Source organism: Eschscholzia californica, unplaced genomic scaffold (genome assembly GCF_041429995.1).
Source record: "Eschscholzia californica isolate CP2 unplaced genomic scaffold, dmEscCali1.0.p SCAF_4, whole genome shotgun sequence".
NCBI lineage: Eukaryota > Viridiplantae > Streptophyta > Magnoliopsida > Ranunculales > Papaveraceae > Eschscholzia > Eschscholzia californica.
Genome location: NW_028238461.1, coordinates 38,063,619 through 38,189,294, shown reverse-complemented (window position 1 = coordinate 38,189,294; position 125,676 = coordinate 38,063,619). Strand labels below are relative to the sequence as shown.

General features: G+C 37.6%; 9 protein-coding genes and 3 long non-coding RNA genes across 36 annotated transcripts in view; 7 read left to right on the top strand and 5 right to left on the bottom strand.

The window, feature by feature from the left end:
- Positions 1–4,807: 4,807 nt before the first annotated feature.
- Positions 4,808–15,928, bottom strand: LOC147544510 (uncharacterized). 9 transcript variants are annotated; one of them, XM_086633095.1, is made up of 5 exons: positions 14,508–15,928; positions 6,173–6,853; positions 5,817–5,984; positions 5,395–5,722; positions 4,808–5,279 (listed from the first exon to the last, which is right to left on the bottom strand). In XM_086633095.1, exon 1 carries the CDS (start codon positions 15,730–15,732, stop codon positions 14,599–14,601), a length of 1,134 nt encoding a protein of 377 aa, XP_086489221.1. In that variant the 5' UTR covers positions 15,733–15,928; the 3' UTR covers positions 4,808–5,279; positions 5,395–5,722; positions 5,817–5,984; positions 6,173–6,853; positions 14,508–14,598. The 9 variants fall into 9 exon arrangements, with proteins under 9 accessions (XP_086489221.1, XP_086489220.1, XP_086489212.1 ...); XM_086633094.1 differs by having other exon boundaries at positions 5,395–5,634; XM_086633086.1 differs by having other exon boundaries at positions 5,395–5,634; positions 6,173–6,270; positions 14,606–15,928.
- Positions 15,929–17,829: 1,901 nt separating this feature from the next.
- Positions 17,830–19,536, top strand: LOC147544509 (uncharacterized). Its single transcript, XR_015223171.1, has 3 exons — positions 17,830–18,064; positions 18,761–18,820; positions 19,179–19,536. It is a non-coding gene; the product is annotated as an uncharacterized LOC147544509 (long non-coding RNA).
- Positions 19,537–21,176: 1,640 nt separating this feature from the next.
- Positions 21,177–24,671, bottom strand: LOC147544508 (uncharacterized). Of its 3 annotated transcripts, XR_015223164.1 has the most exons (5): positions 23,309–24,671; positions 22,530–22,627; positions 22,173–22,341; positions 21,764–21,990; positions 21,177–21,648 (listed from the first exon to the last, which is right to left on the bottom strand). XR_015223164.1 is itself a non-coding variant. In XM_086633085.1 (3 exons), the coding sequence occupies exons 1-3, from the start codon at positions 24,433–24,435 to the stop codon at positions 21,593–21,595; spliced, it is 1,281 nt and encodes a 426-aa protein (XP_086489211.1). In that variant the 5' UTR covers positions 24,436–24,667; the 3' UTR covers positions 21,177–21,592. The 3 variants fall into 3 exon arrangements, 1 of the variants encoding a protein (XP_086489211.1); XR_015223165.1 differs by lacking the exon at positions 21,764–21,990 and having other exon boundaries at positions 23,309–24,667; XM_086633085.1 differs by lacking the exons at positions 21,764–21,990; positions 22,173–22,341 and having other exon boundaries at positions 23,309–24,667.
- Positions 24,672–28,613: 3,942 nt separating this feature from the next.
- Positions 28,614–31,638, top strand: LOC147544507 (uncharacterized). 9 transcript variants are annotated; one of them, XR_015223166.1, is made up of 6 exons: positions 28,614–29,021; positions 29,565–29,636; positions 30,468–30,573; positions 30,697–30,756; positions 30,875–30,990; positions 31,091–31,638. XR_015223166.1 is itself a non-coding variant. In XM_086633097.1 (5 exons), the coding sequence occupies exons 1-4, from the start codon at positions 28,858–28,860 to the stop codon at positions 30,751–30,753; spliced, it is 387 nt and encodes a 128-aa protein (XP_086489223.1). In that variant the 5' UTR covers positions 28,614–28,857; the 3' UTR covers positions 30,754–30,756; positions 30,875–31,638. The 9 variants fall into 9 exon arrangements, 4 of the variants coding, with proteins under 4 accessions (XP_086489223.1, XP_086489222.1, XP_086489225.1 ...); XR_015223167.1 differs by adding an exon at positions 30,378–30,388 and having other exon boundaries at positions 28,614–29,162; positions 30,468–30,756; positions 30,875–31,638; XM_086633097.1 differs by having other exon boundaries at positions 30,709–30,756; positions 30,875–31,638.
- Positions 31,639–32,913: 1,275 nt separating this feature from the next.
- LOC147544506 (uncharacterized) lies at positions 32,914–37,206 on the top strand. 2 transcript variants are annotated; one of them, XM_086636755.1, is made up of 7 exons: positions 32,914–33,352; positions 33,840–33,970; positions 34,079–34,152; positions 34,386–34,447; positions 35,657–35,787; positions 35,928–36,005; positions 37,054–37,206. In XM_086636755.1, the coding sequence occupies exons 3-7, from the start codon at positions 34,147–34,149 to the stop codon at positions 37,098–37,100; spliced, it is 324 nt and encodes a 107-aa protein (XP_086492881.1). In that variant the 5' UTR covers positions 32,914–33,352; positions 33,840–33,970; positions 34,079–34,146; the 3' UTR covers positions 37,101–37,206. The 2 variants fall into 2 exon arrangements, 1 of the variants encoding a protein (XP_086492881.1); XR_015223805.1 differs by lacking the exons at positions 35,657–35,787; positions 35,928–36,005; positions 37,054–37,206 and adding an exon at positions 34,717–35,493.
- A 7,030-nt stretch (positions 37,207–44,236) lies between these two features.
- Positions 44,237–46,117, bottom strand: LOC147544505 (peroxidase 60-like). The gene is made up of 4 exons (XM_086634722.1): positions 45,825–46,117; positions 45,240–45,419; positions 44,950–45,115; positions 44,237–44,841 (listed from the first exon to the last, which is right to left on the bottom strand). The coding sequence occupies exons 1-4, from the start codon at positions 46,047–46,049 to the stop codon at positions 44,453–44,455; spliced, it is 960 nt and encodes a 319-aa protein (XP_086490848.1). The 5' UTR covers positions 46,050–46,117; the 3' UTR covers positions 44,237–44,452.
- Positions 46,118–51,468: 5,351 nt separating this feature from the next.
- On the bottom strand, positions 51,469–59,629 carry LOC147544504 (cytochrome c oxidase subunit 6b-3-like). Its single transcript, XM_086637002.1, has 4 exons — positions 59,397–59,629; positions 59,207–59,298; positions 51,921–52,002; positions 51,469–51,745 (listed from the first exon to the last, which is right to left on the bottom strand). Exons 1-4 carry the CDS (start codon positions 59,547–59,549, stop codon positions 51,725–51,727), a joined length of 348 nt encoding a protein of 115 aa, XP_086493128.1. The 5' UTR covers positions 59,550–59,629; the 3' UTR covers positions 51,469–51,724.
- Positions 59,630–61,716: 2,087 nt separating this feature from the next.
- Positions 61,717–68,160, bottom strand: LOC147544503 (TRIGALACTOSYLDIACYLGLYCEROL-like protein). Of its 2 annotated transcripts, none has more exons than XR_015223163.1 (5): positions 67,754–68,160; positions 66,423–66,672; positions 64,516–64,897; positions 62,356–63,412; positions 61,717–62,310 (listed from the first exon to the last, which is right to left on the bottom strand). XR_015223163.1 is itself a non-coding variant. In XM_086633084.1 (5 exons), exons 1-5 carry the CDS (start codon positions 68,023–68,025, stop codon positions 61,950–61,952), a joined length of 1,443 nt encoding a protein of 480 aa, XP_086489210.1. In that variant the 5' UTR covers positions 68,026–68,160; the 3' UTR covers positions 61,717–61,949. The 2 variants fall into 2 exon arrangements, 1 of the variants encoding a protein (XP_086489210.1); XM_086633084.1 differs by having other exon boundaries at positions 61,717–62,147; positions 63,072–63,412.
- A 379-nt stretch (positions 68,161–68,539) lies between these two features.
- On the top strand, positions 68,540–70,153 carry LOC147544502 (uncharacterized). Its single transcript, XR_015223831.1, has 2 exons — positions 68,540–68,878; positions 69,821–70,153. It is a non-coding gene; the product is annotated as an uncharacterized LOC147544502 (long non-coding RNA).
- Positions 70,154–74,606: 4,453 nt separating this feature from the next.
- LOC147544501 (uncharacterized) lies at positions 74,607–78,044 on the top strand. 3 transcript variants are annotated; one of them, XR_015223729.1, is made up of 7 exons: positions 74,607–74,817; positions 75,838–75,918; positions 76,059–76,102; positions 76,248–76,574; positions 76,954–77,016; positions 77,143–77,268; positions 77,618–78,044. It is a non-coding gene; the product is annotated as an uncharacterized LOC147544501 (long non-coding RNA). The 3 variants fall into 3 exon arrangements; XR_015223730.1 differs by lacking the exon at positions 76,059–76,102; XR_015223728.1 differs by having other exon boundaries at positions 76,059–76,574.
- Positions 78,045–91,040: 12,996 nt separating this feature from the next.
- On the top strand, positions 91,041–100,459 carry LOC147544500 (SH2 domain-containing protein B-like). 3 transcript variants are annotated; one of them, XM_086673825.1, is made up of 12 exons: positions 91,041–91,452; positions 92,232–92,423; positions 92,714–92,929; positions 93,022–93,111; positions 93,253–93,330; positions 93,425–93,595; positions 93,925–94,320; positions 97,771–98,063; positions 98,217–98,379; positions 99,423–99,754; positions 100,009–100,074; positions 100,195–100,459. In XM_086673825.1, exons 1-12 carry the CDS (start codon positions 91,300–91,302, stop codon positions 100,223–100,225), a joined length of 2,181 nt encoding a protein of 726 aa, XP_086529951.1. In that variant the 5' UTR covers positions 91,041–91,299; the 3' UTR covers positions 100,226–100,459. The 3 variants fall into 3 exon arrangements, 2 of the variants coding, with proteins under 2 accessions (XP_086529951.1, XP_086529952.1); XM_086673826.1 differs by having other exon boundaries at positions 91,055–91,452; positions 97,783–98,063; XR_015239849.1 differs by having other exon boundaries at positions 91,072–91,452; positions 98,217–98,955; positions 98,999–99,754.
- Positions 100,460–124,446: 23,987 nt separating this feature from the next.
- Positions 124,447–125,676, top strand: part of LOC147544499 (putative purine permease 11) — a 2,408-nt gene continuing 1,178 nt past the window's right edge. The window contains exons 1-2 of the mRNA XM_086673824.1: positions 124,447–124,824; positions 125,559–125,676. The exon at positions 125,559–125,676 is cut by the window's right edge and continues 1,178 nt beyond it. Of these exons, the coding sequence (XP_086529950.1) occupies positions 124,818–124,824; positions 125,559–125,676 (125 nt within the window). The 5' untranslated portion in view covers positions 124,447–124,817. The remainder of the gene's footprint in view (positions 124,825–125,558) is intronic.

Here is a 125,676-nt window from a genome sequence, read left to right as displayed (position 1 = left end):
GATCTGTTGCCCTTCGCCGGAATCTTTTGAGAGAGAGAGAGAGCCGGCCGGAAAATTTTTCGGGCGGCGACCTTGCCTGGGAAGACAAAGAGGGAGAGGTGGAAAGAGAGAGACAGAGAAAGAAAGGTGAGAGAGAGAGAAAGAAAAGTGGAGAGAGAAAGAAAAGTGGAGAGAGAGAAAGAAAAGTGGAGAGAGAGAGAAAGAAAAGTGGAGAGAGAGAGAAAGAAAGGTGGAGAGAGAGAGGTGAGGTGGAGAGAGATGTGAGGTGGAGATAGAGGTGAGGTGGAAATGAGGTGGAATGTATTTAATTTTATTTTGAAAAATTATGAATAGGAAGGACAATTAGGACATTTACTTGAAAATAGGGGGCCATATTTGAATTTACAAAAAAAATGGGGTCATAAAGGAAGCTGGTCACAAAGTAGGGGGCCATATAGGAATTAACTCTAAATTATAACTTAAAAACATTTTTTGTAAATATACTATCGCTCTATCATTATTCTAATATATATTTAAATTTTTAGATTTAAAGTAAGTTAATTTTAACCATTCACATATAGACAATATTGACGATTGAATCATCATATAAACATCAAAGAAACACATGAAACCAACCACTTGATGTTTGTTGGTTATATAGAGAAATAATAAATGTCATAGAACAAAAATATAACATAAACAATAGTTTAGATGAAATATGACGAAAATAAAATCAATCTTTTTTTTTCTTGTGAAAGCAGAAATGAAGTCAAATTGAATAAGCAAAATTACCACAAATAATCCTATCAAGAGTAAAGGGGCACAAATTTAGGCCAAAAATTAAAATAGACATATAAAATTAAAATATACATGTACACTGGGCCCACCGGAAAGTATTTTCTTTTTATAAGTTAAGAAATGAAGCAATAAAAATTCATAGTCACCAAATGGATTCAAACTTAAGACCATAAGACTAGCTAAGGAACCATTTGGCTAATCCTAATTAATGTTATAATTCTCACTTATTAAATTCAGAATATTTTATTCATGATTAGACTCAAGGTTCCCTGCACCCTGGCTCTTCTCTTGGAACCTACGTTTGACTTGAAGGGGCACGTGCCCCACGGGTTCTTTGGTGTATTCGGCCCTCCAAAGTATAGCGTGGCTCATGAAAAAGTCAAAAGTATCCCTGTAAGCCATCCAAATAGATAATTGCAGTATCAAAAGCACCACCTTCAATGTAATCTATCAATCTAGCTAATTAATCCTCCCAATTGGGGGCCTTCTACTTATTCCTTCCCTTGAACACACTCATTCCATAACATCTCTGGGCAGACCCTTTTTGTGCTAATTTCATTATCACACCTAAAGAATTAAGAATGTGGGAGAAATCTAGAGAGGGAAAGTAGATAATCTATTCCTTAATTTCCCCCTCAACATATGTAATCATCTTTTATTTCTTTTAGAGATTTTTTATATGACTCTCATTTATTTAGTTACATTAGGAGTCCACCCCTAAAAATATTTTTGTTTAGGTGTTAGCCCTCAAATATTTTACCGTCAAATAGTCGTTATGTAAGGGGTATGCGAGTCACATGCTCTATCTCTGACCAAAATACCCTCGTCCTAATTTCACGGTTAGAAACATTTTTAGAGTATGACTTCCATTTATTTTGCTATATTAGGACCACACCCTCAACCAAAATACCTTGTCCATTCAAATAGTTTATCCCGAGTCAATATCTTCCCATCCGTCTGTGTCAGGGGTCGAGCAACATTTTTAGAGAGAGAAAGTTAGAGAGAAACACTTCAAACGCATGATAAGTTTTGTTTTGGAACACACAGTTGAGAGAAGGGAAACAAAATTGAAACCCTTTTTCACAAAAACTATAAGTTTAGCTTTTTTTTTGCATGATATGAAGATACACAGTTCGAGTCCAAGCAGAACAGAGAAGTTTCCGTCACCATTAATGAGGTTCTTGAGAAGTAATGGAGGAAGTAAAAGCAAAGGAAGATCTCGTTTGAGTCTTATATTTATTAGAAAAAAAGAATGTTTCCACTATTGCAACTCAATAACCATTTTCACCAAAAGTTACTTGTATGGGTCAAGTTCAAGTTATAAGATCCACCAAACATAACCAAAAAAATAATGGAAGAACAACTAGTAGTAGTTGTACCCAAAAATAATGGAAGAACAACAGTAAGGATTGCTAGAAGATGAAATAATATTAGAAAATGATTCCCAAAAAGCTCTTCTTTGGGCTGCAACGGGTGGGCCGCAAATACAATGTAACTCCCATGTGGGGTGTGGACCTGAAGCTTGAATCTGAAGAGTGATAAGGTTTGAAGATTGTCTTTTAATCATGCCATCAATTGAATCTTTCCATATTAGCCAAAGTCCCCCACTCCTTCAATTAGCAGGGACCATACAAGAGGTATTGAAACCAAGATAAGATAGAGATGGTAGAGTCGTTCTTGACGATATACGTGTTTCTGATATAAACACAATGTCCGGTGAAACCGAACGTATGAACGCCTTATGAGTGTTGACTGTCGAGTCGTTCCCCATGCCTCGACAGTTCCAAGAAAATACTAACATTTGTCTTGCGGCTGTTTTGGGTCAGCTACCACCACCCGTGTGGTGTTGATTTGCTTCTCTCCAGAGGAAGACGAACTTGTTGAAGAGTCCGTTTCAATTCTTGGTCTTTTATTCATTTCTCTGGCCATCTTTTTCCATTCTGACTTTGGATGTGTTATTGAAGGAGCTCCATGATTGCTAATTTCAGTATCAGATGGGGAGGAAGACCCTGTGCTGGTAATTGATACACTACTTGACTTAGTTTTTGTAGGTCTAGAAGGACCACCCACATCGTATATCGGCATATAAGGGTTCTCGGACCAAGGGCGGTTCCTTTGTTTTGTCTCGGGAAATTGCCTGTTGGTGGAGGAGCTGGTGTGCTTTTTTTGAACCCTGGGCGGCATACTGTCTTCTTACGGAGGTGAGGGGGTGTGTATAGGGGTAATGGGGCCCGATTGGTTATAGATAGTCGTGGAGTAGAAGCCCTAAAGGAGTAGCTTGGAAGAATGGGTGAAGAAGGTAGTGCCGAACTTTCAAGATCAGTGGTGGGGGTAGGTTGTTGTGGTAAAGAGGTAAATTGTACATGGTTCTGACTATTGATCAGGGGAGAGGAGTTGTTGGAATTAGTATTAGATATAGGTGCTGTATGGATTGGGTATTTGGTGGTAATTGGTGTTGTGGTAGGAGTAATTGTCGACTCATATTTAGTTCGAACTATATCTAATATATTTGTTCGTAGGAGAGTATCATAGAAACTCTTGACAAAGTTAAGACTTCCCTTATTTTTCCAGTACATGTTTCTTAGCCAAGGAAACGCCCATGTCCCAACAATTTGAATCATCCCTACGTTGTTCAAAATATATTGCGTACTTCTTTTGGACACAATATCACAACAATCATTGGCATTATTGATCTCATTGCCCCCTAACTGTCTCCCCGTCTTGTGTAAAGGACAAACAGTATGACAATTGATAGTTTACTACATGTTACTTGACAACATTAAATATGTTATGGAGATTAGTATTATGTAATCATATTATGTTTTTTCTATATTCTTTTGTCAAAAGACAGTCGTTGTTGGTGTCTTGCCTTATCTTACGGGACCTATGAAAGAGACATGAATGTTATTTTAAGACCGGTTGTTGTTCGACGGGTGTCATCAATAACTTTTTCACAAGAATAATAGTATAAAATCCTTCGACATGCTTGTTTCTTTTGTAGTTTTGGCATTTCGACTTGTTACTTTGAAGTTGTAGTTTTTGTTTTTGAAAATTCTATAATCACCGCAACCAAAGCTCATTTATTAGTAGATGTGTTATCTTGGTTCGTTTTTGTTAAAGAGAAAATCTAATAATTGTGATAATGAAAGGCATACTTTACATAAATTGAAGGTCATGTGGCTTTGGTAACAGGTCTACCACTTTATAATGTGTAGAATTGTCAACCGAAAAACAAAGGCGCCAAGGAGAATATTTTTATCACATTGCATGAACAAACAAAATCACCCCGTTTCAACAAAAATAAAAAAAATAAAAAAAAATTGCCCCTAGTCTTATTCCCAGTCTTGGGCGCCTAGGTGTGCAGAGGAGTGACTAAAGAGGGTCATCCGGCCATGTGTGTACATCCAATCATTTCGGTTTTGATTTAAATTTCGGTCCGTCAAAAATTGAGACGTTTCAGTTTTTTTTTTTGTTGTTGAAATAAGCCATTCATTAAGATATCATAACGTTATTACAATATTTATCTATTAAAATACAAGGAATATTAAGCCACTTCTTATTTCTATTCTTCTTTCTTGCCCATTTGGCTAGCTTGTCTGCATGGTAATTGAGCGCTCGTTTGGTGTGTTTGAATAGGACTTTCTCGAAGATTCTTTTGATTTCACGCGCTTTCTTGATATGAATCAGAGATTGCCAGTGAACTGAATTCTTCTTATTGTTGAGATGATTGATAATGTTGATGTGAATACTTTAAAACTCACAGAAACGATGAAATATATTGAAAATTGAATTATTTATTGAAAATGAGACCAAAAACACATTTATTACAAGGAGATGATGTAAGGGGCAAAAAAGAAATTATAGACTTCGTGAAAAAATCTGCTAAATCTGGGCTAATCTACAATGAAGTAATTTGGTGGGGTTTAAACTGAATTTTTAGTGGGGATAATAATATTATTGTGGGGTTAATAATATGGCTAAATTGTTAATTTTAGGGCTAATTTGTTAATTTTGTAGTCATAACAGGGGGTTAACTAAAAACAAAATCAAACTCATAGGGGTGATTAAAAGGTTTGAACCGTTACAAATAATATGGCTAACCGTTACAACTCAAACTCAGAGTGGATAGCTGTGTCAGGGTTTTCTGAGTGCTCATCAGTAACCCCTGACTCGGCTATCCGCTTCAAAAGGTTGGAGCTTTGTCTCTCCGTCCCAAATAACATGAAATCGTTAAGATTCTGACTGTCCCCTATCAATAACACAGAGAGAAACCTTTCCAAACCAAGGGTCTGCTCTGAGTGCTCATCAGTCATCAGTAACCCCTGACTCGGCTATCCGCTTCAAAAGGTTGGAGCTTTGTCTCTCCGTCCCAAATAGCATGAAATTGTTAAGATTCTGACTGTCCCCTATCAATGACTGTCCCAATCATTTTTTGAAAATTATACGCTACCTTGTTTCAACTTTCAACCACCACCTCCACGAACCCCAACCTTGCAAGCCACCTGGACCCAACAACAAGCCTTTAATATCACTTACCAACCATAAAATCCACCACAACCCATTCAATCAGAGCAATCAAGCCCCACCCCCGTAACCTAACTCTTTTAACCTTTTTACCTTCTAAGACATCGATAATTCTTCGGCAGCCTCGACGGCACTATGAGAACCATCATAAGATGGTTGTTGTGGAACTCCGCACCGTCATCAGACTCGGATATTCTTAAAGAAGGGGTTGAGGCCATCCTTAGTACTTGGATGGGGAATCTTCCTACCTTTCAGGACAGGATGGGTGACCCTAAGAACTCCGTTTCCAACAGATGAGCTACTCCCAATGCTGTGCACAGTGAAGATGACAGCCTATTTCCAAAAATGGATTGGAAACCACAATGCAGTAATGGGTGACAATAGATTAGTCTCAAATAAGGTAGTCAGGCTTTTTGAAGACCTAAAATGTGGTCGAGGAAGAGAGAAAAAAAAAGGAGGGAATCAAGACGAAGGAACTCGAGAACAAAACTAACAGATAAAAGGTATCAGCTTACCCGCAGGCCGCAGAGGAACCTCCTAAAGCAGACACTAACGACATGGAAATTGACAATGCAGAAGTCCAGTAATCTGTACTTTAGATACTGGTTTTGAGGAAAAAACACAGGCACACAAGTTCAAGCTCAAAGTTAATATTCCACGACCCTTACAAACTTTGTTTGTACCTGCAACGTATGAAACTTCTTCCTAAGAAATTGTCCTCAAACCGAAAAACGACTATAAACTACCAAAATTTAAATCCTGGATAGCCCTAGAGTTTGTTCTCAGAAAAAGTTTTAGCCTTCCCACAATGCTGCTAGTAGACATTAAACAAGTCGGTTTTACAACGAAGGATAATAAAGAGAGGAGCTACCTGAAGAAGTTACAAAAACCATGGGTCTGCTATGAGTGCTCATCAGTAACCCCTGACTCGGCTATCCGTTCAAAAGGTTGGAGCTTTGTCTCTGCATCCTAAATAACATGAAATCGTTAAGATTCTGACTGTGACACTGCCCCCTATCAATAACACAGAGAGAAAAGGTCTAGATCACTAGTTAGTAGATAGATATGTTGGATGAATAATGATAGGATTTAGGAATCAGAAAAGATTATTCGAGACTTGATCTGCCATGCAGGTCAGACACACACACAAACATAGGTTCAGAAAAGACTCTCAATACTACACTTGTGAAGCCATATTACTTCCTGTTTCCACATTCATGTCAACAAGCAAAAAGTCAAAAACTTTAACTAACACTAATTAGAGAGTTGCATTCTAATTAAAAAAAAAAAAAATTTGTCCTTTATTTATAATCCTTCTGAATATCAAAGACTTTACATGCTAAGAAAATTAAAATTTGACTAAAGTTGAGCCCAATTGAAATACTTGTCATAAAGGGTTTTGCGACAGTTTATGTTACCAATAGCCGACTCAATTCCTTCTAGTAGAATCTTCTGGCAGCATCCACGTTCTTTTGGCGGATCTCAAACTGAGCCGCCAAAAGCCATACTTTCGCGAACGAGAATTTCTTGTGGGGAATAAGCTTAAGGCATTCTGATGAGTCATGAAAATGCCTCATCTGAATATCTTAATTTAGACTAGTTAGTCTAATTCGAGCTGTTACTCTGATGTTTTGCTTGTGTTTCCTTACTCAGGTACCTTTTTCAGAGTTATGTGTGCAAAACGGATAAAAGTCGGAGAAATGCAGATTAGGGGTATTTTGGTCATTTTGTGATTCTGATTTCATGATCAGTATTAGTGCTCGGATGGAAAGTAGAGTCCAAGACGAACCCATAGGCGAAAACGGAAGTCAAATCGGAGTCCGGATGAGTAAGATAGAGCTAGTCAAAGTTCGGGTCAAATTTGGTGGACCAAGAGTCAAGAAGGACACGTGGTGCGCATCGAGCAAAGTAATCAGAGGGACAAGAAACAAAGTGGGCTACTTTCTGTCACGTCCAGAGGTACACCAAGCTATACTCGTGACCCGGACAGCCCAACCCGACTCGATGACGTCAGCTGACGTCATCGTCATCTTCTTCCTTTTATTAGAACCGAGAGTTGTTCTTCTTCAAATCGAGATTTTTCAAAACAGAGAAAGTTTCTCTTATAACCGAGAGAGAAAAGGAAAGAAGAGAGAAGAAAGGAAAGAAGAGAGAAGAAAGGAAAGAAAAGAAGAGAAAGGAAAGAAGAGAGAGAGAGATTCGATTCGGCCATGAAATGATAAAGGAAAACAGAGACAGAGGAAGGGGGGAACTCGGATTGGGAGCCCTCTCTTTAAGCTCAACCAACAAAAAGACTAGAGGGAGAGAGAGAGAAGCTAGAACCAGAGAAAGACAGAGAGACAGAGGAAAACCGAGATCATCTCTCCATTCGGCCATTAATGGAACCGAGAGCTAGAGTGAGAAACAGTTTTTGAGAGTTTACTGTTAGGTTTCTTTTTCTTTTGATTCTTCTCTTTGTGAGAGAGAGAAGGAGAGATTGAAAGAGTTAGTAAGAGAGAAGCTCTTGAATTGTAGAGAGAGAAAGAGATTTAATTTAAGTTATAAAACTCCATTATTATTTTTTTCTTCTTTCTTCATCATATTCGGTTGTAAAGATTAAGAGAGAGTTTCTGTGTTCATTAGAGAGATAAAGAGAGAAGATTGAAAGAGAAAGAAAGAGAAAACAGAGAAGGAGAAGAAAAACCAGGGAAGGAAAATTATTTTCTCACCTGGAAATCGTTTCCGGGAAGACGAGAAAATAGTTTTCCCTAAGGGTCTGTTTGGCGGAATTTTGGGAAAAACAGAAGGAAATTATTTCCCTAAGGCCCTGTTTGGTTTGGAAATAGCGAAAAAGATAAGTTTTCTTCCATTCTCTTTTATTATTCATATTTATTTAAATCTCGATCATGATTAGCTAAGACTCTCCATCTAGGGTTTTACGATGAAACCCATTTTTGACCTTTTAGAGATATAATTTTTATTGATTAACTCTTGATTAATACTTCATAGTTTAATTCGTTTTAGTTTGATAAATAGATTTTCTTTTCACTATTTATACTTTTCGATTTGATGCATCGTGCTTATGTTAAATCATTTGACGATTCATACTTATTAATTGATAAATAGTAGTTTAGAAATTTATTTATTTAAAATAAAATGATTACATTGTTATGTTTTATTCGGTTTTAACGGAAACATCTCCCGGAATTAGGATAGTTCATTATCCGAAATTCTGAGTTATAAAAAAAAAAGAGAATTAATTAGATAATTATTTGCTCTAAAGGTAATTTTATGTGGTGAATTCCTAAACCCTAGATCCTCTCCCCATTTGAGTTCCTTGTATCATTTGTAATTATTTTCTTTCCGTAATTTTACTTTAATATTTTATATTTTATTACCAAAACCTCATCAAAACCAAAAACCAAGTTACTTCCGAGTCTTAGAATAGGTTTCACTTAGTCTCTGAGGAACGAACCGGTCTTACCGGAATTTATTACAACTTGACACCCGTGCACTTGCGGGTGTAGACCTATTTAGGAAACTTTTTAGGCCCATCAAGTTTTTGGCGCCGCTGCCGGGGACTAAGTTCAAAATTTTTTCTAAACTTGGAAAGTTTTTATTTTTGGTAAGTTTTTATTTTTGGCCACTTTGACTTGCTTCTCTATTTTTGGTGTGCAGGGCATTAAGGAGCGAAAGAGAAGGCGCAAACAAGGAGGAGGAGTCTAAAAGAAGAAATTTACAGTTTTATTTTATTTTATTTCTGGTGAGAGAGAGACTTTAGACTTTCTAGACTTTATTTTTGGATTTAAGTTTTGACCCTAATTTAAAGGGCATAAATTGTAACCGAAAAACCAAAACGAAGCCTCGGGTTCGAACACTCGCGGGGAGAGTGGCCCGAGTCATCTGCAAAGGTCGTCGCCCGTCTCGAACGGGAGGTAACTTTCTCTAATCACCCACGAATCCCCTGTTAGTGGGTACTTTTTATAAGATCTTAGTAGTGCTTCCTCGGTTTTCGTGTTAAAAAAAAAAAAATTTGGACCAAAAGAAAGGAGTCAAGTTTAGTTACATAAGTGTCAATTCTCATCTTGTGATCGTGCTTGACCATCATGGCGCATTTTTCTAATGGTTGGACGTACCCTGTTGATGATGATGACCTTGATCTATAGGGACCCGTCATCAACCGAACTGATATAACCTTAAGAGAATACCAACAGTTGCGTAAAGACTGGCTTAACCAACGTGGTACGACTCTAAGAGATTGTCAACGACTTAACGAGGGGAATAGGCTAGTTGAGCCTAACCGAACTGGTATGACCCTAGGAGAGTACCAACAGATGTGTAGAGACGAGCCTAACCGACCGGGTATGACATTTCAGGATTATAAACGAATGTCTAGAAACAGTCCGATTAGTGAGTGGAGTAGACCATATGAGCCTGATCAATCTCATATGACATTAGGAGATTATCAACAAATGTGTAGAGATGGTCCGATTAGCGATGGATATGGTCCGACGCCAAATATATATGAGAGACCTTATTGTCCACACTATTCTGAGACCAATGACTTTAGAGATAGGTATGATCCTAATATGTACGGAGGAAGTTATTATCAAGAGTCTACGTTTAATTACACTAGCGAACCTTATTACGAGGAGACTCTTGAAGATAGATCTCGATCAGAGTCCGAGAGTCGTCTTATTGAGATTATGTCACAATTTACGACTCAAATGCAGCAGGATACTGAGTCCTTGGCTCAACAGATGAAAATGTTTAAGTCACAGTTATTCGCCGACGAGGAAGGGGGTTCACCACCCCAAACTCAGGAAGGTACTAGGCATGATGACGAGGTTAATACGTCTAACCCTAGTACTAAGTTAAATGTCGATGAATTTACTGATAATACCCTAGAGCCTGAAAGGTCTGATGACCTTGTTGTCTTGCTTCCTCCACCTATGTCATCTCACCATGATAGGACTGTATTAGACGTTGATATCCAGAATGACGGCGCTATGAGCAAGTTTGGGAATGACACTATTCTGAACTTTCCGACATTTGAGATTTGTAAGGAGTCAGCCTTAGATGAAATTCTAGGAAGGCATGATATTATGAATGACTGCGAGACTCCAGATGTATTTGAGGACATTGATGACAGTAGAGACATGTTAGATAGTTTGTCAGACTGTTTACCTAAGGAAACCATGGACCTTGACGTGGTCCCCGAGCATATTGCATTACCCTTAGAGTCTAGTTTGACCTTTCACATGGTCTCAGACTCGGTTGTTGATCCCTTTTGGGACACTTCAGATGTCTCCTCGAGAACGTCTATGGAAATAGTGGATATTTTATCCACTAAACTTGCAGATGACTTTCTGCCTTCGACGGATATATTGGCCCTTCATTGTTATGTCGATCCTTTTGATGACTTTCTAGTCACTGGTCCGAGTATTTATAGTTACTTAGTGGACTGTGCATCCACTAAGTTTGGGGATTGCCCCTCTTCTTTGATAGTCTCACATGCACTCTCTGCAATTCACAAAAATGTAAGACTATCGTTTACTGAAAAATTTGTGTTTTGGGTGGACCCACAGATGTATCGAATATTGGTTTACAGTTAATCACATATCTGTAATCCAGTAGGTTAATCCTTTTTATTTTGTCGAATCATCTGTTTCGTCTGGCTGAAGACGTTAAACTTAGCGCTTTCTGGGAGGCAACCCACGCATAGGACCTTGGAATCAGGTAATATCTTTCCCTCATCCTGTTATTTTTTTGCATAGTCTTCAGAACATTGAGGACAATGTTCGGTTTAAGTTTGGGGATAGGGGAATGAATTTTTTGCTAAGTCCTTATTTCAAAAATTCAAAAGGGTTCAAAATTTTTCAAAATTTTAAATTTTTGGATTAAAAATGTGAGTCTAGTTGTTTTTGCTTGTTAATGGTGATAGAGTCTAGTTGGTTGTACTACACTTTTGCTAAAGGTTTTTCCACGAATATCGAGTCTTGAGGTTGTTTGTGCACTAGCCATGTGAGTGTTAGATAGGTGAAGAGTAGACTTTTCTGAGAGAACTTAATCGATCATTAGTGGAGACTTAACCTATGTGAGATTCTGAGCCTTTCTTGTTGTTTTGAGTGATCTCTTCTGAGCTAATTCCGAGTAGAGTGAAGAGCTACTCAACCTCGCAATATTGAAAGAAGAACTCATTTGATCTCTTGAGTTCAAATTTTACAACCACTAGGGATGTCATCAGGAAGCAAACCTTTCTCTTGTAGTCTGAGAAACTTGAAAATAGTGTTAACTAGAGGAAGATAGGAACCTCACCCATCATTTAGAACCCTGAGAATAAGGCATGAAGCAAAATGAAGAGAATATTACCAAGGAAAGAATAATGTGAAGAAAGTAGTATTTGTATTATGAGTCGTATAAAAAAAAAAAAAAAAAAAAAAAAAAAAAAAAAAAAAAAAAAGAGAAAAGAAATAGAAAAATCAAAGAAAAAAATGTTTGTTTAGTTTAAGTGTTTATCCTTCGAAGAAATTCTTGAAGATTTGAAGACGTCAAGTTCTCAGGAGTTCTGGTTCACATTATCACTAGTTTCTATTGACCTTTAGGAAACACTGTTAGATAGTAGATCAGGTGAGAAGAGTAGGTTAGCTTCCCCATTCCATATTAGTGGTTGTTTCCTTTTTATGAGATCAGTCGTTCATAAAGAAATTTAGTCCATCTTTTGTAATGTGTTGAGTTTTTTCTCATACTCATACTCGCACATTGAGTGAGCCATTTCTGAGTGACTTTAATTTTTGAGTGTATGACCGTGAGGCAGTAGTCGAGGCGAAATGTATCGAGACAGTAATCAAGGTCTTGTCTTTTCAGAACCGAAATGATACTCATATTGGCTGGTCACGTGCACTTCGAGTCTTGATTACGAGTGAAGAGATTTTTTTTGCATTTGTATGGTTTGGTCGATTTGGATTTCATTTCTATTAACTTTCGAAAATCTACCGGATAAACATTTTTAGTTCATGTCATACTTAACCCTTTTGGAATTTTGAGATATTTGAATTTTGTGGGTATATTCACTGCAAACCCTCACGAGACAAAACTCGTCCTCTTGGGTAACCTAGAGGTTTAACGGCTTGTTGCACGTGCTAAGTGCAATCGTGATTCCCTACGAAAGTGGTGAAGGTGGGTTTAGTTTTATTTTTCTATTTTTGCTCGAGGACTAGCAAAATCTAAGTTTGGGGATGTTTGATGAGTCATGAAAATGCCTCATCTGAATATCTTAATTTAGACTAGTTAGTCTAATTCGAGCTGTTACTCTGATGTTTTGCTTGTGTTTCCTTACTCAGGTACCTTTTTCAGAGTTATGTGTGCAAAACGGATAAAAGTCGGAGAAATGCAGATTAGGGGTATTTTGGTCATTTTGTGATTCTGATTTCATGATCAGTATTAGTGCTCGGATGGAAAGTAGAGTCCAAGACGAACCCGTAGGCGAAAACGGAAGTCAAATCGGAGTCCGGATGAGTAAGATAGAGCTAGTCAAAGTTCGGGTCAAATTTGGTGGACCAAGAGTCAAGAAGGACACGTGGTGCGCATCGAGCAAAGTAATCAGAGGGACAAGAAACAAAGTGGGCTACTTTCTGTCACGTCCAGAGGTACACCAAGCTATACTCGTGACCCGGACAGCCCAACCCGACTCGATGACGTCAGCTGACGTCATCGTCATCTTCTTCCTTTTATTAGAACCGAGAGTTGTTCTTCTTCAAATCGAGATTTTTCAAAACAGAGAAAGTTTCTCTTATAACCGAGAGAGAAAAGGAAAGAAGAGAGAAGAAAGGAAAGAAGAGAGAAGAAAGGAAAGAAAAGAAGAGAAAGGAAAGAAGAGAGAGAGAGATTCGATTCGGCCATGAAATGATAAAGGAAAACAGAGACAGAGGAAGGGGGGAACTCGGATTGGGAGCCCTCTCTTTAAGCTCAACCAACAAAAAGACTAGAGGGAGAGAGAGAGAAGCTAGAACCAGAGAAAGACAGAGAGACAGAGGAAAACCGAGATCATCTCTCCATTCGGCCATTAATGGAACCGAGAGCTAGAGTGAGAAACAGTTTTTGAGAGTTTACTGTTAGGTTTCTTTTTCTTTTGATTCTTCTCTTTGTGAGAGAGAGAAGGAGAGATTGAAAGAGTTAGTAAGAGAGAAGCTCTTGAATTGTAGAGAGAGAAAGAGATTTAATTTAAGTTATAAAACTCCATTATTATTTTTTTCTTCTTTCTTCATCATATTCGGTTGTAAAGATTAAGAGAGAGTTTCTGTGTTCATTAGAGAGATAAAGAGAGAAGATTGAAAGAGAAAGAAAGAGAAAACAGAGAAGGAGAAGAAAAACCAGGGAAGGAAAATTATTTTCTCACCTGGAAATCGTTTCCGGGAAGACGAGAAAATAGTTTTCCCTAAGGGTCTGTTTGGCGGAATTTTGGGAAAAACAGAAGGAAATTATTTCCCTAAGGCCCTGTTTGGTTTGGAAATAGCGAAAAAGATAAGTTTTCTTCCATTCTCTTTTATTATTCATATTTATTTAAATCTCGATCATGATTAGCTAAGACTCTCCATCTAGGGTTTTACGATGAAACCCATTTTTGACCTTTTAGAGATATAATTTTTATTGATTAACTCTTGATTAATACTTCATAGTTTAATTCGTTTTAGTTTGATAAATAGATTTTCTTTTCACTATTTATACTTTTCGATTTGATGCATCGTGCTTATGTTAAATCATTTGACGATTCATACTTATTAATTGATAAATAGTAGTTTAGAAATTTATTTATTTAAAATAAAATGATTACATTGTTATGTTTTATTCGGTTTTAACGGAAACATCTCCCGGAATTAGGATAGTTCATTATCCGAAATTCTGAGTTATAAAAAAAAAAGAGAATTAATTAGATAATTATTTGCTCTAAAGGTAATTTTATGTGGTGAATTCCTAAACCCTAGATCCTCTCCCCATTTGAGTTCCTTGTATCATTTGTAATTATTTTCTTTCCGTAATTTTACTTTAATATTTTATATTTTATTACCAAAACCTCATCAAAACCAAAAACCAAGTTACTTCCGAGTCTTAGAATAGGTTTCACTTAGTCTCTGAGGAACGAACCGGTCTTACCGGAATTTATTACAACTTGACACCCGTGCACTTGCGGGTGTAGACCTATTTAGGAAACTTTTTAGGCCCATCACATTCTCTGTATACTTGTCTAGTTACCTCAGTATCATTAGCATCAAGTTCTTCATACAGAGCGTAGTTAATCCACAAGTAAATGTAACGTTTCTAATACCTTTTCTCTTCAGCAGGAGGTACGCAAGCGATGGCTCTTTCGTAGAGCTCTGTGATCCTATCCTTGTCGCCAGCACTCTCTTCCAGACGAATGTAACTAAACCAAGAGTCATAATCGAATGGGTTTTTCTTTACTTCGTTTTCATATTGAAACCTTTTCTTCCTTGTAATGGCATCATCAATCCCTTCTTTGTCTCCATATTGCTTCTCAAATTCGACAAATTTTCGATACAAATCTTCTGCTCTACCCTTTGGTATATGATCAAGAGCATACTTATAGATGCATCTTGCTCGTTCAATCTCTTTACATTTTTCCTCGAATTCAGCAAACGTAACCAATAATAGTTCAGCTTCTTCTTCTGCATCCCCAGTTAATTTGTCAACAGCGATTTCGTAGACGTTTCTAGCCCTAGAAATCTCCCCATTCTTCATCTCAAATTGTGCAAACTTAATCCAAGGAGTAACCTTTGGGTGACAATAGACAAATCTTCCAAAAATATTTCTGGCTCGTTCAATTTCATTATACCTAAGTTCGAATTTAATATAAGAAAGCCAACCTTGTTGATCAGGCATCCAATTCATCCACCGTTCGAATATCTGACGAGCTCCGGCGACGTTTCCGATCATCTCCTCGGAATGAATGTATTTGTACCAGAGTTGATCGACACGGGGAAGTAAGGTAACAGCTCGATCCCAGACGTTCCTGGCATAATTGATGAACTTGTTCTTCATCTCAAATTCTGCATAATTTACCCATAACGTATGGTTCCTTGCATCTAATTCTAAACTTCTTTCATAAACAGATCTTGCTCTAAAAAAATCCCTTTGTGATTCTTCAAACTTGGCATATTTGATGAAAACCCTAGTTTTCTGCCCTCCTGATCTTCGAACTAGGTCTTCGAATTCCTTGCGCTTCTGTTGAAGATAATCAGAAAGTTCATCTTCATCTGCAATTTTCTGTTTGGGAGGTTGTCTGATTTCTGTTTCTTGAATGTGTCTAGCTTCTCTGACGATTTGTTCGGCAGTGATTTGAAACCCTAACGAGTAATTTTTGTTCTTCACTTTCGTAAGTCGAGGAAATTTTGTTTCAGTATGAAACACTAACGAAGCGACTCTCTTCATCCCCATTGTTAGTTACTTAATTCGACAGGAAGAATGATCAGAATTGGGTATTTATAACAAATTAACTTCGACGAATTTGAGATTTCGGAAATTAGGGTTTGCGAATTTGGGAATTTCTAATTTCTCTCTATGTTTCTAATTTTGCGTTTCCCTTTCTTACCGGACTTTCTAATTTTTTTTTAGGATATTTTTTTGTTGAAACAAATTTTTTTTTTCCGTTGCAACTGCTTACATAAATTTTGATATTCAAAAACATGACAATTCAGTAAAATTCAAATTTTTTTTTTGTTGAAAGAAGTTAGTAATAATCTTAATAGGTCGATCCTGTTTTTTATTTTTCGATCTTAATAGGTCGATGGTCGCATAGGAAAAAAACTATACATAAAGATTATCAAATTCAGAAGGAAAAGGAGAAAAAAGTTGAAACCGTTTTTCAGAGAGAGAATTAAGATCTTGTTGCCTTCCGGAGGAGGGATCCCTCCTCCGGATCTTCCTCTTTTTTAGTTATTGTGATTAAATTTCTAGATAGAGAGAGAGAAGCTTCTGTCTAATGTTTGAGGAATACAACAATACCCCATCGACAACTTCAAATTTCTCAGACCTCTCATCTAATTCCATCTACAAATCTCTCATTCTCAACTAATTCGATATACACATTACAACGGAGGAAAATCTTTCTCCGATCATCATATTCTTTAAAATCATGGTTGATTCATATCATAAGGTCAAAAGGAAGATGTTTTCGTCAATCATCATCAGAAAGTGGAGATAAAGACGAAGAAGAAGAATCGACAGTGAATGTAGAATGTTTATACGGTTTAGAAGAAAAGAAAAAACCAGATGATGAAGAAGAATTAAGAGATGGCGTTTTTTCTATGGTGATGGCGGTTTTTCGATGATGAAGGCGGTTTTCCGGCGACAATTGCGGTTTTCCGGCGAATGTAACGGGGCTGTAAATTAGTATATTCTTAACTTGTATTTTCAGTTATTTCGGTGACCTTTAGGGTCTTTTCATCCGTGATCTATAGGATCCTTTCATTTTCGACCTTTAGGGTCATTTTCTTGAGTCGTGTCTAGTCCAATTTCTTTCTCATTATGAGGCACTTTGCATTTAAAGGTATGCAACTCTCATGATGTTTGAAGAGAGAAATAATATGATCATCCATGTAACAATTGTGATTCTATCACGTATGAATGAATATGGTTCGCTTGGTTCAAAAAAAAAAAAAAAATTTAGGATAGACAGGGAAAACGAAGTATTATGTAAAACTTATTTCACATACGCCAGTCTCAGAGTGGCTTTTTTTTTGTTGAACAAGTTTTCCATTATATAATCATAACGTTATTACAATATTTATCTATTAAAATACAAGGAATGTTAGTCCACTTTTTATTTCTATTCTTCTTTCTGGCCCATTTGGCTAGCTTGTCTGCATGCGAGTTAAGCGCTCGTTTGGTGTATTTGAATTGAACTTTCTCGAAATTTCTTCTGATTTCACGAACTTTATTGATATGGATCATCGATTGCCAGTGGACTGAGTTCTTCTTTTTGTTGAGTTGATTAATAATATTGATGTTGTCGCTTTCAATGATGATTGACTTTAGATTATGTTCTTTCGCCCATTCAAGACCGTGTAATATTGCAATTGCTTTACTTTCTTCACTGTTTCTCGCCCTTGAAGTTTTAACTTGCGCTTCGATGAATTTAGATTCAGTGTTATGAGCTATTAAACTGATTCCCACATTGGATGTTACATTAATGAAAGATGCATCAACATTAATTTTTATGAATTGAGCGGGTGGAGGTTGCCATTTTTCTACTGTTTTTTGTTTCTTTTCCCCTGTGATTTTGTTGTTTCTAGGAAACGAAAAAATCATTTTGATAATTTTATTCAGGTCATTCAGCTCATGTTGAAAACAGTGGTCGCATCTAACTTTCCATAATATCCAAAGAATGATTGCGAAGTGTATATCGCAAAAAGGGTTTCAGATGAAGAAAAAAGATGATATCAAATAAAGGAATGCAAATAACCAAAATATCACGCACCTTTTTTTATTCTGAAATTAAACTTTTAGATTGAATAAAGGATTTACAAGCTTGTCTTCGTCTCTCTCCAACTCTAACCATCAGATTTTAGGGTTTTCATTTTCTTTCTCTCTCTAAAAAAAACCCAGAAAATCCTCTCTTTGTTTTAGCAGGGAGAGAAATTCATTCTCAATCTCTCTGAAAAAACTATAAAAACACTATCTTTGTTTGAGCAGAGAAGAGGTTTGTTTATTTCTCAATCTCTCTCACCATCGATCAACGCCGCGCTCCCGAAACTCGCACAGAAACTAGGTTTTTCTCTGCTCTCCCTCTCTCTTTCTCTCTAGATTTCTACCTTATTCAGTCCACGATTTTGATTCTCGGTCTGTCTTGAATCATCAAATTTTGTTCCTAAACCCAACTCCAACTATAAAAGTATAATTTTTTCTATTCATATCTCTAAACACCTAGGTTTTATGTTTCGAAAACCTAACTTATGGAGTGAAGGTGAACGTGGGATAGATGGGACGCATAGGTAATTTTGAGAAACAAATTTTCGCCCAAAAAAATTGCGCCAACAATTTTAGCGCGCAATTTTCTCTTAATATTTCACAAATTCGATTCAACTTATGACACTACTGGGGACAAACATCCCAAAACAGTCCCTATATAAGATTTTTAGGGACATATGTAAAAATTGTGTGTCCCTGATATGCCTATTTTTTTGTAGTATATGTAGTTATATTTTGGGGGACATTGCGTACCAAAATTTTTGGACGGTTGTGGTAAGCCAACCCAACCCAAAAGTATTACAAAGAAACATAGATGAAAATGGAGATGGGTAAATAGTTATTTTGAAGGCCAATCGCGTAGCAAAATGTCTGGTTGGTTGTGGTAAACCAACCCAAAAGTATTACAAAGAAACCTAAAAGGAGATGCGTAATTCATATTCATCTAACTTCTTTCATAGAAATATCCATATAATTCATCTACCTGTTTTCATGCTAGCTATTTGGGATTCTGAAGTTCTCTTGTCATTTGCCATACTCATTTGCAGCTTTAGAGAAGGTACGATAAATGGTTTCCTTTCAATACAGTATATACTTTCAATTCATTGATTGAAGGTATGTAGAAGTTCTGTAACCTGATTTTGTTTTTCCAGTATAGAACTTCCTCATAACATTGTTCCTTCACTTTAACTCTTCAGTCGGTTTAAGAAAAAAAAAATCAGATAATACCTCTAGATCATGTTCATAATAGGGACTACTGGAAACAATGCCTTAGAAGTTTTGTAACCAGATTTTCTTTTTACATTATATGATAGGCGAAGTTGATACATGATTAATCTTTTGTTATATTTAGAATAATCATTAGGTTTGTGAGACTTATCGTTTTCTTTGGGATTTGTATCTCATTTTGTCTATAGGTGTATTGGTCATCTTTGCAGTTCTTAAATGTTCTGAAGTGAAGAAGTTTTGCCTTCCATTATTACCTTTGTCATCGACTCTAACTATCACTATTGCAACACCACAATCCATTTGTGGGTTACTTCAGGCTCCTCCACCTTTAGTGGAAGATATCAAAAAAGAAAAGTCACTTTAAACATGAAGTTGAGCAGGGGAGTACTTTTGCTCTAGGGCTTGTTATTCTTCAAGTAAAAAATGCACTTTATCATTGAATTACTGTAGTTTTACATTCTATAATTCTATAAAGGAGTTACATTTTGATTGATTTTGGGGGGTTTTCCTTCCTAGCAAGTGATCAACATCTTTCTCTTCTTTGTATCATAAAACATTTATTGGCTTTCAAAAACCTTATTTTGTGGCATTTTTGAAGTTGGACTTGAGAACTGAAATTTAGGTACGAGTAATTGTCGACTCATATTTAGTTCGAACCATATCTAATATATTTGTTCGTAGGAGAGTATCATAGAAACTCTTGACAAAGTTAAGACTTCCCTTATTTTTCCAGTACATGTTTCTTAGCCAAGGAAGCGCCCAAGTCCCAACAATTTGAATCATCCCTACGTTGTTCAAAATATATTTCGTACTTCTTTTGGACACAATATCACAACAATCATTGGCATTATTGATCTCATTGCCCCCTAACTGTCACCCCATCTTGTGTAAAGGACAAACAGTATGACAATTGATAGTTTACTACATGTTACTTGACAACATTAAATATGTTATGGAGATTAGTATTATGTAATCATATTATGTTTTTTCTATATTCTTTTGTCAAAATACAGTCGTTGTTGGTGTCTTGCCTTATCTTATGGGACCTATGAAAGAGACATGAATGTTATTTTAAGACCGGTTGTTGTTCGACGGGTGTCATCAATAACTTTTTCACAAGAATAATAGTATAAAATCCTTCGGCATGCTTGTTTCTTTTGTAGTTTTGGCATTTCGACTTGTTACTTTGAAGTTGCATATCTATTCTCAATTTAATTCTTTATTTGATGTTTTGGAGAAACTTTCGTGTTTACGGAATTTGTGCAGTAATTGTTAGAGGAAATGCTGAGAGTGAGAAGAGACAGACGTTCCAACTATGAATTCTCTCATCTTGAATATATTTTATTTAATATCGGTCTCATTGTTATTTCCTTCTACGTAATAAAAAATCTTGTAGACGTTAAAAGAATTAAAGAAAGAAAATGGAAGAAGGTAATGAAGTGTATATGATAAGGGTTTTGTTACAAATTGTGTAGTTTTTGTTTTTGAAAATTCTATAATCACCGCAACCAAAACTCATTTATTAGTAGATGTGTGATCTTGGTTTGTTTTTGTTAAGAGAAAATCTAATAATTGTGATAATGAAAGGCATACTTTATATAAATTGAAGGTCAGTCGCTTTGGTAACAGGTCTACCACTTTATAATGTGTAGAATTGTCAACCGAAAAACAAAGGCGCCAAGGAGAATATTTTTATCACATTGCATGAACAAACAAAATTGCCCCGTTTCAACAAAAAAATAAAAAAACAAAATTGCCCCTAGTCTTATTCCCAGTCTAGGCGCCTAGGTGTGCAGAGGAGTGACTAAAGAGGGTCATCCGGCCATGTGTGTACATCCAATCATTTCGGTTTTGATTTAAATTTCGGTCCGTCAAAAATTGAGACGTTTCAGTTAGTGTGAATACTTTAAAACTCACAGAAACGATGAAATATATTGAAAATTGAATTATTTATTGAAAATGAGACCAAAAACACATTTATTACAAGGAGATGATGTAAGGGGCAAAAAAGAAATTATAGACTTCGTGACAAAATCTGCTAAATCTGGGCTAATCTACAATGAAGTAATTTGGTGGGGTTTAAACTGAATTTTTGGTGGGGATAATAATATTATTGTGGGGTTAATAATATGGTTAAATTGTTAATTTTAGGGCTAATTTGTTAATTTTGTAGTCATAACAGGGGGTTAACTAAAAACAAAATCAAACTCATAGGGGTGATTAAAAGGTTTGAACCGTTACAAATAATATGGCTAACCGTTACAACTCAAACTCAGAGTGGATAGCTGTGTCAGGGGTTTCTGAGTGCTCATCAGTAACCCCTGACTCGGCTATCCGCTTCAAAAGGTTGGAGCTTTGTCTCTCCGTCCCAAATAACATGAAATCGTTAAGATTCTGACTGTCCCCTATCAATAACACAGAGAGAAACCTTTCCAAACCAAGGGTCTGCTCTGAGTGCTCATCAGTCATCAGTAACCCCTGACTCGGCTATCCGCTTCAAAAGGTTGGAGCTTTGTCTCTCCGTCCCAAATAACATGAAATCGTTAAGATTCTGACTGTCCCCTATCAATGACTGTCCCAATCATTTTTTGAAAATTATACGCTACCTTGTTTCAACTTTCAACCACCACCTCCACGAACCCCAACCTTGCAAGCCACCTGGACCCAACAACAAGCCTTTAATATCACTTACCAACCATAAAATCCACCACAACCCATTCAATCAGAGCAATCAACCCCCACCCCCGTAACCTAACTCTTTTAACCTTTTTACCTTCTAAGACTTCGATAATTCTTCGGCAGCCTCGACGGCACTATGAGAACCATCATAAGATGGTTGTTGTGGAACTCCGCACCGTCATCAGAAAAGAAGGGGTTGAGGCCATCCTTGGTACTTGGATGGGGAATCTTCCTACCTTTCAGGACAGGATGGGTGACCCTAAGAACTACGTTTCCAACAGAAGAGCTACTCCCAATGCTGTGCACAGTGAAGATGACAGCCTATTTCCAAAAATGGATTGGAAACCACAATGCAGTAATGGGTGACAATAGATTAGTCTCAAATAAGGTAGTCAGGCTTTTTGAAGACCTAAAATGTGGTCGAGGAAGAGAGAAAAAAAAAGGAGGGAATCAAGACGAAGGAACTCGAGAACAAAACTAACAGATAAAAGGTATCAGCTTACCCGCAGGCCGCAGAGGAACCTCCTAAAGCAGACACTAACGACATGGAAATTGACAATGCAGAAGTCCAGTAATCTGTACTTTAGATACTGGTTTTGAGGAAAAAACACAGGCACACAAGTTCAAGCTCAAAAGTTGATATTCCACGACCCTTACAAACTTTGTTTGTACCTGCAACGTATGAAACTTCTTCCTAAGAAATTGTCCTCAAACCGAAAAACGACTATAAACTACCAAAATTTAAATCCTGGATAGCCCTAGAGTTTGTTCTCAGAAAAAGTTTTAGCCTTCCCACAATGCTGCTAGTAGACATTAAACAAGTCGGTTTTACAACGAAGGATAATAAAGAGAGGAGCTACCTGAAGAAGTTACAAAAACCATGGGTCTGCTCTGAGTGCTCATCAGTAACCCCTGACTCGGCAATCCGTTCAAAAGGTTGGAGCTTTGTCTCTGCATCCTAAATAACATGAAATCGTTAAGATTCTGACTGTGACACTGCCCCCTATCAATAACACAGAGAGAAAAGGTCTAGATCACTAGTTAGTAGATAGATATGTTGGATGAATAATGATAGGATTTAGGAATCAGAAAAGATTATTCGAGACTTGATCTGCCATGCAGGTCAGACACACACACAAACATAGGTTCAGAAAAGACTCTCAATACTACACTTGTGAAGCCATATTACTTCCTGTTTCCACATTCATGTCAACAAGCAAAAAGTCAAAAACTTTAACTAACACTAATTAGAGAGTTGCATTCTAATTAAAAAAAAAAAAAATATTTGTCCTTTATTTATAATCCTTCTGAATATCAAAGACTTTACATGCTAAGAAAATTAAAATTTGACTAAAGTTGAGCCCAATCGAAATACTTGTCATAAAGGGTTTTGCGACAGTTTATGTTACCAATAGCCAACTCAATTCCTCCTAGTAGAATTCTTCTGGCAGCATCCACGTTCTTTTGGCGGATCTCAAACTGAGCCGCCAAAAGCCATACTTTTGCGAACGAGAATTTCTTGTGGGGAATAAGCTTAAGGCATTCTCTGTATACTTGTCTAGTTACCTCAGTATCATTAGCATCAAGTTCTTCATACAGAGCGTAGTTAATCCACAAGTAAATGTAACGTTTCCAATACCTTTTCTCTTCAGCAGGAGGTACGCAAGCGATGGCTCTTTCGTAGAGCTCTGTGATCCTATCCTTGTCGCCAGCACTCTCTTCCAGACGAATGTAACTAAACCAAGAGTCATAATCGAATGGGTTTTTCTTTACTTCGTTTTCATATTGAAACCTTTTCTTCCTTGTAATGGCATCATCAATCCCTTCTTTGTCTCCATATTGCTTCTCAAATTCGACAAATTTTCGATACAAATCTTCTGCTCTACCCTTTGGTATATGATCAAGAGCATACTTATAGATGCATCTTGCTCGTTCAATCTCTTTACATTTTTCCTCGAATTCAGCAAACGTAACCAATAATAGTTCAGCTTCTTCTTCTGCATCCCTAGTTAATTTGTCAACAGCGGTTTCGTAGACGTTTCTAGCCCTAGAAATCTCCCCATTCTTCATCTCAAATTGTGCAAACTTAATCCAAGGAGTAACCTTTGGGTGACAATAGACAAATCTTCCAAAAATATTTTTGGCTCGTTCAATTTCATTATACCTAAGTTCGAATTTAATATAAGAAAGCCAACCTTGTTGATCCGGCATCCAATTCATCCACCGTTCGAATATCTGACGAGCTCCGGCGACGTTTCCGATCATCTCCTCGGAATGAATGTATTTGTACCAGAGTTGATCGACACGGGGAAGTAAGGTAACAGCTCGATCCCAGACGTTCCTGGCATAATTGATGAACTTGTTCTTCATCTCAAATTCTGCATAATTTACCCATAACGTATGGTTCCTTGCATCTAATTCTAAACTTCTTTCATAAACAGATCTTGCTCTAAAAAAATCCCTTTGTGATTCTTCAAACTTGGCATATTTGATGAAAACCCTAGTTTTCTGCCCTCCTGATCTTCGAACTAGGTCTTCGAATTCCTTGCGCTTCTGTTGAAGATAATCAGAAAGTTCATCTTCATCTGCAATTTTCTGTTTGGGAGGTTGTCTGATTTCTGTTTCTTGAATGTGTCTAGCTTCTCTGACGATTTGTTCGGCAGTGATTTGAAACCCTAACGAGTAATTTTTGTTCTTCACTTTCGTAAGTCGAGGAAATTTTGTTTCAGTATGAAACACTAACGAAGCGACTCTCTTCATCCCCATTGTTAGTTACTTAATTCGACAGGAAGAATGATCAGAATTGGGTATTTATAACAAATTAACTTCGACGAATTTGAGATTTCGGAAATTAGGGTTTGCGAATTTGGGAATTTCTAATTTCTCTCTATGTTTCTAATTTTGCGTTTCCCTTTCTTACCGGACTTTCTAATTTTTTTTAGGATAGACAGGGAAAACGAAATACTCCGTATTATGTAAAACTTATTTCACATACGCCAGTCTGAGTGGCACAGTGTACCTTCTATAAGATGATGGGATTAGAGGATAAATAAAATTTAGAGTTAATTCCTATATGGCCCCCGACTTTGTGACCAGCTTCCTCTTTGGCCCCCAATTTTTCATAAATTCAAATTTGACCCCCTATTTTTATGTAAATGGCGTAAATACCCTTCCTAATTTCTAAATAAAATATTAAAAACATATTTATTTCCACCTCACCTCTCTCTCTCTCCACCTCATCTCTCTCTCTCCACCTCATCTCTCTCTCTTTCCACCTCATCTCTCTCTCTTTCCACCTCACCTCTCTCTCTTTCCACCTCACCTCTCTCTCTATCTCTCTCCACCTAACCTCCCTCTCTCTCTCTCCACCTCACTTTGTCTTCTCCGATTAAATTCGCCGGCCGGAAAAAATTTCGGCCGGCGACTTTAAAAAAAAAAAAAAACTCTCTTCTCTCTATCATCTCCAGCAATGTCGCCGGCCGGAAAATTTTCAGGCCGGCGACCTTAAAAAAAAAACTCTCATCTCTCTCTCTCTCAAAAGATTCCGGCGTAGGGGTTACCCTTCGCGCGGAATCTGTTGAACCAGACCTTCGAAGGGTCTGCTCGAACAGACCTTCAGATCTGTTGAACCAGACCTTTAGGTCTGGTTCAATAGATTCCGACAAAGGGTAACCCCTTCGCCGGAATCTTTTGAGAGAGAGAGAGCCGGCCGGAAAATTTTCCGGCCGGCGACCTTGCTGGGGAAGACAAAGAGGAAGAGGTGGAAAGAGAGAGACAGAGAAAGAAAGGTGAGAGAGAGAGAAAGAAAAGTGGAGAGAGAAAGAAAAGTGGAGAGAGAGAAAAAAAAGTAGAGAGAGAGAGAAAGAAAAGTGGAGAGAGAGAGAAAGAAAAGTGGAGAGAGAGAGAGAAAGAAAAGTGGAGAGAGAGAAAGAGAGGTGGAGAGAGAGAGGTGAGGTGGAGAGAGAGAGGTGAGGTGGAGATAGAGGTGAGGTGGAAATGAGGTGAAATGTATTTAATTTTATTTTGAAAAATTATGAATAGGAAGGACAATTAGGACATTTACTTGAAAATAGGGGGCCATATTTGAATTTACAAAAAAAATGGGGTCATAAAGGAAGCTGGTCACAAAGTAAGGGGCCATATAGGAATTAACTCTAAATTATAACTTAAAAACATTTTTTGTAAATATACTATCGCTCTATCATTATTCTAATATATATTTAAATTTTTAGATTTAAAGTAAGTTAATTTTAACCATTCACATATAGACAATATTGACGATTGAATCATCATATAAACATCAAAGAAACACATGAAACCAACCACTTGATGTTTGTTGGTTATATAGAGAAATAATAAATGTCATAGAACAAAAATATAACATAAACAATAGTTTAGATGAAATATGACGAAAATAAAATCAATCTTTTTTTTTCTTGTGAAAGCAGAAATGAAGTCAAATTGAATAAGCAAAATTACCACAAATAATCCTATCAAGGGCACAAATTTAGGCCAAAAATTAAAATAGACATATAAAATTAAAATATACATGTACACTGGGCCCACCGGAAAGTATTTTTTTTTTTATAAGTTAAGAAATGAAGCAATAAAAATTCATAGTCACCAAATGGATTCAAACTTAAGACCATAAGACTAGCTAAGGAACCACTTGGCTAACCCTAATTAATGTTATAATTCTCACTTATTAAATTCAGAATATTTTATTCATGATTAGACTCAAGGTTCCCTGCACCCTGGCTCTTCCCTTGGAACCTACGTTTGACTTGAAGGGGCACGTGCCCCACGGGTTCTTTGGTGTATTCGGCCCTCCAAATTATAGCGTGGCTCATGAAAAAAGTCAAAAGTATCCCTGTAAGCCATCCAAATAGATAATTGCAGTATCAAAAGCACCACCTCCAATGTAATCTATCAATCTAGCTAATTAATCCTCCCAATTGGGGGCCTTCTACTTATTCCTTCCCTTGAACACACTCATTCCATAACATCTCTGGGCAAACCCTTTTTGTGCTAATTTCATTATCACACCTAAAGAATTAAGTGATGGGGAATAACCTAGTGTATCTCATACACCTAATTGACTAGTGTTGGTAGCGGAATCTCAAACATCATATGTTTAACACTATTTCCAGGATCTATACATGAACATACCAATGAACTAGATTGGAAAGATGATTACCTCTTAATCGCTTTCCCACGAACTAAATTCCGATCAGTATTCGGAAGATAAGAGCTCCAAGTGTAGCTCATCTACTTGAGATACCGAATAATGACTTGAACTCCCTCCTTTCAGTCAGCTAGGACCTTCTTGAAGGTTGAGATGAAGAACTCCTTCTTCTTGACTAGATACTTGAGAAAACTCCTTTTCTCTCTCTCTCTCTCTGAGATGTATATTCTGAAACTCTTTCAGTTAACCCTCAGACTCTTGAGAATTTCTCCTCTTTCTTTAGGTTGTATAATTAGGTATATATAGAAATCCCTAGAAGAGGTATTAGACTCAGACTAGGATTCCATAACCCTAATTATTAGGCAACACCCAAACTACCCTCCATTGGGTCTCTTTAAGTGGCCGGCCAACATAGCCCTTTATGGGCTTCCTTGGCCGGCCCACTTAGGGCCTAGCCGGCCATCACATGGCCGGCCTTCCTAAAGCCATTCCGGGCCTCCCTTTTGGGCCCGGACATGTTTATCTCTTCGGACTTCTCCGAATCTTTCAGGACTTACCAATAACGGATCCAATCCACTTATTTGCCATTATCCATCTAGTCAATTCTCCCCGTTCAAATCATTACTCTGTTGTGTAACCCTTGTAGGATCCGGTCTATGTTAGCCGCGAATCAACTCTTGATTCGACGATCGTAGTTGGCTTCTAGCTAAGCATTACGACCCCTAATTGGACCGGACTAATGATCTTCCGAATAAGTTCATTAAGATCCTAATAGCCAAATTGCACGCATTGCATCCTTGGTCGAAGGACACTCCTTCGGAAGGATACCATTCTTTCAGACTTTAGGCATCATATCCTTCATTAAGAATGTGGGAGAAATCTAGAGAGGGAAAGTAGATAATCTATTCCTTAATTCCCCCCTCAACATATGTAATCATCTTTTATTTCTTTTAGAGTTTTTTTATATGACTCTCATTTATTTAGTTACATTAGGAGTCCACCCCTAAAAATATTTTTGTTTAGGTGTTAGCCCCCAAATATTTTACCGTCAAATAGTCGTTATGTGAGGGGTATGCGAGTCACATGCTCTATCTCTGACCAAAATACCCTCGTCCTAATTTCACGGTTAGAAACATTTTTAGAGTATGACTTCCATTTATTTTGCTATATTAGGACTACACCCTCGACCAAAATACCTTGTCCATTCAAATAGTTTATCCCGAGTCAATATCTTCCCATCCGTCTGTGTCAGGGGTCGAGCAACATTTTTAGAGAGAGAAAGTTAGAGAGAAACACTTCAAACGCATGATAAGTTTTGTTTTGGAACACACAGTTGAGAGAAGGGAAACAAAATTGAAACCCTTTTTCACAAAAACTATAAGTTTAGCTTTTTTTTGCATGATATGAAGATACACAGTTCGAGTCCAAGCAGAACAGAGAAGTTTCCGTCACCATTAATGAGGTTCTTGAGAAGTAATGGAGGAAGTAAAAGCAAAGGAAGATCTCGTTTGAGTCTTATATTTATTAGAAAAAAGAATGTTTCCACTATTGCAACTCAATAACCATTTTCACCAAAAGTTACTTGTATGGGTCAAGTTCAAGTTATAAGATCCACTAAACATAACCAAAAAAATAATGGAAGAACAACTAGTAGTTGTACCAAAAAATGGTGTAACTGGTTTCAAAAGTCTCTGTTTTGAAACCATTAGATCACTTACCCACCTAAGAAAAAATTATAATGCTCACCCGCTCATGATAAAACAGTATAAATGGTATTTATTTCCGTTAGAAAATCTGGTCTAATTTATGTTGTTGGATGGGTTTCAACGGTGCAGATTGAATGCACATCCTTCTCTCCCTGCTTGACTGGAAAAGTCTTTCGGTTTCCAATGCTTCAATTCCTTTCTTCCTCTCCTTCAATTCTCTCTATTCCCCCTCCTTAGTTCCTACAATTACCTTTACCATTACAATTACCATTACCATTACCATTACTCTTATCATTAATGAGAGAAGGTCAGTTACTGCCTCCTTCTATAAATCCAACGCTTTGCCTCTTCTCCAACACAACCTTATCACTCTCTCCCTTCGGACTTGATCTAATGAGGGTTTCAGGTGTCTTTGGATCCAGTAAATTGAAGCATATGTCAGTATTTTTTCATAAGATTAGGTATGGGTTGCAGTTCTATTTAAATTCAGCTATACTCAGTTCCATCTCTAGAGGATCAAAATTTATATCCTCTGACTACTTCTTTAGTTGATTTCATTTAAGCAAATAGATAGAACAAGAAGATTTGGCCTTCTTAATGAGGTAATTATTTAGATTCTTTTCTAATGCTGTTTTGAAACTGTTGATTACTTGCATTATGACTGAAGGCTCTTGGTAAAATTTCCTATAAGTTTTAGAAAAAGAAACTTAGAAGCACCATATGTAAAGTTAGAAAAGAAAAGATACTGGTCCAAAATTGAACTTTGTTAGCTGTATAAATAAATAGAGAAATGGGGTGGGGGTTTGCAAGTGTTGTTTGTTGCGATCATCTGAATCGAAGTTAACCTATAAACCTAATGATATGAGACATGATAAACTTTTGTTTGTAGTAAGGATTTTGGTTTTGACGTTGTTTGGTGCGAATTTCTTCAAATTTCCTAGAAAGGCAGATCAATTTTTGTTTTTGGTTTCGATTTCATTTGCGCCTGATATCGTTTGATGCAGTGAGTTGGTGAAATTGACTATGATTTCTCAGAAACAAAAAGATACAATGAGAAGGGTTCGCCTCGTCACCAGGTAATTATTCGATCTTTGTTTTTCTTAATGTTTGATGTTTCTAATCAGCTGGTATTCTCAATACCAACTTAGATTGTGATATTATCAGTTTTGGGTGATTTGTGATTTGGCATATATTTTGGTGTTTTGTTGACCCTACTCACCCTTTAGTGTTCAACCTTTATGATTGGTTGCAATCTAATTGAAGTGTATTATAAGAGAGATTAGTCTTATTATCAGTTTGCTTTTAGACTTTCCAATTCAGTTGCCTTCTCAAAGGCAAAAATTTTCAATCTTTCATGTTTCGCATTTCAAGGTTCTTATTCAAGTTCATTGTTATGTAGTATAATAACTTTAATATTTGGCATATGTGGTAAGTTTTTCTTAGGTTTGTCTTCTTTAGGAAGTGTTTGTGTTACTGTTAAGGCGAAATAGAAATGATTTTGTCTTGCTTAATTATTATCTATCGTGGTTCGTTATGCTTAGCTTAATTGGTTAGTTGAATATGGGAATTCACCAATTCCTTTGTTAGCATTTTGATTAGGCATACAGGGTGGCAGGATATACCTTCTCTCATCCAATTCCCAGTATCGCTTTTGTGTTTGAAACTGAGTATTTGGTCATTGACGGAGAACTGCCTGGTAGTTTTTTTTTAATTAGAGAGTCAATGCAATATTTCAGGTATATAGTTTTTGCATCAAAGCGAAAAAGTGTTGTCACCTTCATTTTCCACTACTTATTTCTGTTTTCTTTTTGTGGCAGTGTGTTCTAATGTAAGTGGCTAACTTATGAATAAGACTACATTACTGTTTTTGTATTTGGTATTTGTAAGTAACTTGCACATTTGACCAGTGTTAGTACTTGTACCAAGACGAGAGTTAACCTTCCACAAGTTATTGCATCGTTCCCATTGGGTAGTTTGGGAATCGATCAAACAATAAAGCGAGTTGAAACGAAGGTATAGTTTAACTTAATGGAACCGTAGACTTATTTGACAGTTTTGGGAGTATCATCATCTTCCTTGCAATTCATGTTCCTTTTTTAACATTTGTCTATTATATAACAATGTCATTTCTTGTAGCAACTCTTGCAGAACCTGAGTGTTATTCTCAAACTCAAAATGAAGAATTATATGTAAATTGTAAGTGCCTAATATATTACATGGATTGATTCTACATTTTAGATATGTATTTTTCGGTTTTGCGCTTATTTTGGTGGTTCATGGATGAATTAGATGCTTGATTGACTTGATAATTCAGAACATCCGTGGATTAGAGAAGGTGGGGAGGCATTATATAGGCCAATAGACAGTGCAGTGTTATCCAGGATGGAGCAGTTTTGAGCGATGAACAAGCTCAAGAAGCTAGCAATGACGGTATGATATGAAAATATACGACTAGCTCAAGAACCTGAGTGTTATTCTCAAGCTCAAGAAGCTAGCAATGGTTTTGTTCCTGTTGGTTATGCCACTGAAGTTTGTTCAATGAATCGCGACGTTTATGGCAAGGGGTGCATCACCTTGCTTTGTTGCTCCCAACATGAAATATTACAGAGGCGCGAGTAGTCTTAACTTAATGGTATAAGGTTGTAAGTTCTGAATTTGGTTTCTCAGTGTGGCACGGGCGAGGGCCTTTTTCTTTGTGTAGTCTTCAAAACAAAAATGAAAAACAAGAAAAGTGTTAAAGCGGAATTGAAAGAGGTAGTTCTTTTTGTTACAGAGATAATGATAACAAAGCAGAATCTGCAAAGATTTTACGGGCTAGAGATGGTTTGAGATGTCAAAATATGGAGAGTTTGGGTAAAATATTGATGTTTTTGGCTTTTTTCAGAGTTGGTTGATACGAATGAGCTTAGTTTTTTACTTGAAGCTTTCATTAACTGGTGGAAAAAGAAAGAGAGATAAAATCTTCTCATATGTTTGTTTAGAGTTTTTTTGTTTGAATTTGTATATTTTCAAAATGCGACATTTAAATTACGTTTTTTGTTTTAATCTTCTTAAAATGAACGTTGACACTATTATTCTTGTTATGCTTTGAGATGAGCCTTTACTTTTTCCTAGCTTCAAGAATAATAAAAAAAGTTAATTTGATATATATATATATATATATATATATATACATATATATATATATATATGCATCGAGTCCATCTTCCTTAATCAAATCCCGCGGTTCTTTCTCATATCATTTCCCCATTAAATGGATGGGTTACATTCTCTTCTTTATTTTTTTTCTCTCTTAAGCTAACGTGTAGTTGTTACCTTTTGGTGTTTGAGGCATGAGAATGTAAGGAACTGCCTATTGTTTAATATTTTGCTTGGATTTCATTAACCAATTCTTTTTATCAGCTATGTTCTTTTCTTTTATAATGTTAATAACTCTTGCATTTAAATGCGCTAAAGTTTGATCTGTATACAACTTTTAAATCTCCAACATACTCTACCTTTATGGCACCATAGTCAAGTAAAGGTTAGCAAGAAGACCAGATAGTGGCGATCGAGATGTTCTCGTTCAAGTCCCTAAGGGACAGCTGGTACCCGCTACAAGACACAGGTACATTCAGCATGTCAGACGTGTAGTTAGTGTTTAGGACATAGGCAAAGACCTTTAACTAAGTGATTGAAACATTGTGGCAATCATTTTCTATCTGACAAGGTACATGAACAGATTAATTACCCTACACAATTGTGTACTTTTGCTTACTCACGAAGAACCAAATGTCTTCCAATCTCTGGTTATCATCTTTAACATTTTTCCCACCGTATTCATCTTCTCTCTTACTCTCCTCTACATACATATATCAGCTTCCATGGTGAGAATTGATAAACTAAGTTGGAGAACGTCTGCAAATTTACTACTCATATATCTATGGGCGTTACTGACATTTATTAGCCCCTTTATTTTGTTTTAGATTTGGTTCATATTTCGCAGTGTATTTCTTTTTAACAGATTTTCTTTAATTGCATATATCAGAATAAATTTGTTAATGCAGGTGTCCTTCTAACTTTCGATATCGGTAAGAAAACAAATTTATTTTATTTTGAAAGCGATTTACGTCGTGTCGAAGGCACGGGCTATACCTAGTCTATATAGCAAAACACAATGTTTTGTGCTGACTGGGACAAGTCGAAAAACAAATCCGATCGTTCGTTGGGATTTTAATAAGATCCTCACTGTTTGATCTATTACCCACCCTAAAATTGACAAATTTATTGACCCACTAAATGAAAAAAAAGGGAACGAAACCCTTAATCTCACGGTCCAAATCGCCAGATCGCCGTATAATCCAACAACCACATCACTTGAACGGGAAACGCTTCACGTCACTCGTCTACTGTTCTTCTACTACCCAAAACGCTTCTTCCCTATTTCCTGAACTTTATTCCTCTCATTAATCAATTTTTTATTGTCTTCCGTTTTGCAAATTATTCGTCTCCTCATTAATCAACTCCTCTACCGTTCCTGAACTTTCTCTCCAGAATATACAACTCATCCTCTCTATAAACCTTTAACTTCTCTTATTTCATCTTCATCTTTACAAGTATCCATTTTTCGATTTCTATTGTGAAATTATTCTTTATTTCGTTTTAAAAATCTTTGTTTCATGACTTAATTTGCATCTCATTCTCTGTTTGCTCGATTTTTGTTGTGAACTTAATCAATAAATTTGGTAATTTAGAAGCTGTCATAAATGTGTTCGATCAAATGTTTGAGAGAAATGAATCTTCAAAAACACATGTAAGTGTTGACTGTTTATATTATATCATGTTTTACTGACATTGAGTTATTCCTCAACTCATGAGGTTTTTAATGCTCTTGGAAATGAATGTTCTTCTTATATTACAAAAAATTTAGATCGAATTCGGGTTGCCTGGTTTGAAGCAAGGCACGTTTACTTAAGATCCCATTATAACAATGAATCGTGAAAGAGATATGAAGTTTGAGCTTTTAGCTTTCCTCATCAGATTTCAAGTCTGCACTTGGTACTGGTGTTGCAGCAGCAGATCACCTTTTGTCGATATCTAGTGTTATTATATATGAATCTGTTCTCTGCAGCAAATTGCTTGGGAGAACTTAATTCAGTCTGACCTTCAAAGTCTTGAAGAGGATTGATGGATGCATTTATTTAATTAAACAAAGCATGATATAGTATTTTTGAAGAATAAACAGTTAACACTTCATTAAGCTGGTAAAGAATAAACTAATTATTGCAAACATGATGCAGACATGGAATTGTTCATCTCCCCATTCATCTAGCATTGTGAATATGTTCATTTCCCCATTCATACAAGTCACTTATATCTATGATATGCAAGGGACCTGCTTTGAGGGAAGTTGAAGCTTTACCAGCTCTTGGTACGTAGATAAATCACACTGAAATCTCCCTTTCTGTTTCCATATTCAGGATATGGCACTTGCGTTGGTGTTTTCTTAACAACTTCATATTAAATTTGGTTGGCGCAGACTTCTAATGGTGGTGACTGGTGTTGTGACAATGATAACCCTTTTCGAGATTTGGCATTGTTAAGTACATGATGGTATGTTTTATATTGTCTTTGGAAAAGGGTGAACAATGTTATTTGTAATAGATTTCTAGACTCAATTGATTCAAAATGTTATCTCTTTCTTCTTTTCGATATGTGAGTGTTTGGTTAGGTAATATGATTCTTTTTCTGTGCTTCAGGATTAGCTTCTCTAGATGAAATTTTTTATCATTCGGTTTGTTGTTAAGTTCATACTGCTGATTAGGAATATTTTGGTTTTCTTATAGTTTGATAGCGGAAGAGGTCGCGGAAGGAATCAGTGGGGCTGGGTTCGTTGCTACTATTATGCGTAATAACTCAAACATTTGCCACACACTAATTGTTCAATAAAACGCCCAACTGAACTCATCGCATTATCATCTTGTTTTATTATAGTTGAGAGATTAACACATATTTCAGTCATTGAAGATTGAAAATGAATAGGGAAACAGAAAAAAGACTCATTATTTGGATGATAATACTGTATATATAATTAATTTCTCTAATCTAAGATGCCTTATGAATATTGCAATCTTTCGAACTTATATATGATTTTATATAGGGCATCTTACTTTGCAGACATAGGTCTTGGTGTGCAAATTACAATTCTTGAGCCCTCACGTTAGTATAATTATTTTAGCGGCTTATCATGAATAGTAATATGCCTCGGGAGTCTCTACTTAAGTTGGAAGCCGATATAAAGGTGACACTGAGGGAAGGATGATATTCTACGTGCAAAAGTTCTTTTTATCTATCTCGATCCAAATTTTACGAAGTCAATACATTGTTAGGGTATTCTTGCAGGCGGATGGCGAACTCCTGTGAAGTTAAAAGGATTTAACATCATATCTAGGGAAGCTTCTATGAAATGAAATTGCAAATATTTGGGGTTCTTGGGGGTTCATGTGCTTCACATGAGCTGAAGTATTGGCAAAAATAGAAGTCCGGTGAGTTGGGTTGGTTCTGTTAATAGACATAGTCGGCGCCTTGGCGGACTTATAGGTGGTCAACAACTTAAATCCATTCATTATTCCTCATCAGTAGATAGAACAAGGTCTATTTCCTACATGTTCAAATCCAACAAAATTTAAGCACGCTGTTATTACAGATTTTAATATGGAAGATGCAAGTCTGTTCCTACTAATAAGATGGCTGAACAAGTTTTTTTACGGTGATCTACAAACTCTATGATTTATTACTAAAGTTGTTCATTTTGCAAGTAGAACTAAATTGCCGCTTCTACAAATTTGTTTCTTAGCATATTTGAACAAGAATTAGGCATCCCATTTGAAATTACTCATCAGGTTGTTGTTGTTGTCAGAGTCGCGTGCCATTACATTTTTTATGTGGGCAATCAATCTCATTTATAGCGACCCAGTTACTAACACATTTATAAGTATATTAATGCATATATTTAACTTTGTATCAACGGAATTTATGATTAGTTTGGTATAATCTTGATTCTTGAATAAGCATACAAGCTTATAGTGTATAAAACTTACTTATTTGTTTACTTCAGGTTTATGATTCCCACCATACCAGGAGTGTCTTTCCTGGTTGATGTGAAGAACAGGCAAGTAAAGACAAAATCTCCAGTACTATATATGAGATATCTGCAAAGAGTAACTATAACTTCAAGAAGCCTTACTTGTATGTAGCCAGAAAGCTTGCAGCGTACTGTTAAAAATGATTTCTTTTATTGATGATGCTCATATTTTGTTGATAATATATTTTTTTTATACTTTTGTTATTTCATATGTTGTATACTTGCAACTTGGCACATTTTACAGTGATGCCAACCTACACTTTGTCGAATCACCGGCCTTTGCTCCTCTTGAAGTTAAAATTGACATGGCAACACAAGAGAAGTAAGTTTTTTCTACTTCATGTTCTTTGCATAGCCTAAACTGTCCGTCATTTTTTTTTTTTTGCTTTTCTTCCATGATACTCTATTAAAATGGTACTTTGAAGAACCTCAGGTGACTATTTAACTCTGAAGCTGGATCCCTAGGACACAGATGATAACGACCCAAGCTGAATATTTTTTGTATTTGTTTTGTGTTGCCTTTCTACAATTTAAGCCAGCATATTATATACCTCAACTTATTTCCGTAGCAGATTTCAATACTAGGTAGTTGAGCTTAGGGTTTGGTACCAACGGGTGCCCGAGCGATCTTTAATGAAAATGATGTCACATCTGTCTAAATACCGGATATATATGTCCTTGGACTGAGGCACTGACTAGGCCCACAACCTAGCTTGAAAATATACAAATTCTCCTTAGCATAAGCTTGCCTAGCCCAACCAATTTTCCTCCTTCCTAAAAAGCACTTGGAAAACCTAGCCAACACGTAAGATGAGTTTTTACGAACATGAAGTCTGAAGGATTGTCCTTGACAATGTGGGGCTGATTGCTTCAATTGCCTATCCTCGAGCCCTAAGTTAGAGTAAGGTTTCATTGCTTTATTGAAGTATTTTATTTGCAAAATTGGTCTTATAATTTAGTTCACCAATTAGAAAGGTGAAAAGGAGAGAAAATTAAGGTCGGAATATCGAGCTCGCTTTACATTCTGAAATCGGAGAAGAAACTATTGAAAAGTCAAATATATAAATTGGTTTAAAATTTTCCATTTCAACCGTTTTTAGATATTGGGTAAGATCAACGTACAATTCTTCCTCGCTCGCACTTTTTTGAAGTGAGTTCACATCAAAATATTATTCATCTACTATGATGGTTTGAAATTTTTGTTAGTTTCTCTATTGTTCATGTTTAATCAAGAACTTATGGAAGTTGCATATATTACTTTCTGTTCTTTCATTGTAAAAATCTGTCTAGAATTCTAGAGATAGGAATCCTGTTCTTTTTCCTATGAAGATTTAAACGCTTGAGGATTGCCTCTATTTATTGTTTTGAAGCATATGGAACGGTGATCAAGCATTCTCCTAGGAAGGTTTCCTATTAGATTTTAGTTTCTTTATCGTGATTGTGGGATCAAATACATTGTTGTAACTTGTGACTTAATAATCAGGTTGTTTCTTTTGGTAAATAAAGAAAGGAGAATGAAGTCAGGAAGTGTCTGTTTTTTTGTTTAGTAAATCTCCAAATGTCCCCAAAAGAATCTTTTTGTGAAGGCACAAACTATACTAAATCTATACCTAGTATTATATAAAACACAATGGTGTTTTTTGAGGTGAATCGTTGATTTATGTCTGGGATATTCGTGTTCGTCTGATTTTCATCTGGAACTTCAGGATCTAATGGTTGCTTTTCAATTTTAGAATAATAACAACCCACCCACGATTCTCTCCACAACTTAAATTTTGTTATCCAACCAACTTTCCTATATTATCTCCACCGCTTTCTCATCTCTCTGAACGATTAATTCCGAGTTTAAATCTGATTATTCAAGTTTCTCCCACAATTAAATAACTTCCTATAATAACTACCTGAATTCTTCCCTCAAATCTCTCTTCCATATTCTTGGTCAGTTTTTTATGAAAAACTTCCCAAAGTAACTACTCTTCTACAAATATATAAGTAGTCTTCTTGTCAGTGGCGGATTCAGCATAGGTCTAGGGGGTCTATAGACCCTCCTCAACTTGTACGATTTAATGTACAATATTTGATAAAAAAAAAATGATATATACTGTAACTGTCTAAGTAAATGTGAGTTGCTAATAAAAACAAAAATTGTTGTTGACTCAGTGGATGAAGAGAGACTTTACCACTCTAGTGGTTGCGGGTTCGAGTTCACGCATCAACACTTATATTTTCTTTTTGTTGGTAGGAGGAAGAAACGTCAATTGGTTCTTGGTAGAATGGCAAGATAGCAGGTAAAAACAAAAGTTGTTGTTGGCTCCATGGATGAAAAGTAATTAAACGTCAATTCATAAATATATCCCAACTAATCTTCAAATCTCATTATTTTCTTTTTCAACCAGTTTTTTTCCATAAATCTATAACTACATATTAAGAAGTTCTAAATTTCTAGAAAGTCTAGACCTTTATTCTATTAAATTTATCAACAGAATATTATTATTTGCTTAATTTTCTGTAACTGTAATTTTTTATAGAAATTTTTTAGACCCCCTCAAAGTAAATCCTGGATACGCCACTGCTTCTTGCAACACTAATATCTTGCATGTTTTTTTGCATTGTACCTACCCAACGACCTCTCATATATATTTTTGCATTCGCCCATGATGATGTCAACCGTCCTTAATTCATCTTCTTTTTTCTTTTTCCTCTTACCATTGTTGTTCTTTAGATTAATTATTTATCTTTTTTAAATGTAAATAGCTTAGTATTTGATTATTACTGGTTTGATTGTTTACAGTGTAATTATTTCTTGCTCATCTCTTTTCTTCGATTTATAATTGTTCTTCATTAATTTAAATGTAAATGGGCTAATATATAGCGATCACATATTGTAAGATCTTTCGTCTAGTTAATTTTGTAGTCTATTTTTTCTTGCTCCTATTGTAATAGTTGTGTTTCAGTTATGATGCACCCGAAAAGGTTGCACACCCAAGAGGAGGTATCAAGTAGTAATCCGGCAAAGCCGGGATCGATCCAAGGATAGGAAGGTAATTTGGATAACGAAGGAGTCTCGTTTGCCGGTCTAGGTATCACTAGCTAACTTAGACTAAGATGGAAAGAAACAAAGATAACGGGGTTTTTATAATGAAATAAGCAACAAAGAAAAAAGTAAGTAAAACAAACTAAATTATCAATGTAAACGGGCGCGAGAGATTCGAGAGAAGTTTCGGAGGAATAAGAGTCGAGATGGGTAAGAATCGATTCGGGCAAAAGTTGATTGGGATGGATACTTCGATCCATAAGATCGATAATGACAAATACTAAGTATCTATTCGCATGAAAATGTAAATAACTTCACCTACATTGACAATCCTAAGCATCATGAGTCTAACTAAGCATAATCGATCAAACGTCACTAAGCATCAACTATCAAACTTACACATACTATCTAATGAATTGAAAATGAACAAGTATGACAGTAATAAGTATAATACGTCAAACTAAGTATAATCGATCAAAGGTTAGTAGGTATCGATTATCAAACTAAGTACGCATTATCAAAGTTTGTGTCAATAAACGATTAAGATCAAGGCTTCTGGTTTATAGTACTTGACGAAGTCAATTAAACTCACATGTAAACAAATAATAAGTCATTCATCACATTCAAATCATGCTCCAAGAGTATCCAAATGCAAGAGTAATGTGTCGAAGTCCGGGAATCCATGATGATAAATCTACAACTATGTATGGTCCGATCTAATGTTCCAAAGTATAATGGACATTCGACTCCTAAAGTAGATGTCTCTAAGGGGATCATACTTAGTCAAACAAACATTTAAATCGGTTTATCTCGAGTCAACAAAAGTGTTGTCTAGTCGCCTAACTATGTGAAGTGCATGACAAGACACATGAAATTATGACTTAGACTACGATCAATATCGAATACTTCGTTTCGTCTATTAACTATGCGAAGTGCTTGACAAGACACATGAAAATACGATCAAAACGATAATCGAAATAAATGAACATCAATTTATACTCAAAACATCAAATCATATTAAACATAATCACAAATTCATCACATTTCATCTCATATAATCGACACACAAAAGTTAGCTAAACATGGTGATTAAATAAAAAATGGAAAGAAGATGATGAGAGAATCCCCTTTTTCGATGTGGTTCGAGGCTAAGATCGTCGGAAAATATAAGCCTTTAAGGTGCAGCCGATCTCCCCTTAGCAAATTCTGGGTTCCCCATAGCGACCACCATCATCTTCTCCATTTATCACAAACCTCCATTAAAGCTAAACCCTAGTTTTTTCTCTCTAGCAATTTATAACCCAATATCAAACCACATGAGAAGCTAGCCAAGGATGAGGGGAACAAAAGCCCTAAGGTTTCCGGCCAAGAAAGTGGTCGGAAACCCTAGAAATCCAGCAAAAACAAGTTTCAGCCAAAGTATGAAGTTTTCGGCCAAAATAGCTTAGATCCGAGCCGGATGCATCTTGTCCCGTGCTAGTCCGACCTGTAGCCGCGTCCTGTGAAGGCAGTCGTGCACCAAGCAGCTTGCAGCCACGTCCCGTGAAGAACCGAAGTTGTTTTCCATTCCCGGAGCTGCTGTGCACGTTCTTGGTGAGGCAGCTGCTCCCGTCCGCGTCCGCGAATACGTCCCGTACCAGCCGTGCACGTCCTTGTTGCTGGAGCTGCTACCCGAGCAGCTTCCATGGTCGTCTCGCCCGAGCTCTTGTAGTGCCGGCCTTGCTTGGCCGACCTAGCTTGGTCAGCCAAGCTAAGGCCGGCTACTCCTACATCCTTCTTCTCTCTTTTCCTCTCTTCTACTCAAACCCTAGAAGCTTAGAGCTCAAAAGTACCCCGAAACCCTAGCCTCTTCTTTTCTCTCTCCTCCTTAGTTGCTTGGTTGATGAATGAAGAAGAAGATGAATAGTAACCTCTCTTTTACTAAAACCCTAGGTCAAGACTTAGTTAAATTCTTTAGACTTTGTTGACTTGGATCCATAAAGAGAGGGTGCCCATAAAATCTCTACTCATTTTTTTTTGTGGGCTTTTGGCTTGTCTTTGGGCTTGACTTTGATTTCAAATTAGAAACAAAGGACAGTGCCTTCAAATAAAGACCTTGGCTTCTTTTTTTTCATATCTTCCCTGTCCGAACTCCGAATTGAATACCGTTTTCACCGTCGGACTCGTCATTGACTATACTTGTCATTTGATTTGCTTAAAGTCTTTTTCTCTCGTTTTAGGCACATGAAATGAGTGATAATTCGCTCTCTTTATTCCAAATTACATGTTTAACTCTAAAAATGATACCTAACAAGAAAAACACATAAAATATTATTGATAACACTCGAAAATGACTAATTAGTCTAAGTTAGGCTCTCCAAATGTGACATTTTCGTGTCACATCAAGTTACATCTTTCCGGTTCTTTGACACAAACATATTTATTTATGAGAGTTAATCTTTCTTCTTTCTTCGAAGTTGAATTGTTACTTGTGAATCTTAAAAGTTTGCAGGCAAGCATACAATTCATCTCACGGTCATAAATATAAAGGATACAAAAAATACTAACTACCTCCACATTTTTAGCTTCACTTTAGCCGTTTTTTGGTTTGCTAATTTATGAAAACTGCATTATTATTTATTTACCCTCAAAAGTATTTAGAAATAACATTTATGTTAACTTATGAAAAATCAATTAAAAGGTTACTATCGTCATTTACATTTTCCCACCTAGAAATAGAAGAGAGGATCGTGGGAGGGAGGAAATCGTAGATTGAGTACCATCCCACCGAGTTACAAAGGTATTCTTCGTAGTTACAAAATACCCATAACTTCCTCCCAATACTTTTTATCCCTTAATTCTCTCAACATCAAAACCGAATGTCTACCAATTATACTTTCTCTAATTTGTTCTCTTCTCTCTCTCATTCAATGAACAACTCTTCTTTATTTTCTTGGTGACTATCTGATTATTTTGTAGGTTGTTTAATGTTCTACGTAATTCTCTTCTTTCTTTTAGCCGAGAGAACGTTAATGTATATCTTAAATATAATGTATAGTTTATTTTCTATATTTTTTTATTCCAGTTCATTATTTGGTTTTGGTTTAATATTCAAATTGATTTTAGATTATCAACCCTTTAAAAATTTGTACCGATCCATTTTTGGCATTTCGACAGTCAACATAGTTGGACTCACTAAGGACAACATGGCTGAAAAACTCTATGAACAGTGGGAAGTATTTTCGACATTAGGCTCACTAGGATGGGATATTCTTTTATTGTGGTTTTGTTTCCATTAGTTATGAACCTTTTTTGTTTCTAAACCCATTGTATGGAATTGAAATATTTAGGCCTTATTCCCTCTTCCACATTATGGAATTTGAATTTGTTAAGCTATAAAAAATTAGTTGTCTACATGGACGAAACTCTATTCATCATGATAATGAATTGAGAAAAGCTGAGTTTGATTCACCTTACTGATTCATCAAATGTTTTATTTTGCTATATCTGTTGTTCCTATTTCTTTCATTATTTGGTGATTTGATGTTATTAATCGGTAAATGATGTGACGATTGTTGTCCTGGGAACTCATTATATTGTGTTTTCTTTTCATAGTAGGTACAGAAAAATGTTGTAGAAAATGAGAAAAATTTCTTAACACTATTCACATAATGATAACGTATAATTACATATAGTTACGTTGCTCTACTACCAACATTTCTTTTATTTTGTGTTACACAGGGTTGGTGAAGAAACGAAGCTTTATCTTACAAGTCAAGTGTAATTTGTAAAGAATAAATTGTTTCTTACTCAAAAAATATGTAATATTTGTTTGGCATTAGTTTGAGTTAACTTTCTGTATCCATAATTTTTATCAATTTTGTATTAGTGAAACTCTGTGCAAAATTTAAATTTTAGGTATCGAAATTTACATTAGATTATACTTGCATAAGTTGATATGTAATTAATTTTATAATGTATAAATGGAGGATAGTTATTATCTGTTTCATTACTATCTTAATGGCGGATAGTTATTATCAGTTTATCTTCACCTTGTTGTCATTGGGTAACTATTGTACTTCTTTTTCTTATTTTTTTTCATTAATCAAAATTATATTCAGCTTTAAATTTTTCCGTACAATCTAACTTTTCAAAATGTTGAAAAAAAAAAACGGTTCAAATGATAACCACGATCTTCCTTTGCAACAAGAAAAGAACATGATCTTACATGTTGCTCACAAATAAGTATTCAAAACATTTTAACAACTTACAACTTTTGTTCAATTTTTTTCCGAGAAAATTTGTAATATTGGAGATCTTGAATCTATAATTGCTTTTCTCTTCTAACGCAAGGTAATTTTTGGCTTCGTCATTTTACTATTAACTAGGTATCTCCCGCGTCCTGCGGGCACAGTTAATCCCGTCGGGCTTACGCCAGTCGTGGTCGAAAATTTTCAGAATACAAGCACGGTGAGTTCAAGCATTCCCTCGGATGCACGTTGCTGTCTACGTAAATCGTCGTCCGACGTCACACGGGCGAAGCGAAAACCTAGACGTGCAAGCACCACATAATATTTAAATAGGCAAAAAAAGTGCTAGCACGTCTAGGTTTTCGCTTGGTCCGTGTGACGTCGGACGACGATTTACATAGACAACGTAGTACGTGCATCCGAGGGAATGCTTGAACCCACCGTGCTTGTACTCTAAAAATTTTCGACCACGACTGGCGTAAGCTCGACGGCCTGCAGGGCGCGGGAGATACCTAGTACATTTATAATATACCTCCTATCTCTCTCAATGTTCGTGTATATACAAAGGCAATAATGATAGTCCCACATTGCTCGCAAGAGCGTCCAGAGACTGGGCTATAGGTGTACGCTCAAACTTAGTAAGTACTGAAACCTTTTGGGTAGGCTTGTGGTGCCTTCGCCAAGAACAAAACTCCGTACCTGTGTGAAGTGGTTAAAGTGGGGACAATATCGACAACTGCTAAGGTTTTGGCGTTACAGTTACAAATTCAAAATAAATTAAAGATGTGATCACTAACTTCAAAAAAGTTTCACTCAAAAATTTTATGACAATGATACTCTAATTTTAATGAACTCTTTTTAACAATGTGAATATCGTTCAAAATTAGTTACGCACCTAAAATGGAATCTTCATATGTCGTTGGCCAGTAATAGTTAAGGTACTTACACAATATATGATCACATTTTTGCTATTGACTTCGGACCACTAAAAACTCAGGACCGTCTCTGAAACATTTAAGCCTAATTTTACTTCACCCTTCATCAGATTTTACCATCTTCAACAATGATGTTGGCACATTTTCTCTCTCTAAAGAATGAGTAACTAGAAAAGAAAAATCTAGGGCTTAAGGACCTTATGGCAAGAGGAAATACATATCGTGCAAACTAATATTTTATTTTTATAGAGGATAATTTAAAAATTCAAAATTTGGGGATAAAATTTTTGCCCATATGGGACATTTGTTTGTCCTATGTTAACCACCTTCCTTAGTCACCCTTTCAAGTTCATAATAATAAATTTCAACTTTTATTGTCTTATAATATAATACATAATTTAGTATTAATATTTTACAAACCCGTCGTAAAAATCCAAAGAAAATAACGAAAAAAACGATAATACGATGAATAAATCGTTTTAGCCCATTTGGGTTTCTCTAAATAATCATAAGAAGTCCAGTTAAAATTTCTCAGTATTGGAAGAACTCCGAATATGGATATTGAACGCATTTAACGCTTATTGATCGCACTGCAAGTTTTCCGAATTTGTCCTTTCTTCCCAGTAAGAACATCAACAGCACCCAACTTTACCATAGCTCTACCAAATTGAATAGGAAAACTTATATCCACAGCAGCTAACATTGAGACTTGGAGTTTAGTTGATTGATCCAAGGCTAGTGCTTGATCAATTTCGAGTATTCCTCTGTTCATTTTAATTTGCTTGTAGAAATCGTTATCAACTTTTAAAGCACTCGAAGGATTTTGGTCTAAATCTACCGTGTTACCACTGTTTCCGGAGCATTTCCTTTTCAATTCTTGGGCTAGAGTCCGGTCCATGTTCGGATCTTGGAGCCGATCTTGTACAAAAAAACAACTTGCAACACCTACAGTGTGCCCGCCTAGAAATACATGACATTATAAGATATTATCGCGTGACTATAATTATACATACGATATGTCATTTTTATACATAACGGAATTATGGAAATCGATATATAATTACTCACCAAGGAGAACAACCATGTCATTTTTAGTAAGTTTTTTCTTCTTGAATAAAGCAATGGAATCAGAGACTGAAATTGAAGGACCAGGAAGATCTACATTGGTAGCAAGGGAAATATTACCATCCCTCCTTCCTGTTTCTACTTCATATCTTGAGAACATACCACCACTCTACAATGTTAAAACCATATCAATTATTCAATATACGCCCGATTTATCGGATTTTAAGAAACCGGAACCTCAAATCCCCCAACATGTGAAACATTGCTTAGTACAAACGAAAAAGATTACATACCAAAGCGACAGCATCTCTTGTAGCAATGGCAATGATATCAGCACATGAAACTACTTCAGGGCAAGCATTTTCAACAGCCGTCTTTGCTTGGTCGATAAGGTCGAAACCTCTCACACTAAGGTTAGGAGGTGCAGTTCTTTCAGTATCGGTACCCTTTAGAAGCAATGAAGCGTCACACCCCTTCGTTAACAAGTACATATATATTAGTTAGCTAATCATACATATCAAACCGGAGTACTACTGAAAGACGATTGACTAGTAACGAATAATAATAATGAAAATGTCCCTCTATATATGATTTTATTTTTAAGATAATATCATTTTTAGCCGTCAGAAAACACTGACATAATTATATTATATATAGTTAGTGTATAAATAGAAGTGAGTTCTTATGTATGAGTTGCATGGACCGATTCGAGAGCACAATTGTGGAGAATAATGATGTAGCTCCTAGGGCTTTTCACTATGGAGGTACTTAAGTCGTGACATTTTCGAATAGACCACGTAAAATATCTGATGTTATTTACTTATTCAAATTTATTTGTCCCATTCATCAAAGATAGTAAAATTCTTCAATATACTTACTGAAACAAAACAATCATGAAATTGCATTCGTAGAAGAGCAGCAACGATTGACTTGTCATTGTCGAATCGTTTTTTCACGACACCTTGAATGATTGATTCGACATCTTGAGACCCACATTTTCCTCTATAAAAACCTACTCGCAATGCACCACCGTAAGATTTTGTCAACAAACTAAGCAAAATGAGAGCTAAAAACCCTAACTTTGCTACTGCAAACCCCTTCATTTTTTAGAAACAAATTAAAGATGTAGAAGTACACTTGAAGATAGATAGTTTGGATGGACGATATGTTCTTGAGGGTATCCATTGTGATCATTTATATAAGAGTAAGAATTTGATCATGGACTGCACGATCAATTTTTCAATTAGATGAGTTGGTGCATATGCATGCACAATTTCCATGCATTGAGAACAAATTCTTACTTGAATTATCTTCAAGATATGATTCTATGTCTTGTCTTAAATCTATTTTGTTTAATGAGTTTGACCTATCCTTTGATCGCATTAAATTACTGTTAAAAGTTAATTAGCTTGTAATCAAATTGTGATGTTTGGTTTGGAAGAAAGAAAAAAAGATTTCAAACATTCAAGTCAAAACAAAATAGCACTTCAAAGAGAAAATTAGTAGGCAATGAAAGATATGTGCCGGTTGTTATATGTTTATTTTGAAAAATTACCCGTGAATTTGGGGAAATAAGAAGATTATCCGAGGTGCAAAGACCTTATAAAAAACTGGTCAACTTTAGTTGACTAATTATTTTCAAATTGTTACGATAAAATAAGTTTAAGTGAAATACCTTTTGCTTTTTCTTTTTGTTCTCCACAACTCCATCACCATTTTTTATCTATTCCTGTAATAGTCGTCGACAGACAACCATTATCGAAAACTTTCAATCTTTTTAAGAATATTTCTTCTCTTCCGTCCACATTCGACCACCACAACTATTGTTTCTCTCTCTTTTCCTTCTTCTTTTTCTCTTCTCCTTCCTCTCCCCTTTTCTTCTATCTCCAGTGGTTCTGTCGAAGGGGATTTTCTCTTCACCGAAAACGGTGGTTTGGGGGACTCCCAAACAAGGGTGGTTTGGGAGTCCCCAAACTAGCGAACTGGTTGGGGAAAATCCCCAACCAGTCGGTACTGGTTTGAGGGGATTTCCGAAACCAGTACCTACTAGTTGGAATTTCTCCCCAACCAGTACCTAGTTTGGTTCCGAGGATTTTTCCCCAACCAGTACCTGGTCTGGTTTGGGGGATTTTCCCCAACCAGACCAGTTTTCCGGCGACAGAGATCCCTCCCTTCACTGAATAATATAAAGAGGAAATAAGGAATGACCTGAGGTGATAGATGGAGAAAATCTGTGGCAGTGGTCGGAGTTGGTTGTAGAAATAAAGAAGAAGAAGATGAAACATTTGTTTCCCTTTAAAATTTGCACCCTAGAAAAATCGTCAAAATTCACATCTTCCATTTAAAATTTTCCACCCCAGATAATTTTCTTATTTCCCCAAATCATCATGCATCATTAGAGCGCAATAAACAAAATACACCTTAATGATACAATGCAATAGACAACTCATATACAACAAGTAAAAGATCTTATACCGAAATTTACTCTCATCAAGTTCTCTTATATCTCCATAGCAAACAACAATCTAGCTGACAAACTACCAAAAAGGACCACAAAAAAACAGGGCAACTGTAACGCCCCAAGCCTTAGCAGTTATCGATATTGTCCCCGCTTTAACCACCTCACACAGGTACGGGGTTTTGTCCTTGGCGAAGGCACTACAAGCCCACCCAAAAGGCCTCGGTACTTACTAAGCTTGAGCTTACACATATAGCCCAGTCTCTGGACACTCTTGTGAGCAATGTGGGACTATTACAATCCCCCACCCTCAGCGAAGAGCCGTCCTCGGCTCTGATACCACTTCTATTTTATGATGCTCAAGCCCACACTAACTTACTCTTCATATTAGGCCCAACCCCAAATTGACCTAGAGTTTTGTTATTTCCACCTAATTTGATATATATAGAAAATAGGGGTGTTACAGCAACAGATTCAGGAAATGCATTCCAAATTTTATTTCTAACACCCATACTCTTCTTTATTAGTAATATATGTGATATGTCTATCTTCAACTACAAAAATACTATATGATATGCAGATAGATAAATTACAATCACGCAACCGTCAAGTATTTTAGAAAAGTTACAAATTTCGGGTTATAAAAAGTGATAAAAATTATTTAGTAGGTTATGAAACTTCTTTTTATTTATTTAGAATAATATTCAATAGTAATACATTGTTGTAACTTGTAAGTTAGTTTAGTGAACCACTTAGTCCAAAACAAAAGATGAGAACATGAAAATATAAGAATTTAGAAAACTCTAAAACATTAGTGTCTGAAATTTTGCCAAGGCGAGAACATCGAAAAGGTTATAACATTTTTACTTGTATTTTAATTTTAATTTATTTTTTCTGTCAAAGCAAATCATCCCTTTTCCATTAATTGGAACGTGACATAGATACCATGAATTTACACACATGGAACAGCCTGTAGGTTTCTAATTAATTCATTTTAGTTGAACTATTATTATGAACAGTGTGCCATTATTTTGGGACATATTGACCTTTTTTATATAAAATAAGTGAGGAAATTTGAAAATTCTACCGACCAATTAAGAGAAAATAATACTGATGTTGTTTCAACTCTCTGGAGAGGAAGTAATGCATGAGTCTAACACCATTCTGACTTGATTCACTTTTTCTATTCCTACTCTGATTTCGAAGTATTCCAACACCCTTCCAAAGTTGGAGAATGGGAAGAAATTTGACACAAGCACATTAGAAACAAATCGATATATGCATGGCTTCGTAAATATTTTAGCTACCTGATCAGAGGAGAAAATACGAGTCTTCTCAAGAAGACTAGATTCAAGTTTCTCACGAATATGAGTTGGTATAGTAGGCGCTAAGATCATAAACTCCATCATTTGGTTGACAACCTCTGCAGGATTGAAGAATACTGTTCGGTTGATAGTTTTTATCTCCTCAGTGGTTGCAAGAACCAAACCTCTTCGAGTCTAAGACTTGCCTTTCTAATTGCTTTAACCACCTCCTCCACCTCTATTGCCAAATCAACAGCCACGACCACCTCGCATCAGAAGTAGTGGATCGACTGTGAGATGGGACATGTTTTACAAACACAACTCACACGTAAATAACAAAGGGAGAAGTTGAGAGAATGGAGAGTGATTCCTCCCCGTTTCGATTGCAAGCACAGGAGCTCGCAGAATAATCATAACCTAAGCCTCATAAAATATGTAAAACGCCAGTTCGAAGCCGGGCACCGACATATGAGAGGCAGCAACGGCATCAAAAATCTCCTTAGTTTTAGCTACAAAATCAGAACACAGACGAAACAGTTTTTTCATAAGGTTTGCGGGAGAAGAAGTTGCGACTTATTGGCATTATTATTGTGAAAATGGTGCCACAGGGAGAAAGGGCATCTAGCAACCAAGAATAAAATGTCTAGTTCTTTTCTACTGATTAGCAATTGATTTTGAGTTGAATGACCACGAACTTAACATGGTATCAGAACTAGCCCACACGTGATAAGTCACAAGTGCTCCACGTCACCCGAAACAAAAAAAAAAACAAGTTTTAGGTCAACCACGAGGGCGTGTAGGAATAGTCCAACATGGAAGAAGAGGTAACTAGCAACCACAAAAATATTTTTTACATCTGTTCCATTTATTGCCAATTGGTTTTGAGTTGGATGACCACAAACTTAACAATTATGAACCAAAAATCAAGTACAAAACTACCTAGAGGCACCGAACTCAGTCGTAAAGTCGTATTTAACCAACTCACGAGGGTTTGATTGATCATAGTCCATTGCATAAAATCTGGCTTAAAATATTCATATTTAAGGTTTCATCAGAGATCTGGGTAGGAAGAGCAGCAGCTATATATGACATGCATGGGATGAAACATATGTTGCTCAAAATTGAATGTGAAAGTTCTCGCGTGTTTATAGATTAGAAGATACAAACTAAAATAATGAACACAATAGTTTATGTGGTTCGGTCGGAGGATCACGACCTACGTCCACGGAGAAAGCCATTAATGGCTGCTTTATATTAACTCCACAATCATTGGATTGATTGATGACAGACTCGAAGACTCAATGTAACTCAATGAATTTAATACATAGAGGTCACTTTTATTTATAGAGTGACTTGGGTATCTTAGTTTCCTAAGACTCTATCTAGGATAAATACAAATAATATCTTCAAATATCTTGAACGGTTGATTTTGATATCTTTGGATCTCGATCTATCTCGATCCTTATAATCTAATATTGAAGTTTCCGTTTTGTTCTAGTACAATAGCAGACAAAGAAGGACACCACTTTGGAGAAAGCAGAAATGTTTCCGGAGAAGACGGTGAAAAACAAAAAAAAAAAAGAAACCAGACGCACCTTAACGTCGTCGGCAGAAAGTCCCCGGCCGAGTATTGTCGGCGACGGCCGACGACATCATCATCTTCTCTATCTCTCCCCTCTCTCTCTCTCTTTTGTTTCTCTTTCTTCTCTTTTTCTTTTCTTTCTTCTCTCGATCTCCGGCGAAGGGGAGGAGCCCCTTCGCCGGAGATGGAGAGCAGGAGTAAAAAAAATGTCTTCGGAGATGGTGAAAGTCGTCGGAGATGGTGGTGGTAGGTGAAAGGAAGAAAAAGCTGAAAAAGTTTTGGTTGTTTGGGAGAAATAAAAAGAGTTATTTCTCAAATGGCCCCCAACTTTGTGAGCAGCTTCCTGCCTGGCCCCCTACATTAGCAAAAATACCCATATTACCCATATGGCTCCCTTTTTTAATTATCTTTAACTTTCCGTTACTCTCTCTCCTCCATCTCATTTATTCTCTCTGCCGCATCATTAATCACGCCACATCATTGTGTTCACCGGCAGGAGTCGCCGGCCGACCAAATTTTCGGTCGACGACCTTCAATTTTTTATTCTCTCTTTTCTCTAAAAAATCTACTTTTTATTTCCTCTCTCTCTGTCTAAACTCCGGCGAAGGGGGTTTCCCTTCACCGGAGGTCTGTCGAACAGACCATTGAAGGTCTCAGATCATGGTCTCTTCATCACGATGATGTGGCAGAGAGAGGAAATGAGATGGAAGATAGAGAGTAACGAAAAGTTAAAGATAACTGAAAAAAGGGGTCATATAGGTATTTTTGTTAAAGTAGGGACCAGGCAGGAAGCTGGTCACAAAGTTGGGGGCACCCAGATAGAAAAGTCTATTTTTTTTTTCCACCCAAAACTTCAAACCCCGAAAAATTTCTTAAACTTCAAACCCCGAAAAATTTCTTTACTTTCCCGCAACACCGACCAAAAAGAAATACTCCCTACAATTTGGTGACCAAAAAGAAATACTCCCTACAATTTGGTGCATATCCACTTGTAGTAGTGAAAAAAAGTACAGCCTTTCTAAATTTGGTGACATAACCAAAAAGTTGGCCTGGGTATCGGCGACTAAAATCAGAACTAGTTTAATTGTACTCCCTGCTGGCCTTTCGCACGGCAAGAACTCTAAACTTCAGCATCCGAAGTAGATACCTAGTAACCTTTTTGTTGTGGTCGATAGTAATTTTTGGGAAACGCTACAGCCAAATCAGAAGTGGTTTTACATCAGAAAGCCTCCTAATCCTATCATACGTGGATAAAACCTACACAAAAACGGAGAAGAAAACAAAAACGGAGAAGAAAACCTAGCGTAAAACAAAACAAACACAACTTCGAGTGTTACATACTCCAAGATTCTGTCTAAAAGATCGAAGTTAACAACTTAAGATGACGGGCAACTTGAACATTCATAGAGGCCCAGGGAAAACTCCGAGCTCCCTCTACTCATTCCACTTCTCTATCTGCAATTCATCCCAAACGTAACTACGTAAGCGAAATAAAGCCAAACAATTAACGTATCTAAATATGTATACAGAATGTGTGTGTGTGTGTGTGTGTGCGGGCGTGCGCGAGTGTTCGAACACACATATATATGCGTTGATTAAGAGTATGAAGATTTTGAAACTGTTTATGTACCCACTCAGACGGACATAATGCCCGATAATAACGAGCAAATTTCTCGCACTCCTTTGCACCCTCTCCCTTTGCTCTGATACACCTGAAATCAATGTAAAAATATGAGAGATATGATATAGGGAATGAGATGATATTAGGGTTATGTATATGGATCGGCCACCCGATCCATATAACCCAGCCGACCAACCCGGTCGGCCAAGAGAGAGATCGGTCCCAACGGTCTCTATGTTCCAGAAGACTCCGCATTATATTTAGATAAACATCATATACTTGTAATCTTTATCCTAGATTTACCCTAATTGTATTTCATTAGTCTATAAATACATGTACCCTCATTGTTGTTAATACACAAGAGAAATATTAATCTCTACCTCTCTCTCTTCTTTACTATTGTGAAATATATTTCTATCATTCGACTAATACTCGAATTATCTGAACGATAATTCTCACTTGGTATAAGAGCCACTCGTTTTTTTTAACGATTTCGATCTTTCTCTTTAATCATCATGTCTGCACCTACTGAATCTGGTTCGGATTACAATCCAACCACTCCTCCACATTCTTCTGCAATCTATGATATTCATCATAGTGACTCTCCTACTACTATACTAATTACACCTCTTCTTTCCGGAGATAACTATGTCTCCTGGTCAAGAGGGATGAAGATGGCTTTAGGAGCCAAAGATAAGTTCGGGTTTGTCGATGGTTCAATCTCTAAACCGACAACCCCAGTTGATTTACATGCATGGGAGAGATGTAATGATCTCGTATCCAGTTGGTTAGTCACTCGGTTTCTCCTGATCTTCGTCAATCCATCTTATATGATGAATCTGCTGCTGAAATTTGGACAAATCTTTATGATAGATTCCATCAAACGAATGCACCAAAAATTTTTCAACTCAAACATGCAATCTCTTCAATGAAACAAGACGGATTAGACGTCTCTACTTACTTCACTAATCTTAAGTCTCACCAAGATGAGCTCCAATCTCTTTTTGCTATCGAACCATGTCAATGTGGTCACGGTAAAGCTTTAATTGATCAATCTAATCAGGATCGGGCCATGGAGTTTCTTCAAGGACTCCATGATCGCTTCGCTCCTACCCGAAGTCAGATACTTCTTATGGATCCCTTCCCGTCTGTTCTTAAAATTCACAGTATGGTTAAACATGAGGAGATCCAACAAAATCTCACCCACTCGGATATGGTCACCACCGACGCCGCCGCCTTAGCCGCCGGACAACCGTCGGGAGGACGTCTTGATAGGACCGACCGGCAAGACCGTCAACGACTGAAACAGGCTCGGCCTTATTGTGAACATTGCCACCAACATGGGCGCGTGAAGGATACATGCTACAAATTGCATGGCTATCCTCCACGTACCCGACAGACCCAGCCCGCCGACTCTGTCTTGACCGGTTCGGTCTCTGACCCGACAAAGCTGGGGGTGCCTTCAGCCACCACGATGACTCAAGACCAATACCATCACTTGGTTCGGTTATTTGAGAATAACCAAGCTGCTGCAAGCACCCTCCATATAGGCACCGATCCAACGGTCAACTTCATGGGTAAGTCTTCTTATATTCTTCCATGGATAATCGATTCGGGAGCCGCGAAAAATATATGCGCCTCCCTTTCATCTTTTTCGTCTTATACAAAGGCACCATCAAATTATTACGTCCGTTTACCGGATGGTTCACGTTCACAAGTTATTCACATTGATTCCGTTCCATTTTCTAAAGATTTTCATCTTCTTAATGTCTTACATATACCGACTTTTAAGTTTAATCTTATTTCGATTTCTGAAACCACTAAATCTCTTGATTGTGGTGTTTATTTTAACAAATCATCTTGTGTCTTTCAGGACACAAAAACGACAAGGACGATTGAACTTGGTGATCTTCATGACGGTCTCTATCACTTTCGCACGGAACTTAGGATTTTTTCACCTTTTCTTTCTAGTAGTTCTAGTAGTTTTGATTTATGGCATTGGAGACTTAGCCACCCGTCTTTAGAATGTTTGTCTTTTATTTCTTCTAAATATCCATGTATTAAGAATGGTTTAATCAATAAAGTTTCGTGTGATATATGTCCTCTCTCTAAACAACCACGTCTTTCTTTTCCTTCTAGTACATCTAAATCTTCTCGTATTTTTGAATTAATACACGCCGATATATGGGGTCCATTCAATATACCATCAACATCCGGTTGTCGCTATTTTCTCACATTAGTAGACGACTTTTCACGGTGTACTTGGCTTTATCTTATGCATTCCAAATCAGAAACTTTCAAACTTCTTTCTAAATTTGTGAATTACACCATTACTCAATTCCAATCTAACATTACAAACATGCGTTCCGGTAATAACAATCTCTTATTTCCGTCTTTACAAACGTTACGATCCGATAACAGCTCCGAATTTCTTTCCAATGAAATTCAAAATTTTCTTAATAATAAGGGTATTGTTCATCAAAGAAGTTGTATCTACACCCCTCAACAAAACGGGCTGGTAGAACGAAAACACCGTCACATCCTTGATGTGGCTAGGGCACTCCGCTTTCAAGCCAATCTTCCACTCAAATTTTGGGGAGAATGTGTTCTGACAGCGGTATACTTAATCAATAAAATTCCAATACCCGTCCTTCAAAGTCAATCACCTCATGAGATATTCATGGGCTCCCCCCTTCTCTTGACAACCTTCGGGTCTTTGGTTGTCTATGTTACGCTCACAATACCAAAATACGTCATAAAATGGATGCCCGCGCTTCTCCCGGCATATTCATTGGTTATCCTTACGCTCAAAAAGGTTATAGAATCTATGACCTCAATTCTCATAAGATTTACACATCTCGTCATGTTACTTTTCAAGAAAATCGATTTCCATTCGAGAAGCTTGATCAACAACCCTCTCGGCCATCACGACCGTTTTTATCCATATTGGATGACGGGACATTCACCTTTCTGCCGTCTCTGACTTACAGGCACCCACTGTTCAGCCGAACACGGGCCTAAACGATCCCAACAATCAGCTTCAGCCGACTCCCTCTCTATCGGCAACCAGGTCTGACTCATTGACTCCAACTTCTAGTCGACCTGTTGTTCCTACTACACAGGCACCCCCGTCCTCGGGTCCGCCTACCACAACCCCTGACCACACTTCGGTTCGCCCTCTGCAGGCACCCCCTGGTACGCTTAGTCAGGGATCTTCTCGGCCACTTCCGGCACACCCCTCTACGGGCACGCCTACACAGGCCCGTCTCCAGTCTCTATCGGCACCCCCCTCTTCGGGTGATCTTCCACAGGGTGCTGATCTCACCGACCAGCAGCCCGAAACCGTCCCGCCTCCTTCGACAGAAGTGTCTTCATCGATCTCTATGGGCGCCCCTCCTCCTAATCAGCGCCCGACACGTGATCGACGGCCTCCACCTCATCTGGCAGATTACGATTGTAACAATATCTCCCTGCCATATTCTAATTCTCGGTCGAATACCCCTTATCCCCTCATGGATTATCTCTCAGTCGCACCCTTTTCTAAAGACCACAGGATTCATGAAGAACCTACTTCCTTCAAAGAGGCTATGACTTCCCCTCATTGGAGGGAGGCCATGTCCACAGAAATCAAGGCCCTTGAATCAAACAATACTTGGACCTTGACTCCTCTTCCAGCTGGAAAGAAACCCATTGGGTGCAAATGGGTTTACAAAATCAATTTCAACGCTAATGGTTCAATCGAACGTTACAAAGCACGACTCGTAGCCAAAGGCTATACTCAGGTCGAAGGCCTTGACTACACTGATACCTTTGCCCCGTCGCAAAATTAGTAACAGTCAGGGTTCTTCTGTCCATTGCAGCAGTCAAGGGCTGGTCTCTCCACCAATTGGATGTCAACAACGCCTTTCTCCAAGGAGATTTGGACGAAGAAGTTTTTATGAAGTTACCACCTGGCTTTTCACCTCAGGGGGAGACACGTGTCTGCCGCCTTAAAAAATCTCTTTATGGCCTCAAATAGGCCTCTCGCCAGTGGTTTTCTAAGTTTTCCTCCGTACTACTGAAACGAGGTTTCGTGCAATCCCTCTCCGATTACTCTCTCTTTACATATCGCAGAGGTTCCACATCAATATATGTCTTGGTTTATGTTGATGACATCATAATCACAGGGAATAACAGTTCAGCCATATCCTCCCTCAAATCCTTCCTTAGCTCTGCCTTCTCTCTCTAAGACCTTGGACGTCTTAAATACTTCTTAGGTATTGAGGTATCCAGATCTTCTAAAGGCATATTTTTGTGTCAACGCAAGTATATTGTTGACATTCTCAAAGACTCGGGACTCACCGCTTCAAAAATTTCCCCTTTTCCTATGGATCAAAAATCTAAACTATCTACAACAGATGGTCAACCCCTAGAGGATCCCACAGTATATCGTCGCCTTATAGGCCGCCTTATTTATCTCACTGTGACTCGTCCGGACATTACTTTCACAGTCAACAGTCTTAGTCAATTCATGCAAGATCCTCGTTCCTCACACATGGATGCTGCACACCGAGTCTTGCGATATCTCAAAGGTTCCATTGGAAAAGGAATCTTACCCTCTTCTTCTAGTCGTCTTCTGGTTTCTGGTTTCTGTGATTCTGACTGGGCTGCCTGTCCCACAACCAGACGATCCACCACTGGTTATATCGCAGTGCTTGGGTCCAGCCCACTTTCTTGAAAATCCAAGAAACAACACACCATTGCTCGATCTTTCGCGGAAGCTGAATATCGGGCCATGACCACTCTCACTTGTGAGCTTCAATGGCTCAAATCTCTTCTCTCCGATCTAGGGATTGATCATTCTTCCCCCATGCCGGTTCACTGTGACAATCGTGCGGCTATTCACATTGCCGAGAATCCAGTTTTCATGAACGAACCAAACACATAGAGATCGACTGCCATCTGGTTCGTGAGAAGATTAAAAACAACTTGATTGTTCCAACATTTACTCCCTCCTCGGAACAACTCGCTAACATACTTACGAAGCCACTAGGTGCAGAAGCTTTCAACTCCATTATTGGCAAGTTGGGCATCATTGACATTCCTGCTCCAACGTGAGGGGGAGTATTAGGGTTATGTATATGGATCGGCCACCCAATCCATATAACCCAGTCGTCCAACCCGGTCGGCCAAGAGAGAGACCGGTCCTACCGGTCTATATTCAAGAAGACTCCGTATTATATTTAGATAAACATCATATACTTGTAATCTTTATCCTAGATTTACCCTAATTGTATTTCATTAGTCTATAAATACATGTAACCCTCATTGTTGTTAATACACAAGAGAAATATTAATCTCTACCTCTCTCTCTTCTTTACTATTGTGAAATATATTTCTATCATTCGACTAATACTCGAATTATCTGAACGATAATTCTCACAGATGAGAGGGAGAAATTAGAATTGAACTTCACATCGCATCAAATGACATATCAAATCAAAGGTGTGATTGATATTAGTACCTAAGAGACGAGCTAGCTATCTGGGTTCGTTATTTGCAAGAGTTTCCAGGCTTGCAACAACATTGGAAAAAATATTGGATTTTTCAATAATCAAAATACAAATATTTGAATTTTTAACCAAATAAAAACTAAACAAAATCTTACTTGTCTTTTTAATTTGGAAAATTTTAAAATTCATTCATCCGATGTTGATTTCAGCTTAGATGGTTAAAGTCTTGTGTTAATCTTTGGTAGATCCATGGTCATAGATTCAACTCCTACCAAAAGAATTAGGCTAGATACTTGAAATCAATGAGTCTAAAATCCTATATGGTTTGGTTAGATGAGAAAACGGCCACGGTTTTGGGGAATAAAGAAAATTATCGAGGTATAAAAAATTAGTCAATAAAAATTGATTTAGAGGGCATATTCCTATTTTAATCCAAAAATTGACTCCGTCAAACATCGCCCCTAATCTTCATCTTCTCTCTCTCTCTCACCATCTCTTTCACTCTCACTGACTATCTCTTTCAATCTCACTGACTATCTCTTTGTCGTTCCCACTCTAGATCTTTCTCTCTCTTTCATTGTAGATCACTCTCATCTCTCTTGTTGTAGACATATATCTCTCTTTGTCGTTCTCACTCTAGATCTTTCTCTCTCTTTAATTGTAGATCACTCTCATCTCTCTCGTTGTAGACATATCTCTTTGTAGATTAGTTTTTCTTTTTCTCTCTCGCAGGCTTTAGCTTTCTTTCTCGTAGCCTCTATATCGTTCTCTCTCTCTCTTGCAGTATGTATAGATCTCTCTGTAGAGTTCACAGAGTTCATGGCCACGAAACGTTTTGTGGCCACGAAATGGTCAGGGTCACAAACGAAATGTTTTGTGACCATGAAATGCTCGAAAGGTTTCGCCAAAATCCCTCCTCGAGGTCTGGTTCTGGCGAAGGGAACACTTCCCTTCACCGGAACAGTGTTTGTATGTAAGAGAGAGAAAAAACAAGGAGAGATCGATCAAGAAATAATGAAAGATCGAAAGAAAAAGCGTGAGAGATCGATCAAGAAAAAACGAAAGATTGAAAGGGAAACAGTGAGAGATCGAGAGACATAGATAGGTAAAGCAATAGAGAGATAGTGAGAGAGATAGTGAGAGAGGGGGAGAGACCAAGAGAGAGAGGGTAACAGTAAGTGAGAGAGGAGGCAATGGTATTCAAAATGGTGGTAGTGGGAAGTTGTGGTGGTGATGGTGATAGAGAAGATGAAGATTAGGAGACAAATGTTTGATCAGATTAATTTTTAGATTATTCCCCGGAGATTTTTCTTTATGCCCAAAGCCGCGACCATAAAAAAATATAAAAACGCCATTTAATTTCTTATTCTCTCGTATCATTAGGGTTCCCATACTCATCCCTTTTGATGGATACTTGAAGCCTCATATGATTGCATCTTTCAACATCAAACGGTGTAAAGTAACCAAACTATATAGGCACCCTGCCTAGCTGGTTGAAGTAAAGGAAGAAAGTAAAGAGCTCTTTTAGATTAGGTTTCAATATTTTTATGTACACAACTCTAATGCAAACACAACACCCACAATTATATCTTCTTCACCTAGGTAGTTTTGCTTGCTAGCTAGTCTTTACAAAAATTCATGGTTTATTATAAGAGTCCAACACTATAAAATAGTTTAGTATGTGGTGGATGGGCTCTTGTCATTCCATTTCCTTTTAGATTTCTAAATGAAAGACATAATCAATCTATACGGATCGTAATCACAAGAAGGACGTCATCAAAAGAACAAGAAGTTAGGGCTTACTTGTGGTATTCAATGTAACGAGTGTAGCAATGACGTGTTTGATTTGTGGTTGGAAAACGGTAATCGTATGGGGCTGTTTTTAGGTCGTCCACCTGCATCACAATAACAACCATGCATGGAGTAGAATTAATTTTGATCTAGTATTACCTAATGTGGGACTATTAACTAAGAAGGTAGAAAAAGTAGGTACGTTGATGATGGGGGAGTTGTCAGGAGGTGGAGGAGGAGATTGAGAGATGGAACCAGGTTCATGAGGTGGTCGAGGAGCTTGTTCACCTCTTGCTACTTTACTCACATCTCTTCCTCTCATCTTATCATGTTGATCCAAGTTAGATTCTGACATCTTCTCTCTCTCTCTAGATTTCACTTTCCTCTCTCTCTCTCTTTTCACAAATTCTTCAACCTTCTTCTCTCACTCTAGTTAATCAGCAGCTTCGGACAAGAGACATTCAAGAAGGACCCAAGTATGCAGCTATTTAGACACGTATACACTGTGTGTGGCATGACGTGTCACGTGTCATGTATAACGTCTTCTAATAAGCTTTGCCGTTATAAGATTTGGTGGATGTATTTTGTAGTCCAAAAACATTTGATTGTATGGAGGGTGGGCACAATTATAATTGCCCCTACTGCCATGAAGTAGAAAATTTAAATCATGCGTTGCTTCATTGTCTTTATGTTGGAACTATCTATTCTTACTTTAATATCCGTACTGACACTATTATTAATGTTAAAGATTGGATTCTGACATGAAAAGACTTAAATGGGGAATCTACGAATTTGAATGCAACGATCATATGGTTCATATGAAAAGCACGATGTGAAAAATGTTTCTAAAACGATTCTCAAACTCCCATGAATGTTATCATTAGAATCAAAGCAACACCCACAAAAATTATGAAACCAGAGAATACAACTACCAAAAAGAAAAAGGAACGTAGAAAGTGGACCCCCCAGTAGCACCATATCTTAAGATTAATGTTGCGCTTCTTTTACTATCCTAACAAACACTGCAGGTATTGGATGTATTATTCATGATGACCAGCCAAAGTTCATTTCGGCACTGTCAGATATAGTTAGAGGTCAAAACACATAAGAGTATGAATGCTTAGCAATTCAGAAAGCGATGCTATGGACAAGAGAACTTAATATTCAACATTTACATATTGAAAGCGACAACATGAACGTGATTACTCACGTCCAGAAATCCAGTAATCCCGTACAATGGCAACTATGAAGCAAATAGAGGAGATTACGCTCTTCATCAACTCTATTTTCTCTTATACGCCAAGGAACAACAGCAAAAAGGCAAACGCATTGGCTAGATGGAGTAGGAAGCACAATCAAAGACGAATCTGGAACGATGTTAATGTAACTAATTACAAAGAAGAACCAACAGTTTTCTTTCTTTTTTTTTAAAAGAAGAACCAACAGTTGAGTTCCAAGTGCATAGACCAATCTAGTAACTCACGTTTCTTGCTAAATACTACAAAAAAAAAAGTATCTGAAAACCCTAAAATTCAAACAGAGAGTCATATAAAAATTAGTCACAAACTACCGCTTTGGTAGTTTTGGTCAAGGGCTGCACTCATTAATTTAATAACAAGAAACTATCGGTCATTTCAACAGAAAAATAAAAGAAACTATGGGTCTATTTTTTTCCTTTGGCTTAAGAGGATGCATCCTAACATTAATAAGTCTATTAGGCCAAACTAGATTTACTAGTTTTTTTTGTAGAAGAAAAAACTTCCACAACAATTCCGCCAAACAAGATTTACAAGTCTTTGTAAAAGTCATTTTGTCTCCACAATTTTCATCCCTATTAACACAACACCCTCGTATAATAATGAAAAATTCTGGCTTTGAGACAATTAAAATAGACTTCGAAAAATAGAGATTTTCTCAATTAAGATTAACTTAGAGAAAATTTTTATTTTTGTCCAAAAATAAGCTTAATTATATTTTATCCCCTAATCTCCTTCTTCACCTTACCTCCACCACCACAACTTCTGACCATCACTATCACTTCCAACTATCGATCACCGAGCACCATCACCACCACCATACAAGCGTTTTTCTCTCTCTCCTCCCTCTCTCTCTCTCTCTATCTATATTTTCTTCTCTTTCTGTCATCTTCTCTCTTCATCTCGCTCTCTTTCTTATCCTCTCCTTATCTTTCTCTTCCTTCAAATCTCACATCTGTTGGGTTTTTAGTGAAAAAAACGAAAGATGAAGGGAAAGAGAAGGAGAAGCAAAAGATAAGGAGACAAAGTGAAAAGAAAAATAAATAGAGAAGGAAAATAAGATTACAAAAAATGGTTGAGCTGGTGTTCTAAAGTGATGGTGGTGGTCAAAAATTGTATTGGTGGAAGTGAAGATGAAGATTAGGGGTAAAACGCGATGAAATTTGTTTTTGAACTAAAAATAAGAATGCTCCTGAGTCCATTTAATTGACCTAACTCTTTATTTCCGGCGGCCTAAATATAAATGATGAACTTGTCAACCTTGAATTAGAAAAGTGGACTTCCTTTTCGTTTGAGCAGAAATTGTTTTCAACACTGAAATAAACTGATTCATAAGGGACAGAATGACAAAGATAATAATGAATAAATTGATCAAAAAAGCATAATGCCACTCAACTAGTTATCTGTCTCAGTCACTCAAACAAAAACAGTGCATAGAAAGGATTTTTCTACTTCTGGTTCACCTGCAGAAAAAGAAAATTTCCACGAGACTTTCAGAGTTAGAATTCAAAAAGACGAAGCTCGATCATTCCTTCCTTCCTCTTTGGGGAATACCAAGCAACAACCTTCCCCGAACGTAAAAGCCTCAAAGAGTAACTCAAGCTATACATGATGTCTTCCATATGAGGACCATGTTTTCCCAATGAAGAATCGAGGGAAAACTTTGAATCTACTCTGAAGACGATTGGCCCTGCAACCTGCATTTGTTGTCATACAGAACAAAATTAAAAAGAAAGAAAACCTATTTAGTGTAAATTTTGATCCAAAGTGGTATACTAATTAGAATGTAGGTTGACCTGTGGGTAGAAGTTAGTTTGCAGTCATTGTGTAAAAGGTCAAATTTTGATTGTATAGTGGGTTCTGTTGGTCTTATAAAAGAGTAGAAGATCAAAATATTGTCACAACGGGGAATATTACATATTATGTGATTGAAAAATATGTTTCAGAAAGAAAGACAACATAATGGCATAAATTTGAAAATGTGGGCGTATCTATTGATATATCAGAAAATTTGGATTTGTGGGCGTATTTATGTTTAAGAACCTGCAAGTTGTATGATGTTTCCATTAAAAGAAATTCAATGCGCAAGTCTTTGAACTAAATCACCAGAAAGAAGTTTGGAATCAATTCGCTCTAGGGTTCCATAGGCCGAATAAGAAGGGCAAGGGCACCTTTCATGTAATCTACAAATGGTACATATGCGGGTTTGGTCCTCAGATTCCTGAAGGGAAGCCGATGCCTTAATCACTCGGCTAATTGGTGTAAAAGAACAGATATAACATGACAAACAACGTAAAAGAGTCGGAATGATAACCGCTCTTTTTTATAATAAAACAAAAAGCTTATGCAACGACCAAATAACGTTGAGTCGTTGACGACAAAAAAATGATCTTAAACACTGACTAGTAAGCAGATAAATTTTACTAAAAACATCGAAATTTATTCGATATAGTTACATATATAGCAGTTGCATTTAATTTTGATAATTGTTACCACTGACCACTGTAGCTAAATCTTACTAAAAGTCTAAAATGTAAAACCTGACTAAGATGCATTTTGAGAAAATATTGAAATTGAATAGTAAGACATGAAGAATATAGCAAGAGTATAGATCAAAATACCTGTTGCTGTAAGATCAGATTCAGCCTCGGGGAAGCAAGAGGATCCTTTTCGGTTTTAGATGAAGATCTCCCAAAGACATTGGAAACTATATTAGCAGCACCCTTTGCAAAAGCTGAAGCCGAGCAAATGTCTAGTCGAGCATCTACCCTGCTCAAGTCCCCATACAACTTCTTGAATTTTCCGTGCTGGAATGTGTAGCAAATAGACCCATACAGATCGGCACTCAACGATTTCCTTATTTTAGGACTCAAACTATTAGCTTCACCTTCACCTACTTGGATTCCTGAACCCTCAGTCACTGATCCCTTCTTGTCACTGAGCCAGGCAGTACAGGTACCACCTGATGTAAATGTTTGATTCAATAAAGTCGATCAAGATAGAATTTGTAGCATTCAGAAATAACAAAATTTTATAACTCGCAAGTCGTAACAAAACATCTAGATACTAAAAGGTTAGCATAAGTTAATTGAGTTTTTTACAAGTTTGATCCGAAGATGTTGACTTTTGATTATTAGATGAAATTGGCAACAACATAAGCAATGGGGGTTGACACTGTAGTTCACTCCAAAAAGAAACTCAACACCTATAATCTGTGTGGAATGTATGTATTAACTCGACTGGGAGTACTGAATCGAAGGTAAAAATCCATACGACATAACTAGAAAATTGGGTGGTTAATCTAAATTTCGTGTTGGTATCATCTCATTCTCACACAGACAGTACAAGTTCAGTTGATGATTACAATTTCCTTCGATGAACTCAAAGTTGCACCTAGTTACTCTTAATGAACTTTTGTTTCAGCATGAGGCAATATTGTCGCCACTGGTACATAATCTTTACTTGTAGATTATGTTGATCCTAGTGATTTAAAATATTTTGGGCATCTACACGATAAGGCAGGAGAGTATCTTTTTTTAGAATTCGCCCTCCTCTTCAATTGCTAAGATTACACCTCCCAAACTTATCTCCAAGGGTTGAGATTATATCTCTCTAACTTATCTTCAAACTCTCTTCAATGGCTAAGATTACACCTTGCAAACTTATCTCAAAGGGTTGAGATTATACCTCCCAAACTTAGCTTCAAACCCTCATCCATGGCTAAGATTACACCTCCCAAACTAATCTGCCAAGATTGAGATTACACATTTGATAGAACTGTCCGTGTCTGGCGGGCACGCGTTATACCCGCGTATGGTTATAAGGTTTATCTACTATTTATGCTAAAACGTATCAGATACACGCAAAACTAATGTCCTCCTATAAGAGTGGAACACGAGCCATTATTGTAAAAAAAAAATTGGAACGAAAAAGAAAAAAGTGAAAGCGCATTCAGATGACACTCAATGTAAGCTTCAAAATGGTGGAGTAACCAAGCGCAATCGAGCAAAATGAATTGAAATATCCGTTAGATTATTAGAAATTATGACCAAAAGGGAGCATTACCAATAATTCCAGATATTGCCGCATGAGGTTCTTTTAGGCGTACATCATATGACGGCCACCAAAAGGTACCCTTGTCTGTCTTTCTAGTCATATCTCTTTTTGTTTCTTTTTGTCTCCATATATCTCTACTTCTTTCATAGGAAAATGCAGCTTTTGCACATAATCCAGGCATCAAGACTAAAGGTGGTTCACCAGTTGTGTTATTAACGGCTTGAGGTTCACCGCTACTTTTGTGTACACCAAAACGGTATCTTAATCCAGATTCAGAAACAAGGGATGACAAATCTAATGATACTGACTCGGGCACGTCCCAGTATCCTCCATTTCGGTCAACAAAAAGCTCCGGCCATGCTGCCTCCATCGTAATATCGTGATTAGGAAGCTGCAAATATGCGAGAACAATTAGAGACATGGGAGACATGATAACTTTTGCAAAACCGATCAGGATGAGATACTAGGTATAGTGGTATACAATCAGTAGGTATATGCTAACGGCTAAAAAAGTGCATTTATATAAAAGAGGGAATCAGTGGTTTTGCAGTGTCAAGACACAATGATAAGCAGAGAGGTGATTTAAATTCAATTTATCTTCCAATGTATAAACCCGATTTAATAGTTTATTCTTTTCTCCATTGATGAATATCCTATAAGCTCTGGTTGAAAATAAATTAGTATAACCCACATACAAATCATTATATCGATAATAACAAAATTCAGACTAGGGAACATAGGAATTAACCTGAAAGAAAATCTTAAGTAATGCAGTTAGACACAGAAAAAGCATCCCGAGTGAATCAGGTGTCTTGATATAAGATCCAGGAAAAACACTGTTTGTGGATTGGGTGTCTCAGCGAGTGGGAAGTCAGCCACAGCCCGGACTCCAGAGTCCAGACTATCATCTGAATCAAGAATCACCGAGTAACTCACCAAGTTTGGGACCCATACCCAGTGAATACACCCGGCACTTAAAATAAAACTCCGAAAAGATAGTAGTGAAGATGCGTAGCGGTGTAGCAAAAAACTCTTTCGCTTACACCATAGAAAAAGAAAACAGAGGCTAGCTAATATTTCGTTATCACCAGGCAAGCTGTGAAGCTAACTTTGTTCCTTTACTTCCACATAGACCAAATCATTGTGTGTGAATCAATCCTACTTTTTCCTCTTACCCATTGATATTTTAAAACTTAGAATAGTTTACTCACTACTGTGGATTCTCGAAGTTAAATTGAACAAAAGAAAAAATCAACAAGTTGGAGAAACTACCGGAGCTTGAACTCTACATATGTCAAGAATTTATGTTCATTGGATGATTTGAATTTTTCTTTACTATGTAATACACTCCCATGAGGACATCTTTACTTCTAAAGGGTGAAGCATGTAAGTTAAAAACATCATTAATATGTGCAGCTGAGAGTCTTTTAGAAGGCAATTGATAGTTCCAAGACAGCAACATAACAAAGATACAATTTAATGATTTACGGTTATGTAGCTAATAAACCAAAACAACGTCAACTGGTGCCCCGCTGATGAAGTAAATGTTTAGATACAAATAGTATATCGTTCATTCCACTCTTATGTCCATACAGTCCATTGACTAAGATAACTACTTTTCTTTTCCTTCAACAGTTAGACACACTACCATTTTGGCGTCGTGAGATTTCGGCTAGTCCAAAACTGGGTTCTTGACGAAGTTAACCAATTATCTACTTATCTTGTATACGTAGTAATTGTGAAAAGACTACTTTCTACAATGGACAGAAGGTATTAAGTTTGAGATGAGCTCATGAAAACAATATAAATTACAAAAATAGGGGTTCCAACTAGAAAGTGTGATAAACACTCAGAGGGAATGAGAGATAATATCGATTCATATGAGATAATTTTATAGGAGAGTAAAGAAAGCTTACTTTGTGGAAGAACATTGCTTTTGAACGGCGTTCTTTTCTTTCACCATGTTTCTCAGTACTTAGAAGTAATGATGATGCAGGACCCAATGAAAGTTGTGTGCATAAACCAAGAGAAAATAGTGATTTATCCACAAAATGTTTTGCAATGTCTTTAAATGCAGGTAGTTCAAACTCATCTGCTACAACAATTTCTGATTTAAGGGAAGATAGCAGTTTCCTTGGGCGGAATTGTCCAATTAATCCAAGCCACCTATACCATATGAAATGTGTGAGTCTGAAATTGCATTAATTATATAAGATACACAAATACAGTGAACAACTTGGATCCAAATAGTGAATTTCATATAGAAAATGCACAACTGAAAAAGATGAGTCTAGTTTCCCCAAACAAGAGAAGAAAATCTCCTTAAGCTTGCATTCATCCCGGTGGATTCAAGTGGCACAACAATTCAATATTTTATCCTTTCCAAATGACATAATATAATTACCAAGTTTAAACAAATTCCAAGATGTGAGGTGGGATTCTCCTTACACCCCAATTTGTATTCGCCAAATTTAAACTAGCTACACTGTTGAAAAGTGCCTTGAATATGAGTTGGCTCTTGACAGAGGTTTAGGGGTGTTGCCCACATAGCCCTTATGAATGGGGGTTTGGAGGCTCGGCCGAAACTCTTTTGACACAACTTGCTTACCTTATTCTAACCGTTTACCTTATGTTGCCCTAATCTATAAAGGGCGGTTATTGATGTGTTGGGAGTTACTTGTTATTCGGTTTTGAAGTAGAGATTGTGGAGGTAGAGTGCTAGAATTTAGCGGGTTATATAATCAGAAACTCTTGAGAGATCTATGATTCTATGTAACCTTGTTCTTCACATATAGCAAAATCATTGCAGAGCTGTTCGCCATGGAGACGTGGAGGAGGTTTTACTTACTGAACCACATAAATCTCTTTTTCTTGTGTGATTACTTATTTTCACCATGTTTCTTACTTCTATCAGTAATGTCAGATTATACTATTCTTCCTGTCACACTTAAGTAAATGTCCAAAAGGATATGAGCATTTCCAAATTCTTTTTAACAAACATTTCTCACTAGTCACTTTTATATTCTTTTCTAGCATTTTGTTCCCTTTATTCTTAGTTTTCTTAGTAACAAATTTTCTCATTTGAACTAGAAATTCAAGCATTCTTCATCAGAAAATTGAAACAGAAAACATTCACTCCAGCATATTATTCTCAATTGAAACAAGAGTATCAAAATCTACCAAATACCCATTAAAAGAAACAGAAAAATGAAGTAACCCAAAAGAAAAAGAAAGGATTTTTCTTTACCAGTTGGAAGTGGAAGGTCTGAACAAGAGAGACTGAAGAGAGAAAGAACCAAGTTCTTTTTGTGAAGTTGGAGAATAAGAAGGGATTATACCAAGAGGAAAACCAAGACCCAAGAGAGAGAGTTGTTGAGCTCGAAGTGCACGACTAGCTCGAGAACCATCAAGAGGAATTGGCTCACCAGGAACTAACCGAGCAACACCATCAAGGGTTTGAGGGGTTGAAACATTTAGGTCCCAAAATGTTGAGTCCATTGCTAGTCTCAAATTCGCCATTGTTTTTCTTTCTCTCTAGTTTTTCTTCTCCTTATCTGCCCTGCTGCATTTCAAATGAGTGAGTTTGTTTCTGTGTGCTTTCAAAGTGAGGGTTTTGTTGAGCAATCTTAAACGGGAAAACGGATGTGCCACGCCTAGGGCCGGGAAAACGGTCCGGAAATCCGAAATCCGGCTCAAACCGCTCGATCCGAGGTGATCCGAAGACCGAACAAGATCCGCCGCGGGTGTACCCGGCCCGAAATTTCGGGCGGGCACGGGCGGTATTCGGGTAGTGAGGCTTACCCGAGTACCGGCCCATTAAGACCGCCCGAAATTCAATCCCGACCCGCCCGACCAAATCATATCCGAAATCCGCCCGACCGAATCATACCCGCCCGTTACCCACTACCCGCGACCTAATCCTGATCCAATTACTTTATGATCCAACGGCTGAGCATCAACAGCCGTTGGATCATAATATATGGCCTATAAATACACCTCAAACACCACCACCAGAAAACCCTAGAAACTTCTCATCTCCTCTCCTCCTCTCCCTCACGCAGCACGGCCAGGAGGCCAGGCCTAAGTCCTAACCCTAATTTAACAAAACTTAAAAAACTAAAACCTAAATCTTTTCCTTTCCTCATCTCCTCTCCTAAACCGAAAACTAGATGTAGATCCCTTAAAAACATAAATCTAGATCCCTAAAAAAACTAAAACCTAAACCTAAAAACTTCTCATCTCCTCTCCTTCACGGCCACTGTAATTTGTAAACATAAATCTAGATCTATTTAAAAGACTAAAACCTAATCTGGACTTTGGATTATTTTGACGCAGACCGGACGGCTCCTTCTCGCAGTGTTATCATAAAATGGTTAGTAAGCCAAACCTAATCTCTTTTTCTTAGATTTATTTATAGATGTGATTCTGTGAATATGAGATGGTTTTTTTAAAACAGATGTGATGTTAGTTAGTTTTAAAAGTTTTGTTAAAAAAAAAATAAGATGGAAATAAATGATCATCCAAACAGATGTGATGTTCTTATTTGATCGAACTTTTTTTTTTTTTTTAAAATGAGATGGACATAGATCAGATAGACATGAATCATTCATGTGATAATAATTTTTTATTTTTTTTTACATATGATCATCGAAACAGATGTGATGTTATTTATTTATAAATTTTTTTTTTTTTTTGAATATGAGATGGAATGGAAATAGATCAGAGAGATGTGAATCATTCATGTGATAATAATTTTTTATTTTTACATATGATCATCGAAAGAGATGTGATGTTATTTATTTATAAATTTTTTTTTTTTGAATATGAGATGGAATGGAAATAGATCAGAGAGATCTGAATCATTCATGTGATAATAATTTTTTTTTTTAACATATGATCATCGAAAGAGATGTGAGTTATTTATTTATAAATTTTTTTTTTGAATATGAGATGGAAATAGATCAAAGAGATCTGAATCATGTGATAATTTTTTTTTTTTTACATATGATCATCGAAACAGATGTGATTTATTCATTTATAAATTTTGTTTTTTAAATCTCGGTTTATAGATTTGAGATTTAAATCAAATGATGATTCAAATTTTTTTTATTACATATGATCTGTGAAACAAAGATGGGATGATACTAAAATATTTTGTTTTTTTTAACACATATGATCTGTGAAACAATGATGTTATAGATCAGGGAAGTCATGATACTAAAATATTTTTTTCATTCTTATTACAAATGATCTGTTTACTCAGAGATGTAATGGTACTAAAATATTTTTTTTCTTTGTTGGTTCATCGATCGAGAACTCGCCGGACTCATCACTCAGGGTCTCTCTGTCCCCAACCCTCATGGTTAAAGAGATGTACGATGATGATACTGTTCATATGGTTCAAGAGATGGATGATGTTGATATAGTGTATAGTTGGATGATTATGAAACTTGTAGATTCATCTGTGAAACATATCCATAAGGTTCTGTTTGATCAACCAGATCTTACCTGATGGATCTGCTTGATCAAATAGATATAGGTGTGTTTCAAAGATGAATCATGGATTCATTGTTATGTAAATGTGTTTTATTTTTTAGATGGACATTATAAATTATGGACTTTATTTAGACACGGACTTTGGTTTAAATATTATTCTTGGACATTCTTTAGACATGATGCCTTTATTTAGACATGCACTCTTTGTTTGAAACATAGGTTGATATAACTGACATTCCTGCTGAACAAAATGTTTCTGCTCCGGTGGAAGTGCCGAGTTCTAAGGAGCCTTCTAAAGACAAAAAATCTCCGGTTTGGCTAAATTATACATTTGTGTATGTTCCTGATCCTCAAAATCCGAACCTTAAGATTGAAATGGCTAAATGCATATTTTGTGGTGTTATGAAAGTTAATAAAACATCAAATGGCACCACTCATTTTAAGAGGCATACAGAAGTATGTGCAAAGAGGTTAAAGATTGATCTCACACAATCTAAGTTGACTCAAAACAAAAGACTTGGGAATTTGTCTTCATTTCAGTTCAGTCAAGCAAGAGCAAGAAAGAACACTATTAAACTTTTAATCCTTCGTGAATTGCCTTTGCAATTTGTAGAGGATCCGTTCTTTGAAAATTACATAACAGAATCCTTCCACCCTTGTTTTAAATCGTTTTCACGAGGAACAGCAAGAAATGATGTTTTAAAATGTTTTAAGGAGGAGAAAGATGCTTTAAGAGATTCTCTTTTGAGTGCTCCTGGTGGGATTTCTCTCACTTCAGACATTTGGTCTTCGAATCAAAAATTGAGCTACTTGTCTATTACTGCCCATTTTATTGATAAAAATTGGTGTTTGCAAAAGAGGATTATCTCTTACATTCTCTTAGACAAGTCTCACACTGGTGATCATATTGCAAGTGTCTTGCATGATAAACTTACGAATGATTGGATGATATCTGGAAAAATATTCTCTCTTTCGATGGATAACGCTAGTGCGAATACTGTTTCTGTATCTCGATTGATTCAATTGATGCCTCATTTGCCCTTGAAAGGCGAATTATTTCATGTTAGGTGTTGTTGTCATATCTTAAACCTTGTGGTTCAAGATGGTTTGAAAATACCTCAGTTTAAGGAAATGCTTACAAGGTTAAAGGGAAACTTGGAATATGTTATTTCTTCTGAGACTCGAAATGCCCAATTTCGAGCCCATTGCGAGTCGAAAGGGTTTGCTTCTAGGAAATTGCAGTTAGATGTGAAACATAGATGGAATTCGACATATCTTATGTTGAAAAATGCATTGCCATATCAAACTGTGATAAATTCTTTTTTGTCTGATCGATCTCCTCCTTATGTTGTCTCTGATTTTGATTGGTTGCAAGCCGACATGTTATGCAAATTTTTGAAGCCATTCTATGAAGCAACTACTTTCTTTTCCGGGGTTGAATATGTCACTTCGAATTCAGTTCTTGAACATTTGGTTGCTATTGGGATGGTTTTTCATGATAATCGGAGCAATCCACTATTTTCAGAAATTATTTTGTCAATGGAATCGAAATTTATTAAGTATTGGGGAGAGACTCCGGTTTTATTTGGTCTTGCATGTATTCTTGATCCTCGTATAAAGATGGAAGTTGGTGTAGTTTTAACTCAGCTTGAGAATTGTTTTCAAAGTTCGGCCTTTGCTATTAAATGTTCTTCATCTCAGTCCGCCAACATGGTTAGTAAACTTCGCGAATTGTTCGCTGAGTATTCAATTACTTTTAATATTTCACAGCCGCAAAATTCTTCTACTGTTGGTTCCTCTGAGCCTCCCGAATCTTCGAATCGGGGCGCTTTTTGGAAAAATATAAAGCGGGCTCGAAAAGATCCTTTGGCTACTGCTTCTGAAGAGATTTCTCGATATGATTCCGAGCCCGATCCTTTGGTAGATGATCTTGAAAAGTTTGACGTCTTGGGTTGGTGGAGTGAAAATGAAAAACGATACCCGATTTTATCTCGAATTGCCCGTGATGTTCTTGCTGTCCCGGTTTCTACTGTTGCTTCCGAGTCGGCCTTCTCTTTGGGAAAACGAATTTTGGGTGATTATAGAAGTAGTTTAACTCCGGAAATGTTGGAGTGTCTTGTTTGTTTGAAAGATTGGTGGAAACACCAACTTAATGTTAGTATGATGCAATTTGACCCTTTGAACGACGGATTTCTAGAGTCGGCCACCGACAAACCATCGGCTTAAGTTCAATTTGTGTAATTTTTTGTGAAAATATCTCAACTTTTGATGTAACTTTTTGTGTAGAGATTATATTAATATAATGGATGAAATTTAGTTTAATTTATTGATATTTTTTAATTATGTTTTTTTAATATATAAATTTAGTTTAATTTAATTTAATTTATTGGTAGAAACCCGAAACCCGACCCGCCCGAGTCCGGTAGTGCCCGAACGGGCACTCGGGCATAATCGGCCCGCGGGCTCGACATATGCTCTTGTTTACCCGCCCGAACCCGCCCGATATCCCGATCGGGTAGCTTACTCTCCCGCCCGAACCCGCCCGTGCCCGAAAATGGTGTGCCCGAACCGGCCCGAACCCGCCCGATTCCCACCCCTAGCCACGCCCTATGTCCGTTTGAACACCGTTACTTATACAAGTGGTGTACTTAAAAAACAGTCAAACTATGATAAAATAAAAACGTTACATTGATATCTCCTTGTTCAACAAAAAAAAAAACATTGATATCTCCTTTTATCGACTAAATACAAATATTACAAAAACAAAAGAGACTTTAACTCAAAAAAAAAAATATTTAGTGTCTTCATTTTCTTATGAACAAAGAGATGTGTTCTACACTTTCTTGGAAACGAGTGATATAAATACTCTCTACAGTTTCTCGTACAGAAAAGAATACAACTAATACTTTTGAATAATCATAAAATTTTGGTTCAAGTTTGTTTATACTTGGACACTTATTTTCTCTCTATCTAATACTTACAACTCTAGAATACACATATATTACAATACGTTGTCAGCACGATAGTTTCTAGAAGTGGGTAAAGAAGTTTAAGAGGATAAACAAAGGATTGTCTTGAATGCTACCTAGAGGTTAAGGTAAGTTGTATATAATTTGCAATTGTCGAATCTAACTAAAATTAATTTTTCAGCTCTTTGCTTGTCAGGAAAGAACTATGCTACTTCGATATCATGTCATTGAAGGATAAGGTTTTTTTTTTTGAAGTTATTAATGGATTTTTATTCCATCTAAGAAAGATATAATTTGGAGCATTCAAGGGTAAAGGTGAAATGTGATATTAATTCATTTCCATGAAGCTTGTGTTTTCAGCTCTTGTAATATCAGGATTCCAAGTAAAGGAAGAACTAATGAGGTTTGGTTTGGTCTGAGAAAAAGAGACAGAAGAAATAAAAAATCAAGTTCTTTTTGTGAAGTTAGAGAGTAAGAAGGGATTATAGCAAGAAGAAAACCAAGACTCAAGAGAGAGAGAGTTGTTGAGCTCGAAGTGCACGACTAACTCGAGAACCATCAACAGGAATTGGCTCACCAGGAACTAGCCGAGCAACACCGTCAAGGTCTTTAGGGGTTGAAACATTTAGGTCGCAAAATGTTGAGTCCATTTCTAATCTCATATTCTTGATTGATAGTTATTGTAGCTCGAATGCTAAATTACAATCATGCCTTATTATAAAAAAAAAAAAACTAAGGTGAAATAGTTGTAAGGTTGTCGTCGTACCTGGACGATTTTTGTTTTTCTTGCATATCCGTTGTTGGATCCTCAAATTGAGATTCTTTGTCCGAAGCTTCCACCGGTTTCAACTCCATTGTCGGAAAAGTTACCTTTAACTATCTCCATCATCGGAAAAACATCACCAAAGAAAACGCCAAGCAGGAATTCGAGCAAGGGCCTCATCTTGGACCTCTGGTGAAGACAGAAGGTAATGAGCGAAGGTAAAAAGGAATTTACAAAGTAAAAACTTTCTTTTCTCTAACCTTTGATGATGAGGAGTTGAAGAACAAAGGCAGACTATTTATACTAAAAGAAGAATAGCCAAGAGACTTCTTGAAAATGGACGAACGATCATTGAAGGCAAAGACCAAAACGCATCTCGGGAACACACAGGGGAATGATGACCAAGGGATACACACAGCTCAAGACCGATCGACAGACGGGATATCAACGGATTTTAATGAGACGTGATAGTCTCACCTCTAACAAGGCATCACGTGTCCACGCATGCCAAAAGGATTGCCGTGTACAACAACCCAAAAGATCAGCGCCGAATATGCGTGGTCTGAAGATCAAATACGTGATGTCACAGGATCACGCATGGAAAGGAAATTTACACTACAAAAAAACGGGCTAATAGGGACACACGTTTTTACGTATGTCCCTAATATATTTGAAATAGGGACAGTTTTAAATGTCTGTCCCTATTAAATATACAATGGGGACTTTAGGGACAACAATTTTCTATCCATAAAAAATCGATGAACAAAACTTAAAATAAAGGCGCCCAAATTTCGCGCTCACAGTCCCGTAGAAAATTGGCGGTCAAAAACAAAACGAAAAAAACCAAACCCTATTTTCTTTCCCTCTCTCTCTCTCCACGTTCTTCCGCTGAGTCAGTTTCCTTCTTCTACTTCTTCGGTTTCCTTCTTGCTTGCGTGCTTCCTCTCTTTGGTTTGTAAAATTAAGGTTGGAGTTGCTTCTTCAGTACTGCGAACCAGAAAACTCAGAGTAATTGAGAAATTGATTTCGGTGCAATCAGAGAAATTGACTCAAACAAATCAGAGAAAACGGTTGCTCCTTCAGGTATCCTCTATACCTTTGATTAAATCTCTTCTCCATCTTCTTTTTTCTGTTATTAACCCTAGTTATTAGGTACTACAATCCACTAAAATTATCTAGGATTTTGAAGATCATGAACTGGGTAAGTAATATAAGAAATAAAATTAATTTAGGGGTTCCCTTGCTAGAAGATGAAGATTAAGTATCTATGTATCATACATTGAGAAAGATTTGGATTCAAGGATGTTTCAAATATGTTGTATTTGTATTACAGAAAATGTTGTATTTTGATTCAAGCAAAGCTGGGGTGGTAATGTCATTATGTGAAGAAATGGAGGTTTTAGAGAGAAGATGAGTTGTTTTGTCAGATATCTCTTGAAAAACCCATTTTCATGTCTTACCTTGTTTATAAAAGAACTCCATTGTCACTTAAAACCTTTTCATTTGAACTTGTTTATGAATGATTTGTTTATACTTGTGATTACAGAAAATTCGATTATTCTAGTGAAGGAGATCTCTATGAAAAGTTTGATTTTTTTTTGCTCTCATTTGAATTGATTGTTTTGGTAGTTGATTTCATTATTAATAAGAGTTCATAGTCATTCGTCAGATTTCATTTTGTAATTTTTTATTATTGCTCTAGGCTGCTAGGTTTTGTTTTTTCCTGCGTAAAATTCAGAGAAGTCTGAATAAATTGATATAACATTGTTCATAACTCATCTCGAATTCATTTTACTACACAATGACTAATTTAATGTTTGGATTCATGTCTTTTATAGTTTAGTTTACATGGTTTTAGTTACAGGTTAGAACAACACATTTTTTAAAAGTATATCTTTGCTCTTTGTCTTGGCTTACTTGTATATGAGGTAATTATGGCATTTTCTGATTAAGTTATTGTAGGTTAAGTGATTTAGGTAATTATGCGATTTGGTCTTACTTGTATGCCGAAAGGAACTGGATTGGATTTATCTACGTAGAAATACTTGTTTAGTGATTTTGTAGTAAAGATAATTAAACAACAAGCTTTCTGTATATTTTCAGGCGATGGATAAGCTCAGGTTCCTTTCTCTCACAGACAAGGAAAATCTAGGAGAAGGCGATAACACAAAGCTAGAGATCCAGGTCAGCAATGTTCTCGCTAACAATCTTTTACTAAAGTGAACATTTTAGCGTGCGAATATTAGGTATACTTTGTCTTAAAATTAAGTATTTTCTTCACAAATTATCTGACATTGATATTTGGTTCTATGGACATTATGCAGTAAATTAGACAAAGAAAAGAAAATACTCTCCATTGGTGACAGAGGTATAGGAATGACGAAGGATTTAGGAACCTTGGCAAAATTTGAAACTTTAGATGAATGAGATCTTACTTGCTTTTGGTGTCCTATTCTTTGATGAATGATGAAGTGAATGATACCTGGTTTGGTGACATTTTTATTTCTATACAGCCTTTGTGGAGAAAATGCAAACAAGTGGCGATCTCAATCTAATTGGATAGTTCATTTGGTCACAGACTATGCTGAAGTCATCAACATACATAACGAGGACAATCAATACAATTTACCATCCAATTTTGAATTTCTTACACTGCCTGTTTGAATTCATTGATTCTAATACCAGTTCCGCTCTTGGGTACGACCATACGGGAGTCCAAGGCTGATGGAGAATTTGCAATTACCGAGAACGAATTGAATGAACCACTGGGTCGTGGAACTGAGATAAGGTTGCATCTTAGAGAAGAAGCTGGGGAATACTTGGAGAAAAGCAAATTGAAAGTGAGTATATCATGTTAAATTCTCTTACGCCTTAAAAAAATTTTAAGCTTCAATAATTTATTTTGGAGACCACTGAAGAAAGCATATTGGGAGTTTGTAGTACTTGGTAATGTTCACTGGATCAAATCTCGTTGTTGTATAATTAGGGGTACACTGAATGATCGTTTTTAGTAATGTCGTCTTTTATATGGATTATGGAGTGCATTTAGACATGTCTACATCACAAACCTTGAACTTTGATAACGACCATTGTTATGTTGATTGACAACACCTTCTCATATAAGTATGAGCTATGAGTACTAAGTTGCATGCTTACGATATCTAGTTTCAGTTCATAAGGACCTAAATATCAATCTATGGTTTTTCATTTAATTTGCAGGACTTGGCGAAGAAGTATTCTAAATTCGTCAACTTCCCCATATCTCTCAGTGCAAGCAAGGAGGTAAACGTTGAAATTCCTGCAGAAGATGATGAATTTAGTGAAGAGGAAATATATACTCACATACCTAGGTTCTTAGCGGTTGCTTTTACTTCTATATTTCACTCATATTTCTTTTGTTCTAAACAGTTGAAAGCAGCACCAAATCGAGGAAGAAGAGTGAGGATGAAGACAATGAGAAAAATCCGAAGACTAAGACAGCAAAGGAGACATTGTAATTTGAAATTTGGTTCTTATATTCCTAAAACCTGACAGGTAAGTACGACAAAAGCTCGAGTTCTACTGTTTTGTTCATTTTTTGTTCGAGACTTGCTACTTGTTTAGTTCCCTTTATTCTTAAAAATTGATCAAAAATAGAAGGTGAGAAAGAAAGTGAAAATGATGAAAAGGACAATACGCTAAGTTGTAGAATGAGTTTGAGAATCCGTAGGACTTGGTATCATTAAAGATGCGTCTAAAAGAGGTCTTTTGGCCAAGCTTCTCAGATTTGAAAGTATAGATTTAATTTCGTACATTCTGTTATGTTATATCAGTTTCAAATTGTCTTTTCATATATTATTCAATACCGACGTCACTTGAACTAAAATCTTCTTACTATCTACAGTTCAAAGTCTGGTGGCAAGTTAGCCTCTTTGGATCAGTACATCTCAAGAATGAAACAAGAGCGGAAAGATATATATCAGTAACAAGAATGAACAAAGTACAGTTGGGGAAATCCCCATTAATCCCCATTCCTTGAGCAATTCATCAAGAAAGACTATGATTTAACTAATGAAGTGCTTGTGACAACAAAAGGCGGAAGTTCCCTCATTCCTTATGATCCATTGGAAGTACTTCTATGATGAATAACCAAAGACATATTGGTCTAACAATGAGTGGAAATTTGCATTTTTATCGTACTTTGACATTGTTATCGACAAATTGGCATTGTTATCAATATTCCAAATATAGGGTATGCATGTATTTATGTACTTGAGTTTCTTATTTAGAAAATATTAATAAAATTCCATGGGAAGTTAATGAAATGATAATTTGTTTGGATTTTTTTTGGTTGAATTAATAATCTCAAAACAAAAAATTTGGATTCTAATTTTTTTTGAAAATAAAATTATTATTAGTGACGGATAAAAATTGTCCCAAATATGTAGTAGGGACAAACGTAATCCATCACTAAATATGTCCCTAATATTATTCGGGACGCCAGTATCTGGGACAGACATCATTCTGTCCCCAATCACTTATTGGGGACGGTTTTTGGATTTTAGGGACGGTTTTCAGCTGTCCCTAGTGACCATATTTTTTGTAGTGTAATTACTCGGGCAAAAGTTGTAACGTGTCTCGAAAAGATGAACCACGCGTCCATCAGTCTAAGGCAGACACAACTCGAGTCAGTTCTGGCGAATATGGTTTTAGAGGAAGAAAGTTTTACTACCAGCAGCCCCCACCAGCTCAGCACAGGTTAGTTCAAGGATACACAGCTCTGGAAAATTAGAAGAAAAACCGAGCTTCACAAGACAGCTCTGGTCCAGGTAAAATCCTCGACTTCAGGATCTTCAATGTTTAAAGCACACGAGTTACTTCTACTCCTCAGTCTCATTACTTTCGACTAAGGAGTGGCGGGACTCATGATGATGCATAAAATGTCCAGACGTTGACTAACGTCTAAAAAGTCAAGATCAGACCTGAAATCTACTGGATCAACCCGGCTTAAGGTAGCAGGACTGCTGAGCCCCTGATGGTCCACCAAATATTCCCCTAACTGGGAGGTTGGCCAGAAGAAACCAGCCCTGCAAAACGCCCTTGCATGGACAGATCATCCCTGGGGTCTTCAGAGGAGTAAGGGGGGTCCGAACAGATTCGGCCAATGTCTTACGCCCAGAACTGGGGAGGCAATAGCGCTAAGCGATCTACTGACTTAATCCCGAATCTTCCAGAAAGATCTCAGTCGGCTACACATCTCGAAATGTTTAAGCCAGCTTGAACTCCACGTAACTAAAGAAGGAAACTTCTCTTCTAGAGTCTTTCACATAGGCAAAATATCTACGAAGGATCCTTGAACTTAGGAACTTACACTTATCAAAGATCTGAGATACACTCTAAGGGAAACCCTAGATACTCGAGGGAGGAAACTTTCCCTTCGGATTGACGGCAACCGCCTCATCACCGCCGCTAATTACAGTCGGCCTAACATCGCCTATAAAAGGCCCCCCACATCGTCCTATACAGGACACGATCTCTTTACCCTAAAAAGATCACCTGAAACTCAGAGTTCCCATAACTCGCCCCCAAAAGGATCAATCAATGTTCATTCTTTTACTGCAAAGAGCACCCTGACTGGCTTGAGCGTCAGAGCGGTTTTCGAACGCTTTGTAGGTTTTTCTCCCTTGGGAGCAGACGAACAGGAACAGGAGCAAGGAGCGAGGAGCGGGAGCGAGGAGCTGGAGCGAGGAGCTGGAGCAAGGAGCCAGGAGCAAGGAGCAAGGAGGGAGGAGCTGGAGCAAGGAGCCAGGAGCAAGGAGCAAGGAGCCAGGAGCTGGAGCAAGGAGCCAGGAGCGAGGAGCTGGAGCAAGGAGCCAGGAGCGAGGAGCGGGAGCAAGGACCAGAAAAGAGGAGCAGAGAGCAGATTAACGTTCAACCTAACAGAATAATCACATATAACGGAGGTTGTCATGCATCAACTCCCTTTTTCATGATGATTTAACGGAAAGCCATTTTTTGACATCAGCAGTAGTGGTCGAGGTTGGGGCACTTGAAGTTTTTTTTTGCCTCGGGGCCTCCAATATTTCAGCACTCAAAGGCGGCAAATCTATCGTTGCCTTCTTCACAACGCTCTTCTCTTCATAGAGTCTAGTCAGCTCTCTCACTTGGTGTAGAAGCATGCCACCCATAATTGGGTCATATGTTAGCCTCGGACCTGCCTCCCATGGGTTCTGGGATATATGGTCGGTGCGGGTCAAGAATTCCAGTTCAGTCTAGCTCTCTTTCCTTGTATAGCTATCTAAGAGCCCCCGTTCAGTCCGCACCCCGGCGCGCCGTAAAGGTGCTGGCTGGTGTGGAAAAAATCTTGCGGGACAGGTTCTTCACTTTCTCCATCTTCTCCCCTACCGCTCGTTCCTTCAAAATTGAATATGCGTCCTCGTTAGCCTTGCAGAGGTCCTCGTGGAGGTTTCGTGTTTCTTCGTCACTGCGGAGCTTTTCTTCTTCGAGTCACCCCACCTCGGCCATCGGTTCCTCCAGGGGGAACGCCTAGCCTCGTGCTCTTGGGAATGTCTTCTTGCAAAGACATTGTTGTTGGGAAATAGTAAAAGTAATTCCTAAAAGAATTGAGTAGAGATTCGGGTTACCGAATTAATGATATTGATGGAGTTTTGCCCTCCTTCTAACGTCAATTACTGATGTCTATATCTGCTACCAGTCATGAAATAGAGACCTTGCTGATGGATCGTTTGTTCGGTTGATATTTTGTCTGGATGAACAATACTTCTTTTTCTTCTAATTCTATTGATCGCTCCTAGAAACTTGGGGGTAAAACTACAAAAAGTTCGGAAACCTCTTCGATGCTCAAGACAGTCAGATTGCCCTTTGCAGTTAAAGTATTGAGTATTGATTGATCCTTGGGGAATGTCATGAGCTTACCTTAGTGAAGGTGGTTAAAGCCCTTTTATAGGCTGATTTGGACCGACTTTGATAGACGATGTAGATGAAGCGGTTATGATCCATCCTTAAGGATTAAGACTACTGTTCGGTAGTTAAGGTTTCCTTTTGAGTTTATCGCGTATCTAAGATAATTATAAGTTCCTCTATTCAAGGATACTTCGTAGATATCCTGCCGAGTTGATAGAACTTACATAAGATACTTCCTCCTTTGAGACTCTTGAAGCCCAAGTTAATTAAATACTTAGGATCGTAGCCGACTGAGATTATGCAGATTCGGGATTAAGTCGGTAAGCGTGCGGCGCAATTCTGCCTTCCCATGTTTAGGGTTCGAGCTCCCTAGCTGATCTTGCCGACCTCCCAATTTTGGGCTTAAGTGAAAGATCTTTTTGGGCCCAGCAGTCATGTTGCCTTGAGACGGGTTGAACCGTTGGCCTTTTGGTCTATTCTTGACTTCTTGACGTCAGTCAACGGTTAACCATTTTATGTACCATCAATTATCAGTCGGGTAAATAGACTTCGATGTTGGAGCGTCTGTTTGATTGAATGATATTCGGTCTGGAAGAACGATATTGTTCCTCTTAGCTGCCGCTCCCTACTCCTAAAAATCTGGAGGGAAAACCTGCAAAGAGTTCGGAAACCTCTCTGGCGCTCAAGACAGTCAGATTGCCTATTGCAGTTAAAGTATTGAGTATTGAGTGATCCTTGTGGAACGTACCTTGTTGAAGGTGATGTCATGCCCTTTCATAAGCTTTTTGACCAACTGTGATAGACGGTGTGGATGAAGCGGTTTTGATCCACCGTTCGGGATTAAGACTACTTTTCGGTAGTTAGAAGATTTAGGGTTTCCTTTTGAGTTTATCTCGTATCTAGGATAATTAGAAGTTCCTCTGTTCAAGGATACTTTGTAGAAGTCCTGTCGAGTTAATAGATCTTATAGGAGATGGTTCCTCCTATAAGATTCTTTAAGCCTGTGAGGGTAAGAAACCGCGGGTCAAGAAGTTAATAGGATCAGGTCGTACCAGAAATCGGACCTTCACATGTTTAATAATTTTGCAAGCACCGAAGACGTATTTGGGCTTAACCTGTGACAAAAGATATAAAACCACACGTGACCGTAAGATCTCTTGGACACCGGTATGGTTTCGGCCTAAGGGGGCTCCGACGGTCAAGTTTGTAAGCTTGCAAAGAGAAATAATATATACGTGGATATTAACCTTGGAATGTTACCGTTGGTTGGATAATGGTCGGAGTTTAGGCACGAATCGTAGAGTGGCTGAAGCTCGATCTCTACGGATAGACTGACTTGGTTGGAGAGAGGTCATGAAAATACTTTTGAAGTCTGTATTGTGGATGAGACAATCTTGGAGAGGTTTGCCTTGTCCAGGAGTATGTACCATAAATAAGTGGAAAGCTTTAAAGGTTTGACCTTAAAAATAATCACGTGGTGGTATGTTAAGGGTCTGACCTCCAAGAGAGATAAAGTGAGCCAACCCTTGTTGATAATCACGTGGGCGATGTAGGAAGGATCTGGCCTCTCTAAAGTAAGCAAACCCTTAAAGTAGACAAACCCTTGATAAAGTAGGCAGACCCTTGATAAAGTGGTTGTAGGAGAGAGAAAATAGACAGACCTTTAATAAAGTCCTGTACTTGTACTTTCTCGGGAAAATATTTGTTTATCTCCTCAAAGATCCTGTATTTGACAAGTTCATGTACCTTGGTGAATGCTTAATAAGGTTTTGTATCTGAATGTAAGACTGGTATTTAGATGAAAGCAGGACTATATGATGAAGCGGGACTCTATCAAATAGCGAGACTCAATGAGAGAGAAAGTAATTTGTTTAGATAGAAGGTGATGATGTTCAAGCCAGTACTTGATGTGACATGAAAATGTCACATTTGATGCGCCTAACTTAGAATAATTAGTCCTTTTCGGTGTTATTTTTAATAACTTATCCATGTTTTCATGATATGTGACAAAATGAAGCTAAGCATGAGTTTGGAATAAAACGAAGCAATTATCACCTTTTCATCTCATGCCAAAATCGATAGCTCAAGGGCACCTTGGTCTTTTATGGAAAATGAAGATGTAGAGACAAGGATGGAGACACTCCCTTTGGTTTCCAAATCAAAGCCCAAAACCAAGTCCAACCCAAGTCCAAGAAGAACCTAAAGAAGAAGAACAACAAGGAGAAACTTTATGGGCACCCATTTGTGGTCCGAGTCAAAATAGTCTAAAGACTTAATCAAGTTGACTAAGTCTAGGGTTTTGATTAAAGAGGAAAAAAAGATCATCTTCTATCTTCTACACAACAAGTTGGAACAAGAGAGAGGCTGGGGTTTTTTCTGGTGTTTGGTTCTTGAAGTTTGAAGAGAGAGAAGGGGAACCAGCCAAAGCTTGGCCAGATTTTGAAGGAGCAACTCAGGCTGCACTAAGGGTCACGGGACAACAGCTTTCATAGCTCGAGCCTCCATCATTTAGCTCGGGAAAGAGCAACTCAGGCACGCGCATAGCTCGGGAAGGCAACAGCAAGCTCGGGACAGACGGATTTTGCCCGGAACAACAACTTCTGTTGGCCGGAAATTGCATCTTTTGGCCGAGTTTTTCCTAGGTGTTCCAACCACTTTCTTGCCCGGAAACCTTAAGGCTTTTGTCCCCCTAATCATTTGTTAGCTACCCCTTGTATTTAATTTGATTTTGGTTAAAAATTTCTAGAGAGAGAAAGCTAGGGTTTAGCTTTAATGGTGGTTGGTTCTAAATGGAGAAGATGATGTTCATTGTTAAAGGGAACCCAGTTTTTGCTAAGGGGAAATCGGCTGCACCTTGAAGAACCACATCTTCCGACGATCTTAGCCTCGCACCACACCCCCCGTTTATCTTTGTTCATTTCCTTTTTAGTCCAAGTTAGGTTGTAACTCTTAAACCGGTGAATAAGACCATTCGATATCCGAGTTACCCTCCTATCCTTGGATTGACCACGACTTTGCCGGGTTACTACTTGATACCTCCGCTTGGGTGTGCAACCTTTCGGGTGTATCAAGTTTTTGGCGCCGCTGCCGGGGATAGATTTAGTAGTTTGGATAACGTTTGTTGTTTTGTTCATTAGTTTAGTGTTATTTGCTTCTTAGGCGTCTTTATTTTATTTTGTACTTTCTTAATTTTATTTTTTAGGTACCATTAAAGAAAAGATCCAAGAAGAGACATAAAAGCGAAGGAAAAGGAACGAACCGAAAGGCTTAAGAAGAAAGACGAACGAAACTAAAAGAGCATACGATAGTATCGCATTTTATCTCTTCTTTTTTACTTGTGTGTGATTGTTTAGTTCTCACTTTATTTAGATAACAGGTGATGATGTTCAAGTCAGTACTCATGTGTTTGCCCAAAATCAAATGATTGGGTGTTTTAATTGAGAACTTGATGGTGCTCTGTATGAGAGAGAAAGTAATGGGGGCGTATTCGTTGATTGTCAGATGGTATGTATCATCTTCCTCTCGGTCCTTTTACAGTGTTGGTGGTCGACCGTCACTTAGTGAGTTGTCGTTTTCAATCTGGTAACGCATGGAGCTGTCACTATTAATACGGATATTGTAACCCCTTAACGGGTATATTCGGAGACCTTCAATGACTGTAATGTCTCCCCAATGGATATACAAAGGAGATCTTGTGAGAGCGTACCTCTTTACCCAGGGTTGGATACGCTTCTGTACTTTGGCGTTGCTTCGGGGTGTCTGAAGATAAATGGGTTGGGCCCATTAGCCATTTACTCATGGGCCAGGTCATCGTGTCAGCCCATTATTCGTGGATTTCTAGGGCGCTCCTGGTGACATATTTTGGCCGGTACAATTTGTCTCCCACTCTCTAAGTTGACGGAGTGCGGAAACTTGGAGAGTAGTTTTGAAGTCGTATATGCTGATTCGCAGTTTGATTTTGTCGTATTTGTAGCCGAGTTTGTGTCCCATGGAGACTTGTCCGTGAGGAGTGTCGCGTTTATTAAGCCAATCGAGTCCGTAAAAATTTCAAGTATTCTCGATTCTCTGAATTACCGATTGACGAGTTGTTAACCAATGCTTGAATTGACAAACACAACTGATTTTTGGGTAAGTATTGCAATTTTCATGTGTGTTAGAGAAATAATTAACAAGGTTAATACAAATTATTCCAATAGTCATGCGCGTGTCCGACGAAACTTTTTGTTTGGAAAATGTAATGTGGCCAACAAAATACCTTAATCCGAACATTTTAGAAAATGTTGGAAATAACTCAATCCACGAAATTTCAAAATGAGCCAGAAAGTATGTTACTGAGGGAAACTAAAAAAAATATTAAAAATTCGATCGGAGAGGGGTTTCTCGTGGCTTCTAGCACATGGACAAGTGGCTGCAACAAGCACAATTGCTTGCCACCAACTGGCAGTGACGACCACAATGGAATGGCATTAGAAGTACGGTCTTAATTTTTTAAACGATGGATCTGGGTGGGAAAGCCCAAAGATAGAGCACGTCTGGATCTGGCTGTTTCCCCAGATCCAGATGATGTTCCGACAAAAGGATACCCTTCGCCGGAACTGTGAAGTAAGAGGGAGGAAGGGGAGGGGGAGAGAGAAGAGGAGGGAAGGAGAAAGAGATGGAGGAGAAGAGAGAGAAAGCGAATATAGAGAGAGAGAAAGAGAATATAGAGAGGGAGAAAGAGAATATAGAGAGAGAAAGGAGGTGGAGGTTGGGGAAGAAGGAGAAGATTAAAAAAAATTGAGGTCACCGGAAGTCTACGGCCGGTGTCCTTCTCCGACGACCTCTTATACGAAAGAAGGTGATGTGGAAATTGTTGAGGTGAGGTGGACAGAGAGGAAAAAAAAGGAATTAAATTACAGAATTTCCATGAGGGTATAATTGAGAGGTTTAGAAAAAGTTTGGGGGCTAAATCGAACTGCCGGACGCTTATGGGGCTAAAACGGTGAGTTGGTCACAAATTGGGGGTCAAAACGGAATTAACCCAATAAAATATTTTCTTTTATTTATGTCTAAAGAGATCTATTGTAGAAGAAATTACAATTTATGACATCAAGTTTGAAACCCAAATCCAGACATATTACATAAGAAATTGTAAGCTCTTGGAAGGATCACAAAGAAGAAATCTAAAAGTAAATCAAGAAAAAAGGAGTGGGTAAGTGGGTGATTCTGGAAAACGTCCTCAATCACTTGTTGGGTCTAGCAAAAAGAAGTGAGCGGAGGTAGAAGTTTTGTTATCATCTGAAATTCCACTTGCATCGCGAAGTGAGTTAAACCGACATCCAAGGTTAGCATTGCCTCCTAAAACGGGCCTCCGATTTAGAATGACTTTTGTGAATGGAACAGAGAACAAGTGACGCCAAAATTAAATTCAAATAAAGGTCTCATCTTAAACTTAGAAAAACATAAAGTCTGGAGAAAAATAACAAACGAAGAAAACAACTTGGAGAAGGTTGTCCGTGGAGAAAATCGACCAACAAGTAAGCTATTTATAGAGGGAAGATGAAGAGCAAAGGTCTTTGTAGAGGAATAAAGGAAAAGTTCCTCGAAAACTGGCGAAGTCATCAATGTTCATAAGAAAATTGCGGCGAATCTTTGACTAAGCTTGAGACAACATTAATGTGACAAGAAATGACAAAAGCTTTGCGCCAATGAAAGGAAGACGCATGTCCCACGCATGACAAAGAAGGTACCGTAATCAATTACCCAAAGATAATTCTAAAAACGCGTGATCAAAGGATCAATCGCCTGACGTTTGAAAATCAAAAGGTTAAGAACAAAAGCGTTCTTCACAAGTTAAGGCATTAAAATTCTTACGTGCGAACAAACACTTCGACAAGCTCAGGAAAGCAGCCCCTGAAAAACAGTACTATAGGTGGGGGTCAGAACGATTGATTGTCTTAGGCGCCTTAAGTCCCGCCTGACTCAAATATAACCAGGTCTCCACGGGGATTTACGAGAAGACTAAGGGGGTCCGCGCAAGTGAGGTTGATACCTTAATCCTGAAAGATGGGGGTAGAAGCGTGCTTAATTCTTATCGACATAATCTCGAAGATTAAGGGGGTCCACGTAGGTGGCACAGTTTCGTCAAAACTACCTCCATGACGGTTTCAATGCGAGTTGGCCCGTATTGATTGTGGTGTTGGCTTCTTCACTTGGCCAAGATTGACCAAATATAGCTCAATAATTGTCCTTTTTTATTTCTTTTATGTCTTTTTCTCGTTCTTTAGGTTTTTCTCTTTGTTGTTTTATATGATAAGCGCGCTCTACATAAAAGCATAAACCATGATGGAAACAACAAAGAAAATATATTAATTAAAGAAAAAAAATTACCCCTCATAATTGATGATGTTGAAAAGAACATGGGGGGTACTTGCAAAGACACTATAACACTCAAGTCAGTTCAATTTTTGAGGTTGAAAGTCATTAATAATCAAAAGGTAAGCATCGGGATTCCTTTTCAGGGCAAACTTGTGTTGTTTATATAGGCTTGCATGACAGTGGTGAATCACCGGCTTAATGGAGGCCACATGATAGACCCGTTAATAGAATCTTTATGATCATTGTAGATATGACTGTGTATTAAGATGTGGCAATCGGATATCCAACGCTATCTGGCCTCCCGCTCAACTGATATTTCACTCAGGCAGAGCATAGATCAAGGTGTTGAACATACTTCTGCAGACCTCCCTTTACAAGGCTCAAGTTGCAGATGACTCGGACCCTCCCCTTTGTTGGCCTTTACGTCATGACAGATCTTAAGGTGCCTAGGAGACTGTCAACCCCCTATGTTAAGGATCATGTGGCAGAACTCTTTCAGGTCTATCTCTATATTGGTTTTGTCAAAAACTCGCTCATGTATATTCAGGGATCTGACACACGTTGCCAAATCAATTAGTTGATTTTTTACTGGTCAAGGCTGACTAATATTTGGCTCAACATGAGTCCCCTCATTCTTCAGTAGAATGCGGAGATGTTAAGGAGTAGAAAAACTCAATACTTTTCCATCTGTCATGGTTAATCACAGACAAAACCCACATTTATCAATAATTCTAATTTTAAAGAGGTAAGTCATGCCATAGGTAAAGCGGATGGAATTATTCTGCTTGTCTAACTTTAATTCTCCTCAGAGGTAGGTCATTGGGGATTTTCTCTGGATGTTACAGCAGTTCCGTTGCTTCTAAAATCATCTTTGTCAAGAGACTTGAGTGTCTTTTCGCTCGGTCGAAGCATGTCCCTTTGTTAAAAGACTGGCTCCCCGATACTAACTCTGCCAAGTAATCAAATATCACTCCTATGTAGAACAGATCTTTCGATCTTTGCGTACATCTGTATTCTGACAGATCGAACCTTGTGTCAGTCAATCAAAGATCTTCCTCGGGATAAAATTTGTACTTAAAGCATGTGCTCGAACGCTGTACTTTCCCGATGCAGAAGTTATTTCATCAAACTCGAGTTCTTGCTACGCCAATCATTAATTTCCCTGTAAAGTCTCCAAACTACTTATCCTTCATCACGACGGCTATCATTTCTCTTTTTTCGATTTCCATTATCTTCCTCGTTCTGTCCCTTTTTATATGTTGTTGTGAACTTTGATCTCTGTCCATGGGGTTTGAAAAAGATGTTTTTTCTGATTATCATGGGACCTGTACTCACAATATCTTATTGGACTACTGAAGGAACCTATACTAACTTAGAGAATCACTGGAGGAACCTATGCTAACCTAACTTGCCTCTCCATTGACATAGTGCCTGTCGAGGACCTCGCTACAGCGTTGGTGGTAGTGGAAGAACTTACTTAGAATCCATCTTAACTTAAAGATTGTAACTTCATCTTTTCTTCGGACAAACAAGAAGGCAAATGTAACAAGAAGGTCATGGGCGAAGGTTATATCTTCATCTTCATCATTACCTCGTCGAATTCTTCTGTTACATATGAACTATTTCGATGATGGAAATGTATAATAGTAGACCGCTTCAATTGTGGTACGATTTATAATTTAATTTGTATCAGTTTAACAACTTACTATCAATGACTAATTTAATCTTACTTAATGGAGTTTAACTATTTAATTGTTTTAATATATTAATTATTTTACTATTGAATTAGTGGTCAGTCCAGAGTTCGACTTGCACGATAGCCGCGAGCCTCGTCCGCTTAATCGATCACAAGTCAAAGGAATTTGTAATTTTTACAAGACGAGACTAAGGGTGTGAATCGAGACGGGCGGGCCACCAACGGGTATTAATGGAGACGAGCGAGACAGGTACGGGAAACATAGTTTGATGACCATTGGATTTTCGGGTTGGTCGGACGGGCAAAACATCACTCTTGGTCCGCCATTACCCGCCCGTGCCCGCCAATTTGTGCAGGCACATTAAACTCGGGCGGGTTACACTCGGGTAGCCCAATTGTGCCCCTAAAAAGAGGAAGCTTTAAACCCAGCTCTAACGCTAGCCATCAAGGCCAATACGAACAACTAAGCCCAGTTTTAGGCACTAGAACAATACTTTAGGCACTGAGCTCATGCTAGTTGTTACTTGTACGTGCAATGATTCAAGTCTTTGATAGTACTTACAAAAGCTAAATAAGTTTCTTCAATTACTAACAAATTTCTATGTGAGACTATACTCTTCATCTTCCAACTATGAGTGTTGCCACTTTTAATTTAGTCCGGCATAGAAAGTTAATTTGCTAGAGAATAGAGGGATTGGAGCACCATTATAACTCTCATATGAACTTATGAAGGTCGCAAGGTGAATGACGCTAGGCCATTGTACTCGGCCAAAGAACAAAAACTACCACTTCAATCAACATCACCATAATCTCATGAATCTCTTCAAAACTCATCTTTAGAACATCTGAACTGAATCTTAACTTCCAAAATTTTAACTTGGACGCCACTTTTCTTTACCACCAATACCAATGTGAAGCAAATGTACAATTATTTGATGTTTTTATGCAAGAAATGTTTAAATTGCTGGTTACTTGTGTTTGACTCCCTATTTGAACTTAAACCATCTAATAGACTTCAATTTCACTACTTCAACACCTATTTGGGTAGATTTGTGTACGTTTTCTTTAAACAGTGACATAGTATAACTAAAGTATGATATGATTCATTGATTGAAACCTATATAGTATGTGTATTATATTTTTGTTGAGGAATACAACTAAAGAAAAGCAAAAAAATCGAAAAAAACTAAGCAAACAATCCCAATATCAAGAGAGAGAAAAGTAAGTAGGAAGTCAGGCAAGTTGTTCCATGTGCGTGAATGTTTATGATGTCTCGCCCATTTAGCTAGTTTATCAATCTGATGATTTACAGTGCAGGGAATATACGTGAAGATAACTCTTTTAAATTGCGTGACGAGCTTTTGAATCTCTTCTGTGTGAACTTTAGATTGACAATGAATAGTCAAGTTGGGGTTGTGTAGATGTTCCACGATGCTCTTGTTATCGCTCTCGACGTGAAGGTATTCAATGTGCTGCTCTATAGCCCACTTTATAGCCCGTAATATCGCCTTGCTTTCACATTCTTCAGAGTTTCTTCCTCTAGTAGTTTCGGATAAGACTGCTATGAATTGTGCCTGGGGGTCGTGTATAATGCATCTTATTCCTGCCATCTCTGTAGTCTGAGTGTAAGAAGCATCTGTATTGATTTTATAGAAAGGATATTTTGGTGTGGACCAAGTAGTAGCTTGCGCAGAATGTTGCTTCGACTGAGCCTTTTTGTAGTTCATAATACGTTATATATGGTACATGTGTCCAAACCGAACAAATCCATAGTCGAAAAGTAGGGGTGTTCATTTAGTATCCGACCAATCCAATCCAATCCAACGGATTTGAATACCGATCTAATAGTATTCCGGATTGGTTCGAATGTTAAAATGACAAAGCTGAGTGTTTTGGATCGGTTTATGGATTCGGTTGACGGATAACCGAACAAACCGAACCAAACCATTTATTGTTATTTTTTATATATTATATATATTTATATATATAAATATTTATGATGGGAATGATGGACGGCTGAGATTTAATAGTTAAGTTAGTTACATGTTTGTTTATATTGTAGCTTAATGAATGTGTAACAGAAAGTAAATGGCGTGGAGAATTGTAGCTTAATTCAATAGTTAAGTTAGTTTCACGTTTTTAAGTTGAAAGTGCGAAATTTTATATATATAAAATGTCATAGTTCGAATGGGTAACCGAACCAAACCATGATCGGATTGGTTCGGATTTAGATTTGAAAAAACCGAACCCTTCGGCTTGGACTTTGAATTGGCCCAAAAAGTCGGTTATCCAACTGATGTTCACCTCTAACGAAAAGTATTGGTTCGGGTCTATACGGGCTCGGGAAGTTAAGCCAGCGGACATATTCCCACCCCTAATTTGTGAAGTAGTCGGTGAGGTGGGGTCCGAGTATGAGACTCCATCAAAAGACACAAAACTAACAGGAGAGAGAGAGAGAGGGAGAAAATTGGGAGGGAGGAAACCCCTACTTTCAGTTTGATTTCTTCTCTTTGTTGTTGTTGTTGCAAAAGGTGAGTCTAGGTTTATCTCTCTCTCTCTCTCCTCAATAGAGGGTAGGTGAAGAAGAATTGTCCATATAATCAAGAATCATGGCTTCCCGAGCTTCAGTATTTCGAGAAGATGATTATTCGTTGCTGAAAAATCTTAAGTTTGAGTTGGATACTGAAAAAGGATCATTCTCATTGTGTGTTTGGATTTACCTCTTGAAGTCTACTTCCTCTCCTGCTACTATCATTCGCCAGGTCTCTCTCTATAATCGCCTTATAGTTGGTTGTTCATACTAATTTTCCTCACTATGATCAATACCCATTCCCTAATTCAATGCTTTTGTAGAGGGTTTCATTTTGTATTCTCTGTAAGATATTATTTAGTGTCTCAATACCCAAATGTGGGGTTCATGATTTATTTTTTTTGGAGATTGTTTGTTAGGATGAAGTCATGAATCTGTGTATCTGGACTAAGAAAACAATTTCTGGCCAGAAGAAGCAATACCCAATTTCTGGTTTTACATGTGTATTGAGGTTCATAAGTCGTATAGTTTTCCCTGTGGATTCTTACTTAATCTTAAAATAAATGTGTTTCATCATGCTTTCCGGGTGCTTTAGTCGCGCAATATACTGGAATGCGCGTGGTTAGTTTTCGAGTCTGAAATGAGAACGGCAAGATTCTTGAGGATTTGGTATTTAAAAAAACCTCGTGAACAATAAGAAATTAAACACAATCTCATTTTCCGAATCTCCGTCCTTAGTTTATTATCTGTAAGGTTGGAAGTTAACTACACATGCAAAACTATCATATTTCAACCACAATCTGATTTTCGGTACTCCATGTATGTCTCCGTTTTCTTTTCTTCGGGAAGAAGAACAACTTAGTCTCTTGTACATCATTGGATGTGTTATGTGTCTATGAGGTCTCTCTGTCCCACTTGTCATTATCATGATAAATAAAACACACTTGGAGTTGAAAAATGGTTTGCTGCTCATGACGGAAAGACTGATTAATGCTTGTTATTGTTATCCAGTTGCGCTCAGAAATTGAAGGTGATGCTCCTTTCCTTGTGTTGAACAAGGAAAAGAAGTTGACACTGTTACCAGTGTCATTCCTACATGAAGAGGCTTCACAATCTGGGGACCCCACATCATGGACTGAAATCCCGTGTGTATCAGCTGATGTGGAGTTTCCGTTGGAAAAATGGGTCCATGTTGGATGTGAGGTCAGTTTAGTGTGTTCCCTTTGTCACTAATTACTTTTAGTTACTCTACCATTAAACCATGTTCTCCCAACTATAATGGGTTTTTTGTGTCTAAAGGGTGCTACTTATCCTCACTGTTGTTGTCAATTAGACCAAGGAGGCTGAAGGAGAAACAACAGAGCATAATACATCATGATTTCTGTTTTTGCAGGAAATTTGTCATATTTATATGTTACTTTTTGCGTTTGGCTCCTTTTGGATTCCGTAATCCTGGGACCCAAAATGCTAATGAGTGATTTTTTTTCAATTAGGTATCGACATGTCTTATGCGTCTTCACGTTGATGGGGTGGCAGTTGGAGAGAAGTCTTTTTCTTCTTTCTCAAATGATGATTCTGCTATGAATATAGATAAATTGAAAAAACTAACTTTAGCTGGAGCTGATGGTGATGAGGGGAAACTGCAGGGTTATGTTCATTATCCACGAATCTTGCTTCCGTCATCTTCTGTTAATAATCATTTTGTTGATGTGCGCGTAAATATTTCTATTATTACCTTGAAATTTTTTCTAGTTTCCTATAAATCCAATTATTACACCAGAAGAATTCTATATGATGGCAGAACCCGCCAATACAATTATCTGTTGATAGTTCATGCACCTCCGAGATTGAAGAAGGGGGAGACGGTGTCTGGAGCATAGTTGGTGGCAAGGTTAGTGAGATTTTTCTTGTACTTGTTTTGTTATTCTACATTCATAATGGAAATTTATCACTGTATCTATCCATGTATCTTGTAATATAGAGTTTATGTTTGCTTTCTTCATTCCACTAACTCACACTCAGTTTGTTTCAGGCATCTTGTCGGCGAAATTTTTCTTTGGATGTTGTTCTATTAGATGCCTTCGGTCATCCTGTAAACAAGGATATGGAGGTTTTTATTTTTCTCTAAATTCTACTTCAATAGTGAAAGTATTCTAATTGTTTTCTGAATCCGATTTCGTTGACTTTATTTGCTCTGTGTTCAGGTTGTTGCTTCGCTTCAATACGCTGACAATGGAATGCCTGTGGATAAGCCAAAATCAAATGATGCGGAAGCTTCTCTTTTAGCAAGCTATGATGGAATTGAATTCGCTTCTTCTGTACGGCCTAGCAAACTACTGCAAGGAAGGGCATCATTCAAACTCAAAATATCTCAGGTGCTTATATAAGATGACACTGCTCATGTATACTATACTATAACCAGGAAACTAAATTTCAAAATATTTTGGTCGAAATGACCGAAATATTCCATTTACATGCCTACCGAAATTTCCACCAAAACTAAAACTTCATTCCTTGACTATAACATATAAAAGAAAATCCGGTATATATTCCAGTATTATTTTCTAGGCTGCTATGCCTAGGTAATAGTGCTATTACGAGAGGATTTCAGTTTGACTAACAAGTAATAGACTTTTTCTCTTTTTTTGTTTAATCACTTTCTGATTAGTTGCTGATGTATTTATTTTTATCGTGTTTCTGTTAGCTATCCTCTAAATGTGACAATAGGCTATTCCGTATTCGGTTTGACTCGCCAAGAACCGGAAGATACCCTTTCCTTGAGGCATACTCTAATCCAATCCGTTGCATCTCAAGGAGCCGTAATATCCGTACTGCTCCTGCTGCATGGAGAAAATCTACCTCTCTATCTCTTGATGGATCTCAGTCATTGGGACTAGTTGCTGAGTTACCAGAAAATCAACTCAATGGTGGAGACGGTAACTGTCTGATCAAGGGCATCCAAGAATTAAAAACTAGTCAAAATCCAGTGTTGACAATGGCTGGTGAAGATTTAAATGGGAGAAACCAGGCTGATCCTAATTTTGATCGTCATTGTCATCATCCTCATGCTGGAATCAACTATTCCATAAGCAATAATCAGGTACTCTCTCTCTCTCTCTCTCTCTTCACCATCATTTGTGCTGACTATAAGAACAGCTAAAAGATCTAACAGTTCAAAAGAACTTAAGAACTAAACAGGGCCGGCCCCGAGGCAAAGCGGTCAATGCCTCGCTTCGGGCCTCAGAGCCAAGGAGCCACATCGGAAAAAAACTACTCGAGAGGCCAGCCACGTTCAAACTTATATAATATCAATGTGTTTATACCTCAAACAAGCTAGTACTGTGGCTCAATGGTGGAGGCTCTTTTCCATGCGTTGGAGGTCCCATGTTCAAACCTTGAAAGCAAAAATTTTCCCTTAATCTATTGCAAAATAATTTACAATTAAAATGGTGTATTAAGTTTGTAGGATTCAATCACTTGACCTCATACTAAATGGCCTTGAGAGATTACAAAATGAGCTACAATTAATATCTTGAATAAAGTACACACTTTATAAACCTTAATTATGTCTTGCACTGTGCGTAGTATCTTGAAGGAGGTTGGCTAACATCCATAGTATTCAATTATTAGGTTGGTTCAACAGGATTATGACTTCTTTTTGCATTTCCATTAGTATATCATTAACTAAAAATTATTTTTAGATTGTAGCATTTAAAAAAAGTACGGGTGACCAACTGACCACTTTGTTTCAAGTAGACACTAAATACCCTTGAAATATAAAATATAAGTATTAGAAACTAAATTGAAAAGATTCATCATTACACTTGGTACTCTGATTCTCGTCAAAACCTCATAGTAATCAAGTAGAATTCTTTTTTTTTCTTTTTGTAACTCTTCCGGCCTATTTGTTGTTTATTCACAATCGGTTGTTTGTCTTTCGTTTGTTTAACTCAAACAACTATGTATATACATCTTGTTTTTCTTTTGCTATCTTCAATTTGAGAAATAAATTCTAATGAGTTCATTTTATAATCTTTATGATCAACCTAGAACCATTTATATATTTTGAAAAACAAATGAAAAGGATCTGAAATGAATTATGTAGTAGTTCATAGACTACTTGTGTTTACTTAGTTTTTTTTTGAATTGTTCAGCATGTGGCTCGAACCCTTGACCTCTAGGTCCATTCCAACCAAGGGTTGTTGGCACAATTTTACTTAGTTAAGACTCTTAAGTAGGGCCACAAAATTTTAGCTCGCTTCTGCCACTGGAAATTCAGGGCTGGCCTTGGATAAACACTTGATGAGTCATACTTAGGAAAAGGATACCGAAAGAACGTAATGTGCTATCTAAAAGTTTTGTTGATAAATCTTGTGAACCAAGGATACGTGGAACGCGGTACGTGGTATGCTGGGTTGAGAGTATTCGGTACGGTTGAGGTATACTTTTTCGGTACGCTTTTTTGGTACGCAATTCGCTAGGGTACGCTATTTCAATACGCTATGTCGGATGCTCAATAATTCAAATATATATATATATATACATATATATGAAAGTAAACTCCTTAATTTGATTAATATATAAATATTTTAAAGTTGGTCACATCATATGCCTTGGCAAAATTCGGTTATGCTATAATATAATAAAAAAATAATTTTCTATTTAGATAAGAAGTCAAGTTTTAGAATAAAATTGATTGGGAAGTTTCCCAATGTATAAAGTTGCTTTTTCTTTTTCATTAATTTGGGAAACTTCCCAATACTTTCACAACTTCCAAGATTTGTTGCCTAAAGACCTTTTGATCTGTGCACATTACCAAGTAATAGATTAGTAAAGATCTAATGGTTTCAAGGGAATTCGAATTTCATAAGACTTCTAGTCTGACGGTCACAATATAATCTTACATATCTTTTAATCTGACTGTGAGAAAAAACACCTTTATAATAAACCCTAAACTCTTTGGTCAGAAACCCTAATATCAGAGCATCCCCTCTTCCTCCCTCAAGTCCACTTTCTCTCTCTATTCATCAATGGAGTCTGAAAATCACAAACTATCAGAGACATTCTAACAACGACAAACCTAATTACTGTCATCTTCCTCTCTTTATTCGACTTTGGGATGATGTGAAGATCTCAAAAGATAATACAGGTTTTCTGTTCTTTTTCTTTAAAAACTAGCATTTTTTTTCATTTTCCCCGTCATCTTCTTCAAAGTTAGGGTTCGCTCTTACCAGCGATCTGGTATGCGAACGCACCCTAAAAGGTTACGCGCGAACCAGATCATGGTACGTCACTGGTATGAGCGAATTTGGTAGCCTTGGGTCTGACCCAGTGAAAGACAATTCTGACAGGTGTAATGGAAAGATCAATTTACTATCCTAATACCGTTTAACCCTTCATATGGGGGTTTAGGAGACCTCCTAAGAAAAACAATTCACCTGGTTAAAAAAATTAAAACCTGACTATTGAAGTGGGTGATAACTATCAGATGCTTCACAACAAGGTTACCAGATTTGCTCATACCAGGGACGTACCGCGATCTGGTTTCGGCGTATCCTTTTAGGGTGCGTTCGATTACCAGATCGTTGGTAGGAGCGAACCCTAACTTTGAAGAAGACGATGGAAAAAATGAAAAATAATGCTAGTTTTTAAAGAAAAAGAACAGAAAAACATGTATTATCTTTTGAGATCTTCACATCATCCCAAAGTCGAATAGAGAGACGAAGATGATAGTAATTAGGTTGTCGTTGTTAGATTGTGATTTTCAGACTCCATTGATGAATAGAGCGAGAAAGTAGACTTGAGGGACGAAGAGGGGATGCTCTGATATTAGGGTTTCTGCCCAAAGGGTTTATAAATAAAGGTGCTTTTTCTCACCGTCAGATTAAAAGATGGTGATGTAAGATTATATTGTGACCGTCAGATTAGAAGTCTGATGAAATTCGAATTCCCTTGCAACCGTTAGATATTTACAAATCTATTACTTGATAACGTGCACATATCAAAAGGTCTTTAGGCAACAAATCTTGGAAGTTGTGAAAGTATTGGGAAGTTTTCCAAATTAATGAAAAAAGAAAAAGCAACTTTATACATTGGGAAACTTCCCAATCAATTTAATTCTAAAACTTGACTTCTTATCTAAATAAAAAAAAATATTTTTTTATTATATTATAGCATAACCGAATTTTGCCAAGGGATATGATGTGACCAACTTTAAAATATTTATAAATTAATCATATCGGTGAGGTTTACTTTCATATATATATATATATTTGAATTATTGAGCGTTCGACATAGCTTACCCTAGCGAATTACGTACTGAAAAAGCGTATGGAAAAAGTATACCTCAACGTACCGAATAGTCTCAACCCAACGTACCACGTAGCGGAACGTACCGCGTTCCAGGTAACCTTGGTCAGACCTGGGTCAACAGAGTCCCACTCTATGTTGTTCAGGGTGATTCTTAGGTCAACCTAACAAGGACTAGGCATCTTCTCTTTAACTTTTGCTATTCTTTTTGTTGTACTTAACACTTCATTTTTATTTGAAGTTCAAAAAACAGGGTGTGGATGCGCTTGGGGTGACCGAAGAGGTGAGACTTAAAATTACTGAAGGAAAAGACAACATTTTGGCTGACTCGGAAAGCATGCAAGCAAGAAAATTGGCTTCTGTAGTAACAAGAAGTACAGTTCCAATCTCAGATGCAATCATTTTTAAGTACTGTCTTGGAGGTACTAATGAAAGAGGTCTACTGCTAAAGGAGCTTGCAACGTCTGCTACTGATCACACGATGACAAATTTTGCTCAAGAGATTTCAACATATACAGGGTGTTCTCACCATCGGTAAGTTTCAAAAGCTTTCCGATGGGATCTCTTATACATATAATAATATATTCACACACATACATGATTGGCCGAGTTTTCATTAGAGTGACTCCCGTGTCACGCGAGCCAACTGCTTCGACTATGTGTACCTTACTGTTACTCTGCCATCAGATATCCAATATTAATAGCAAAGAGACTGGTTCAGGAGGGGATTGATGCATGGAACTTTATCTCTAAAGGCAACCTTCATATTCTTTGGGAAAATGCAGTTTTCGAGATTGAACAACAATTCATGAAGATCTCACGTTGCACTACTAGGTGTTTAACGGGACAGGTTAGTTTTTGATTAATCACTAAAAACATTATTTTTCTGATCTCTCCTCTCTACTAAGATCTGATTCAGAGTTTATTTACTTGCTTAGAGACCATGATTTGGTCAAAAATAGTCAATGGAATAGGAATTTTGCGTGTTTGTTTTTACTAATGCACCCACTGTTGTATACAAATTTTGAGAATCAACAACCCACAATTAATCATCTTACTCTCCCGTATTGCTAGGGTGACTCTTTCTTCGGACCTCACCCTTTGTTTCTTTTCTACATTGCACCAAAAGGGGAATTCATGACCATCTTACTCTTCCATAGTAAACCTTTAATGTGGACATTCAATTATTTAATTGACTAAAACACTATGTATAATCTATATGTAGCCATATTCTATAGTCCTATATATTAAAACAGGTCAGTCGGTTATGTGAGGTATAAGTTTGGCCGTTCATTTTTATTGGGCTTTTGAAGATCACATCTGACTGCTGGTATGAAATTCTATTGGTGCAAATTAAATCAATATAGATGGGTATTAGTGTAAATTTACCAAAATCGGTTAGGATATCCCTACAATAACAACCCACGTATTTCTCTCCCTACCCACGATTTTATTTACAACTTATTTAGTGTGTTGGTTAATATCCATTCTCTATTTCTTATCCTTTTTTATTTTCTTTCCAAAATAGACATGATCTTTATTACTATTTTTTCCATCTCCAGAGGGTTCTTAGGAATGTCATTTGGCGTTAGCCAAGAGGGATCTGTCGCGTCCGTAGGACGCGGAGGAAACCTAGTAAGAAATGAAATGTAATAATGTGTTAACTGTTAAGTAATGTTTGTGTCTCCGCCTGTGTAGCCGCCTTGCCCTACCCTTAGACTCCTTTGCTCTTCCCAGCTTTTCGCCTCAAACATCTTTGATTCTTCCTTTAACGAAAGCAAAATCAACTAATTTTGACCCAAGTATCCTTGAAAAGCCAAAGTCAGGGAGAACATACTTAGATTTAATTGTACCCAGAAAGAAGGTCACCTCTATCTCTTTTGAACATTTCAGGATCTTGAGCTTCTACGAAAAATTGCTGGATGTCGAGACGTTATGACCCGAGAAAACTTCAACAAGATGTGGTATTGGTTATATCCTGTGGCTTTTACACTATCTAGAGAAAGTATAAATGCGGCATGGGCATGTATGTCGCCAAAATGGATAGAAGGGTTGATTACTAAACAAGAAGCAGAAGCTTCGCTAAGATTCCAAGAGCCCGGGACATACATACTGCGGTTTCCTACTTCACGGAGTTGGCCTCACCCTGACGCTGGTAGCTTACTAGTTTCTTATAGCGATGCCGATCGTGATCTTCACCATAGATTGCTTTCTCTCGATAATAGGTACAATTTTCAGTCTCATTTCTCAAAATGATCAAGACGAATATGTGTATCACGTCTCCAGTTAGACCCTTAAAGAAGGAACGTTAGAAAGGACATAACAGCCTATTTTCAGTGAAGGGTAGTTGTTTTCCCCACAGAAAACTGTCCCCTAGTACTGTTAATTGAAGTTTGTTAAATTCTAAATGAATTTTCTTTCTCTTTTTTTTTTTTTTTTTTTTTTTTTTTGCTGAAAGTTCTCTCTTTTGTTGGTACAGGGAAATGAATCAGATGCCGCTGCAAGTATTATTACGGGAAGAACCACAACTTCAAGTATTGGGATGGTAAATGAACCTCACATTTTCATTTTTCCTCGGTTCTTAGAAAAGTACAGATTCTGAAAAATTCATTCGTAAAGATAATCACAATGACTCCTCTATCACTACTCTTCTATTTGAATGCAGGGTTAGAAGAGAAATCCCTAGTTTTCCTTGAGAAATTGCCCAAACAAAGAAACCTTCGTCATTGGAAAGAACGGTCGATCTTCCCATGTTTTGTATTTTTGTGGTGGTTTTCATGGATGAAGGAGCGAGTTCTTTTGAGGGTAGAACTTCAAAATGGGGGAAGTTAAACTAGCTAAATATTAATGTAAAGAAAAATAGAAAAAGAAATCACATTTCGTGCTAAAATGATTTCTTCAATAGTGAAATTTTAGTACCAGTTGGAAAAGATTGTGGATGATGTCCTACTTTGTAGATCATTTTCACATATCTAAAGTAGGGTGTTACTAACAGGCACCGACAGCAACCCTATTGATGGAAAGAAGAGTCATTGTTGTCTTTCAACCACGGGAGGATACATCTCTGGTGGCTGCCTGAAAGTAAACTACTCTAGAATGGTAGACATGACCTTGAATGCTTTACAATCTCTATTAAATGCAGTTATGTTTGGGACACAGATCTGAAGTGTCACCATTTACATACATCTTAATATTTTGTGTTAAAATGGCATCAGCGGATTAAGTTTTAGTCTTGGACTCCTTGGGCAAGTTTGTGTAACTATATATATATTCAAACAAACTATGTGCAAATATGTGAAACATTCTGACATACACATACTCGTGCAAGCATTAGGTAAACCAGTTAGAAAAAAAAAAAAAAAAAAAAAAAGGAGGTTGATATAGGCACAAAAGGTTTCATTTGGTAATAGAGCACTTTTGTAGGAAAAAAAAGGTCAGCGCTTTGGGAAAGCAAAATAGTTCTGGGGTGTGAAATTTTAAAGGGAATATGTAAAATTTTGAATTTTTTTTTTCGGAGAAACACAGTTTATGGGGAATACATTTTACCAAGTCCAACTACTATTTACCTTTTTGGGATAGGTCCTTCTCTCACAATTTAACTTAAGTCCCACTTTTCCCTCTTGTTCTTACCTTCTTCTTTAGCAGTAAAAATCTAGAGAGAGAGAGAAAAACAGTAAAAATTTAGAGAGAGAGAGAGAGAGAGAGAGAGAGGGAGAGAATCTTCTTCATCAAGCATCAACAATCTTTTTCATCAAGCATCAACAATCTTTTTTAGCAAAAACAATCTTCTTCAAATATGGTTCGTTCAAAGGCTTCTTCATCAAACATTAATCTTGAAGAGAGGTACCCATTCTTCTCATTAAACCTAGGGTTTTGATTTTTGTAACATTGGGTGTTTAGATCTACTAGTTATTTAGGGTATATTGGATGATTCTTTTGTGTTTTTATTTGGGTAGGTTTGAAAACTGAGTTTGGAAGTTTAGGATTTTGTTTGGGGTTTGAAACGATTATGGGTGTTCGAAGTTTCTGAGAACCACGAACAGTTCTTGTAGAAGAGAAGCACGAAACCACGAACAACGTCGTGGTTCTCAGAAACACGTCCCTTTTCGTGGTTCTGAGAACCACGAACAACATCGTGTTTTTGAGAACCACGAAATTTTTGTGGTTCTACAAGCCACGAAAAGCCCCTTTAGACAATCCCCTTTTGTATAACCCACGTTCTATTTCGCATTGATGTTTTTCTTGAAATATATTGATAATTAGGCGCAAAAAATAGATAGTGGATCAATCTGCTCAAGTGTCCCCTCCACGTGATGTGGTTCATCGCGGTAGGCCTACCGCGTCTACACGTGAGAGACGTCAGGGAGCACGCACGAAACAAATGGTTGGGAGAAGTAGGAGAACGCAGCAGCCTAACTTGTCGGACGACGAGTCTCGTGATGAAATCCTGAACGTAAAGCAGGCCGAAAAATCACGGGACGTCTCAGGCGAGGAGTCCAGCGAGGAGTCGGGAGAAGGAGGCGAAGAAGGCGGGGAAGAAGGAGACGAAGAAGGAGGCGAAGAAGGCGGCGAAAAAGGAGACGAGGAAGGAGGCGAAGAAGGAGGCGAAGAAGCGAGGGGAGGCGATTCGTTGGAAGAACAGATTCTTGTTGAAGAATCGTATCTGACTGACGAGGTTGGATTCCCTGTGGACCAATCGTTATTTAAGTTCTAAAGGTGGCATATTGTCAATCATATATTATATATGGCATGACAAGGTATGTGTTTACATTTGAATGGTCAATTATTTTAATCTTTTCTCTTATGTATTTTCTTTTTTTTACTTAATTGCGCGTTGGTTTCAAGTTTCTGGAAAGAGTGCATCTTCGTAAAAGAAACGGTTCAAAATTCCCGATTTTAATCGATAATTGATTATATGTATCGAAGGTCAGACAAGACACTTATTAGTGCTTTCTTGGAGAGGTTTTATCCAGAGACTAACACCTTCCATTTACCGTTTGGGGAGATGATGATCACACTTAACGATGTGAAACACATCGTTGGTCTCCCTGTTGATAGAAATGCGGTAAATGGTGTAACATTCAATACAACGAACGTGGAAGAAATGTTAACTTTGATGAATAGAACTCTGGAACTTGACCGTAAGGAGTCGATGCAAGCTTTAAAGGACGGGCATTTGAAAAAAGTGAAATTAGATTTTCTGAAGGAAAATTTTGGAAAGTCGAAGAATAATCGTTCGAGGTAGAAGGAGTATGCGGCGAGGGCGTATTTACTTTACGTTGTCGGATATTTGCCCCGACAAGAGTCAGAACAGGGTGAATGTTCAATACCTTCAGTGTTTTGAAGAGTTCGACAAGGTCCATACATACTCATGGGACTCCGCCCGCCTTGCTACCCTGTTGCATCAAATGTCAACTACGACCAGGTTTGAAGTGAAATAGATGGGTGGATGCTTTACCCTTCTTATGGTACGTGCGAGTTTCGTACTCAATCATTTTATTAATTATTTTTATAATTAGTTTACTGAGTATCTGAAGCATTTTCTTATGTTCAGATTTACGAGTATTTTCCTAGTCTTAATAAATGAGATGTTAAACTAGAATTTCAAGAAGGGTTGACATTGGCTGGGGAAGGGTTGGCATTAGCTGGGATGTTAAACCGGAATATCTGAAGCATTTTCTTAGGTTTGGGTTTATCTAATTTCTCTGTTAACGCTTTTTGTTTTTGTATAATCTCAAAGCTAGATGGATTCCTTTTAGTCGACCTATCATTCTGACTTTGCTTTTTTGAAGGTCGACCTTTTCAACAATCGATTCTTGAGGTTCTCTCATGTTTGTTTTTTTAGGAGCATCGATTAACCTTAGGTCAATTCTCATTTGCTCTCTCTCTGGTTGTGAGGCTTTTAACCACATTTCTCTGACGATCATATGTTCAGCTAGGTCATCATAGTTCGCTTGCTCGACCTCAATGAAGACGTCATATGACAATTTCTCCAATATCTATCGATCGCATCAAGTGGTATAGGAACATTACTGGCAAGTTGCTCCATCAACTGATGTTTACAGGGTAAACCATGCGTACGCCTAAGTATACAAAGGCAAACATTCTCACTCCCATAATCAACCCGACTCATCTCTTTCAATATCATTTCTATCGCGCTTTGTGCAACCACGCTCCTTAATTTGTCGAAAAGCTTAATTTGATGGGCATGAATCACCTTTCTCAAATTATTCTCAAAGAGTTTGTGAGGCCAATAAACTGAACATCTAAGCACTTATGAGCAGCTTCCCAACATAAAACAAAATTTCCTCTCGAATTATTCAAGAAACACTTGAGCCTCCCGTGTTCTCCCTCAGCTCTACTTGTTGATGTGGTGCCGTAATGCCGTATCTGGTTTGTCCAAAACTTAACAAATCTCTCTTTTTAGAGTGACAATCATGTATCTTGATAATAACTTACTAACTCTAGGAAGACTTTTCTCCATTTTTCTACGAGCTTATTAACCCGGTCTTGTATAGTTTCTCGGTATCTGCCCAGTGACAAGCTGCCATTCATTGAAAAACTCATCAACCATTTTATCTTTATCAAGTTTCTTCTCACTTGAATCCATCTTCTTATCCTTATCTACAATCTCTAAGTATTTTTCAACCTTAGCCCGGACATTCTTGTTTATATGCCATATACAAAGTATATGTTTCGCATCTGAATATATGATCTCAATTGCATATATCAACGTGAGTTTTCAGTCAGTAATGAATATAGTAGGAGAGTCACCAACACTATATAACTGTCGCAAACATTCCACAACCCAAGTATAATGTTCCGTCTTTCGTTGCCATAAATGCGTTTGCCACTATGAAGGTCTTCCCAGTCGAAGTGGCTGAGACTACCTGGAGCAAAGGGTGTTTGAACTTCTTGGTTTTATAAGTGCAATCAATGACGACAAACTGAGGGAAACACAATGCAAGTTGAACACTCCTGGGATGTGCAAAAAACAAGTCCGTTACCTCTTTGGAATTTTCATATCATTTATACTTGACTACATAGTGGTAATCCATGCACACCTTTATAAACTGTTGCATTACTGACCTACCTTCACTTTCCTCACACTTGACCTTTCGTTGTGCATTGTACACAGTCCTCATTGTAGAAAAGTTATCTTTCTTCGTTGTGCATTTTACCTGGTACACCTTTGCCAAATCGTCCAGCTTATAGATGCAATCCAGACGAGGCTAATGAGTTGCAAAAACAAGTGCAAGAGCTGATTGATCGAGGGTATGTCAGAGAGAGCATGAGTCCATGTTCTGTACTAGCTCTGCTTGTACCAAAGAAAGATGGTTCGATAAGGATGTGTGTAGACAGCCGAGCTATTAACAAGATAACCGTCAAGTATCGTTATCCTATACCCAGGTTGGATGATATGTTAAATGAGCTGAATGGATCAAAGCTATTTTCGAAGATTGATCTAAGGAGTGGATATCACCATATCAGAATGAAGGAAGGTGATGAGTGGAATACTGCATTCAAGACAAAGAATGGACTGTTTGAATGGCTAGTCATGCCATTTGGATTATCCAATGCACCCAGCACTTTCATGAGACTTATGAATCAGGTTCTGCGTGATTTAATTGGAAAATTTGTGGTGATTTATTTTGATGATATTCTTGTCTACAGCAAAACTGAAGAAGAGCATGCTATACACCTCAGGGAAGTTTTCAAGGTGTTGAAAAGAAACAAGCTATATGCTAAGCCAGAGAAGTGTGAGTTCTTTACTTCTAACATTGTGTTTCTTGGTTATATTGTTTCAGATAAGGGCATTTCAGTAGATGAAAGTAAAGTTGAAGCTATAAGGAGTTGGCCAGTTCCGGCAACCCAATCTGATGTAAGAAGCTTTCATGGACTTGCATCATTTTATAGACGCTTTGTGAAAAATTTCAGCACTGTCGTGGCGCCAATAACTGAATGCTTGAAGAAGGACAAGTTCGAGTGGAGCAGTGCTGCCCAAAAGGCATTTGAACTAGTGAAACAGAAGCTATGCGAACACCTATCTTAGCACTTCTCGACTTTAATCAAGTGTTTGAAGTTGAGTGTGATGCTAGTGGAGTTGGTATAGGAGTTGTTCTTATCCAAGGACAACGTCCCATAGCTTATTTCAGTGAGAAACTTACAGGGGCACAAAAGAACTACTCAACTTATGATAAAGAGTTTTATGCTATTGTAAGAGCTTTGACTCATTGGGAGCATTATTTGAGGCCAGGTCAGTTCGTTTTACATTCTGATCATGAGGCACTGAAGTTCATAAACAACCAGCACAGGTTGAATAACCGACATGCTAAATGGGTAAAATTTCTGCAATCCTTCTCATTTGTCTCAAAGTACAAGGCTAGAAAAACGAATATTGTTGCTGATGCACTCTCAAGAAGGTATGTTTTAATCTCTATTCTGGATTCTCGGATTATGGGATTTGATTTGTTGAAGACTCTATATAATGAAGACTTAGACTTTGTTGAATTCTATAATGAGTGCAAAAAGGGAGTTACAAATCAGTACCATTTGCAAGATGAACTTCTTTTTAAAGGAAACCATCTCTGCGTGCTAAGGAGTTCTGTTCGGGAGTTGCTGATTCATGAAGCATATTGGCGGAGGTCTTTCTGGTCATTTTGGGATTAACAAAACATTGGGCATGCTTCAGGAGCATTTCTTTTGGCCCAAGATGGTAAGAGATGTTCATTCGATCATAGAAAGATGTGCAACGTGTCAAAAGATGAAGAGTCATTTCCAACCAAATTTGTACACCCCTTTACCTAGTCCGGTACAGCCATGGGATGATGTGAGCATGGACTTTATTGTGGGACTACCAAGAACTCAGAGGGGAAAAGATTCTATCATGGTGGTAGTTGATAGATTCAGTAAAATGACACATTTTATTCCTTGTCACAAGACTGATGATGCTAGTATGGTTGCTGACTTGTATTTTAAGGAGGTTGTACGCCTTCTTGGTATTCCTAAAATCATTGTTTCTGAACGTGATTCAAAGTTTCTGAGCTATTTCTGGAAGAATTTGTGGAGATTACTTGGTACTAAGCTCCTTTTTAGTACTTCTTGTCATCCACAAACTGATGCTCAAACAGAGGTGACAAATAGAACCTTAACTACTCTTTTGAGAGGCTTGATAAAGAAGAACTTGAAGAAATGGGATCTGAAGCTAGCTCAGGCTGAGTTTGCTTATAATAGGTCAACAAGCTACACTACAAAACGTTCACCTTTTGAGATTGTGTATGGTCTTAATCCACTTACTCCTATTGATCTGATTTCAATACCTTTGGGGTTTAAGGCAGACTTTGAAGCAAAAAAAAGGGTTGAAGGGAATTATACCCTTATACTAGTGTTTATAGCGGATAACGACATCTAATGTCTAACACTAGTATCCCCAAGATCATCATGCAAAACTAGTAATTAACCAATAAGAAGATAGTAGATTACCTTAATCGCTATTTCCCTCGAACTAGTTGCATAGATTAAAGAAGACCAAGAGCTTCAAACGTAGCTCCTCTACTTGGGACACCGAATAGTGTATTTAATCTCCCTCCTTGAATGCTCGCTAGCACTCCAATGGTGGTTTGATAATAAGAAGACCTTCTTCTTGCTTGACTAGAAGATAGCTTGGGAATTAGCTCACTTTCTCCTCTCTCTACTTGATGTGGTAGAGTAAGAAAGCTTAGAGAGAAATTCCACACCTTATTCTCTGCCCTAAGAGTGTTTATATAGAACCCTAATAAGAATCCACCTCCTTTTAGGTTTCCTAAAACACCCTTTAGAATAAGATTTAGGGAAATAGTCGAAAATAGCAACTAGTTGATATTTTCTCAATTCCCTAAGGAGATGACGTCCAAACCCAGCCAAAATTGTCATATTTAATTTTCATAACATAAGGAAACGTCCCTCCAAAAATCAGCCCAATCCGAGCCCTAAAAGTGCCGAATCGGCCTAGGCCCAAAACCCTTATTTCGGGCCTTTTTGCTATCTTTTGCCCAAATTCTATTTAGACCTGTGAGATATGTTTATGGGACATTCCCAATGTTATATCACACTCCCACTAGTCATATCATCCGATTAAATACCCATTCTTATGTGTAACCCGACGTAAGATCCGATCGAAGTTAGCCGCGAATTACTTCGTAATTCGACGATCGTAGTTGGTTTCTAGCTAAACGCTACGACCCCTAAATCAATCGGACTTGATGATCTTCTTCATCAATTGTCCTAGCCGACATATTGCTCATATTTCCATCTTGGTCGAAGGACATCTCCTTCAGACTCCCACTTGGACTTAGAACAAGTGCAATGCCTCGATTCCCGTGTCAATTTAGTATCCCGTCTGATACGTCACGTCATTCAGACTTTCTTGATATCCGAGTACAACTGTAAAATACAAACGATTAACTCCTAATCCGTTTGAGCGTGGCCACGCATTTTCAGTTGCTACTCATCAAGTGGCCTTGAGACACTTTGTACCTAATGTGATTTAGGATGACACAATCCATTCTTGCGCTCCCACTTAACTTCATGTCTATCCTGTCCTTCCCAGTATCCGTCTTTATATCCTCCTTTAACGACGCAGCGTTTGACGGAACCAAAGTCGGGCATTCCTTTCATAAGATGAGTGGAGCACTCATGTTTTGAGGAATCTCTCTAATTGTCTTTATGAGAAGTATTGACGTTCATCACGAGTGATGTACTTCTCATTTGAGGGTTATCCAGTGTATAAACCTTTTACACACACACGTAGTCGAATAGAATATACTATTCCTATAGCCCATGAAACTGCGCTATCCCATCGACTCCCGTGCTAGTCTTCGTGAGTCATTGTTGTCCATGCAATGACCTGGACCAGGGATTTGATAATAAATATTCCAAGTTCACTTAATAGGGTTTCATTCATCAGATCACGTATCTGACAAACCTATTCGGAATATTTTATCATCAATGGACTGTCGTTTAAACATTAAACCAAATTTAGACGACTTGTGAAATAAATCTATTATTTCTGATAACGAAAGTTGTAAATCTGAGCCTCTTCCGTAAAACTCTTTTTACCCACTCAGTTTTACTTGTCGAGGTTTAAAATTATACCTCATGCCTTAGACTCGTGTATGACTCTCATACTTTGTCTTAGGTGACAGTTTAGTTTGACTACGGATGTAATCCGTTTAAACTTTGCTAATTATCAATAAATTTGAAGACCGTTATCTTCAACCTTGATAATTTCTAGTAACTTTTACTAGAGTTAAGGCTTTTAATTCTTTATGTAGTATTTGCAACAGTTCTCGGCTTAAAACACTTTTAGCCTACTTTCCTTCCATGTCTGGAAGTTTGCTACGATGACATGTTCAACTTTTGTACTACTTCATCCTTTAGCCTTCTAGGATGTTTCTAAGTAGTGTTTCGGTTTTCAAATCCGAATTTAGATATTCAAATTCTAATCATATCCAATATGATTGACTTTATGTATTCGAACATAAATCTCTCTCTCTTGCTTGTTTGCTACATCGGTGTCTTTTCAAACTTCGATTTAGCAACGCTCTTAGTCATAAGTTTTGGGTCGAAATTCTTTTAGACTTTCCGAGTCTTAGATTTTCTGTTTCGGATCTCAAGCATCTCAGCGTACTGAGTCACTCTAATCCTATCATCCTTTTGATCTATGCTTATAGATCTTCAGATGCCCAAAATGGCATTTCATCCTTGTGTGTGGTCCTTTTATTGAGTCAGTGTGTTCACTGTTACACAACATCTTATGTCGTACTCAATCTTTTGTATGTACTCAGTATACGGACCCGGAAGGTTTGTTTCTCCCACTTACCTTCTTGAAACTCGTGATTCAAGATTTTCTTCATTCCTCAGGAATCAAACTTCTTTGATTGCCTTTTTGAATTGAAGATTCTAACTCTTGCGTGCTTTTAATCCGTCGATAGATTTCTGAAGCATGCCTATGGACATAACTTGATTGGAAGAATCTTATTCTTCTTGTCTAGTTTCGGGAAACATGAATGTTTCCATCCTTCTCAGTTTTCTACTTTGGAAAACCAATTTAGGTCTTCTGTTGACTTAAATTATCAAGCTTCATGTCTTGACGAGATATGGATTCCACGATAATTTTGGCTTCTAGCCAAAATCTAGAGTCAGTTTCCGTTTCTGCGCAGGTCTTTTATCTCTTCAGAAATAACCTTTATTTTCTGAGTCTTTAAGATTTTATTTTGACCTTTCAGGGCTTTTGAACAACAATTTGGAATTTTCTCAACTACTTTGAGATATTCCTTTAGAGACACTTTCACTCGCTTTGAGAGTTTTCCTGCGAATGACATTCGCTTTTATGCGGTGGGTTTACAAGATCATATCTTTAACCTTTCCTTTTTCGAGGAGCCGCAGTTTGTTGCTCTTGGTCGAATTTAATCGTCTTGTACAAGTTTCATGATTGTTCTTCATGACCCTCCATGATTTTTCTCATGATCGAATTAAATCGACTTGTACTTTTCTCCCACTTAGTCTTGTAATAATTAGTACTTTTCTCCCAGACAATCAGGTGTGCTAATTACTAGAAGAATACTATCATGAGCAACAAACACTTTGTTCTCTTGATTGGTTGTGGAAGAAGCCCAAATTTCTTTCAAAAGAAATCGCGTCAGATATTATCTAGTTTTGTAACGCTTTTTACAAGTGTAACGCTTTTCACAAGTTCTAGCTTTAGACGGAATTTGGTAGTTTTGTGGGAAGCTATGTCTAGACTTAATGGATTTTGGAGGATAGAGTTTAATTCGTGTTCTTCATCTTAATCCTTTTGGACACTCCAAATATGGATAGGTTAGAAGTACGTTTGACGATCAATCTCTGTTTCTGACTCAAGACTTTCTTTCTTGTCAGTTGATTCATGTTTTGGTTATTTGACCCTATCTTGTAGGTGTTTAACCAAGTTTAGAATCCTTAGGTATAGTTTGTTTAATTTAGCACTTTTAATAACATCTCAATTTAGAAATAACTTTCTTTATTGATTCTCCATAATACTTAGTACAGAGATGATGATAAAAACTAGAAAAATGCTTAATCTAGATTAGTGCCTAAAGTAGACTTCGATCCCTTTCAGCATCCTTAGCAGTCGAGGCTTCTGCTCCCTCTTGGATCTTGTCTTCCTTAGCCAAATACTCAGTTCCCAGTTGCACCTGTCCATTCACAATGATAGGGCAATTTTAGGTATCACATACCAAAGTTTGGGAATTTTACAGTATTTGATGAGTTAACTGTTTATACCTGAATTGGAAGCCACTGTTCCATTCTTCTTGTCCTCCAAGAATTTAGGGCAGTTTCTTTTCCAGTGGCCCTTGCCATCACAGTAGAAACATTTGGTGTCAGGAGGAGGACCTTTGTCTGTAGGTTTGGCAATCCGTTTGCCTTTCCCTTTTGACGCGGTTTTCTTCTTCTGTTTTCCACCTTTCTTAAACCCTTTGTCCTTTTGTACCATAAGAACGTCCTTCTTAGTCTCCACTATAGCGACGTCCTTTTCGGCTGTTAGAAGCATAGAATGAAGTTCCTCCAACGTTTTATCCCATCCATTCATGTTGTAGTTCATCTTAAACTGATTAAAACCACTATGGAGGGAGTGAAGGATAGTGTCGGTAGCCGTCTGTTGGCTATAAGGGAAACCTAGTTTAGCCAGCTTGCCCATGAGCCTGATCATTTGACGAACATGAGGCCCAACTGGTTTTCCCTTTTCAAGGCGCATGTCCATAATTGCTTTAGAGGTTTCAAACCTCTCCAATCTCGACTGTTTCTGGAACATTTCCCGAAGTTGTAGTATCATGGAGTAAGCATCCATGTCTATGAACTGCTCTTGCAGAGTCGGTTCCATGGTTGCTAGCATTAAGCAAGTTACAGGCTCTGCCTTTTTCCGCACACTCCTTTCTTCATCTATCTCTTCTTTAGTCGAATTATCATCCAATACAGGAATTGGAGTTTCTAGTACATGTTGCTTTCCTTCCATCCTGAGAACTATTCCCAGGTTCCTCTCCCAGTCAAGGAAGTTGTGCTCATTCAGCTTCTCCTTGTCGAGAAGTGAGCGGAAGTTGAAAATATCTTTTGTCATCTTTGAACTACATAAAAGAAATGGCAAAGTTTTAAAACTCGTTATCATTTTGAAAAACTTAGTTTTCCCACATTATTCAATAAAAATCGTCCCCGATTGAATAAGTGATTCCAAGATCTCAGTTCTTCGGAGTAAAGCGGACGAAGGCCCTACCCTTTGACTCCGTCGTTCCGGGTGAGTGAACTACTTCACTGATCATACCTTATGACTCTTGGTTGATAGATTTCATTAATCAATGACTAATCTATCCTTTTGCCTCGAGTATCCAAGACTCTCTTGCTGATCTCGTTGAGTAGAACCATTTAGACGTGTAGGCCTCTTCTATAGACCTACCCGCATTGTCCCAAGCTAGAGGAGGTACTCTGCGAAGGCCGACCCACCTTCCTCGAACAAAGGGCGCAACGAGTGTCTTAATCTGGATAGGCGATTACTCAAGATTACGTTTTTTGGGACTTTTACGCTAGTCTGGCGTTTGTTATAGTGAACTATTTATCCTAACTAACATCCACGACATAAAGCGTAAATAAGTAAGTAAATGCGCGCGAGAAAATAAATCAAGCAGACATGGATCCTAGTGTGGCCCATAACCTAGAAGATCTAATCTCCTTTGGTTTGCTTCTTGTTTCGCCTTTTGGTTCGTCTAGATGTCCATCTTTGAACCTCCATTGATTTCTCCCACTCGCCTTTGGATTCCTTCCTTGAGTTTTTTTCAATGGACTCATAGACCCTAAACTCTAATTACAAGACTTTACCGATTCGCAGATCGTATAAACTTGAAATTAAAATTAATTACAAATATGCACCCATCCGTGCTTAAAACAAGAATATAGAAATAAATCTATGGCCATACTAGTTTCCCGCATTCATATCACATGCATTCATATAATATATTAAGGCTAAAAATTATATATGCATGATTATCTTGGGAGACACTTTGTCGACATCACATGTCACATTACGAACCTAAGTCTAAATTCGAAGAATTCGACTAACGGTGCGTTCCAGTTTTATCTTTTATGATTTCTAAAATCAACTTCAAGAAAAACTCCATTTTTGGATTTTGAAAGCCCGGGTCTATTTCGGAAAAATATTTGTTCGATTCGTAATGATTTCATAAATCAATATAAAGAGAAATCCGTTTTGGCCTTCTGGATGGCCTGGATTTATTTTGGAATTATTTGGTTGGAATCGGAAGAAAATTTGGCAAAAACTCCCACTCGAATGATGGTCCGTATTCGTGGTCCGAAAAGCCGGCCCAAGCCCACAAAAGGGCTCGGACAAGGTCCGGACATAGCACGGCCCATAGGGCCGGCATGTCCTGGCCGAGGCCTATCAAGGCCAGGTCTCGTCCTGGCCGGAGCCAGGACGCTAGTCCATGTACCAGACGCGTCTGGTGCTGGACCGGACCTAGTCCGAGACACCCAGAACCTCCCAGACGCATCTCCAAGACGCGTCTGGTCGAGAGCTCTGGACGCGTCCTAGATGCGTCCAGGAAGCTACCAGCGCAGCTTCTGGTCACGTCCTAGACGCGTCCTAGCTGCTCTGGATGCGTCTCCAAGACGCGTCCAGATGCATCCATCACAGCTGGTGGTCGAGTCCTAGACTCGACCTGGACGCGTCTCTAAGACGCGTCCAGTAGCATTCTGGTCGCAGTTGCTGGACGCGTCTCAGCACCTGCTCTGGACGCGTCCAGTGGACGCGACCAGCAGCTTCTGTCCGGCCAGGAAGCTTCCTGGCCGGACACTAGGGTTTCCAAAACCCTAGTTTCCATTTTTTTTTTTTTGTTTTTTGTTTTTGCAATTCTCTATTTGCTAACTTCCAAATTTTAAACTCTTTCTAAATTTTGAAATCCTTTTAGAACACTTCCAAAATTTTTCAAAACTTTTAGAAATTTTTTTTTTAAATTTTCAAACTTTGTTTTTGAGAGTTTCTTAAAACTCAAAAACAATTCTTTCAGAATACTTCTAAAATCCAAATTTTTTGTTTTTGGGAGTTTCCTAAAACTCAAAAACAACTCTTTTAATCAAACAATTTTGGATCAAAATTTTAGGTTTTTGAAACTTTTTCAAGAACAATTTTGAAAACCAATTCAAAATCAATGAAATTCAATGTTTTGAAATACTTTCAATCATCAATTTTGATTTTAATTTGAAAAACTAGTTGAATCATATTCATTGTAATCAAATTATGAGTTTGAAGTACTTTTAAAACACTTTTAAAATACTTTATAAACTCAATCTATCAAACTATCAAGCATATCAAATATCAATTAGTTTGATTCTTAGCAAAAACTAGTTAATTACAAGAGGCTCTGACGCCACTGAAGGGAATTATACCCTTATACTAGTGTTTATAGTGGATAACGACATCTAATGTCTAACACTAGTATCCCCAAGATCATCATGCAAAACTAGTAATTAACCAATAAGAAGATTGTAGATTACCTTAATCGTTATTTCCCTCGAACTAGTTGTATAGATTAAAGAAGACCAAGAGCTTCAAACGTAGCTCCTCTACTTGGGACACCAAATAGTGTATTTAATCTCCCTCGTTGAAAGCTCGCTAGCACTCCAATGGTGGTTTGATAATAAGAAGACATTCTTCTTGGTTGACTAGAAGATAGCTTGGGAATTAGCTCACTTTCTCCTCTCTACTTGATGTGATAGAGTAAGAAAGCTTAGAGAGAAATTCCACACCTTATTCTCTGCCCTAAGAGTGTTTATATAGAACCCTAATAAGAATCCACCTCCTTTTAGGTTTCCTAAAACACCCTTTAGAATAAGATTTAGGGAAATAGTCGAAAATAGCAACTAGTTGATATTTTCTCAATTCCCTAAGGAGATGACGTCCAAACCCAGCCAAAATTAGCAGATTTAATGTTCATAACATAAGGAAACGTCCCTCCAAAAATCAGCCCAATCCGAGCACTAAAAGTGCCCGAATCGGCCTAGGCCCAAAACCCTTATTTCGGGCCTTTTTGCTATCTTTTGCCCAAATTCTATTTAGGCCTATGAGATATGTTTATGGGACATTCCCAATGTTATATCACACTCCCACTAGTCATATCATCCGATTAAATACCCATTCTTATGTGTAACCCGATGTAGGATCCGATCGAATTTAGCCGCGAATTACTTCGTAATTCGACGATCGTAGTTGGTTTCTAGCTAAACGCTACGACTCCTAAATCAATCGGACTTGATGATCTTCTTCATCAATTGTCCTAGCCGACATATTGCTCGCATTGCCATCTTGGTCGAAGTGTAGGCATATACACCCTTCTACTAGTGTTTATAGCGGAAATATGACATCTAATGTCTACACTAGTATTCCCAGGATCACATGCAAAACTAGTAATTAATCTAATGGAGATAGTAGATTACCTTAATCGCTTTTCCCTCGAACTAGTTGAATTGATTGAAGAAGACCATGAGCTTAAAGTGTAGCTCCTCTACTTGGGACACGAGCAATCAATTTGATCTCCCACCTTGTTGTATAGCTAGCACACCAATGGTGGTTGGATAGAAGAACACCCTCTTCTTTGACTAGATTGATAGTAATGGGAATTAGCTCACTTTCTCTTCTCTACTTGATGTGGTAGAGTAAGAAAGCTTAGAGAGAAATTCCACACCTTATTCTCTGCCCTAAGAGTGTTTATATAGAACCCTAATAAGAATCCACCTCCTTTTAGGTTTCCTAAAACACCCTTTAGAATAAGATTTAGGGAAATAGTCGAAAATAACAACTATTGGTATTTTCTCAATTCCCTAAGGAGGAGGTGCCCAAACACCACGAAAATTGGCAGATATAATGTTTATTATATCAGCAACTAACCCTCCAAAATTCAGCCCAATCCGAGTCCTAGAAGTACCCGAACCGGTCTAGGCCCAAAAACCCTGTTTTTGGCCTTTTTGTACTATCTTTGCCTAATTCCTTTTTAGGCCTATGAGATATGTTTATGGGACATTCCCATGATTATATCTCACTCCCACTAGTCATATCCTAGATCAATTTGTCACTCTTATGTGTAACCCGTTGTAGGATCCGATCGAAGTTAGCCGCGAATTACTTCGTAATTCGACGATCGTAGTTGGTCTCTAGCTACAACTCTACGATCCCTAAATCAATCGGACTTGATGATCTTCCACATCAATTGTCCTATCCGAAAATTTGTTCGCATTGTCACCTTGGTCGAAGGACATCTCCTTCAACTCCTTCAGACTCCCACTTGGACTTAGAACAAGTGCAATGCCTCGATTCCCGTGTCAATTTAGTATCCCATCTGATACGTCACGTCATTCAGACTTTCTTGATATCCGAGTACAACTGTAAAAGACAAACGATTAACTTTAATCCGTTTGAGCGCGGCCACGCATTTTCAGTTGCTACTCATCAAGTGGCCTTGAGACACTTTGTACCTGATGTGATTAGGGTGACACAATCCATTCTTGCGCTCCCACTTAACTTCATGTCTATCCTGTCCTTCCCAGTATCCGTCTTTATAACCTCCTTTTACGGCGCGGCGTTTAACGGAACCAAAGTCGGGCATTCCTTACATAAGATGAGTGGAGCACTCATGTTTTGAGGAATCTCTCCAATTGTCTTTATGAGAAGTATTGACGTTCAACACGAGTGATGTACTTCTCATTTGAGGGTTATCCAGTGTATAAACCTTTTACACACCCACGTAGTCGAATAGAATATACTATTCATATAGCCCATGAAACTGCGCTATCCCATCGACTCCCGTGCTAGTCTTCGTGAGTCATTGTTGTCCATGCAATGACCTGGACCAGGGATTTTTGATAATAATTATTCCAAGTTCACTTGATAGGGTTTCATTCATCAGATCACGTATCTGACAAACCTATTCGGAACGTTTTATTATCGATGGACTGTCGTTTAAACACTAAACCAAGTTTAGACGACTGGTGAAATAATTCTTATTATTTCTGATAACGAGAGTTGTAAATCTGAGCCTCTTCCGTAAAACTCCTTTTACCCACTCAGTTTTACTTGTCGAGGTTTAAAATTATACCTCATGCCTTAGACTGTGTATGAATCTCATACTATGTCTAAGGTGACAGTTTAGTTTGACTACCGTGGTAGTCGGTTTTAAACTTTGCTTATTATCAATTAATTTGAAGATTACTATCTTCAACCTTGATAATATCTAGTAATCTTTACTAGAGTTAAGGCCTTTAATTCTTTGTGTAGTATTTGCAACAGTTCCCGGCTTAAAACACTTTTAGCCTACTTTCCTTCCATGTCTGGAAGTTTGCTACGATGACATGTTCAACTTTGTACTACTTCATCCTTTAGCCTTCTAGGATGTACTAAGTAGTGTTTCGGTTTTCCAATCCGAATTCGGATGTTTAAATGCTAATCATGTCCAACATGATTGACTTTATGTTTTCGAACATAAATGTCTCTCTCATGCGTGCTAGCTCATCGGTGTCTTTTAGACTCCGAGTTTTGCAACGCCCTCTGTCATGAGTTTTTGGGTCGAAATTCTTTTAGACTTTCCGAGTCTTAGATTTTCTGTTTCGGATCTCAAGCATCTCAGCGTACTGAGTCTCTCTAATCCTATCATCCTTTTGATCTATGCTTATAGATCTTCAGATGCCCAAAATGGCATTTTATCCTTTTGTGTGTGGTCCTTTATTGAGTCAGTTCGTTACTGTTATACAACACCTTATGTTGTACTCAATCTTTTGTATGTACTCTACATACGGACCCGGAAGGTTTGTTTACTCCCACTTACCTTCTTGAAACTCGTGATTCAAGATTTTCTTCATTCTCCAGGAATCAAATTTCTCTGATTGCCTTTTGAATCGAAGATTCTAACTCTTGCGTGCTTTTAATCCGTCGATAGATTTCTGAAGCATGCTTGTGGACATAACTTGATTGGAAGAATCTTTATTCTTCTTGTCTCGTTTCGGGAAACACGAATGTTTTCATCCTTCTCAGTTTTCTATTTTGGAAAACCAATTTAGGTCTTTTGTTGACTTAAATTATCAAGCTTCATGTCTTGACGAGATATGGATTCCACGATGATTTTGGCTTCTAGCCAAAATCTATAGTCAGTTTCCGTTTCTGCGCAGGTCTTTTATCTCTTCAGAAATAACCTTTATTTTCTGTGTCTTTAAGATTTGACCTTTTAGGGCTTTTGAACAACAATTTGGAATTTTCTCAACTACTTTGAGATGTTCCTTTAGAGACACTTTCACTTGTTTTGAGAGTTCTCCGGCGAATGACATTCGCTTTTGTGCGGTGGGTTTATTAGATCATGTCTTTAACCTTTCCTTTTTCCGAGGAGTCGCAGTTTGTTGCTCTTGGTCGAATTTAATCGACTTGTACAAGTTTCATGATTGTTCTTCATGACCCTCCATGATTTTTCTCATGATCGAATTAAATCGACTTGTACTTTTCTCCCACTTATTCTTCGAATAATTAGTGTTTTCTCCCAGACTACTAGGTGTGCTAATTATTAAAAGCATACTATCATGAGCAACAAACACTTTGTTCTCTTGATTAGTTATGGAAGAAGCCCAAATTTCTTTTAAAAGAAATTGCGTCAGATATTAGCTAGTTTTGTAATGCTTTTACAAGCTTAGCTGTTAGACGGAATTTTGGTAGTTTTGTGAGAAGCTATGTCTAGACTAAATGGATTTTGGAGGATAGAGTTTGATTCGTGTTCTTCATCTTAATCCTTTTGGACACTCCAAATATGGATAGGTTAGAAGTACGTTTGAAGATCAATCTCTGTTTTTGACTCAAGGCTTTCTTTCTTGTCAGTTTGATTCATGTTTTGGTTATAGTGGACTTGTTGTCCTCATCCCTTTCGATTGGGATGAACCTATCTTATAGGTTTTTGACCAAGTTTAGAATCTTTTGGTATAGTTTGTTAAACTTAGCACTTATTAACATCTCAATTTAGAAATAAAATTCTTTATTGATTCTCCATAATACTTAGTACAGAGATGATGTTAAAAAACTAGAAAAACGATTAATCTAGAATAGTGCCAAAAGTAGACTTCGATCCCTTTCTGCATCCTTAGCAGTCGAGGCTTCTGCTCCCTCTTGGATCTTGTCTTCCTTAGCCAAATACTCAGTTCCGAGCTGCGCCTGTACATTCACAATGAAAGGGCAATTTTAGGTATTACATACCATAATTTGGGAATTTTAGAGTATTTGATAAGTTAACTGTTTATACCTGAATTGGAAGCTACTGTTCCATTCTTTTTGTCCTCCAAGAACTTAGGGCAGTTTCTTTTCCAGTGGCCTATGCTACTGCAGTAGAAACATCTTGACGTAGATTGAATACCTTTGTTTTGAGGTTTAGCAATACGTTTGCCTTTTCCTTTTAACGCGGGTTTCTTCTTCTGCCTCTTGTTCTCTTGAGCCACAAGAATCTTATTCTTTGGCTCCAAGTCCATTGTTAGTCGTTCTGCTGCCTGAAGCATTGCATCAAGTTCCTCTAAAGGCTTGTTCCATCCATTCATCGCATATTCCATCTTAAATAGATTGAACCCTTCATGAAGTGAATAGAGGGTCATGTCATTAGCCGCCGATTGGCTAACAGGAGAACCCAGCTCTTCTAGTTTAGCAAAGAGTTCTATCATTTGCCGAACATGAGGACCTACTGGTTTTCCTTTTTCGAGGCGCAGACGCAATAATTTACTGGTTGCATCAAACCTCTCCACTCTCGCTTTGCTTCGGATTGAATCCTCAGTTTTCAGAGTGATGGAGGGGACTTCCATGTTCAGAGGTTTCTCGTTAAGAGTAGCCTCCATGGCTGATAACAACCGAGAAGTCATTGATTCTGGTTCTGCCCTCTTTTGATCATCCTCTTGATGCTCTGTTTCCTTAGCAGTCAAAAAATCCAATTTTGAAAATGGATAGTCTGAGACATTTAGCTTGTTTTTAAACTCTCCATCCAATATTTGAAGTATCTCCCGATTCCTTCATTCATGGATGTTTTCGTTTAACACCTTCCTTAGGTACGTTCCAAGGTCGAACATGTTTCCTTGTGTCATCTTTAAAACTACATAAAGTAATGGCAAAGTTTTAAAACTCGTTATCGTTTTTGAAAAACATTAGTTTTCCCACATTATTCAATAAAAAACGTCCCCGATTGAATAAGTGATTCCAAGACCCCAGTTCTTCGAAGTAAAGCGGACGAAGGCCCTACCCTTTGACTCCGTCGTTCCGGGTGAGTGAACTACTTCACTGATCATACCTTATGACTCTTGGTTGATAGATTTCATTAATGAATGACTAATCTATCCTTTTGCCTCGAGTATCCAAGACTCTCTTGCTGATCTCGTTGAGTAGAACCATTTAGACGTGTAGGCCTCTTCTATAGGCCTACCCGCATTGTCCCAAGGTAGAGGAGGTACTCTGCGAAGGCCGACCCACCTTCCTCGAACAAGGGCGCAACGAGTGTCTTAATCTGGATAGGCGATTACTCAAGATTACTTTTGGGGACTTTTACGCTAGTCTGGCGTTTGTTATAGTGAACTATTTAGCCTAACTAACATCCACGACATAAAGCGTAAATAAGTAAGTAAATGCGCGCGAGAAAGTAAATCAAGCAGACATGGATCCTAGTATGGCCCCTAACCTAGAAGATCTAATCTCCCTTGGTTTTCTTCTTGTTTCGCCTTTTGGTTCGTCTTGGATCGCCATCTTTGAACCTCCATTGATTTCTCCCACTCGCCTTTGGATTTCATCCTCGAGTTTCTTCAATGGACTCATAGACCCTAAACTCTAATTACAAGACTCTAACGATTCGCAGATCGTATAAACTTGAAATTAAAATTAATTACAAAGCATGCACCCATCCGTGCTTAAAACAAGAACAAGGAAATAAATCTATGGCCATACTAGTTTCCCGCATTCACATCACATGCAATCATATAATATATCAAGGCTAAGAATTATATATGCATGATTATCTTGGGAGATACTTTTGTTGACATCACATGTCACATTGCGGACCTTAAGTCTAAATTCGAAGAATTCAACTAATGGTGCTTTCTAGTTTTATGTTTTATGATTAAAATCATCTTTTAGAAAAACTCCGTTTTGGGCTCGAGAAAGCCCGGGTCAATTTCGGAAAAAATATTGGTTCGATTCTTAATGATTTCATAAATCAATTTAAAGAGAAATCCGTTTTGGGCTCTTGGATGGCCCGGATTGATTTTGGAATTATTTGGTTGGAATCGAAAAAAAAATTTGGCAAAAACTCCCACTCGAATGATGGTCCCTTTTCGTGGTCCGAAAAGCCTCGAAAAAGCCCGGGACAAGTCCTAGACAAGTCCCGGCCCAAGCCCAAAAAGGGCTCGGCCAAGGTCCGGACATAGCACGGCCCATAGGGCCGGCATGTCCTGGCCGAGGCCTATCAAGGCCTGGTCTCGTCCTGGCCGGAGCCAGGACGCTAGTCCATGTACCAGACGCGTTCTAGACGTGTCTGGTACTGGACCGGACCAGCACTAGGTGTCTCGGACTAGTCCGAGACACCCAGAACCTCCCAGACGCGTCTCCAAGACGCGTCTGGTCGAGTGCTCTGGACGCGTCCTAGACGCGTCCAGGAAGCTCCTTCGCAGCTGCTGGTCGCGTCTTAGACGCGACCTGGACGCGTCTTCAAGACGCGTCCTTAGTAGCTGCTCTGGACGCGTCTTCAAGACGCGTCCAGAAGCTTCTGTCGCAGCTGCTGGTCGCATCTTCAAGACGCGTTTCAGCAGCTGGTGTGGACACGTCCAGAGGACGCATCCAGGAGCTTCTGGTCCGGCCAGGAAGCTTCCTGGCCGGACACTAGGATTTTCCAAAACCCTAGTTTCCAAAAAGAAATTTTTTTTTTTTTTTCTTATGCAACTTTAAGTTGCTATTTTCCAATTTTAAAACTTTTCTTAAATTTTTGAAATTCCTTTTAGAACACTTCTAAAATTTTTCAAAACTTTTAGAAACTTTTTAAATTTTTCCAAATTTGTTTTGAGAGTTTCCCAAACTCAAAACTACTCTTTTTAGAACACTTCTAAAATTCCAAATCTTTGTTTTTCAAAAGTTTCCAAAATTTAAAAAACAACTCTTAATCAAACCAATTTTGGATCAAAATCTAGGTTTTTGAAATTTTTCAAAGAACAATTTTGAAATCAATTTGAAAAATCTTTGAATCCAATTCATAATTAATCAAATTTTATGTTTAAAACCTTTTTAAATATATCTATCAACATAATCAAGCATGGATTAGTTTGAAATTCAATGAAATTGAGTCTTTTAAAACACTTTTAATCATCAATTTGATTCTCAATTTGAAAATTTATTGAATCCCATCAAATTATGAGTTTAAAATACTTTTAAAAACATCTTTTAAAATACTTTTATAAACTCAATTTTCAAACTATTAAGCATATTAATTAGTTCGATTCTTAGCAAAAACTAGTTAATGGCAAGAGGCTCTGACGCCACTGTAGGGATTTACACCCTTCTACTAGTGTTTATAGCGGAAATATGACATCTAATGTCTACACTAGTATTCCCAGGATCACATGCAAAACTAGTAATTAATCTAATGGAGATAGTAGATTACCTTAATCGCTTTTCCCTCGAACTAGTTGAATTGATTGAAGAAGACCAAGAGCTTCAAGTGTAGCTCCTCTACTTGGGACACGAGCAATCAATTTGATCTCCCACCTTGTTGTATAGCTAGCACACCAATGGTGGTTGGATAGAAGAACACCCTCTTCTTTGACTAGATTGATAGTAATGGGAATTAGCTCACTTTCTCTTCTCTACTTGATGTGGTAGAGTAAGAAAGCTTAGAGAGAAATTCCACACCTTATTCTCTGCCCTAAGAGTGTTTATATAGAACCCTAATAAGAATCCACCTCCTTTTAGGTTTCCTAAAACACCCTTTAGAATAAGATTTAGGGAAATAGTCGAAAATAGCAACTATTGGTATTTTCTCAATTCCCTAAGGAGGAGGTGCCCAAACACCACGAAAATTGTCAGATATAATGTTTATTATATCAGCAACTAACCCTCCAAAATTCAGCCCAATCCGAGTCCTAGAAGTACCCGAACCGGTCTAGGCCCAAAAACCCTGTTTTTGGCCTTTTTGTACTATCTTTGCCTAATTCCTTTTTAGGCCTATGAGATATGTTTATGGGACATTCCCATGATTATATCTCACTCCCACTAGTCATATCCTAGATCAATTTGTCACTCTTATGTGTAACCCGTTGTAGGATCCGATCGAAGTTAGCCGCGAATTACTTCGTAATTCGACGATCGTAGTTGGTCTCTAGCTACAACTCTACGATCCCTAAATCAATCGGACTTGATGATCTTCCACATCAATTGTTCTATCCGACAATTTGTTCGCATTGTCACCTTGGTCGAAGGACATCTCCTTCAACTCCTTCACGAAGGACATCTCCTTCAACTCCTTCAAGGGTAACTACAATGAAGAAGCTACACGAGAATGTTCGAGCCGAAATTAAAAGAGTCAATGAGAAGTACAAGAAAAAGGCCAACAAAAACAGACGTGCTAAGTCTTTTGAGCCAGGAAATCTGGTCTGGTTACACCTAAGGAAGGAGAGGTTCCCAAACAAACGCAAGTCAAATGATGCCAAGGGCAGAGGGTCCTTTTAAAATACTTGAGAAGTTTGGTGATAATGCTTACAAGCTGGAGCTTCCAGGTGACTATGGTGTTTCGGCTACATTCAATGTAGGTGATCTTTCTCCATATTTTGAAGATGAGGAGCTATCAGATTTGAGGACAAATCCTTTCCAACCCGGAGAGTCTGATGCGAGAGAATCGGAGCTAGATCAACCCGAGCTGACCCAAACAACTCTGGATCATGAAACAGGTCTGGAACAAGCAGCGCTCGGATACGACGATATTCCTACCTGGGGTCCGAGCGTTGTTTTACTGAAGTTGGACCAATCAAATGGATAATTATTGTCTTTAAAGAGGATTCTCGAAGACTTGAAGAGTCATTTTCGTTTTATTAATCAGCATTAAGTTTAGTCTAGTCTTTCTATATTCATGCATTTAAACTAAGTTGTTTCCAATGTATCTAGTTTCTATGCATTTAGACTAGCTTTTATTTCCCCATTTAATGTATTTTCCTCTATATAATGAGGCTTATTATGATGGAAAAATCAGAGAGAATATTGAATTAGAAATTATAGAGTCTTTGCGACTTTGGATCTGTTTAGATCAACTCCTTTATCCTCTGGTTTTGGAAGAGCCATTAGTGGTGGATTTCGAGCGTCTTTATCATCTGGTGGTGGCAACTTTATCCATGTGTGGTGTTAGCTCAACCGTTTTCTTTATCACTTTATGGTGGCAACTTTATCATAGTGTGGTGATCCGGATCTTCCTAGTTACCTGTTACGATTTTACATCCACTCCGTACTCACGCTTCCGGGAAAACGCATCAAAAACTATTAGTATATGGGCAACCATAACCATATAACAGAAGGTAGTAGTTTAACCTAACAAACCTCAAAAATGACGGACATACATATAGATGTTATATTAGATTAAGACACAACGTATGCTTTGTATTTTATTTTATTTTGAAAGATATATGCTCTGTATTTGATGTGGGCACGTGGGAACCGAGGCTCAAGTAGAGGCAGCAATTCAGAAGAACGTGAATGTAAAGCAATTTTACACAACATCACATGGACACTAGAACAACACATCAAATGCCAACACATTGAAAGCGACAAACTTGCTAAATGAGCTCGTAGCCTCGGGCATGGAACACTTTTCCTAATTCATTTGTAACTAGTTCTTTGTTTTTGTTGGTCTAATTCCTTTGTAACTAGTTCTTTGTTTTTGTTGGTCTGTGTTTTCTTCGACAAAGAAAAAAAGTGAGAAGGGATTAAACCAATGTATAAGAATAAAGTGATGACTATTTACAGGAATTGCACCCTAATATTTCTCAAAAAAAGAAAAACAAACAAACAAACAAAACCAAATAAATAGGAGAATATCACGGGGAGAACATCTGCTGAATCTAAACCTTGTTGATCTTTCTTCTCACGTCCTTCCAATTTCTCTTCCCCTTTTCTCTCTTTCCAATTCCAACTTTTTGTTTGGGTGAAGTTCTTCCTTCCATTTCTGCAACTAAAAAATGATAGGTAATCTCTCTCTCTCTCTCTCTCCCTTTTAATCATTTTTTTTCTGTCACAGTTGGAATGAAGATTCTTTATACCATGTTCTTTCTTTATAAATTACCCAGAGAACAAAGATAACTATTTCTTTTTTCATATTCATTCATGGGTACCCATTGAACTAAAAATCTGGGGTTTTAATTGCACCCCATAAGCCAGTTGCACAAGTTTCCATCTTTAAAAGTTTTGAAGAAAACCCATGTTTATCAACTGTTATTTAGAACACTCTTTAGATGTTTAGAGACATGGGTTTCTCCCCAAATTATCAGACTTACTAGTTTTTTAATCTCTCAAGTCTCAACTTTGAACTTTAGTCCAAGTCAATAGGTGTTTTTTGTTTATGAAATTACCATGGGAGTCAAACTCTTGAAAAACAAGTTCTTGAATGTCACAGTTTTGAACTTCATTTAGAGACAGTTCATGAATATTGGAGTGTCTACCCTAGGATCTGCAAATTTTAGGGTTTCAATCAAATTCTCCAATTTGTTTATGTACCTTATGGTATTAGTTAAGAAAAGAATAATGCTAGAGAACATACTTAGTTATGTACTATAGTTGATTGATTTTGCTATAATTGTTTTTTAAGATTCATATTTTGATTCTAACGCAATCCCATTTCATTTTTCGTTTCTGTTTAACTTTATAGTATTGAATTGTGTAAAAAAAACTAACCTTGTCTTGTTTGTTCTTACTGCTTCAAGAATCGATGTCACCCAAAGATACAAGAATCATTGACAAAGCACCTTACCTTGAATTGAAACGTTGGAAATGGTGGTTCATAGTAGCACTCAACATTGCCTTTCTTCTTGTTGGCCAAAC

Coding starts and splice junctions, on each gene's coding strand:
- LOC147544510 (XM_086633086.1), bottom strand. CDS start 15,732: ATGGGGATGAAGAGAGTCGCTTCGTTAGTGTTTCATACTGAAACAAAA. Junction 6,271..14,605: donor CCTCCTGCTGAAGAGAAAAG/GTATTAGAAACG, acceptor CATGTTATTTAG/GATGCAGAGACAAAGCTCCA.
- LOC147544508 (XM_086633085.1), bottom strand. CDS start 24,435: ATGGGGATGAAGAGAGTCGCTTCGTTAGTGTTTCATACTGAAACAAAA. Junction 22,628..23,308: donor CCTCCTGCTGAAGAGAAAAG/GTATTGGAAACG, acceptor CATGTTATTTAG/GATGCAGAGACAAAGCTCCA. Junction 21,649..22,529: donor GGTTTTTGTAACTTCTTCAG/GTAGCTCCTCTC, acceptor TGTTGGGTCCAG/GTGGCTTGCAAGGTTGGGGT.
- LOC147544507 (XM_086633096.1), top strand. CDS start 28,858: ATGAGAGAAGGTCAGTTACTGCCTCCTTCTATAAATCCAACGCTTTGC. Junction 29,022..29,564: donor GTATTTTTTCATAAGATTAG/GTATGGGTTGCA, acceptor CGTTTGATGCAG/TGAGTTGGTGAAATTGACTA. Junction 29,637..30,467: donor AGGGTTCGCCTCGTCACCAG/GTAATTATTCGA, acceptor ACATTTGACCAG/TGTTAGTACTTGTACCAAGA.
- LOC147544506 (XM_086636755.1), top strand. Junction 35,788..35,927: donor AACTTCAAGAAGCCTTACTT/GTATGTAGCCAG, acceptor CACATTTTACAG/TGATGCCAACCTACACTTTG. Junction 36,006..37,053: donor GACATGGCAACACAAGAGAA/GTAAGTTTTTTC, acceptor ATTGTTTTGAAG/CATATGGAACGGTGATCAAG.
- LOC147544505 (XM_086634722.1), bottom strand. CDS start 46,049: ATGAAGGGGTTTGCAGTAGCAAAGTTAGGGTTTTTAGCTCTCATTTTG. Junction 45,420..45,824: donor TTCATGATTGTTTTGTTTCA/GTAAGTATATTG, acceptor TTGTTAACGAAG/GGGTGTGACGCTTCATTGCT. Junction 45,116..45,239: donor CAAGAGATGCTGTCGCTTTG/GTATGTAATCTT, acceptor TTAACATTGTAG/AGTGGTGGTATGTTCTCAAG.
- LOC147544504 (XM_086637002.1), bottom strand. CDS start 59,549: ATGTCAGAATCTAACTTGGATCAACATGATAAGATGAGAGGAAGAGAT. Junction 59,299..59,396: donor ACAACTCCCCCATCATCAAC/GTACCTACTTTT, acceptor ATTGTGATGCAG/GTGGACGACCTAAAAACAGC. Junction 52,003..59,206: donor CGTTACATTGAATACCACAA/GTAAGCCCTAAC, acceptor CATTGATTTCAG/GTGTATCAGAGCAAAGGGAG.
- LOC147544503 (XM_086633084.1), bottom strand. CDS start 68,025: ATGGCGAATTTGAGACTAGCAATGGACTCAACATTTTGGGACCTAAAT. Junction 63,413..64,515: donor GGCAATATCTGGAATTATTG/GTAATGCTCCCT, acceptor CATTTACATCAG/GTGGTACCTGTACTGCCTGG. Junction 62,148..63,071: donor ATCTGATCTTACAGCAACAG/GTATTTTGATCT, acceptor CAACAAATGCAG/GTTGCAGGGCCAATCGTCTT.
- LOC147544500 (XM_086673825.1), top strand. CDS start 91,300: ATGGCTTCCCGAGCTTCAGTATTTCGAGAAGATGATTATTCGTTGCTG. Junction 94,321..97,770: donor ATTCCATAAGCAATAATCAG/GTACTCTCTCTC, acceptor TTTTATTTGAAG/TTCAAAAAACAGGGTGTGGA. Junction 99,755..100,008: donor TTGCTTTCTCTCGATAATAG/GTACAATTTTCA, acceptor TTGTTGGTACAG/GGAAATGAATCAGATGCCGC.